General features: G+C 38.0%; 12 protein-coding genes and 4 long non-coding RNA genes across 31 annotated transcripts; 9 read left to right on the top strand and 7 right to left on the bottom strand.

The window, feature by feature from the left end:
- Window positions 1-6824: 6824 nt before the first annotated feature.
- On the bottom strand, window positions 6825-7613 carry LOC124197791 (uncharacterized protein K02A2.6-like). Its single transcript, XM_046593338.1, has one exon. It carries the CDS (start codon window positions 7611-7613, stop codon window positions 6825-6827), a length of 789 nt encoding a protein of 262 aa, XP_046449294.1.
- A 90-nt stretch (window positions 7614-7703) lies between these two features.
- On the bottom strand, window positions 7704-9728 carry LOC124197793. Its single transcript, XM_046593340.1, has 2 exons — window positions 8558-9728; window positions 7704-8452 (listed from the first exon to the last, which is right to left on the bottom strand). The coding sequence occupies exons 1-2, from the start codon at window positions 9726-9728 to the stop codon at window positions 7704-7706; spliced, it is 1920 nt and encodes a 639-aa protein (XP_046449296.1).
- Window positions 9729-25169: 15441 nt separating this feature from the next.
- On the top strand, window positions 25170-30399 carry LOC124198241 (mast/stem cell growth factor receptor Kit-like). Of its 5 annotated transcripts, none has more exons than XM_046593989.1 (19): window positions 25170-25515; window positions 25725-26106; window positions 26183-26410; window positions 26476-26633; window positions 26707-26881; window positions 26957-27123; window positions 27204-27360; window positions 27430-27603; window positions 27677-27829; window positions 27928-28034; window positions 28104-28370; window positions 28472-28616; window positions 28690-28917; window positions 29013-29157; window positions 29206-29327; window positions 29407-29525; window positions 29585-29707; window positions 29771-29900; window positions 29967-30399. In XM_046593989.1, exons 2-19 carry the CDS (start codon window positions 25749-25751, stop codon window positions 30326-30328), a joined length of 3318 nt encoding a protein of 1105 aa, XP_046449945.1. In that variant the 5' UTR covers window positions 25170-25515; window positions 25725-25748; the 3' UTR covers window positions 30329-30399. The 5 variants fall into 5 exon arrangements, with proteins under 5 accessions (XP_046449945.1, XP_046449944.1, XP_046449946.1 ...); XM_046593988.1 differs by having other exon boundaries at window positions 25171-25515; window positions 25669-26106; XM_046593992.1 differs by having other exon boundaries at window positions 25175-25515; window positions 25669-26106; window positions 29224-29327; window positions 29410-29525.
- A 792-nt stretch (window positions 30400-31191) lies between these two features.
- On the top strand, window positions 31192-38164 carry LOC124198242 (transportin-1-like). The gene is made up of 19 exons (XM_046593993.1): window positions 31192-31717; window positions 31866-31941; window positions 32006-32244; window positions 32320-32471; window positions 32535-32616; window positions 32684-32806; window positions 32894-33073; window positions 33141-33357; window positions 33420-33572; window positions 33637-33809; window positions 33875-34186; window positions 34274-34381; window positions 34450-34608; window positions 34677-34764; window positions 34831-34929; window positions 34998-35093; window positions 35559-35634; window positions 35842-36016; window positions 36081-38164. Exons 1-19 carry the CDS (start codon window positions 31613-31615, stop codon window positions 36186-36188), a joined length of 2721 nt encoding a protein of 906 aa, XP_046449949.1. The 5' UTR covers window positions 31192-31612; the 3' UTR covers window positions 36189-38164.
- Window positions 38165-38899: 735 nt separating this feature from the next.
- LOC124198243 lies at window positions 38900-41648 on the bottom strand. The gene is made up of 4 exons (XM_046593994.1): window positions 41006-41648; window positions 40786-40940; window positions 39644-40709; window positions 38900-39579 (listed from the first exon to the last, which is right to left on the bottom strand). Exons 1-4 carry the CDS (start codon window positions 41189-41191, stop codon window positions 39256-39258), a joined length of 1731 nt encoding a protein of 576 aa, XP_046449950.1. The 5' UTR covers window positions 41192-41648; the 3' UTR covers window positions 38900-39255.
- A 172-nt stretch (window positions 41649-41820) lies between these two features.
- LOC124198249 (arrestin domain-containing protein 17-like) lies at window positions 41821-44000 on the top strand. 2 transcript variants are annotated; one of them, XM_046594011.1, is made up of 8 exons: window positions 41910-42050; window positions 42117-42240; window positions 42304-42423; window positions 42521-42717; window positions 42784-42879; window positions 42961-43146; window positions 43222-43398; window positions 43460-44000. In XM_046594011.1, the coding sequence occupies exons 2-8, from the start codon at window positions 42126-42128 to the stop codon at window positions 43586-43588; spliced, it is 1020 nt and encodes a 339-aa protein (XP_046449967.1). In that variant the 5' UTR covers window positions 41910-42050; window positions 42117-42125; the 3' UTR covers window positions 43589-44000. The 2 variants fall into 2 exon arrangements, with proteins under 2 accessions (XP_046449966.1, XP_046449967.1); XM_046594010.1 differs by having other exon boundaries at window positions 41821-42240.
- A 1106-nt stretch (window positions 44001-45106) lies between these two features.
- Window positions 45107-47787, top strand: LOC124198248. 7 transcript variants are annotated; one of them, XM_046594004.1, is made up of 8 exons: window positions 45116-45325; window positions 45487-45792; window positions 45898-45964; window positions 46167-46278; window positions 46338-46492; window positions 46561-46745; window positions 46808-47314; window positions 47382-47787. In XM_046594004.1, exons 4-8 carry the CDS (start codon window positions 46189-46191, stop codon window positions 47645-47647), a joined length of 1203 nt encoding a protein of 400 aa, XP_046449960.1. In that variant the 5' UTR covers window positions 45116-45325; window positions 45487-45792; window positions 45898-45964; window positions 46167-46188; the 3' UTR covers window positions 47648-47787. The 7 variants fall into 7 exon arrangements, with proteins under 7 accessions (XP_046449964.1, XP_046449960.1, XP_046449962.1 ...); XM_046594006.1 differs by having other exon boundaries at window positions 45500-45792; XM_046594008.1 differs by lacking the exon at window positions 45898-45964 and having other exon boundaries at window positions 45107-45325; window positions 45498-45792.
- A 104-nt stretch (window positions 47788-47891) lies between these two features.
- LOC124198247 (arrestin domain-containing protein 17-like) lies at window positions 47892-49778 on the top strand. The gene is made up of 7 exons (XM_046594001.1): window positions 47892-48064; window positions 48135-48305; window positions 48389-48603; window positions 48666-48848; window positions 48923-49099; window positions 49168-49387; window positions 49474-49778. Exons 1-7 carry the CDS (start codon window positions 47950-47952, stop codon window positions 49602-49604), a joined length of 1212 nt encoding a protein of 403 aa, XP_046449957.1. The 5' UTR covers window positions 47892-47949; the 3' UTR covers window positions 49605-49778.
- Window positions 49779-49925: 147 nt separating this feature from the next.
- On the top strand, window positions 49926-52287 carry LOC124198245 (facilitated trehalose transporter Tret1-like). Of its 3 annotated transcripts, none has more exons than XM_046593999.1 (8): window positions 49926-50144; window positions 50214-50363; window positions 50456-50755; window positions 50822-50896; window positions 50973-51170; window positions 51241-51467; window positions 51567-51635; window positions 51709-52287. In XM_046593999.1, the coding sequence occupies exons 2-8, from the start codon at window positions 50222-50224 to the stop codon at window positions 52195-52197; spliced, it is 1500 nt and encodes a 499-aa protein (XP_046449955.1). In that variant the 5' UTR covers window positions 49926-50144; window positions 50214-50221; the 3' UTR covers window positions 52198-52287. The 3 variants fall into 3 exon arrangements, with proteins under 3 accessions (XP_046449955.1, XP_046449953.1, XP_046449954.1); XM_046593997.1 differs by having other exon boundaries at window positions 49926-50082; XM_046593998.1 differs by having other exon boundaries at window positions 49926-50363.
- A 172-nt stretch (window positions 52288-52459) lies between these two features.
- On the bottom strand, window positions 52460-54845 carry LOC124198246 (probable medium-chain specific acyl-CoA dehydrogenase, mitochondrial). Its single transcript, XM_046594000.1, has 10 exons — window positions 54687-54845; window positions 54452-54548; window positions 54210-54377; window positions 54036-54136; window positions 53874-53954; window positions 53564-53803; window positions 53343-53483; window positions 53147-53275; window positions 52939-53082; window positions 52460-52730 (listed from the first exon to the last, which is right to left on the bottom strand). The coding sequence occupies exons 1-10, from the start codon at window positions 54702-54704 to the stop codon at window positions 52575-52577; spliced, it is 1275 nt and encodes a 424-aa protein (XP_046449956.1). The 5' UTR covers window positions 54705-54845; the 3' UTR covers window positions 52460-52574.
- Window positions 54846-55290: 445 nt separating this feature from the next.
- LOC124198244 (exonuclease 3'-5' domain-containing protein 2-like) lies at window positions 55291-57761 on the bottom strand. Its single transcript, XM_046593995.1, has 9 exons — window positions 57389-57761; window positions 57214-57314; window positions 57102-57157; window positions 56875-57043; window positions 56467-56803; window positions 56291-56395; window positions 55996-56209; window positions 55787-55918; window positions 55291-55722 (listed from the first exon to the last, which is right to left on the bottom strand). Exons 1-9 carry the CDS (start codon window positions 57619-57621, stop codon window positions 55330-55332), a joined length of 1740 nt encoding a protein of 579 aa, XP_046449951.1. The 5' UTR covers window positions 57622-57761; the 3' UTR covers window positions 55291-55329.
- Window positions 57762-59496: 1735 nt separating this feature from the next.
- Window positions 59497-60196, bottom strand: LOC124196635. 2 transcript variants are annotated; one of them, XM_046591784.1, is made up of 3 exons: window positions 60010-60196; window positions 59859-59921; window positions 59497-59707 (listed from the first exon to the last, which is right to left on the bottom strand). In XM_046591784.1, the coding sequence occupies exons 1-3, from the start codon at window positions 60115-60117 to the stop codon at window positions 59621-59623; spliced, it is 258 nt and encodes an 85-aa protein (XP_046447740.1). In that variant the 5' UTR covers window positions 60118-60196; the 3' UTR covers window positions 59497-59620. The 2 variants fall into 2 exon arrangements, with proteins under 2 accessions (XP_046447740.1, XP_046447739.1); XM_046591783.1 differs by having other exon boundaries at window positions 59497-59792; window positions 60010-60193.
- An 11473-nt stretch (window positions 60197-71669) lies between these two features.
- Window positions 71670-73069, top strand: LOC124197488. Its single transcript, XR_006876151.1, has 4 exons — window positions 71670-71885; window positions 71944-72018; window positions 72080-72154; window positions 72216-73069. It is a non-coding gene; the product is annotated as an uncharacterized LOC124197488 (long non-coding RNA).
- Window positions 72642-73564, bottom strand: LOC124197489. Of its 2 annotated transcripts, none has more exons than XR_006876153.1 (3): window positions 73121-73564; window positions 72819-73045; window positions 72642-72695 (listed from the first exon to the last, which is right to left on the bottom strand). It is a non-coding gene; the product is annotated as an uncharacterized LOC124197489 (long non-coding RNA). The 2 variants fall into 2 exon arrangements; XR_006876152.1 differs by having other exon boundaries at window positions 73107-73564.
- An 8052-nt stretch (window positions 73565-81616) lies between these two features.
- LOC124197438 lies at window positions 81617-83877 on the top strand. The gene is made up of 4 exons (XR_006876143.1): window positions 81617-82047; window positions 82141-82476; window positions 82540-82760; window positions 82827-83877. It is a non-coding gene; the product is annotated as an uncharacterized LOC124197438 (long non-coding RNA).
- Window positions 83878-113904: 30027 nt separating this feature from the next.
- On the top strand, window positions 113905-114504 carry LOC124197523. The gene is made up of 3 exons (XR_006876176.1): window positions 113905-113965; window positions 114032-114117; window positions 114177-114504. It is a non-coding gene; the product is annotated as an uncharacterized LOC124197523 (long non-coding RNA).
- The last annotated feature ends 25790 nt before the right edge of the window (window positions 114505-140294 follow it).

Raw genomic sequence — 140294 nt, forward strand, 5'->3', positions numbered from 1 at the left:
TCCGTCTCAGTCACTTATTTGCCTCTAGTAGGATAAGTTTTTAAAATATTCGATTTTCTTCAATTCAATTTGATTGGCGAAATATTCGTTCAGAATGAGGACCTGACATTCACTGCAGAGGAGGACGACATACAAAACAACAGCGAAGAGGACGATGGCGAGTATTTGGATGAATACCCCGGCGACATCTAGTCGAGGATCAAGTGGTTCATAGGCTTCACCCACAGGGGCTTCAACAAGAACAACGGCGGCCGATTTTTCTACAGCAGCACCATCAACAGCCCCTTTTAGAAACCGGCCACTTTTACCATCACGTCGACCGTCACCACCCTCGGCTCTGTCGTCCTCTGCGTCCCGTTCAATAATTTAGCGGCCGTTCCGTCCCCAACTTGCGCCGTCCGCAAAAAACGTGAAATCGAAGATTCGGCGGACAATCAATTCCCCTTCATCGCTCCATCGGAAACACTCAAGTATCAATCGAATTACTTAGACATATTTTTAAAATGATTCATTCATAAAAAAAAATATTTTTTTTTTATTCTCTTCAAATGAATTTGAATCGCCAATTCTCTGATTTCGCTTCAACTTAATTTTCAGAGTAATCCCGACGATCCTTCCATCGGCGGATGCGCTCCAGACGACGTGGGAATCTCGCCTGATGCTCTTAGCCAATAACAAAAGGAATAAGCCAAATCCGCTCAAATTAGTTTCGTCCAAAGAAGAAATGATTCGAACTTCTTCTGAGCTGGCCATTCCGTCAGCGGAGGAGAGACACCAGCCATTAGTACCGAGAGAGGAGCGATTGTTTGGCGGTGGTGGTTTCACGGCGTCCACCACTTTGACGTCCTATTCGTTTATCGGGGCAACTGTGACGAGCACAGTTCTACTGGACCCGACAGCTGGGGGTTTGGCTGCCTGTTTGCCAGCTGGTTACGTCGTCTGTTGATCAATGAATCAATCATTTATTCATTTATCACATTGATGATGTGCTGTGTCACTTTCCACCCTTGAAATATAATACCGGTGGCGAAATTATATTTGCAATAATATCAACAGTATTATTTAAAAACGATATTCATTTGTGTAATCAAGAGCAACAGAGCGTTTCTTATTGTTACCCGTTTGAGTCTGAAACAGTCACAGTTATTTCGTGTTGACTATAAACGGCCACGCCTGACACGAAATGCGTCGTTTGCCTCTGCTAGGTTCATCCGCCCTTCTTTACTATGAACATGCATCCATTCCATTGGTATTATTATTTTAATGGATCCTGGGTGCTGCTGGGATCGTCGATTTGATTTACGACTTATTCTCTTTTGTTTGCCGGGTTAAACACAACATTTAGATGCGCAACTAGTATACACACTTTCCTTGCTGTGTACGTCATCTGCTGATATTCAAATATTCGAATGTTGTTGCAAAGGTATTTTGTTTTTCCCTGCACGGATGTTTATTCACAGACTCCTCGGGAGTCTATAGCTCTGAAGCGGGTGTTTCAGCATCCTAACCACTCTGTCTAAGAAAATGTGTGCTTTTGCACCCCGAACACTCTTAAGCAAGCGGTTGTTTTATTAGCACCCTTGCTACTTTGATTTGTGTTCCGTATTTGGTACTATTTTCTTTCAGATAAATAAACCCTCCTAAAAGAGGGTGTCGCCCTATTCGCTCTCTGGAAAATTCCGTGTTTTTCTTACTTTCTGCAGGGTGGGTGGGTGGGCAGTTATGTGAAACTTACACTGAGTGAAATTTCACATGACTTTTCCCTACTGTTACTTGCTTGTGAATGGTTGTCTGCTAGGCAACACCGTTGCCGGATGGTTTACAACCATTCACTCCATAGAAAAGTAGTTACTTTTGTCTGTCATAAGAATCAATTTGAACGCGTGAAAGGCGTGATTGTGATAAACACAAGTTACTGCAAATTAACGACAGATAGAGAAACGTTCATTTAAATTTAGAGTGAAGATTTAAATTAGCAACACGAGGAACTTCCCTGTCCGGCTGAACAGTTCCTCTCACCCGCATATCTGGTGGTATGGTAGGTTTAAACTTTATCTTTGCTACAGGTCTTAGAATTTCAGAAAATGATGTAGAAGGTTTACTATCCTTCATTGGTGTATTTTTCCTCTAATTAACAAAAAAAGCTTACTAAAAATACTTTTTTCTATTAAAATTTGTATTACCTTGTCTTGCTGCTGACCATTCCCTATGATGAAGATTTTGAATTGAATTCATTCATTTTCTAAAAGCTTGATTAAAATCAAGAAAAATGAGTATTAGTTTGTTTAAAACAGACAAATACTTTCAAGTAATAATTAACAGATATATCAACCTCAGATTAGACGAGATGAAAAAACGCGCATAGACGCCGACTGACAATTGCATGAGTCATGAACCCCAGCCTGGTACAGCCACAATTTTGTCATTGAGGAACTCCCCTGTCTGGCTGAACAGTGGTTCCCCTGACACGGTTTTGAGATATTGTTGGTGTGAATTTTCTCTTCACTGCTGGACCGACATTTTCAGTATATGATGATGTAGATGGGCTAGTGTCCTTCATCGGTGTCAATTTCCTCTAATTATCCAAAGAAGCTTAGGCCTACTAAATTACTTTCTTACTATTCAAAGATATTTTACCTTATCAGGAGTTTGCTGCTGACCACTTCCTGGTGCAGAATCAGAATTCGGTTCACTCATTTTCTAAAATTTTTAAATTACAATTACGAGAAATGAGTCTTTGTTAATTTTAAAAGATAAATAAGCTTTAAGATATTAAAAGATGAATTTAAAATCTCAGATAAAATAATTTTTTTTATTATAGCAAATTATTTGATTTACGCCCCTTTTTGTAATTTACCGAAATTTACAGTCTAAGATAATACGAGATAAAGGAACACGCCATATGGACGCCTACTTCCAGTACCCGTTACTATTTCTAGACGTCGCCAGTTTGTAAGCTGGCGCAGAGTAATGGAGAAAGAAAAGACTCTCCTCCTTGACAATTTGGTCAGGCGGATGATTAAAACAAATTCTGTAACGAATATAAACAGGTTTATAAAATTTCTCTCAACTTCTCAGCCTTAAACAGTTCTCTAACTTTCAATTCTCTGTTTCTAATAGACAAAAGAGTTTAAAAATAATAGACATAAAAATTTAGAATCTTGATTGAGGTATGAAGGATTGCCGGATCTGATTGAGTTCTGCCGGGCGATTTTAGCAGTCTTATTTGGACTCTGATCCGGAGTCGATCCTTTGTCCCGATCTTCTTGGGACCGGGTGTGGCAGTGGTTGGTCTACTGCCCGGGCTGTGTCGTTAACCACTGGAGCTGGGGTCTGCGTCTTCGCCGGAACAGGGATTGGGGTCCCTTTGAGCTCATCCTCCCTGTCACTCGGTAGCTCGTCTAGTTGAAGTTGGAGAAAACTGTTCAATTTTTTTTTACTCATTTTTTTCCCCACTTTGTTGTTTAATTTTGTTCATTAATTTTTTTGGGATGTTTTTTTTTCTAATTACACCTGCATTTTTTAGGTTCCAGATGACAAAACCCTGATTCACTGGACACCTGATCTTTCAGATAGTTTTGCGTCGAGGTTTTACATAGACGAGCTCATAGTGGAAAGCGATAAGTGGAACCACCGGGTATCTCCTTTGACTCTGCACGACTTCCATTTTTTTTTGCTGTTTTTGGATGGGTAGTAGGGCCTATTAGGTTTTATAGTGTTACTTTTGAAGTCTGCTCTATACCAAATGCCAGTGTTGTTCGGTACCGTGCGGTAGAAATTGATTTGTAAATAGGCTAATGGGTCGTATCGTCAAATAAACGAATGTAAAAACGAAAACGGGAGTTCTCCTAGTATCGTTACCTCGCAGCATCCATCTTTTATGCCAAATACCGAAACAAATATTTGAAGAATTTCACCCCAATCCTTTATTTATTCATTTTTTGTCCAAAAAGCAAAGTCTAGAGCATCACAAATTAAAGTGTGACAAATTGAAAATAAATAGCGTACCTGTTCATGAGAAACTGTGTGAATAATTTATTGTTTGAAATCGAAATTGTTATAGAGGATTTAGACTTAAAGTAAGTACGCTGTAAAATGGCTGAGTAAATGGATACATCTGTTAAATATTAAAATGATTGAATAAACCTACATAAATAGTAGCTACGGATAAAAATAAAAATTTCAAATTAAAAACTAGACTTTTGGGCGGCAAAAATGATCACTCTACCGCACTTGCGTTGCCGGCGCTGCCACCTCGATTCTTCAATTCTTCAGTGGCAAGAAATTCTTCTATTCAGTCGAGACTGATGATTGATTGGCTAAACGCCAACAGTTTGTCACGATCCACTCGAACGTTGATAATAAACACTAACTACTTTCGTCTGGATGGTTCGACAAAATCAGATCAGCGCCTGAAATTTTGCACTACATTTAATATAATCCTAAAAATCCCCGAGCCCGCTTGTTTCTCATCTCCACTAAAGCTGGAGGTATAGGCATTAATTTGACAGGTGCCAATAGAGGAATCATCTTTGATGCGTCGTGGAACCCGTCTAACGATGAAAAAAGTGTCTTCCGTGCTTACAGTTACAAGTTAATTAAATTGTCCACAGTTCTCTAATAAATGAATCCAATGCTTTTTCTTCTTGTTTCATACATTCAGGCTGAAACAACATAAACCGCGTTTTGTGTATCGTTTTGTAGCTCAGGGAACTATGGAGGAGAAAGTCTACTATCGAGAGGTAAATACACTAACGCTAATTTTTAACACTGTCCAAGAAAAAGTTTAATGAAGCTCTCATATGCGCCAAATAACATGGACTCTTGCGAATTACAGTTAGCTGAGTCGGTAGATCGACGGATTGTATTATTATTGGATTAAAAGTTTTTTTTTTTAATATACTGGTAAAGATAATTATTAATGAGATAAAATTTATTAATTATTTTTGAAAAATATATAAGTATGAAAAAATTTAAAAGTAGGCAAAATAAATAATTAGGCTTTGTCCCACGAATCCACGATTAAGTAGTTCAAATCGGTGAAAAAAGGATAAGTTTGCTGCTGCTGCTTTGCCCCACTTGCCTGCGTACAACCAACTTTTTCTCCCTAACTTTGTATACAAGTCAATAGTAAATAAATTATTACTTACTTTATGGGAACGTATCAAATTAATTAAACACTTTCTGAATAATCTGGTTTGTAATAAATAAGGGCAAACTTAAAATCAGAAAAATTTATATGTATTATTACTATTTACTACATAAAATGCTATTTTTTAAATATATACAGTACCCCCACAAAGTTTAAAAACACGGCGAGTGTTTCCGCGCTTCTAACACGGCGGCTTACGGGCCAATGTGTCTCCCTTTTTTCGCGATAACTCACGTTTTAGTTATCGCAAAGCAAATTTAAAAAAATCTTCTTGGTGAGGAAAGAATTTTCTTTCACCACGATTTTTTTCAGATTTTAGTAAATTGAACTTTATCCCCAAAGTGCTAGACATAAAAATTGGAAACATCGGCGCGCTCGCCATATGTTTCCAAGCTAAAGTGTATGCTAGTTAAAAAATCATAAAAAATTGAAATTAATCAATTTTTACTTGAAACTTTTACCAATGGTAGACGACATAGTCGACTACATTTGGACAAAGTTTCAAATTTTTCTAATGATACGCTGATTTTTGCCGATTTGTTATTAAATGTTGATTTTTCTTCTCACGTCGCGTGGAGCGAATCCTGCCCCGGGGGAAGAATAGAAGAGGGAAAACCGCCGGACCCCTTTGTTCTCCCCTATTCTCTTGCCTCTATTCTTCCCCCGGGCTAGGATTTCGTCCCTGTGCCACGAAAGATTGATCGGAATTGTTTTTTAAAAAATCGGGAAAAATCAGAGTTTCATTAAAAAAATTTGAAACTTTGTCCAAATGTAGACGACTACGTCGTCTACCGTTGGTCCCTTTTTTGTTTAGACAATTAAGCAGTAATAGACAAGGAGAATACGATGACAGCTTAATGTCTAACACACAGCATTATTTCGACCACGTATGAGGGGGATACAATGATGATGGTTTCGGAGCCTGCGCTGAACGTCGCGGAGGTGGATCTTCTTCGCCTTGGTCGACCGGAGCGAGGTCGGGTGCTGGGCACGGGGCGACAGCTTGTCCAGGGGCGGCCGGGATGACAGCTTGCCCAGGGACGGCCGGGATGACAGCTTGTCCAGGGATGGCAGGAGCGGGTGTCGCGGGTACTGTTGGCGGCACGGCAGCTGCAGGCATTACTGGAACTCGACGACGTAGGAAGCGACGGTTGCGCTGGAACACGCGTCCAGCGGCGGTTTTGACTAAATAGTCACGATTCGGTCCGACTTCTGTGATAACGCCGGGAGTGGACCAGCATTTCGAGATTGGGTTCTGGATCAAAACTGCGTTGCCGACCTGGAGAGGTGGCAAGGGATGCGCTCGGCGATTGAAATGTTCCGTCCTCAGCTCCTTCGCGCGTCGTGCCCTTTTTTCGAGGACGTCGGCATCTTTCTGCCACTCGGCGGCGAACGAACGGCGATGGGCTGGGAGGCAGTCGCGCATGGGACGATTGAAGACGATTTGGGCCGGTGAACGACCACCAGAGGTGGTGGTGTTGCGGAAGAGAAGGAGCGACTGTCCAAATTTGTTGACATCGAACGATCCGGAGGTGAACGATCCGGCGATCAGCTTCTTCATGGATTTCACTCCGGCTTCCGCGACGCCGTTTGATTGGGGAAAATGAGGAGACGACACGCCGAGTGTGACTCCCCATTCTTTCAGAAATTGTTTGAATTCCGCCGAAGGGAATTAAGGGCCACCGTCTGACCAGTTTTGGACCGGCACACCGACATTGATGAACAGCTCCCGAGCGGCATTGATGACCTTCTTGGCGGAAATGCGGGCGTCCGGAAAATAAGCAACGTGAGGCCAGCCGCTGAATGCATCGACTTGGATGAGAAAATGACGACCGTTGAGCTGGCAGAGGACTGCGTGAATCTGCTCAAAAGGTCGCGAAGCTGGCTCGTGAGGTCGAAGTGGTTCCGGCGGATGTGATGGAAGGCGAGAGGTGCATTTTTCGCATGCGCCGGCGAGGCTCACGATTTCGGCATCCATGTTGGGCCAAAAGACGGACAGTCGTGCCCGTTGCCGCAGTTTGGTGGTGCCTTGGTGCATTTTAAGTAAGTCGCGCAGTAAATCACTTTGCAGCGCCTTCAGAATGACGACTCGGGCTCCCATGACGATCATTCCATCTTCACCGTCGATGGCTAGATCATGCCGGACGCACCAAAAGGGTCGAAGGGCCAGCGAAAGGTTGCACTTTTCGTTCGGAAAGCCGTTGAGAATCACTTCACGGAGCTCCTTCATGACTGGGTCTGTGGCGGCGGCAGCTTTCACTCTTTCTAAAACAGGATCGATGACCGTCGGATCCGACCCGTCAATGGCACACAGCAGAGTGATCCTGGGGGGAACGAAAGACGCTCCTTCGGCCAGCTCGTCCTGAGCAGTTGCTGCTGCGATGGGGGCCCTGCTCAACGCGTCTGAGTCAAGATTCTCTTTTCCCGGAATCCACCTCGCCGTAAACGCGTAGCGCTGCATTTTTAGCCACAATCGGAGGAGACGGGGGTTGTCCAGCTTGTCGAGTGCGTAGCTGTTGAGAATTGGGATGAGGGGCTTGTGATCCGTGACTTATTCGAAGGACGGCAGTCCTTCCAGGAATTGCCGACATTTGTGCATTCCCCACGCGGCGGCCAGGCACTCGAGTTCAATCATCGCGTACCGAGATTCGGCGGATGACAAAAAGCGTGATCCAGCTTGAACGACCGTCCACTTGGCGTCGGCGCCTTGTTTTTTGAGGAGAAATCCTAAACCGTTCAGACGGGAAGCGTCGACGTGGAGGGAAGTTGGAAGAGCGGGATCGTAGAATGCTAAGCTATGATGAGCCGATAGGGCCCTACGTGCTGCTTTGAAGGCGTCGTCGTGGGTCGAAGTCCATTCGAAGATGAGCCCCTTCTTCAAAAGAGGCGAGAGAGGGACGAGCGCGCTAGAGATGTCGTGGGAAACATTTCCAAGCTGCTGGCAGAGGCCAAAAAAGGCTCTGAGGTCAGTAATATTCAGCGGCGTCGGGAATTGAGAAATTGCACTGAGGAGAGCAGGGTACGGGCGGAAACCTTCCGCGTCGACAATAAATCCGCCGAACGGAACAGATGGCTCGGCAAAAATCACTTTGCGAGAGTTAAGAGAGATGCTGTGCTCCTTCGCACGGGAAAAAACTTGACGGACTGCTTCCACGTGTTCCTCGTAGGTTGGAAAGAAAATCAGGATATCTTCCACGACTCGACGTGTTTTGGGGATGTCGTCGAATACATCAGAGACTCCGTCTTTCAAAATCATCGCCGGCGTGAATGATGCCCATTGGGAGACGGACGTATTGGAATCTGCCAAACGGTGTCGAGAAAGTCGTGAGAGCGGATGGTTCTTCGTCGAGCGGGACTTGATGATAGCCCTTGAGTGCGTCGACTACGGTAAAAAAAAACGCATACCTTTCGGGATGGTGCGAACGGCCTGGAACGGGGTGAGCGACTTAAAGCGTGGGCGGATGATTTCGTCGTTGAGAAAACGGAAATCCACGGTGACACGGATCCCGCCGCACTTTTTTAGCACTACGACCATTGGATGAACCCAAGCCGTCGGTTCAGTCACTTTACGAATGATGCCTTGCTTTTCCTGGAGCTCGAGCTTGTCTTTGAGCTTCTGCATGAGTGGGACCGCGACCGGGCGTGATCCGCGCATCGGAACCGGTGTAGCGTCTGTATTCAGTTCGAAATGACAAGGCGGGCCTTTCATTGGGCGGCACACACCGTCGAAAATGACCCGGAAATCGGTCATAAAGTTCTTGAGATCGGCTGCTTTTCTTTCACCTGTGACGCCTGACTCGAGTGCTGCCACCGTCATTGGTGCTGGTGGGCGCGAGAGGAGGTGGGGAAAGAGCAGGGATGAACTCGGACTGCTGTCCGTTTCGACATTTGTGATGGCCGACCAGGCGAGCGTGCTCACACGAGCATGAGGGTATGATTCAGGCAACACACCTAGTTTCTTTTGAGACGATTTGGAGAGCACGGCCTGCTTAAGATCTTGTAGAACGTGAACTGTTGCTGTGATGAGCCGTCTCTCGTCGTCGTCTGCTTTCCAGTTGAGCGTAGCGCTGTATGTACCATCGGTCACGATCGGCGATCCTGTGGCTGTCTCTGGAGAAGCGGCTGGAGCAAGTTTGACGCCTTGAAAGGCCCGGCGAAATATTTCGCGCGGGATGGCGTCGAGTTCGGCTCCACTGTCTGGAAGGAAGCGCACCTGGGCAGCAGACGCTGAAGCACCTTTGGGAGCAACGAAGATATCAACTAGTTCGGCTGCTGTGAATGCACCGACCGTAGTGGAGTGGACGCTGATTGAGCGTACATCGCCCGACTTCTTGTACTTCTCTCCATTGCAGACGGACGAAAAGTGGCCACGTTTGCCACAAGCGCGACACTCTCTACCAGATGCCGGACAATCCGCCCTCTTGTGGTGTTCCTTGCTACCACAGTTGTGACATCCACTGACTTTCAATGCGCTACCATTCTTGGCAGCTGATGAAGGTGTATCCGTTTTCGTATCGAAGGAAACCTTCTTTTGTTGATTGCTGTTTTTGTTCTTTTTGTACGTGGATTGAGACATTCGCGAGATGGAACTGGCGTCACCGCCTTTCAGATTTGCTGACTGCTAGCGGGTAGCTTGTGTGAAGCGCAATGTCTTGAGGGCATCGTCCAACTTCAAAGTGGGCCCTTGCTCCAACAGCTTCCGCCTGTCGTCGTCGCTGCGCACGCCGAATACGAGTTGACCCAGAATCCGGGTTGGTTCACAGTTGGCACAACAGTCGGCACCAAACTCGCACTTGCTGGAGATAGAGCGCAGATCACATAGCCAGTCATCAATAGCTTCTTGGTCTCGTTGGACGCGAGACGAGAATTGTTGGCGCCACAAATGGCAGTTACGGTCAGCATTGCATCTATCTCGGAGCGCCGTGATGATTTTGTCGGGATCTTGAAGATCGTTGGCCGGCATACCAGAAGTGAGGAGCACTGTGAGAGTAGACTTCGACATGCAAGACTTGAGAACGTTAGCCTTGTAGCGTGGCCGGTCGGCTGCGTCGAGGGCCGTATCAATAGTGGAGAGCTCAAGGAAAATGTTCCACTGGGCGTGCCAAATCTCGAACGAGTCTTTATAATCGTCCATATCAAATGGAGGAGCAGTGCCGTAAGGCCGGAACGGCCTCGTGTTGGCAGCAGCGGGGGCAGCCATTGTAGGATCCCAGAGCCAACCGATGAAACAATCCCCGTCGAAAACGTCGATCGGCTCGCTCATGCACGGTGGTGATGTGGCGCGTCTGGTGGTGGCGTCGTGAACTAATCGCGTGGCAAGAACGTTGATGAATCGACTGAGCCAACGAATACAAGCGAGACACAAAAAACAGGCAAATTCAACAAGAGTAATTTTGCCAGGCTCGATTTGTTGCGAAAAGAGAGCGAAACAAACACAAACAGTAAATGTACACGAGTGGGTGCCCCGTAACACTTGAGTCAACCGGCAAGAGTGGCTAGCGAACGTTGATCGGTTGCCAACGGCACAAAAACGGAAACTGCATCAAATTTACGGGCACTTTTCGGAGAACTTCAGTTCGAAAAAATCCAACTGCGCCATGTAATGACGTGACAAAACAAGCGGGTCGTTGTACACGCCATAATGTATTGAAACTGAGTCGAACGAGGAGGGGACCTCGCAGTAAGACAACTAAATGGTGACTGAGGGGGAAATCGAAGCTGTGGGGGAGAAGACGGAAGGGCGGAGGGTTGCAACACATTACACACACCGAAAAGGATCGCGGCCGCATCGAAAGAGGATCGCCACCACCACTACAAGTTCGACGCACTCAAGGACCTTCGCCAATGGATCCCAGGTATATTTTTTAAATTAAAAGTGTCCAACCATCTTTTTTTATGTACTTTGGATGGGCCCCCACCCCGAAGAGGATCGCCGCCGCACCGAAAGAGGATCACCACCGCCACTACAAGTTCAACGCACTCAAGGACCTTTGCCAATGGATTCCAGGTATATTTTTTAATTACAAGTGTCAAACCATCATTTTTTATGTAGAGTAAAACAACGAATTCCGGACAGCATCTCGGATACGCGAGTTCCAGACGAAAAAGCCGATTTTTTCCATTTACAATTATTAAAAAACGAGTTTTTCCCATTGTCAGGCCTATTTCTATAAATCTTTCATCGCTGTTTTCACCGGCCTGAAAATGGGAAAAAATGGGTTCCTAAAGTATTTTATAGTTCATGTGTAGAGAAGACATAAAAATATGAAATAAATAACACAATATGCGGAATATCTAAGATAAATTTACAACTCAAAACAAAATTTATATGTAACTTGGTTTAATTTAAAACTTACGGTGTGTGAAGACTCACCGTCAGTAGGGAGACGAGAGGAACATGCAATTCTAATCAGATCATTTGATCTACGCGCCACCATACGGCATAGGACGTGCATGTCGTTGGCCATTCCTCTTAGCCCTATGCCAGTTCGTAGTCTTTAACCTCTTAGTCTGTGGTGTGGGTTAATGCACGCTTATAAACGTAAGGGTTGATGGTTTAAATCTCATCAATGCTATGACTATTAATTGAAAATTGTATCTTTTATAATTATGTAACGTCCCTGGTAGCACGCCTCTATCTATAGGATGTACGTCGCCCATCTTTTCAGCCGAGTGAGATATCTTAACCCGACGTCCATAGGATTGCCTATGTCTATACTAATGTCGCGCTGTAAGACATCCAAATGGGTACGGCTTACAACCGTCTTCAAAAGACTTAAATTTAAGCAAAAAGATAAAAAAGTAACGTTCCTCGGTGGGCGCGAAACCACGTTCTTTGGATTGGTACTCCAGTGCTCTACCCACTTCACCACTCTATATTACTTTTTATCTGTGTTTTGTTCAACGGGTTTAAATTAATACTAGCAGTTAAAATTATGAAAATGTAAAGTCCTTGTCTTCCTCATCTATCCTGTGGACAGATAATTTAGACATCTCACAGACGTCATGTTACGTCTGTCTGTTAAACGTCTAATTTCTAGACACAAATGGATGTCCGTGATCGTATGAGAAACGTAGATCTATAGGACATCTATACGAAGATAGCATAAGGCCGTAGAAAATTGAGTATCCATGTGATATCCAATTTAGGTTGTAGCTAGATCAGATTTGATTTAGACATTAAGACATCTATATGATAGACGATGGATGTAAGTGTGCTACCAGGGGTAATGCAAAGATATTAAGATTATTTTATTTATTGCATCAATTGTTACAATTATGAATTATTGAAGATATTTAAGGTTTAAGTTTAAGATGCCATTGTTACGTAATGGGAGGGAGGAGGGCGTACGAAAAAAAGGGACCCACGTTTCCTCTTCTCCCCCATTCGTCCCATTCTCCTTCTTCTCCCCGTTCTCGCGCTGCAAAAGTCCACAGCCATGCTGCGTTGCCAGATAAAACGGCAAAAAGAAAACAGATCCCGAAGAGCCCTATAGCAAAAATTTGTGTTTTTCATTCGTTATCAGTAAAATTACCAATCAATGTGTCCAGAAATTGATTAAGTTTAAGCTTTATGTGATTCCCTATCCTTAAATACCTAATTCATCTAGATTTCAATCAGGAAATTTTTTATATGTTTATTTTGTGATTGAAATTCCTAATTTTTTGAAATTTGCGCCAAAAAATCAAATCAAATGTATTTTTTATTACTTATTTTTGTTTATTCTATTTTAATGAATTTTCAAATTCATTTTTAATATTTTAAAATTCATATTTAATATTTAAAAATAGAATAAACCAAAATAAGTAATAAAAACTACATTTGATTTGATTTTTTTGGCGCAAATTTCAAAAAATCGTGATTTTCAATCACAAAATAAACATATAAAAATTTGCTTAATCTAGATGAATTAGGTATTTAAGGATAGGGAATCACATAACTAACTAGTTATCATCATGTTATATACCCAAGCGCTTCTATTGCCACGCAGTTGGCGCCTAACTACGCAGTTCTAAAACGCTTAAGTTACAACTGATGACAGGTGCGGAAATATAATAATACTTGGGTCACGTACTTGAATCGTATATCCCTTATACGTTACATTAAACGTTCATGAAGGCACGTTTAGGACACCCACAACGCTCACCAATATGAGTCAGAATGACATCATTAATCAATTAACAATTGGGTGCAACCTGATCCGTTACATCACTCCCGGCCCCGTTGAATTACGTCCCGTAATTCCATTTCGGAAGCAGGTTGCGCGTGTGAACGAGATTTCGAAGAACGGCAATTCAACTTAAACAAACTACAGCACCCACAAGCAATACAAACACGTAGAAATATCAAAACTGCAACAGTTATAATAACAAGGAAAAAATAGAACTTGAAATTTTGAATCCACTTCGGATAATCCGAGATGTCCGGCGCCGCTATCAAGACGTTATTTGTCCGTGGCACATGGGACGAGCTGAAATTCCCGGAGGAGTGGTCGTTTATTGCTGCGACGATCTCGGCCAACACATTCATGCTGTCCAAGACCATCTTGTTATAGGCGGGGTTTGTTTGATGAAGGTAATCAAAATACCGCACTTCATCATAACGGAAAGAGTGCGCCAGGGTCTGTTGGGGAACTACAATTTTCGCTTCTATTGGGTACTATGTGTTGTTACGGTACCCATAAGGCTTGTCATTGAAGATGACAAATCCCGTTGTCCAATAGCATGGGGTGAAGGTCACTAGCTCCCATCCATCGCGATTGATGGTAAAGTTTTTATATTTTGGTTGTGGCCCGCAAGCCGATAGTTCAACACTGAAATCTACTTCATTTGCTTTGCACGAAATGGCTAAAGCAGTTTTTCCATATGCCGTCAGTTTTGTACATTTGGGTAGGCGAACCATTGACGCGGCCAGCCACCCGTTGTACTGTGCGGTCGAAATGACCCTTTCGTGCATCGCTTTTCGCGAATCGCACTGCAAAGTTTCGATCACTCGCACTAGATCATTTGAATAGTCAATGAGCTGATCTTTAATAAACTGCATATTCGCGATAACGTCGACATTCCCAACTGGTTTAAACAGTTGGGGAGATTTAAAGAAAGTGCTAGAAGAATTTTTTTCACTAGTCGTTTTCACCATCACGAACAACTTAGGCTGACCGATCACGTCATATGAGTCCACTTTTTTATCGCACTCGATTTTAGGAGGAGGGCATCGTTGTTTTTTCACCAGATGAAATTCTAACTATTTTCCTTCGTCATAAAGGCGTAATTTCCCTGATGAACCGAGCGAAGATATAGATCCGACCCCAGATTCTAACAGGCGTGATTTAGGAGTTGTCCTCTGCGTAAATGATTTATCCCAAACCAAGGTGATGTGGTTGTGGGATAAACTTCCAGCCGCTGCAGAAGCCATTCCAACAGGGGTAGGAAAGGTGTCCCCTTCTATTTCCTGAAACAGCTGAATTTTTTCCACTACGCAGTTAATAGTTTCTAGCACCACAGTGCTCAGCCACCAACCATTTTCAGCTGGTTCTTGATCGAACACAAATTTATTTTCGGTTATTTCCATCGGCTGCTCATTGCAGCGACGACTTTCGTACATAGTCCAGCACTCCATTGGCGACGTATCCAACGCCACCTTGTCGGGAACGATCACTTTCTGGCCAAAAAAACTCGTCGTAATGTGTTTCTGCTGTTTTCAGCGCGCACACAAGAATCCAGGGAACTTTGTTTCCGCACGACTTTCGGTGTAAACCGAGTACTCGACCGGTTGAAGATCCGCTTTTTTTTGGTCAGGACGGCAGTCTTCGTCCGAAAATTGGAAAAATCTTAGTTTGTAGCGGCTCACTGCAATCGCACACAGTAACCTTAAATGCTACCAGACCTCTGACACACAGCCCGAGAAGCAGCATGACTTGAAGAGAAGACATCCTCATGCTATTTAATAGTGATGGGCCGTTATTGGAGTGTCGTTAGTAATAGAAAAGTTAGAGCGGTTATTGTAAAAGAAAAAAAGGCGCCATTTCATACTGTTTTATGCTTACCTGACCCCAGAAATACCGTCAAACAAAGAAAAAGTTGACCGAAGGCGCACCTTTTTAGTATACGCACTAGCTGCTGCAAAGTTTTCTTTACTAACGAAAAACATTCGTTATCGTTAACGGCACATCACTACTAATTAAGACGGAGAATGGATAGAACAATGAAACAGAACAATAAAATAATGGAACAATAACAATTTGGAAAATAGGACAAATAAAGAATAATTTGATACGGCAAAATAAAACTGCAAGGAGAAGGAAAATCGAAAGTGTAGCAATGACTTAAAGCCACTAGAAAACAATAAATTGAATCAAAGAAGAGCTCGAACACGGGACAATTAAAGGAGGGAATAGAACAAAAATAACGGAAATAACTTTAAAAATTAAATTGCGGAATTATTTAAAAGAGAGAAATAGAATCAATAGAAACGGAAAGACAACTTCAATTGAATGCGGAGAAATTAAAGAAATAAAATCAAGATATATGGTGAACATAACTTTAAACTGGGGTAAAACTGAAAGGAGAATAAAATCAAGTAAATGGCAAAATAACTTTAAATCGAAGTGAATGAGAATAAAATCAAAATACATGATAAACTAACTTTAACTTGAAGCGACAGAATTAAAAGGGAGAAATAAAGAACGGAAAAATAACTTTAGAATTTGAAGTGAAAGAATTAAATCAGACTACATGGTAAAAATAACTTTAAATTGAAGTTTGAAATGAAAGAGAATAAAATTAGAATGGCATGGTGAAAATAACTTTGAATTGAAGTGCGGAAAAATTAAAAGGAAAGAATAAAACAAAAATACATAGTAAAAAAAAAACGTGGTTCAGTTTTTATGTGGGGACAGGAAAAAGGACAAAACAACAAAATTAAACTAGAATAGAAAAGAATGTAAAATAAAACTGAGAGAAAGAGAGAAAAATTCTAGAGAAAAGTAACTTGAAATAACGAACAACAGTGAAAAAGAAAGAGAACTTAAAAATTGAAAGAACGAAAAATAGAGAGAAAAGTAAGGTAAAAAATAATACAATAACTTGCAATTGAAAGGACGGGGAAAAAAAATAGTAACATGAAATTCTAAAAGGATGGCAAAATCAATTGTAGGAAGAAGAAAATTGAGAAGTAACTAACATAACATGACACTATAACTACCGGAAAAACAAAAGAATAATTTCTCTCCATTTGACACCTTCTTCTCTACACACTTCACCTAATAATAAACAACATAGAAATATCCTTCTTTTCTTCTTTACCTAGGCAATTCATGTGCCATTTAACTCCACTCCTCACTCCGCAACTTCATCTAATCTTTTTTTCTAATTTTTTTTTTTTTTTGTTTAACTTTTTTAACTTATTCTTAAAACGTCGCCGTACACGATTTTTACATTCCGTGATTCCGACTTCGTCCAGTTCGTTTTCATTCGCCAGATTACCATAGCGTTTGGTTTGTCGTCTATTTTTTTTCTGGTTATTACTTCCTTCGCTATTGTTTGTTCCTTCTCTTTCATCCCTTGCCTTGCCTACGTCACCCCGAATGGTTGATGACGTCGAAGACGGTAATATGACGGGTGGCGTCAAGGGCGCGGCAACTCCTATTTCACTATCGCAATCCTCGCTTTCCCAATCGGTATCGTTATCCTCTGACTCGCACCGCTCGTCGTCTACCTTGTTTCTTTCACTTTCATCTGTTTGTTGGTCGATCGCTTCGGACGCTTTTGTCGTCGCTTCTTCATAAAGTGGACAAGACTCATCTTTCCACAGCATTGTTTCGAATAGCGGTTTAACTCTATTAACGTGCACGCGTTGCGTGTTGTAAGAGGTATCCACAATATCCAAGGTTTTGTTTGAGTAGACTTTTATCACACGAAAGGGACCTTTATATTTGGAGGTAAATTTTTTACTGTCGCCTACTTTAACAACAACGACATCTAATAAAACCGTGTCGCCTACTTTATATTTAAATTCTTTAGCCCTTTTATCGTATTGTTTTCTTTGTATTTCTCTTGCCTTTTCATTTTCTTCTTTCACTCGTTGGAATGAAAACCGCAATCGATTCATCATATTTCCCACGTAGTCTGATAGAGAAATATTCGTTTTTGGTACTGCACTAAGAAGTTCGTTTACGGGAATGTTAGCGTCCCGTCCATGAAGTATAAAATGAGGTGTTTCTTTGGTGGAAGAATGAACGGAATTTCTGTACGCAAATAATAATGGGTCGATTAACTCTTCCCAATCTTCATGAGCGCCATCCTGTAATTCTTTTCGTAACATTGTTGTAAGAGTTCTGTTAAAACGCTCGGTCTCTCCATTGCTTGCCGGATGATAAGCAGTGGTCAATTTGTGTTTAATGTTAAGTTTGTCGCAAAAATATTTGAATAATTTTGAAGTGAAATTTGCGCCACGGTCTGACACAATAGCTCTTGGAAACCCATGACGCGTCACGACGGTGTCAAATAGGCATTTAGCTGTTGTTAGCGCCTTTTGATCTTTTAGGGCGACAGCTTCAGGCCAGCGAGAAAAATAGTCGGTAATTACTAGAATGAATTTGTTCCCATTTGGCGACGAAGGAGTAATCGGACCCAAAAAATCTATTCCAATTACTTGAAATGGCGCTTGCGCAAGGTCGTGTGGATGAAGACAACCTCTCAGTTTTGATTTTGAATTTGAAGTACATTCCACGCACGCCTGGCAATATTCTTTTATGTCTTTTCTCATAGTCGGCCAATAATAATTATTTTTCACTCTTAAATACGTACGTAAGAATGCAAAATGTCCTCCCATCGGCCCGTCATGTATCTCTTTCACTACCTGTAGGCGAAGTGAAAGGGGAAGGACTAGTTGGTGATTTATCTCATTTCTTTTACTCTTTTTTGTCATAATTTCTCTTCGATAAAGGATGCCATCGATAACTTCAAAATACTCAATCTCTTTGGCCCAGTCTGGTTTGTTGTTTTCAAATTTTTTATCTAATATTCCGTTATCTAAATAATTCTTTATTTCTTTGCATAATTCGTCCTCGTTTTGACTGTCACAAATAATATTTACTTTTTCTTCTGTTTGTGTTGTTGTTAAGCTAGTCACTTTTAGTCTGGACAGTGCATCTGCATTTTGGTGCACTCGTCCCGGTCTGTATCGAATTTCGTATGGGACTCCGGCCAGTTCTATGGCCCATCTTCCGAGTCTACCATTGCTATCTTTTTGATTTTTCAGCCATTGAAGAGCTGCATGATCCGTTATTATCTCAAAAGGTTTATCCAATAAATAATGTTTAAAGTGTTTAATGGCAAAAACTATGGCTAGTGCTTCTTTCTCCGTCGTATGATATTTGATCTCTTCTTTCCGTAGCTGTCGGCTTGCGTAGGCTATCGGGTGTTCTTCTCCATTTTGTATTTGGGACAGAACAGCCCCAATACCGTAATCACAAGCATCCGTAAATAACAAAAACTTTTCATCAAAATTCGGGTAAGCAAGAACAGGAGGCGTTATTAGACGGTCGCGTAACGTCTCAAACGCCTTCTGATCTTCCTCTGTCCAAATAAATGGTTGTTTAAGCATATCTTTGTGTGTTTTTCTTGTTAAAGGCCTCGCTATTGCGCCAAAATTAGGCGAAAATTTTCGATAGTAACCAAGCAACCCGAGAAAGGATCGAACCTCATCGGCCGATGTAGGTGTCTTATAATTTACTATTTGCTCGACTTTCGCTGGGTCTGGTTTAATACCTTCAGGTGTGATCAAATGACCCAGGTAGGGGAGACTGGAGTAAAACGGGACGGTTTTTGTTTTCCCCCTATATCTCCCAAACTAATTATTTAATTTCTTTAAAATTTTGTTTTTATGTATTCCATATTGTAATAAACCCCCCATATTTTTTATATAATTTAATAAAGAACTATTTCCCCATAAAATACCTTTAAAGTTTCCTCAGATTTGTGGGGGGGGCCTATTATTTTGGGTCATTGAGGACACTGGGGTGGGTGGTAAGGGACGTCCTCCGTTTTATCTTTTAAATACATTTAAAAAATTGAAAAAAAATTGAAAAAGTGTTCCACTGCATAGACTCTTTGAGTTTATAAATGTTTCAATTTGATTATTTTGGTAATGAACCTTTTTTCTTATATAAACAAAATTTCTTATGGAGCAGTAGGATATCCTGCGTTGCCAGGTCAGTAAATCAAGCCTCTTTAAAATGCTGTACGCTGATTGGCCCGTAACTGTCCCAAAATAGTCAAAAACAGCTGTCCCGATTTCCCAATTATGACTCTTTTTTTTTAAAGTTCATACTGTCTAAACTAATCGATCTAAAATTCTAATTTTTGTTTTAAACGATCAAGAAATGAATCAGCTTCATTTCCATATTAAATTTACATGCCATTAGCGTTTATTTATTTCTATAAACATAAAATGGCGGAGACAAAAATTTCAAAAAAAAACTGTTTTTTTTAGTTTTGTCAATAACTCATGCAGTTATTGACAAAAATCAACCAAATTTCATGCCTAAGTAGATTATACGTATTTACATAACATGATAAAAAAATTTTAAATTTTATTAACATCTAATATTTCCCCCCCCCCCACTGTCCCTTTTGACCCGGTGTCCCGTTTTACTCCAGTCTCCCCTAATTGACTGATTTTTGTATAAATTGGCATTTCTTCATTTTTAACGTTAACTTCGCTTCTCTTAATAATTGAAACACATGGCGAATATCTTTCAAATGATCTTCGAACGTATCTGAATATATGATTAGGACGTCATCCAAATAAACCAACGCCTTTTTCCCCAAGACGTCTCTCAGGGCATAATTCATTAAACTTTGGAACGTCGGAGGCCCATTGCACAATCCAAAGGGCATCCGTGTGAATTGATAAAGATTATCCTCAACTACAAACACTGTTTTTTCTCTAGCTGATTCTTCTAACTCGATTTGGTAATATCCAGATGCTAAATCCAGTGTAGTAAAGAATTTTTTTCCGTGTAATTTATCTAGTAACTCGTCGATACGAGGCATTGGAAAAGAATCTTTCTTTGTAATACTATTCAACTTCCGGTAATCGATGCAAACCCTGATCTCCCCGTTCTTTTTAACAACTATTACTACTGCTTGGGGCTGCCCAGGCGGAAATTGATTCTTCGATAATACCTGCTCTTTTTAAATCGTCTAATGTTTTACGTAATATCTCAATATACTTTGGATTTATTCTGTAAGGGCGCATTCTAATAGGGCCCTTACCCTGTGTGTCTATAGTATGCTGAATTAAATTAGTACTCCCTAGTTCGGAAGCACGATTAGCAAATAATGTTTTGAATTCAAAAATTAAATTATTAAGTGGTAGTTGGTACTCGGACTCTACAACTGGATAAACGAACAAATCAGCTTCTTTACTGTCTTCTCATAAGCTCCCTTCTTTGTTTTTAACTTCAACTTTTCCCACTTCCCCTTCCCTTCCCCCTTTCCCACCCTGTTCTCCTGTCCCTTTGTGTCCCCTAGTTTCATATTGTCCCCTAGTTTCATAGTGTCCCCTTGTTTCATATTGTCCCCTTATTTCTCTTTGTCTGACTGTTTCATTTTGTCCCCCTGTTTCTATTTGTCTGCTTGGTTCATATTGTCCCCTTGTTTCTATTTGTCTGCCTGTTTCTTCCGTTCCCCCCATCCATTCCCGCTGTCCCATTTTGACTACCGACGACTTCAATACTCCCTAGGTGAGTAGCTCTCGGTATACATACACTTTCTAATGAATTATTTACGATTAACATGTTATAAGTAGGCTACCATCCTTTGAAACGGTGTTCACAAAATCAAAAATTTCTAACCCTTTGGGTAGTTTATCTGCTTGAGAAAAAACAAAAGTAGCTGTCGATAGAACATAAGGAAACGATCCTTTCGTTTTTGCTTCAATCACCAATATAGATTGTCGTGGTACTTTTACTCGTTGTTTGGACACAATTGATATCTCTGGTGAGGCCACTTGACCAGAAGCTTCTCTAGCTAAATATATACTTTGATTTTCCCCATCCACCGTAAATCCGTGGCTTCTAATCGCATCCCACCCTAAAATACAGTCTTCTGATATCCCATCAGTAACAACAAATTCTTGCAAAAGTTGTGTCCCTCTATAATATATTGGTAAAGTAACTAATCCTAAAGTATCTAATTTCTTATCGTGCACGTCGTACAAATCAAAATCGGGTTTACTGCAGGTCCCCCGACTTCTCTGTGGAATTTTTTTAAGCAAGTTCGTGTTTATCACACTTCTTGCTGCCCCAGTATCAAATAGGGCTTGGAAACTAATGTTGAAACTAATAAGAGGAATGCGAGGAGTTAAATTGCTTGTCTTCGTGGTTATTAGTCTAGAAATGCGTCGGGTTTTTTCAAGATTTTGGCTATCAACTGACCCGTGAAAACAGTTGATACCTAATTGTTTCCCTGATTGGGTGGAGGCCCTGGTAAATTAGGATTACCAATTTGTGACCGTTTCAGACACTGGTAGGCCAAGTGTCCGATTTGCCTACACATATAGCGAATCGGAGGTTGTGCATTTTCTAACATTATACGTTGATATTTGAAACAAACGTCCTTGCTGTGGCCTTTCAACTTACAAAAGTCACAAATATTGTCTGATCTGGGAGGGCGAAAGTTTGATTGATTCGGGGGAGGCGGGGGGTTGTTCTGTAAATACGAAGGTGGCCTAAACTGTTGATTTGCCTGCTGATACTGCGGTCGAGGTTGCCAGTTTGGCTTGCCATTGAATGGTTTGTTTTGCTGGCTATTGTAGCTGGTGGGTGGGTGATATGACGACCCAAACTGATTCATTCCCTGCTGCCCAGGTAGTAGGAAAGAAACATGTTTATTTGACTGATGGGTTTGCTCATTACTTTTTTTAAATAAAAAATCAACGGCTTTTGAGAGTTCTTGAATATATGAAGACATTTCTGACTGCTCCGTACCAGTAGCAACTACCGGTTTTGATCCATCTTTCAAGGCCGCCACCAGAGCGTTCACGGACTCATTCTGCTTTTCAACAAGTTGTTTTAATTCTACCATTTCGAGGCTTTCACGCAGTTTCGAATCAGGAGGTTTATTTATGACATTGACGAATTCCTGTATTCCCTTACTTCCCTCAATCGTTTCTAAACGTATCGAATATTTTCTTGCCTCAGAAACTAACTCGTCGAATGTTTTAAACGCCTTATACTTTACTTTCATTTGAAGTTTCTCATCTAAACCGTCAATGAATTTTTGTTGTAAGATTATTTGAAAAGAGTCCTGCGTGTACGCGTCTGGATATGCGTACTTGAAGATCTCTTTCAAGCGGATGGCAAAATCGTAAATTTTTTCTCCGGGTTTTCTACTAGCTTTCTTAAATTTTTTTAAATATTTTTCTGCTGTTTCATCTCCATGAAAATGGTCAATTAGCCTGTCTTTAACTGTGGCATATTCGTCCGCGCCACTTTCCAAAACGTATTTGGTTACTTTCTGAGCTCTATCTGTCATTTTTTTATATAATTCTAAGATCACTTCTTCGTCAGAAAATCCAGAATTACTCACGATTTTTTCAAATGTATCTACCCATGAATCGAATCTTTGTAGAGGCCCACCCGAAAAACAAGATAAAGAATGTAAACTTGACCTTGTGTGTTGGCTTTTCGCAAAGTCAGACAGCTCTGACCCCCTCGTACACCCATTACCGTTACTACTCGCCATTTCGATTATGTCGGGGTCTATTCTAAGATTCCACGCCGTTGTCCCGGTTGAACGAACGTTACTTTTAGTCTGAATCCTATTACTGGGATTCTTCTCTGTTGACCCCGACTTCGTCTGATTCTCCTGCCTATCTGCTGGCAGTTCTCTTCCGCCGGGCGAGTTGTGAACGCGAGAACTTGTCGTAAGGTCTTCTTTGCCTCCCTCAAGTGAATGTTCCCTAACTGTACCAGAGCTTGACTCCGGTTCCTTAGAGGAGGAAGATGGTTTAATCTGCTGCTTAATCTGGCTATCTCTGAACGGAGAGGCTGAACTGGAGTTATCTTGTTGACTTCCGTTAAATAAGTCCCTATCGTTTGAATATTTTCTAGAAATGTGTTTTGGAAGCTTAGACGACTTTCTGTTAAGAAGAAAGAGGTGTTTCCAACCTCCTTTGCAAGGTTGTGATAATCCCCTTCCTCGTCTAGTTCTTGCAGTTCTCTTCTTGGTGAGAAATCTAAAAATTCCTTTCCTTCTTTTGGCACGAAGCCGAGAAACTCGTGAAGACTCTGAGCCTGCCCTAGAAGAAACGTCAGAACTCGTCTTGCCTGCTCTAGCAAGGTCTCCACTAAGTGTCGCAACTGTGAGTCGGTCCTCGCTAGGATCGCTACACGCTCTAATAATTTCTTCTGGAGATTCCTCCTCTCTTTGAGCCCTACCAGAATGCGCGTTAATGCCGTCAACTCCGTTAAGTCGATCGGGGTTTGATTCGTTTCCCAAGTCTGAAGATCCTGCAACAACCGAATCAGTTGTTCCCAAACCAGCTGATTGCCTGATCTGAAATCCCTCTTCCGCTCCCGTACGTTCTTTAGAGCCAAAACAAGAAATGGAAGCTGACTGGTTAGGATTGGAAACTGTGCAGTCTTGTCCACCACTACGTTCTGATATATTTGGTGAATGTGATTGACTAACCTCACTGCCATCGGAATAAGTCCTCTTTCTCAAAAAATGTGCAACCCTATTTGTAAAACTGCCTACTGGCGACTTGCGAAAAGAGGAATTAAAAGAGGAAGTATGTTGGGAAGGAGAATTTTGCGGGGAAGATGTTATAGGAATCTGGCTTACTTCCAATCTAGCAGATCTTCCGTGAGCCCAAGCTTCCGCGTAAACTTGAAAATGTTTTTTTAACAAAAGTTAACTAGTCCAATGAACGAGTGCGAATAGTGTTGACGTGATCGACTTGATACGAATAAGTTTAAGTTCCAATCCAGCAGTGTTATAATAAGTGTTTCTTGCAAATTCGAAACGAAACTCTGCTGTAGTCAATACTCAAAACAACGCTGCGATACGCAAATAAATTGTTATTTTGAACATATGGAATTCGGACTGCGGGCGAGTCATCGGACGCGGTGGAACTAATATCAAGAGACTCGAAGTATGAAGTAAGTTTTCTCAAGGAAAATCTTCCCATCACCGAAGGAGATGTTATGAGTCGCATCGACGCTTGTAGCGACGTTATTAAAAATCTACCTGTACCGATCGAATGCAGGAAACTGGATCTCAGTAGTAAGAACGTTTATTCCTCCAGTTATTTTTTTTCAACAGCTTAGCTGTGTGCATCAATCGCCCATCTCCCGAAAACAAATTCGTTGCCATCTGAGGTAATTAAGACAGGTGCCGTTCAGTATACCAAATACTTCAAGCCGGATCTCGATAGTTTTTCGGGTTTTTTTTTAATTAAAGTCAAATGATGATTGCTGGACGGTCAGCCTTGCCATCGGTGTAGTTGTTGTCTTGCAATGACGCGCTCCCTCCTCGTGACAATCCGAAGGAATCGGTGAATGAACCCCGTCAACGGAGTTGGTGCTGGTCACTGATGTGCGTACGGACTTCCTAAATTCTTGGCGTTGCGTATGGGTTGAGTTGTATGAGAAAACACGAAAGTGTCGAACCATGCTCTAATATAGGCTAAATTACACCTGACGACGGGACGGTCAATAGCCAAGTACTGTTGAGCGTTCATATCGTTTGTATCGATTTCCAACACTTGCTTCTCATTGTCAACTCTGTATCGTGAATTGACTCATCGATCACAAAATAACTAACCTCGCACCCATTAATTAATAAAGGGGGCTGCTGATAGCGTCCCGCTTTAGATAGTTACCGTAGTAGGTAAGTAAACAATTTTGTAAAAACAAACAATTGAGTGGAATCGGTTTTAAACTTTTGGTTTTCCTCTCAACTCCTGTACGTAATATTAGTCTTAACAACTTAACGTTTTAGAGGTCTTATACGAAAGACAAAATGTAAAAAATGTTAAAATTAGTATCGTTAAAGAAAATGATGAGGCTTAGTACGCAGCTGAATATAATTGTGTTATTCAAAACAGCCAAAAATAGGCTAGACGAAACACGCAAAAACTTGTTTGGAGGTCAAATGCTATAGGCTACCGCTGCAGGTGAAATGCTTTCTGTCCTATTGTGCCCCGTTATTGTGCCCAATGTTCTGAAGAAAAAAAACGAGAACAACACTTGTAGACCGAAAGGAGAACTGTAAAGACGCACAACATTTTCATTCGTGTCTTGCGTAATTATTTACGGGGAAATCCGTTCGGCTGGAAAATCTGTTTTGAAATAGTAGGCTGAGTAAATTTTGCAACCAGTAGCTACGTATTTCCTCGCTGAAAAATAGTAGTGATTTTAATCAAAGTGGGAACCATTGACTGTCACCTCAGACCTCGCGTTTGTTTACTCCGGTTTATTCAGTTATTACACTTTTCTTCTTTTAAGTTTTTTTGCAGTTGATTAGAGCCTGAATTATATTATAACGTGAGATATAATTCAAGTGAAAGTCAACAGGTGTAGTCAGTATGACAACGGTGAAAATGTCTTCGATGAACAATTGGCTTGGAATCCTTTTGTTATCAATGTTACATCTCGTGGACGCCGAGAATTTGACGGATTGGAACACTGGCGACGGCGGATTCAAGTGGCGGGCCAACTGTGATTTTCCCGGCGACGATATAGGTCAAGTTCTCTTAACAACTGCAACCCGAGAAGAGTGTGGCCGACTTTGTATTGCCAACCCGCAATGCAGCCACTTTGTGTTTGGTTATCTGGAAAAGTGTTACATGAAGAATACGCCATCAACGACACACCGTCAAGACATCGATTATGAAAGCACGGCCATTTGCGGTTTCATTCCCTGGAGATTTGAATCTCAAATTGGTATTTAAAAGCATAGCCATTGACAAAATGAATTTGAATCCAAATAATATTGTGAAAAAATATTTATGTTATTCAGGAAGGGACGACTGGAAATCTACAAGCGAAAGTGGTGCTCATAGCTGCAGTTTTTATGGCAACGACAGTTTGATTTTGACGACAGATTGCCGACAGGCTGAAGATTGCTCCCTATGGTACGACCAGGTTCTTCCCACTAATGGTTCAACAGCCTGTAAATTATTAGACGGAAATTCAGGATCGTGTTGCCCGGTGCTCCCTAAAATCACTATAAAGTTCCATGAAGAAAGTCTGTTTAAATTTTTATCCTGCTAAATGAATTATTAATTGATTCTTCCGTCTCTACTTTATTAGCGCAATACATTAAAATGATCCCCGATGAGAGGGAGCGAATAATCGACGCGGGAACAAATCTCACTCTGACGTGTGTCTACGCCTTTGAAGACGAATATCAAAAGAAAAATTATAATTTTTCGTGGGAAATTCCAGATTACTTAATCAAAAACACTGAAGTATAGATTGACATTTGACTTTATACCCTCGCACTTCATTTTTATCAAAATATTTTCTCTCTTGATTAAATAGTTAAGCGACTTGGACAGTCGTCTTCGCAAAACGTTTGGGAGGAACGAGACTCACATGACATCGACATTGTCCCTGGTAAATGCAAGAGCCAGAGACACTGGAAACTTCGGTTGCAAGGGCATCCCGTACGGAATTGCAAACACGTTTACCGTCAGTCAATACGTCTATGTTTTCAGTTCGTTATATTGTTCATAGAAAATTTTTCACTGTATAAAGGAATGGTCAATCTCTGAAATTATTTTATTTTAAGATGATTCGGAACTTGTTATTATTGAAGGCAACGAATTTTACTTCGAAATTTCTCAAGATCAAACTAATTTTCCCGTCAAGTGCATTCCAACCCATCCGGATGTCAAGGTTTCGCTCATCCACAGACATCAATACACAGCAAGAGGCCAAAACTGGTTGGAACCCAAAGTAAGTATACATTTTAAAGTCTCTTTGGCAATAAACTAAAATGATAGTAAATTAATATTGGGTTGCAAATTTTTTAACAGGCCGATTTGTTAGAAGAACTATGTTCGACTTGGTGTTTCAATAAAAAAAGTGGACTTAATCTCAAAAAAGCGAAAATCGACGACTCTGGCCATTTCGAATGCATAGGGACCTACAAAAATAAGACGAATTTACATAATTTCTATTTGTTTGTCAGTGGTAAGCTTATTACTAAATTGGTGTAGTCCGTTATTATACTCAGTCATTTACAAAATGAAAATCTAATAGGAATGGAACTGAAAGGAGTTGATGGTGCAGGTGATCCTTATTTTGAAGGAATTGACGTTACTTTAATTTGCCGAACTTACCAATATACCAAGTTCTCTTCTCCACCAAACTGGTCCTACCGAATTAATGGAAAAGAGCAGATTCACATCATTGATGAAAACAATTCACCTGAAGGTCTGAAGCTACTTTATTCGATTGCTGGAGTCATTCGCCTATTAATTTAAAGAATTACAAATAAAACATTCAGGTATTGAAATAAGAAAGGACTCATTTGACTATAGTGGTAAAACACTTTACGAAAATCAACTTCACATCTTCGACATCAGTCCAAAAGGCTATAGCTTTCAATGCCAAGGAAGTGGTTTCATTGATTATGTATGGAAAACATTTCTCGCCAAAGGTTGGTTGTTTAACCTTCCTTATTCCGGAAATAAAATTATTTCGATCGTGCTCAATCGCGTGCTAATTCGTCGTAATTCTGGCTTTGAAAATTTTCAGAATTACATGGGGACTTGAAACATAAATCTGTTCAATTAGAGAAAGATATCGCACAAAACTTGACTTGCTTCCTAGGATCTCAAAATGCTTCGACCAAATGGTTAAAGGTGAACTGTTTTCATTTAAAATTAATTCTTTCATTTAAAAACATTCATCAAGTATTACATTTACAATAGGATGAGAAAGAATATTCAGGACAAGTTTACTCCGTGGGCAACTCTTCAATCTTACCGCTTTATGGAAAGATGGGTGAAAGCGGAAGCTACGCTTGTCAGTGGAAAGTCAGCTTTCCAGGTGATGCGAAATACAGAAATTTCACCGTTTCTTTCCTCGATAAAATTCCAGTAAATGACAAGACCGTCACTATCGCCGTCCCTACAATATTTGCAATTTTACTTTTCATCCTATTTGTCTCCGTTGGAGTGAAATTTTATTATGACAAGGTAAACTTATGGAATTTATTATTTAGCAAGTAACGTCATCGGGAAACTTACCGACGTTCTTTCATTATTTGCTGCTGGCCATTTGAAATGTCAACCAAAAGAAACGACGAGTTTCACAGGAAGCGTTCGTTAGATTGCTGAATGGAAATGCCAAGCAAATTAATAACCAATCACCAATAGAAGAGCAAGTAGAATACCTACCCTATGATAGACGCTGGGAATTTCCAAGAAATCGTCTGCAACTCGGTTCATTTTTATTTTCTAGCTTCATACGTTAAAATTAAACGGAATAACGACTCTCATTACTGTAAACTTATAGGTATCCAATTGGGAACTGGTTGCTTCGGCCGTGTAGTCAAAGCGGAAGCAGTGGGACTCAAAGACTCTGAAGAAGCTGTCAAAACAATAGCTGTCAAAATGGTTCGGTCGCAAGCTAATATCGCAGCAATGGAAGCCCTCATCAGTGAACTGAAAATTCTCGTCTATTTGGGATCACACCTCAATGTCGTCAATCTACTGGGAGCCTGCACCAAGCAAATACACAAGGGTATAAAGATTAATAATTCGACCATGTTGTTGTTCGTTGTGTGTGTTGTGTTTGTTTTTTCTTCTTCTTATAAATCTTATTTTCCTTTTATATAGGAGAACTGTTTGTGATCGTTGAATATTGTCGGTTCGGCAATTTGCAAACGTTTTTGATTAACCACAGGAATAGTTTTGTTAATCTGGTGGACGAGTTTGGGAACCTGAAAACGCAACACGAAATTGAAAGTAACAATTTCACCAGGTAAAAAAGTTCATTCATGTTATTGTGACCTAATAAAAAAGTATTTAGTGGTAAACTAATCCACAGATCAAAAGCGGAAGAAAACCCATCGCAAGCAGAAACGAGCGATTTTCAAGCTTATGGCTGTTCTGGCATGAATTCATCCTGTGAAATTTTGAACGCCAATTTAAGTAAAAGAACATTCCATAATTGTTTTAAATTACTGTCAAAGGAAACCGACATATGGTATTAATCCTTCTATTTTTCTAGCAGATTTCAACCTCGAAGAAGAACTGGATGGAAATTTAGATCGGTCGATTTCAACAACCAATCTCATTTCTTGGTCTTTTCAAATAGCTCGAGGAATGGACTACTTGGTTAGCAAAAAGGTACTATCAAACAAATATCTATATCTTCACTTGCCATGACTCGGAATCCTATGGAAAAGGTTCTCCATGGTGATCTGGCGGCCCGCAATATTCTGCTCGCTGACGATGGAGTTGCAAAAGTGGCCGACTTTGGCATGGCTAAGAAAATGTATTACGAAGACTGCTACGAAAAAAGAGGACAAGTAATTCAAAATCAAAGACATACCCCACATGATTAATTACAGCAACATTTTGTGGCATGTCAGGGGTTGTTGCCGGTCAAGTGGATGGCCATTGAATCCTTGACGGATCGCATCTTTTCCAGCCAATCTGACGTGTGGTCGTACGGGATCGTTCTTTGGGAACTCTTTTCTTTGGGTCGAGTTCCCTATCCAGGTTTGACGTTTCCATCAATCATCAAAATGAATTGTAGAGGTTACGAATATGTTTCTGTTAATTTAGGTATGGACGTCGGTCACATACTCATGAAAGAAATTCTAAACGGATATCGAATGGACAAACCGGAACTGGCGCCCAAGTTCTTCGGGGAAATGATGGCCGATTGCTGGAAATCGGATCCGAAAGAGAGACCCACTTTCAGCCAAATGGAGAAGGTTATCTGCGGCCATATGGAGTCGTCGGTCAGCTCAGACTATTTGAATATGAACGCGGTATATGTGAAGCTCAACGAAGACAAGGAGAACGCTTCGCCAAAGGAGCATTTTGGATTGGCCAAGTTGTTGAGAGAAAAATCGGAAACTCAATCCAAGAGAGACGCCACGCGACACTCATCGTTTCCTATACGATTCTCCAAAAAAAGATGAGATGGGTGATGCACATGTGTGACCGAGCAATCTGCTAGCAATATATATTACTCGTTAAATTTCACCTCAAACAATTTGTTCATGGAATTATTGCGCGTCATTTTCCGTTTTTTGATGCAAAATTTGGCGGCGGGCGACGGCTGGATAGAGTATGGTATAGTGTAACATAGATGTGTACATAGAAGTCGTAGATGTCGATTGTCGATATAGTTAGAGACTATGGTGAGTGTGTCTACGTGGAGCGCACCAATCAGGGAGCTTCTTTCAAATTTTCAATAGCCAATGGGAATAAACTTTTGACAAGGATCAAATTGCAAGGAAATTTAAAATTTAATCAGACACGTTTCTAATCCTTGTTATTTTATTTGCATGTCCAATTTTAAAAGCTTAATTTCTTTAAATACTTTAACCTTAACTTTATTCAAACTATAGTATCAGGTTTTTTTAAAATGAATGATTTTCGTTCATAGCCGTTAAAATGAGGAATTTAAGTAAGAATGCTTAGTTCCTGTTTAATTTCTATTAAAAAAATCACGTGACCAGTTTCCCCAACCCCAAAACCCTTGGCAATGCGAAAACATTGAATTCTGCAGGTAAAAAGATATGCCTACCAATTCTACACGAATACGGACTGCGCATACTGATATGGCATATTCCGGCTGTAAATGTCGTATCTGTATGTCTGATTTCAACGCATTGGGGGTAAGCTTGAACATAGATATGCTTAAAATTTCGTTTTAGCGATACAAGATTATTACTCAAATTCATTTGTTTGGTGTTATCACTCTGGTGATAACACACCTTGTTAGGCAACGCTGACTTTCTAGTTCCATCGCTTCATTTATAGAAAAAAAAGCCGTAATCTGCTTTTGGAACTCCTTGCACCATGGTGCTTGCAGCCTTACACCTCCAATTCTGACTTCCAACTAAGAGCCTCGACTCGACGCCATTGACAAAGCGCGCCTTTGAATTGGAATAAGGGGATAGACGAATTGCATTGCTAATTCATTATTTTTCACAAAAACTTCGAAGTCAAGGTTATTTAAAAAATTAGCACACATCGTTTATTTAAATCAAATAAAGTTTTGCTCAATACCATCCCTCATCTCCAAGACTCAAATCCATTTGTGTTCGTCGTCATTGATTTCTGCCGCTAGGTGGCAGTGAAGTCCTGCCCAAACCAGCTTCAGGCGTCACGAAGAAGGGAATGGCATTACCCTCACTTTTTGTGACAGATGGGTAGGCTTTTAGTTCTAGAAGGCTAGTTGAAAAAAAACGTTCAACATGGCCGAAACTTGGTCGCCACAAGAAGATGGCCTGTGTCAAATTTTACAATTATTGAAAGAATCCCAATCACCAGATAATGCTACCCAACGCGCAGTTCAACAGGTATGTAATCTGGTTAATTAAATCTGGAAGTTATACATACACGAAATCCCATTTTTTCGGGAAGGGAAAACGGGCCGTTCACCGGTCTGCAGTTGTTTCAACATAGTTGCATGGTGGTTGTTATGAACATGTTTATTGATCTTTGTAGAAATTGGAAGAACTCAACAAATATCCAGATTTCAACAACTACTTGATATTTGTATTGACGAAGCTCACATCAGAAGGTAATTGGTTAAATTAAGTAATCAATAGTAATGCTAATGTTTTGTTTTTATGAATCTGACATAGATGAACCCACCAGATCCCTGAGTGGGTTGATTTTGAAGAACAATGTGCGAGCTCATTTTCATAAGTTTCCTGCCACCGTAGCAGATTTCATTCGTAGTGAATGTCTTTCTGCTATAGGAGATCCATCACCTCTCATACGGGCGACTGTTGGTATCCTCATCACTACCATCTCTTCAAGAGGGGAATTGGCTAACTGGCCAGAACTATTGCCCAAACTGTGCCAAATGCTTGATTCACAGGTTTTTTCTTGTTTACATTTTATTCTACTTAACTTTGTGAATTAATAGTCAATGTATGTTACTCTTGATTTCTAGGATTACAATGTGTGTGAAGGTGCATTTGGAGCCCTTCAAAAAATCTGTGAGGATTCATCAGAAATTCTTGACAGTGATGCGCTGAATAGGCCATTGAATATTTTGATTCCTAAGTTTCTTCAGTTTTTCCAACACAGCAGTTCAAAAATTAGGTAAACTTTCTCCAAGTGTAATGCTTTCAATGAAAAGGTGTTATATAATCTTCTTTGGTTTAGATCACATGCTTTGGCTTGTGTCAATCAATTCATTATGAGTCGAACGCAAGCTTTGATGATTCACATTGACGCATTTCTGCAGGTGATAAACTTCCTTACATATAATTTAGACTTAAATGTAAACTAAATATGAAAATCAAATCGTTTAGGGTTTAATGCATTTAGCTGCAGATGATGATGCAGAAGTGCGTAAAAATGTGTGTCGAGCATTAGTTATGCTTCTCGATGTTCGAATGGACCGATTAGTTCCTCATATGCATAACATAATTGAGGTATTATTTCTTCATTCTCTTGTTTTAAAATCGTTTGGATTGTTGCAAATTGACTATAAAAATGTTTTTTTTTTTCGCATTCTTCAGTATATGCTAGGTAGAACGCAAGATGCAAATGAAACAGTTGCTTTAGAAGCTTGTGAATTTTGGCTTTCGCTGGCAGATCAGCCTATTTGTAAGGAAGTTCTCAACCCTCACCTTGCTAGATTGGTTCCAGTTTTGGTAAAGGGGATGAGATACTCGGAAATCGACATAATCCTCCTCAAGGTTTGTCCAATTTGGTGAATTCTATCATGGGAAACGATTAAGTGATCTCATTATACTTGATCCACAGGGAGACGTTGAAGAAGATGAGATGATACCCGATCGGGAGCAAGATATCCGACCTCGCTTCCACAAGTCTCGTACTCATACGCTCCATCGTGAGGGTGCTGAAAGTGGTCGTCCTGCCAATGCGGATGGGGAGATTCCTGAAGATGATGAAGATCTTGAAGATGGTGACGAAGATGACGGCATGGATTCGGACAGCGCTCTTTCAGATTGGAACCTGAGTAATCTAATAGCATATGAAATACTTTTGTGTTTGAGTCTTCAACATTGAACTTTACTGTAGGAAAATGCAGTGCTGCAGCGCTTGATGTGTTAGCGAATGTTTTTAAAGACGACTTGCTTCCAGTGCTGTTGCCAATTTTGAAGGAGACTCTTTTTCATTCGGATTGGGAGATCAAAGAATCTGGAATTTTGGCGCTTGGAGCGATTGCTGAAGGTAAGCTTTTCTGCATTTTAATTTATATTAATCGATGTTAACATAAACATTTTTTATTTTTCAGGTTGTATGACAGGAATGGTAGCCCATCTTCCCGAGTTAGTTCCCTTTTTGATTAATTGTTTGTCGGAGAAAAAAGCTTTGGTACGCGCTATCACTTGTTGGACTCTCAGCCGCTACGCTCACTGGGTTGTGGGCCAACCTCACGATCAGTACCTCAAACCGCTAATGACCGAAGTAAGTGTGTACACAGTTGAAGGTATCAATTCAATAAACTTGCTAATGCATTTTGATTTTTTTAGCTTCTGAAACGAATATTGGACGGGAATAAGCGTGTACAAGAGGCTGCTTGTTCAGCGTTTGCCACTCTCGAGGAAGAAGCGTGCACAGAACTAGTACCCTATTTGGGTTTCATTCTGGAGACCCTTGTTTATGCCTTTAGCAAGTATCAACATAAGAACTTGTTAATTCTTTACGATGCTATCGGTACGCTGGCAGACTCAGTTGGTCACCATCTAAATAAACCCGACTACATTAATCTACTGATGCCACCACTAATCACCAAATGGAATGTGCTCAAAGATGAAGATAAAGACCTTTTTCCTTTACTTGAAGTATGTCATCGTTGCCAGGAATTCTTTTTTGTTCATTATTATTTTATTTTGTTTATAAACTTATCATTTTTTTTATTATTTTTTTAGTGTTTATCAAGCGTAGCGACAGCACTACAATCGGGATTTCTGCCCTATTGTGAGCCAGTCTTTCGTCGTTGCATTTCTTTAGTAGAACAGACTTTAAATCAGCACATTGTATGTTATCTGCATTTATTTCTTTAGAATTCATTTTATGAATTAATCGTTATAATTGATGTTGACAGGCCAGTATGCAGCAACCTGATCAGTTCGAAGCTCCCGACAAGGACTTTATGATTGTAGCCCTTGACCTTCTGTCTGGATTAACGGAGGGTCTTGGAGGCCATATCGAACGTCTCATCGTCGCATCAAATATTATGCAGCTTCTTTACCAAAGCATGCAGGTATGTATAAAAATGTTGTTTTGCTTAACCTGACTAATATCCTTCATTTCGTGTACGTTTCGTATCAGGATCCAATGCCTGAAGTTCGTCAGTCGTCGTTTGCTTTGTTGGGGGATTTGACCAAAGCATGCTTTCAGCACGTTCTGTCATGCTTACGTATGTTACATATTTTTCCCATTATATAAATTGAATGTGCAATCTAATATTTTACCGTTTGAGCAGCTGAATTCCTGCCCATCCTAGGACAGAACTTGAACCCGGAATTCATCTCAGTCTGTAACAATGCCACTTGGGCTATAGGGGAGATCGCGGTAAAACTCGGTAATCTATAACTTAAAATTGATACCCTATTTTTATACATTAGAAACTAATCAATATGATGATTTTAGGAAATGAAATGCACAACTATATTCCATTGTTTTTGAACCAGTTGATTGCCATAATCAATCGACCCAACACCCCAAAAACACTTTTGGAAAATACAGGTAAGAAAGAAATTTTTTGTCCTTATTAGAATTTTTCTCGAGTCCTCGAAAAAATGGACCATGAAAATTTAATTCTAGTTTATGTTGCGTTGCCAACGTGTTTTTTTTTTAAACATTGCTATATAATTTGAATTACTGTGGTTTAATTTTAATCCGATTCTTTTCAACGGGGGTGTTCAAACTTGTAACAGACATTTGTACGTAAGGTGATTTTCAATTAAGTTTTTCTTGTTGAATCCAAGCCTAAGTTACCTAAAGCTTCTGAAGTTTCTTTATTTGTTATTGCCATTGGTTTATTTGTTATTTTTGAGTGCATATTTCCTGTCCGAATACTTTTTTTTATTTGTGCGTCTTTTCTTTTGTCTCCTCCTGATTTCCCTTTTTGGATTCGTCCCGTTTGAAACCTAACCCAACCTCACCTCACCTCTGGCGCCGATATTCTGCCGTTTCCCATCACACCAATAGCCATTACCTTAGGTCGTCTGGGCTTTGTGTGTCCCCACGACGTGGCTCCTCATTTGCAACAATTCGCCCAACGATGGTCGGTTTCTTTTGCTAATTTTTTCTTTTCACTTTTTGATTAAATTTTTTTTTATTATTATCGTGGTTATTATTATTTTTAAACTCGTTTGCCACCCTTTTTGTGATATTTCCTGTGTGATAATCATTCGATAATCTCATCCCAATTTCTTATAAAAGTCTAGGCTGATTAGATGCCGATTCGTATAACATGTACTTTTATTTCAAGGTGTATGTCGCTTCGAAACATACGAGACAATGAAGAAAAGGATTCCGCCTTTCGTGGGATGTGCAACATGATAGCTGTTAATCCTGGTGGCATCGTGCACGATTTCATCTTCTTCTGCGACGCCGTCGCTTCCTGGGTCAGCCCGCGGCCTGATCTCAAGGAACAATTTGTCAAAGTAATTGAATATCTGTACATTTCCTTGGTCGATGTCTCCTAAGTGTGTCATTTGAAACTTTCAGATTCTCCAAGGCTTCAAAAGTCAAGTAGGTGACGACGGTTGGAAACGTTTTACTGATCAGTTTCCGCCACCACTTCGTGAACGCATGTCGCAACAGTATGGTGTCTGATGGCTGACTGCGTCCGTACTACATATTCACGGTGCTGGTCTCCGTCGGAAAGAGAAAAAAAAAGAAAAGCAAAAAAAAAAAAAAAAAAAAAAAATGTTAGCTGTTTTCTTTCAGGCTAAACATCGACTTTTCCTGCTCATTTCCTAACAAATTTCGTCATGGTAAAAACATGGTGAAATTATTCTTTATTTCTTGTAACTCGTCTTTTTGATTATTTTTCTTTTCCTGTTTTCTTCTGTTTCTTTTCTTTTCCAGGCTCTCTTAGCGTGGATGCCGTTCTTCTTTATTCTTTTAAGAAATTAGGTATAAAAATGTCTGGTTCTTTCGGATTTGGTCAGAACCATATTCCGAAATTGCAGATTGTGTGAAGATTTAAGCGTCCAAGTTAGGTTTGATGTATGTACCCTCGTAATTTTTTGAGGGGTTTGAATCCTTTATGGGCAGTCGTAATGTCATCTTCATTTGTTGGCCTTAAGCCCTCGGCCATTCATTTTTTCTGTTATGCTATTGTAATTGATTGGTTCGTGACAGGTTGCATCCGACCTTGTCAGACAGAATTATTTGAGAAGGCCTAGGTGTACGCTTGTGTTAGTTTTGTACTTCTTCATTGTTGGTAAAACTTCATACCACTGACCTCCAGCGCCATCTGATTTAGAATATGGGGAGGGGGGAAGGGAGGGCTCCGGTCAATTTTTGTTCAATCGTTTCAAAGCGTTTACTTATGTACTTAAAAACGCCAAAACAGTAGCGTTATCGTTCGCGCTCTTTGTCCTTTTTTTTTCTTTTTTTTTCCAAAATTCAATCGTTTGTTCCTCTAATTGATACCCAAGTAAAAACAAAGTTCATGACTATTAGCGTTCCACTTATAAATCTTCTTTAGAGGGAATTGTTTGCTTTTTTAAAAGGGAAATAAGTCTGTGATATCTGCACGCAATGCTCATCACTTTTTTGTCGAAATGCTTCAGTGCGTATGAGGAAAATCGTTTTTAAAAAAATAACTTGAGGCTTAAAAAAATAATAAAGACAATTACTTGAAAGAATTAAGTCAATCAAACTCGACCCCAGTTTCAAATTAGACGCGAACCAAAATTTTTTTTGTTTGTTCCAGGGTCGTGATTTGTTGTCTTGCGTATACGGGTTGGGTATAGGGAAATCAAAAACAAAAAAATTTCCTTTTTCTCGATATAGGCTTATTTGGTTTTAAAAATGGGATGGAATTTGCCTACTTTTTTTTTTCTCTCTTCTAGTCTGTAAGGTCGGGGTAACTTTTTAAGGGGACGCATTTCGTTGCCCTTTGCCATTTTATTGGCGTCGTTAGGATTTTTCTGAGTATTCACCATTAACTTGGTGATGGTATAGCGGGATAAGAAATTCGATCAATTGGGCAGGGTTAGAAAAAGAAGTCAAGTTGGCCACTTCAGAATGTCATGTCACACGTTGTGACTTGATATGCTTTACTTCACTTTTCATCTTTCCGATTTTTTCCGTTTCGAGAAATAAATCTTGATTTTGTTCTTTGAATTTCCATCTACAGCCACATTTCTCGTCCCCTAGGCCTTCACAATTCAACAATGTATAACTGCCCGTCATTGTTAGGCTATTTTAATATGTGTGAGTATGTGTATTTCTCTAATTGGTGAATGTTAGGACTAAATCTTCTATAGAAATGAGTAAATGATCATTAATCATACAAGTGTTCTGTTACTGTAGGATTTTCACACGTTTAAATGATTAAGTTATAAAAATTTGCCCTCGCTCGTCGTTTCTAGCACTTCGTAACAAGTTTCTTTCCTCATAATTGAATTGGCACATTTCTCCCATTGTGTGTCATGTCGAATGATCAATAGACGATGAAATTGCGTAGCGTTTTTTCATCGTTCCTTTTTTTTGTTTAGTTTCGTATGTCATGTCTTCTGATTGTCTACAAAATCATATTCAATTTTAATAAATTGTGGCCAATCTTTTAAACCACTAAACTTTTTTGAATTTTATTTTTATTATTAATGAGTTTTGGTGCGATTGTTTAGCTACTAAACATGTTTTCATTTTTTAAGTTATCGGTTTTCTCCCTTCCCCATAAAGATTTACACGTTTGTGTGTAGTTGTTTTCTAATTAGAACGATAGGTTTCTGCTACTGGACTAAACGTACGGAATGCCACACTAACTCAACATTTTTTCCGTGATTTGATTTTAAGTTTTCGTTACACATTTTTATTTATTTTAAATTGCCTCAATGCAAGGGTGATAAATTGGCATGATTGCAAAGCTTCCCAAAACACAATTCTTATCAGAAAGATTGCCTATCGTAATACACAGAACTATGGAGCTTCCTCACATTCTACTAACGTTCATATTTTAACGTGATGTACATTATGGAATAATATTCATGCAAATCATGCATATACTGTACATTTGTGTAGAGGTTCACGCGTAGTTTTTCCAATGTATGATAAAATAGTAGTAAAATTTTTTATAGAAAAGCAAAAACACTGTTATCGACTGTGACTTTCAAATATCACATGTTAAAGCATCCTGTGGAAATTTGAAAAAAAAATCACTTTAAAATAAATTTATCACTCTACAGCAACGCAGTTGCGAAGCCATTTAAAAAATACTGCAAAGGACGCATCGAAAGCAAAAAAAGTATCAATTATCGGCTTAAATAAATAAATGCACGGTACAATAAAACAAACTAATTTGAATCAAAATGTTTGTTTGAATTGTTTATTAAACTGAGCCTGTCTTTTCAAAAAGTACACATGAATTTGTCGACATTGAAGCTTGTTGTCGATCGCTCTAAAGCGCACGGTACCCGACGTGGAAAGGGATGAGGGGTCTATATCGATAAGCTTTAAATACATAGATGTAAAAGACGGGCCGAAACGGTAACATAAAAGAACCAAACGAAAAGAAAGAAAAAAACTGCATCCAGCGAGCTAAATAAAGGATAACAACATCTCAGTAATAAAGAAATAGTTAAAGCATAACTTCTTTCTTTCTGGGTTCGACAAATTGTGAAATAATGTGTGAGATGTTACTACAACGTATTAAGAAAAATGAAAAAGCTCAAACTGTTTTAACGGTAACTTGAAGATTGAAACGATCCTGTTTTGTTCTCGAAGCCATATGGTGTAAAATATCCTTGCCCTCAAGCACTTTTCCGAAAAGCATGGCCACTTCCATGTTGTTCGGTTTAAATTTCTCGAGAAGAAAAATAAATTTCCAGGCAACTACCTGGCCGTCCACATCTAAGACAGCGTTGATACCAACATCCAAAGCATCTTGGGTTCGTTCCTGGCTCTCCCATGTGCCTAAGCTCTGCATTGCCGGCATAGCTTCAATCATGAGAGGATTCTCAGCTTGGACAGTGATGAACATCCCCGGGGAGGCCTGATGAAACACAAGAATTAATAATCGGCACATTAGCAAAAAGCTTAAATTATAAAAGAAATACCTTAATGATGCGCCTGGTAACTTCTCTGGGTTTTCGGCAGAAATGAACTAATTCTTGAATGAATTTAACATGTGATGTTAGTTTCATTTTCACCAGGACTTCACCAAGAAATTTACTTGGGACATTGAATTTGCCGTTGCCTTTTTGGCCGAATCGGAAGGTAAAACTAGGCAATTCGCTGCCGGTTTGTGGAAGTGGTTTTGGAGGCAGAACTGGTTTTGGCAAATTGAGCACTTGAGAGTAACTCAACACGGGTGGTGAACCCCAAACCGAATTTGAATTAGTAGATATCTTGTTGAACGTTTGTTCAGCTACGTTAGGAGGACTGGTACTCGGGGCAATGTTGGAAGAGGTTGAGGGTGCGATGACGCTCATCAGCGGCGGTGGAGGTAATCTGTTTTCTATACAAGGTATGGCGATTGCCGCAAACAACGAAGCAGGAGACGATTTGACTTTCAAAGCAATGTTCCATCGCTTCAAGATATTGAAGATCACATGTGATACCAGCATCAGGTTACGATCCGTAGTAGACAAGTTTTCAGAAGTAGACCAGTTGCTGTAAAAACCATCTTCGAAGAGAGAAAAAGTCGGTATGATCTGATTATCTGCATTTCGAAGATTCAAAAGGATTTTAATCCTTTTCTGGGACTCGAAATATTCAGCGATTCTAGTGACGTCAGTTAATGATTCTTCGCACTGGAAAGCGATCTTGTTAACGATTTCCCTAATGGTTACAATAGTCACATCTTTACTCTCTTGGGGAAGAGCAACCTTTTCTTCTAGGGTCATCAATGCTGTTAGGTGGAAATCATTCTTTGCAATCTGTTCTTTCAGTCCATCTTCTACTTGTTTCAAAGATTCCATCAATGAGGCCAGATGTGCTTGCACTTGCTTGCGCTTTTGAATAGCCAAAGATTTCTTCACAGGGATATCTTTAATCAGTTTTTGTAGATCCTCTGCATCTTTTAAAGTGCTACCTTTGATGGTAACAAGAAAATGTTTAGGATTGCTGAAATAGCAGGACAAATTGGCAACAGATTCACACGTTAGACACCAGTATTCCAACCTGTTATAAAAACCAAAAATCATGTTGTTATGTTATTTAAAGTCAAGTAGTGCACATTTCAAAGTTTGTGACTCACGATTTTTGAAGCTGCTTGGCTCTCTCAACTTTGCTAGACATCTTTGCAATGTGCAGAGCATACATGTTGGATGGAAGGTTGTCCACTCCATTATTGCAAGTAAAGGTGTTTCGACACAGAGGACAGGTAATTATCACAGTTGATGAAGATAATGACTATATTGATGGTATAATTGAAATAGTTAGAATATACAATATTTAAATGTCAATAAAATTATTACTCTAAGGCACTCCAGACAAAATGTGTGAAAACAAGGAAGAAACTTAGCGATTCGTTTATCACTGTTGTACTCGGAAAAACAAACTGAGCAGGTACTCAAATCTTCAACTTCATCCATTCGAGAAATTTGGTTATCAAACTCATTGTCGTTGAAAGTCATCAATTGAGACGACAGGCTTACAGCCATTTTATGCCGCGCATCAACCTCAGATTGCCACAAAATCAACCACCAGCAGCCGCTGCCTGCGAGTGTGGTAACAACACCACGTGCGAAACTGAGTTCGCAAGAGTCGACTATCAAGCACAAATTGACAACGTGTAACGGTTATTTCTATTCCTTTTTGTTCGAAAAATAATTGCTCGTGAACATGGGTAAATATTTAAAAAATTTACTAACCAAATTAGGTTTTTTTTAACATGCTTCCAAACGCACCTTTTGAAAGATGAAATATTTAAAAAATGGAGACTTGGTAAATTACTGTGAAACTATGGTGACTTGCACTTTTAATGTATAGGTAAATTATTTCTTCTCATTATACAGCGATAAAAATGTAGTAAAGTCTGATTGATGATTTCATTTTCCATTTTGTGACTTGCGAGTAACCGAATCAGAATAACCTTAGGTCAAGTTGAGTTGTGAACTCACCTCAATATGGCCGCGTGGCTTATTCAATCTCCAACTCTCCAGAGATTTTTGGTTATTTTGTGTGATTAATTGAATTTAAGATGACTCAACTGTGATTTGTGTGTGTGTGTCACTATTAACACCGAATATAAGCAAATCATGCAAATTTAATTTTGTTTCTCATAGGTTTCATAAATTGAGCGGTAGAGGCGCTTCGGAAGATTGAAACTCCGAGTTGAGACTTTGACTCATCTCATGATCTCTGGAGATGGTTAAAACTTGGAACTTGAAATGGATATTGGAAAGTTGTAGTTCAGCAGACGATACAAATTACAAAATGACATTTGTTTTGTTGTTCTTGACTTGTTTGTTGTTAAAAATTTAATTAATTTGTTGATGTTCAAGCGCTGTTCAAAGTTAGGTACAATATCGGACTTGGTTATGATTTTAAAGCTTATTCGGTATGAGCTAAAAATTTAAATTACAGAGCTGCAAAATGGGAATAGAAAGTCTATCAATAGAATTAGACAATTCTGATGGAATTTATTTTCCTGGACAAGAAGTATCTGGAGTAGTTCACATCTCAAATCTCAGTAGCAAAATACTAAAAGGTACTAAAAGGTATTTGTTGTATATTTCTTTCTTGTTCAACAGTTCTATTTTACTATTTATAGGAATTTACCTGGAGTGCCAAGGTTATGCTAAATTTTGTTTCAATGAATTGAGTAGTGAAACTTACTATTCAAGTGAAGAAACCTACCTTGATTTGAAAATCCCCCTTATCACAAATGAAGGTATCAAACTTGAATATATTTTTTGTGTGAACCAAAATCGAATCAAAATCACTAGTTCAAATACTGAACTCTAATGTAAATTTTGATTTGATTACAGAAAGAGAAAGATTTGAGCTGGTTAGTGGCATTCACCAATTTCCATTCTCCTTCATTCTTCCAACAAAAATTCCTTCTTCATTTCAAACAGAAATGTTAGCAAAATTTGGCTATGGTCACGTCAGATACTCAATCAAGGTTGTTTTAAAGAGATCATCTCGCCAAATTAATAGTGAAACTTGCCGCATTCCGTTTACAGTAAATTAAAATCCCCTTCAACTTATTTCTAAAACTCATTTTAAACTAACTCATTGCATATTTTAGGGTGTTTTGAAGCCTTCTTGGAAACCAAATTATGAGTATGTGATTTCTTTCACAGTCAGAACAATTGTTGATTTGAATGCAATCCCTAAAGCAGCAGTAATATATTTAACAAATTTAAAAAATCCAATAATGATTTTTATTTCCTAAGAAAAAGAAATTTTAAAATCTTTTTAATAGATGCCGACACAGTCCATCAAAGCTAAACCCGTTTTCCGTTGGCTATGTTGTCGATCTGGTCTCATAACAGTTAAAGTCTACTTACACAGAACGGGCTACGTTGCAGGCGAAACCATTTTATTACATGCAGATGTCGACAACCAAAGTCAGACAACATTGCTTGGTTCAACAGTTTCCCTTATTGAGGTATTTAATTGAATTGCATTTTTATTTTATTGACTATCTTTGTGTTGATATTTTCCTTTGTTTTTCTTCCTCCAGAGCGTTGATTTTCATACTCATAACAAATCTAAAACCTACGAACGCGTTTTGTTTGAACAAAAACGTAGAGGAAGTGAGTTTCAGGATGCACTGCAAGTGTTTCCCATCGTCGTTCCATCAGTAACGCCGTCTTACTTGCAATTTTGCGAAATCATTGACATTTCTTACAAAGTTGAGGTGAGAAATTTTTTAAATTTCCCTGAACTTTGCAGCCGTTTTATGTTATTTTAAACCGCAGTTCCGACTAGTCGATTCTGAAGCGCTGGCTTCTAAACTAGTGGTCCCCTTAGACATATTGATTGGAAATGTCCCTCTTCGCCAGCAAATGAATCCAACGTACAATTCTGTTGCAGAGACTTACCAGTGATGTGCCGATAATTTCATCACCACGATGAGTTTTTACCTTTGATCTCTAAGTATTGATCTCGAAAGAGAATAAGTCTCATTCATTATTTTCTAAATGTGTTCACAATCTTCATTTTAAAAATTAAATTTTACGAAAAAATATTTTTATTGCTGTTTTAATGTACACGCAATTACGCTTTTGTTTTCCATCGAAAGATATATATAAAATGACACTTATTTACTTGTCTAAATATATTTATTGTGTGTTCACTTTAAATGTTGTGATGATTTTGCAGTGATCCATTATTGTTTACAGGAACAACGGAACAACTATTTATAATGCACCAATCCATAACAAGCTGTTTTCAGTGTAATGCATGCAGTTATTTTTTTGTAATTGTGAAATAACCACTATTAAAGTTGAGTGCATTAACTGTCATTGTGAAATGAAGATTAAATTCTTGTAATTTTAATTCAGCATGCGCCAAATTCACATTAAATCGTTTATATATTGCAAATTTGATGTAATCATGTGAAACAAAAAAAATCCCAGTAAGAATATAAAGAAAGGCAACTTTAAAAAATTTCGGTAATGGAAATAGGTACATTTTTTTTTTTTTATTAGCAATGAAGTTTGCTTGAAGTAATTTACACATTGTGGAATGGTCTTTGTTCGTACATGGTTATTGTACAAAAAATATTTTAAACGACCAAAAATCTGTAATGCGCGAATTGTGCGCATTTCGACTTGGTAATTTTTTCCTCACACTATTTTATAGCCGTACCGAACCGTACTATTTTTGTATTTCTTTTAAACAAATACTACTACTTTTTTAAGGATGGAGATTTGTATTAATGGATATATTTGAAAACAACACCATACACCGCTTGTAACCTTTTTGGCTGGCAACCGCATCCCTTTCCCTGTAACACCCGTGGAACGGAGCTCAACCTATTCGTTACAACCGACTCCAATCTGATGATGACGTTCATTCCGATAGGTTTGCCGAGTTCCGTGCAGGAATTATCGTTCGGTCGGGATTATGTATAAACCTCGTTATGTCGTGTCACAGCCTTGTGAGTGTTGTTATTCTATAAACTCTGCTTACACGTGAGCGCCGCTTCCCAGTTTACATTAAATTTAAAGTGAGGCAGGGTTACAATAAGGCGTTACAAGTAATGCGTGTCAGAAATACACGCATTACAATCTAACACCCGGTCTTGATTTTTGCATAAACGAAAGATTCCGCCAGATTCGGTCATCGAGTTGTCAAACGTAAATGAGAGTAATAAGATAGGATTTTCAAAGCAAACATAAAAGCGAAACAATAACGGCAATAACAGCCGCAGGCGCTGGTTAATGCAAGTGTTCGACCGCGCCTGTGACAAATCAAACTATCAACTTTTTTACATTTTTTTGTTGTTAAAGGTTAAAGCGGCATTTTTTCTGTCTGTGATACTTGAGGGGGAGGGGGAGGGGGAAAAGGGGGTCCGCTGAAGAGTTTTGTTGCTATGCGAATAGCTAGTAGCGAGAGGGAGAACCAAAAAGCAAGAAAGAAGGAGGTCATTAAGACAAGTCCAGACCTGCTGCTTGCAACCACTGCTTGCTTTCTTTGTAACCACCAAGCGCTTTGTGTGCGCACACTGTCACAGTCTAGTTTACACTCCTCTACGAACAACATCGAAAAGTGTTTGGATGCGCTCGACGAACAATTTCATTAATTTGTGTTTGTAACAATTTTGGTTTCACTCGAAAACGGTAAGTCGACGAAGTTTATTAGGTGTAAACTCCACAGTATGTCTTTTCTTAACACTTTTTTTGCAATAACAAAAATGACACTTGAAATACTTTGTATTGTAATGCTACCAGCAGTTAGATGAATGGAGTATCTTTCTTTCTTTTTTTTATTTTTGTGGAAGGGAAAAAAAAGAGAGCCAAGATGGAAAGGTCCCGAAGAGAGTCCCCAAGAGAAACCGAGATGTGTTCGGCTGATGGGAGCACTGGAGGGATTTTGATCTTGTTTGAAAAGTTGGTGTAGAAAATTGATTCAACTTGGAAACGCGATCGCTGTAAATCATTCGCGATTTCAAGTAACAGATTTTAGAATTGAAAAAAAAATTAAGAAAAGTAGTAAAATTAAAAAAACAAACAAAGTTCAAACACCGACCGTGTAGTCACTAAAAGTCGTGAACAATTCACAATCGACGTCATCAACTCATCACAAAGTAAGATATATATATCCTGTGGAATATACCGAGAGGTTCACACCTTCACCACTTTCCTCCCCACTTTTTCTTTAAACATTGTTGTCTCGATTTCTGTCTTTGCAGTTTACATACGTGCACAATAGTGTTCTGTTACGATCGTCTGGAATCTACCGAAGTGTTGTCTAGAATGGTATGCATTCGTCAGGGTAAAAGAATCATTGTATTCCTTGATGAGGTAGACGAATAGTTCAAACGGTATGAACATTCGCTAAACACTGGGTAGTGATTGGTGTGAATCTGAAGCTATGTGAATTATTAATTTTTTTTTTCCACATCAGCATTTGCATCGTGTAATTTTAACTGGCACGTAAGATTTTTTTTTACTCGCTCAGTACTTGCAGGGCGCTATAGGAAATGGATTTGTTTTACTTGGTGAGCTTCAGTTTCTGGGTATTTGTCTGGCATCTACATCAATCATCGGATGCTGCCGCCTTTTATCAAGAGGTAACAATTTAACAATACAGAATTAAAACACTGATATTAACGTGAATTATTTGTAACAGTGTCTCGTGGATGGGGATTGCTCTGACGCTAGCTATTGCGATCAATCTTATTTGGTCTGCGAGACTTGCATTCCTTGTGAAAGTCTATTAAATCGTGCCTCAGGAGTGCGCAACTGCGCCACATCACAGGAAGAATGTGGTCCTTGTCTTTCAGGGTATTGTGAAGTGAAATTATTTGTCTTGTTTTTGTTTCATCAGTACATTTGACTTGTTTTCCCGTCAGATATCAATCGGAAGATTTGACAGATCAGAGGCGCTCTTACAAGTGCTTTCCGTTATTGAATGAACAAGCGGAAGTTCCATCTAATTCATCGTCCATAATATCCTGGAATGAGTTCATTACTCTGTCATCCGCAATAGTCGTGCTTGCAGCTGTTGTGGTCGCTTTCGCTACTTACTACTTGAAAAGTAATGAACATATTTACAGTTTAATGACGATTAAGTTTTTAAATATTAACAATTATCTTCAGGTCGTGGTGCTACGCCAAGAGAGCAATTTAGTGAAGGAATTCGGGAACGAGTGTCTTCAAAAGATGACGGCCCTCCATCCTACAGTCAAGCGCTGTCGTCGGATGAGACCTACACGTTTATTACGCTGGAGCCATCCGAACAACTAAACCAAGCTACACCGCTCGGTCGCTACCACATGAGCATGAGAGAAGATGATTTGGATCCTGATGACCTTGACTTCGATCGAGGAATGCGCTCCGAAGGAGAATCGACTGTGGGATCTACGGAAACTATTCCGTCCTTGTGGGAACCTGCTTTGACGCCCGACTCCGACAGTGTGCCCGTCCCGAGTCAGCCGAATAATCCTGGCTTGACACGAAGCCAATCGTTAACCACTCTAAACGCTCTACGTGATTCTCCCTCACGATCCTGTCCTAATCTATTCACTGCGATTCAGTCTGGAATCCATCGTCACCGACACGTGTTTCTCTCCAACTACAGGCGCTTGCCAACAAACCAAGGACAAGGTAAAACACAAGAGCGCTTGAACTCAGCATCAATTGTCTAATCTGTCAACGTTTTTTCTTTTATCAGTAACCAAAAAAGAAGACGAACTCCGTTTGGAATTCAGTGAACCACTTCCTCCTCATTCTTTCACTTTCGATGAAGCCCAACAACCACGAGAAGTGAGCATCGTTAGTCGAGGACGTATTCTTCTCAGATCGATCTCTGCCCCGGAAGAAAACGCAGGATCGCAAGATACGCTCGTTGTCGATCCTGCTGCATTCACGTCATTTTCAAGAAGACGACCTCTCGTGAGTGAAGATGTGACCAGCAATAAACGTCGGCGAAGGGAATGATTTATTTCTTTTTAAAAATGTTTGTTTAATTTGGCATTGGTTCCTGAAAAAAAATGTCCCCATTATTTTGTTAGAAATGACGCATATTTAAGTTTATAGACGCAATGTGACCGAGAATATATGAATGACGAAAAACTCAACTGCCGGGTCTTATTTTTTAATGGCTTGATACACAAAATTTAAACGCAGATAGCAAGGACAAATTTATTGCTCAGATAAGATAACGCGAATAGGAGTTTTGTCAACCTCAGTGTTTAAAATGTTTTGAAACGAGTTTCGTCCGCTTTTCCAGTTGCAGAATAATGGTGCTAGAAAGGTTTACCATATTTTTGGATAATGTCGATGCTACATACTTTCCTGGACAACAAATTACAGGCAAGGTCCACGTCTGGAACAATTTGCCAAAAAATGTAAGAGGTAATAATCGTCGACTAAGGTTTTTTTTAATTTGAAACTCATTTGTTAAATTTCAATGGCGTTTTCTAAGGTATTTACGTTGAGTGCCGGGGTTTTGCCCGAGTGTCTTTCTCTACAATTGAACAACGTTCCCGAACGGTTCGTCGACGTGGGCGATCTCATTTGGAGGTCACCAATGCTTCGGTAAATCACACGTCCAACGAAGAATATTTTTATCAAAGAATCGCTCTTAAAGAAGGAGGTAAAATTTAAGTGTTTCAAATTAAATTTGATTTCATTATTTTATGTTTTTCTACTTTTGGTATTGTTTTTTGGAAACCATAGGTAACGACCATTGGGAGATGAATCAAGGTAGACATCAGTATCCATTTTCTTTCACGCTCCCGAACGAAATTCCGTCATCGTTTGAAGGAATCCACGGTTACGTCCGCTACACGATTCGGGCAGTTTTCCAAAGACGTCGCAAATGGAACCACGAGTGCAAAATGGCTTTCACCGTCAACTCCATTATGGATCTTAACACAATTGCAGAAGCATCTGTATTAATATTTCCATAATATTCCTATTTTTAAATTGTTCAAAAGGTTTTTGTTTTTACAAGATGCCGATAGAAGCCTCCGACTATAAAACATTGGGGTTGTTTTGTTGCCAATCAAACCCAATAACGGCAAGGTTTTCGCTGGATCGTATGGGGTATGTTCCCGGAGAGAAAATTTATTTTAATGCGGAAGTCGAAAACTTGAGTCGCCAGGTTATGCATGGATCAAAATTTCAATTAATCGAGGTAGTAAGAAAACATCAAATGTAGAAATTCTTCCATTTTGATTTTTCATTTGATAACATTTTACGTTAATGCAGCGAACTAGTTTCCATGCAGTGGGTAAAACTGAGTCTTGTGAGCGAGTCATCCGCGAATTCTCACGGGGACAATTTGCTACCTCGGAATTTTGGGAAAACCATCCCATATCCGTTCCTCCTGTCGTCTCTTCTGAGCTCCGCTGTTGTAAAATCATCGATGTCGATTATAGAATTGTGGTAAATTTGATTTTTCTTGATTCATTTGTCACAAAAATTGCAAAGAATTAATTTTTGATGATGTTAAGTTTACTGTGGATCCTGGGACGTTTTCGTTCAATTTGAGCATTTCCCATGGTGTCATTATTGGAAACGTCCCTCTGCGTAGTTCCTTTCCTGATTTTCAACGAAACGGACGGCAATTAAACGCCGCCGCTGCGAATGTGTCCATGCTAGAAAATAATGACAATCCTTTCGAAGCCAATCCAGCCGGCACCAACATGGTTACGGATTATTATCCAGATCTCCGTAATAATATAACTAAATAACTAATAATATAACGATGCGCGGTCAGTTTTAAAAACATTTAAAACCAATTTTCCATTTTTTAACAGCTCCTCCAACCTACGAAGAATGCATGTTTGGTGGAAATATCAGGGATGCCGAAGATTCTGAGCATGTCAACTATGGAGCCGGAATTTCCTACAATCCTCGTTATTTAACCTACGGACAAACTTTCTCTTGAAATTGCAGCACTTAACAACGGTCAAGTGCGGTGGGGATAAGTATCCTTAAAACAAATAATAAAGGATTCAACATTAATTCGTAACAAACCTATTACTTGTATTCAGCTGAACTAATGTTACTTTTTAATATATAATAATGCATATTACATGTAACAATACAAATTGATAACGAATCAATGGCTAGAAAAAAAAAACGCCAGAATGGCCTACTTTTTCTATTACGTAAGTATAAATACTGATCGGTCGATTGACCATCGAGACTGATTGGACAATTCAAACTGGCCCTATATTGCTTATCAGAATAAGGCTTGCGGTTGGCTTTTATCAGTTTAGAACTTGGGCTGTATCTGTACATGTGATGCAGTGTGCCACAGTGTCAGTTATGTATTGATTATCGTGGTTATGTAAAAAAATTAATGCAATAAATTGAATTCAGTTACTAGGATTATCACAAGGGATTAACACGCAAAAATTTAGGTATATTTACGCCTCTTACAATGGCCTCACCATTAAAATAAACTACGCATACATCTCACTAAGTTAACATACATTGAACTTGATATAAATAAAGAATTTTATAATAAATTCATGCAACTATCATTATTAAGAACTGAAAATGGTAAAATCAAATAACCAAGAAGATGACGATGGAAGCGTGAATGATTCATCTTATTTGCGATCGGGATCGGAAAACCAAAATTCCCAGATTGATTATAAGAATGCTTCCAAAGGACCCCAGATCAAGGCAGCAATTGCAGGTACTATTCACGAGTCATGTGAAAATAATCACACAAGTAGGATCCGTCTTCGATATATCAATCGAATAAAAATGCTCTTACTTTTTATACAGGCGCCATTGGGGCTTTTATTTTAGGAAATATTATCGGTTGGTCTTCTCCTGTTCAGCCACAACTCCAACAGAATTCCACCGAAACTTTCAACGAAACTAGCAGCAGTGATTGGATAGCGCACATTATTCTGGATGACAATCAAATGTCGTGGGTTGGCTCATTGCCGAATTTGGGAGCTCTGTTTGGTGCTCTAGGCGCAGGTTTTCTGATGGATAAATTCGGACGGCGGTTTGTACTTATGACAATGTCTCTACCTTATCTGTTCGCCTGTCTACTATTAGCAGCTGCTGCAAATCCTGGTAATTTAAAGTAATTATTTCCTTGCACTAAAAGTAATATTTTTATCAGGTGCATCTGATTTACAGGAATGCTCTACGCCGGTCGTTTTATTGGCGGATTTGCTGGAGGAATTTGTTCGGTCGTTTCGCCGACCTATTTAAGTACAATAAAAGAAATTAAAATTCGTCTGCCAAGTTTATATTTTAAAAAATTTAAAAATTTTCACATGAAAAATAGGAGAAATTACGATGCCCACTCTAAGAGGAATACTTGGCATGTTCTTTTCTACATTTGTGTGTAGCGGCATTTTAGTAACAAGTTTAATGGGTTGGTTGAACTGGCGTCTCATTTCTGCCATCTCTGCCATTTTTCCTGTAATACTTTTTGCTGCCATGTTCTTTGCACCAGAATCACCATACTATTTAATAAAAGCAGGTACGTTGTTCTATTTCGTCAACTTAAATACATAAGGGCGTCATTCTTTAATATCTTAACTTACGCAAAGGTAAAAAATTCGAAGCTCAAAAAGCGCTTAAACGGCTGAGAGGAATCAAATACAACATTGGCCCTGAAATAAATCAATTGGAAGTTCGATTAAATAAGGAACTTGCTGAAAAATCCAGCCCATCTGATTTGATAAAACCCTGGGCTCTCAAGCCTTTGATAATAGCCGTCAGTTTAATGATATTCCAACAGTTGTCGGGTATAAACGCGGCTGTGTACAACTCAGTGGTAATAAATTACCCTCGTGAATCACGCGGAGAACATGATCGTGAAAATTCTATGAATATTTTCTACATTATATGTTGATTATTTTCTTTCTCTCTTAAGGCAATTTTTGAATCAGCCGGTTCAACACTTGATAACTTAGTTTGCGCCATTCTTCTCAACTTGGATCAAGTATGTAAAAGATGTCCATTTAAATTTTCATTTTATATTTCAACGTTACATTACCTTATCATATACGATATAGCTCGTTGTCACCGTCGCTTCATCATTGCTGGTTGAGCGGCTAGGCCGGAGAACTTTGTTCGTCCTGTCTGAGCTGACGATGTGCATTTCCCTTTTCGGTTTGGGTACTTTCTTTTACCTGAAAGACAACCCGGAAACGGATCCGGCTCTCGTCGAATCTCTCGGCTGGTTGCCGTTGGTGTCTTTAATTCTCTTCATAGGCGCTTTCGGCATCGGAGCTGGCCCAGTTCCGTGGCTGATGGCCGGCGAATTACTTCCGGACAAAGTGAAAGGTCCTGGCGTCTCGATCGCCACGTTCACCAACTGGTTTCTGGCTTTTGTCGTGACTAAAACATTCGTTAACATTCAAAGTGCTATTACCAGCGCAGGAGCGTTTTGGATGTTCGGTATTTGCTGTGTCATCGGGTCGTTATTCGGTTTATTTATTTTACCGGAGACCAAAGGCAAAACTCAAGAAGAAATCCAATCTCTGTTTACTAAAAAAAAGTAAAATTATTGGTCTACCTCTACCACCATAACTCTGTTTGCTATTCATCAGATAGAGAAATATGTGTTTAAAGTATCGGCTGTTGCCGCTGTTGTGCCTTTCAACATAACTGTCTCAAATGATAAATTAAACTGATTGAATTCACTTCTTAATTCATTGTGTAAATATAAGAATTATGTTAGAATTTCAGTGTGCTATGGTATTATATGTGGTCTCGATGAAAGATTTGATGTCAAAAGAAGTTATGAAAAGGAATGCGTTGGAATCAGTTTAAAAAATCTGAGCTATTTTATTCATCTCTTAATGTAATCAACTCATGTTGAATGTACATTTAGTGAACGATTTGGACCTTTGGCAAGTAATAAGTTTTGTTTCTTAAATTACGACGAAGGATTGGACGACGCACGGGAAAGAAGTTCTCTGGCAATAATTAAACGTTGGATTTGCGCAGTCCCTTCATAAATTTGGTAAATTTTTGCGTCTCTCATCAACTTTTCAACAGGATAGTCAGTATTATATCCGTTGCCGCCAAAAATCTGAAAAATTTAAATAAGTTAGAACCGAGTCTGTACGTGCGTTGCATACAGGTAATGCGTTTGATTACAAACTAAGAATGTAAAGAATAATTTTTTATAAGCTAAAGATTATAAGAAACAGTCTTAAGAATGTAATAACTTCACATCATTTCTATAACTATGAAATACAAGCAATCAGTAAATCTTTTTTGTTGACATAGCAATTTACCTGAACAGCGTCAGTAGCGCATTTATTTGCAACATCTGCCGCCATAGCTTTAGCTATTGAAGCATAATAGGTGTTTCGCCTTCCCTGGTCCGTTTCCCAACTGGCTCTCATCCAAACTAATCGGGCCGACTCAATACTCATGGCCTGCCAAATCGATTATTATTTTTTGGTGCCGACATTTTTTAAAAATCAGCTGTGCAATAATTACCATTTCTGCCAACATATTCATTACTAGTTGATGTTTTGCAATAGGAACGCCGAAAGTGCTTCGCTCCAAAGCGTATTTGGTAGCCTCATCAAGAGCGCGCTGGGCTAACCCAACAGCTCCCGATGCCACCTGATGATCAGAACACAGAAATAAAAAAAAAATTCAAAAATTTACTGCAGAAACATATCAGACTTACTGTAGGTCGAGTGCGGTCAAAAGCTCCCATAGCAATTTTAAAACCGGTACCTTCACCAATCAGAACATTCTCTTTTGGCACCAAAACGTCTTCGAATGTGATCCCACGGGTATCGGAAGCTCTCTGGCCCATATTGATTTCCTGGAAAATTTAAAATTTCGCTTTTTTTTTAAAAAAGATACTGGTTTATACAATTTATTTCGAGGGTCGAGGAATTTTACCTTTCGACCGGGAGTGAGTCCGGGTGTATCACGGTCGACGATGAAACCCGTTAGAGCCTTATGGGCTGGAGCTTTAGGATCGAGATTTGTGCGGGCCAACACAAAATACCAATTGGCGTGACCGGCATTGGTGATCCACATTTTTTGTCCATTCAAAACGTAATGGTCGCCCTTCTTTTCAGCCTTGGTTTTGATAGCGGCGACATCGGATCCCGCTCCGGGTTCAGTCACACCGTAAGCCTATTTCGCACAAGGAAAACCGGTGTTTATCATTAAAAAAAAAAAAATTAATATCCATTTCAATACTTACACAAATGAGTGGTTCTTCAACCATACGGCCCAAGTACTTCTTTTTCTGCTCCTTGTTACCCGCCAAAACCACTGGAATTTGCTGTAAAACACATAAAAGATAAACAAACAAAACAATTATAAATGCTTATGCATGCATTTAATTTAGTAAAGTAGAACATACTCCTAGGTTATTGACATCCATAGGAGTGGTGATCCCACAGCAGCCATAACCAAATTCTTCCATTATAACGGCAGACTCGAAGGATCCAATATCTGATCCTCCTATGCTCGGTGTGTTTTTATTAACATTGTTGAAAAATTGGAATAATCAAAACCAACAATAATAAAATAATACCAAATTCTTCAGGTATATGGTGATTCATGAGTCCTAAGCCATGAGCTTTCTTGATTATATCCCATGGATATTCTCCGGTTCTGTCGTGATGGGCGGCTACGGGAATAATTTCCGAACGCGAAAATTGTCTGGCCAGCTGTTGGATTTCTAGTTGCTCCGGAGTCAGTTCTAAAGTAAAAACGTTATCAATCTAATAATTTTGACTAAAAGAAGAAAAATGAATGAAAGCAATCTAAATTCACCAAAACAGTAACCAGCTGATTGCTTGGGTGATTTGGAAGAAAAATTCCTGTTAATGAGAAGGAAGGAGCGACGAAGAGTGACAGGACCTGCCATAGACTAAATAACATTATATTACGCGATAATATTTTGAAAAATTATATAATTCAAATTCTGAATTTTCTTTAGTAAATTAAAATAAATATAACTTCTATGTTTTTATGAATGCATAATTAAATGTGGTAGAAATAAAATTACCTTAATCAACTGAGCCATTTTTTTTGTTTGTGATGTTTAAGTTTTCAAATTTTAAACATTTACTATTCACTGGATTGAGAGTGGATGCGTAGCGCTTTGAAATGCGAAGGTAAATGCCATACATAATGGAAGTGAAAAAATATAACCTACGTAGCTCAAAGTGCACATCCGTAGTAGTACAAACCGATAACGTTGTTTGCTGATAAGTGGACTCGTTATTTCAAGATTAACTGTAGCATTCGTCCCCCCATCGCCTTTGTAAACTAACAAAAATGTCGCATCGCATCTATTTCTTACCACGTGAAAATACTTTAGTTATCAAAACGTCCCATCTAACAGCAGTAAAGTTGAACAAGACCTACATCCCAATGCTTACAATGTATATGGGGGGCTGATGTCACAGTCTCTATCTATTTTATGAATTATGTACCAGTTGGATGATACAAGTTGCTAAACACAGTCCGGAGTAACTCTTCGAGCCCTTACGAATTTCTGATGGATACGTCAAACGAAAAATGGGTTTATCTTAATGATTATGCTTTTATACTTCAAAAAGGGAACTGTAAATACAACTGATTGATCGAAGGTGAAATAGTACGCTGAATTCACACAATACGATGCAAATGTATTGGGATCCACCGCCTTATGTGTTTGCACTTACACTTTCATTATGACCCCATTTTTCTTCTGGCTTTCTGTGATGCTCAACTGACCACAAGGCAGGAAGATGCTGAGGGCGCATTGTTTCCAAAAAATGTTCCCTCCAAAGGCGTTCCAGAGCCAACAGTCCATCTGTCTGTTCCTCTTCAAAAAAGCGAACCACTTTCAATCCATGGGGAACGTAGTCGGAATTAGGAATATGAGTTTCAAGGTTTTTAGCCATTTCCAGAATTTCTGGCGTAACAACTTCTACTTCGTAATAATTCTTGATAATTTCTTCTAGCTCCGATATTCGATTAGATGGTATTGCTTGGCGGTTGAAAATGAGCGCATTTGCTGCTTTCTGGACACCACTTAATTTTCTGTCTAATTTAGACTAAACAGGAAATAAAGGAAATGTAAAAATAGTTCATATTAAAAAGAAGAACAACATTTATTACCTTAACGTCTCGTTCGGTGCCAATTGGAGCATTACACTTTATCGACAGCTCATTCTTGACTGCGTTCTCATGGCTGTTGCAAATTGTGTGGCATTCGATGCAAAGCAATAAAATGTCGTGACTTTTATGATCCTGTAAATGTAAGTATAATGAATGTTTGAATAGATTCATGCAATTGTTGAGAAATATCAAGTGAAATCATTCAGTACTTTCAAATGCTCTGGGAAGTGCTTTCTATATTCGTGAGGAACAATGTTTTTCCTAAGGAAGGATTCAGACTGACCACACACAACACACTTATTGACTTTATCCGTCAAATAATAACGATCATATTCTGAAGATGGTCGCCCGGACGGTTCAAAATTCAAACGGACCGTCATCGGATTTTCGCAAACCACTTCTCCCCGACCTTTTGCAAAGTACCTAAAAAAAGAATACAAAATGAATTGAATGTCCATTATTCTTGTTGGTTTTATGAATATTCTGCTTTTAATTAATTCTAACCACATGGCTTTCTTGTAATCACAAGTGCAGAGTTGCTGTCCATCAGGGGCTTGCAAAATGCAGTTATCATAAAGAGCACTCTTTCTTGCTGAATAGGCTCTAGAACTGATTGTTTTATAAGTTGACAGCATTTAGTTCAACACCTCAAAGCCAATATGCTAAATTTTAAAACATACTTATTTGGTTTTGTTGATACAAACTTTTTTTCTTTCGAATTGCTATTCAAGGTTCCCACATTTTTATTAGTTGAAGGCAACCGAAATTTTAAATCAGGTACGGCAGCTTTTGTAGCCCATAAAGTGTAAAATTCGTGCATGTTACTAACCGACCATACATTGCTTAGATCAGGAGCTCTTGTTTCGGCTACCAACTTTAAGCATATGGCAATTGAAGCTATGGCATCCTGAGCCGCATATTTTACTTGAATAGTTGACAGATTTTCCGCTTCCCAGTCACTGCATCTTACTGAAAAATGCTTATTTAGCACTGTACCTAACAACTGTTCGGACAAGCCTAATTCAAAGAAATACGCTTGTTAAATATTAATGAGGCAAAGTTATTACTAACTACCAAGTAATCATCACCTGAAAGGCCAGATTTAGAGAGTAGTGACACTCTCTTAGGATGTCTAAAAATCAAGTGTCTTACATCATATCCTCCGCAGAATTGTATGCCTAAATCTCTTTTCAATTTTGATGCATCTTCCCAAGTTGCAACTCCTACTTTCAAAATTTTGGGATTGGTCAGAATATTCTAAAGTTCCCAAGGAGAAATTAACATAATTATCCCTGATTTAATTTTAAAGAATTACTTTAAGAGATTCAGGAAGTGTGGAAAGACAGCAAACTCTTACAAGGGCACAAACACCTAAATAAACAAATGTCACAACACAATTTATAACATTGCAAGACATTTTTAAATACCTTGATGAGAAGCCAACTGAATTAGGGCAACAGGTTGAGTGTTGCCATCAACGTTTGACCATTCACAGTCAAACCCTAGAATTGGGACTTCCGAACAGTGTCTGTGAGATAAAAGATTTAAATATAACAATAATAACTATTGCAGGCTTCGCAGCTGCAGATTTAATTATTATACTTTAAAAGCACAGAGTAAACGTCATCCCATTCTGATATGCGGGTAACGATAGTTGTTGCCGTAAGTGGATTCTCTAATTTTTCTTTTAGCATTGTTTGAATAGCATTGGATCTTTTTGAAAATTGCCAACGTAAAGCAGCACGAGCTAATGACCTCCCAGCTATGAATATAGTACTGAATCCGATTCCTATTGAAACAATGCTTAATAAGGGCCATTTTCTGTCGGCAGACATGACGAAAAAATTTCGATCAAAATCCTAAATCCATATAGCAATTTTTGAAGTTAATTACGACCCTGCGTCCGTCAAATTCAAATTCACAAATTGTAAAATAAAATCCAAAACTGAGCAAATAAAGCAGACAACTTCTCAAAATGGTAAATAATGCAACGTTGTCTACAAACAATTCAATAAAAATAACAAAGAAGCAAAATACAGAGAAAGTGGAGGCAAGTTAATATTTAACTTCAAAGTTCAAACTTATTTAAAGCTTAAATTTTTCTCATGAACTTTGTTCACAGGAATGTAATAACTAATAAGTCACAGTTCAAAACTCCACAGGGGGCTTAACAAGTAAGTTATCCGAGCAATCGCGATTCCATACGCATACACGGGAAAAACCCTCTACCGGGAATCAGTTCGAATTCAATTTCCCGTGTATGCTTATGGAATCGCGATTGCTTTATAAAAACCAGATAGCTATTTGATAGGGTTTTCTTTCTAGTTTAAGATAGTATTTTAATTTTATAAAAATGTGTTTCTAAGTATTTGATAATTTAGTTTATTTGAAGTTGTTTGGGTCAGGGTTAAATGGTACAGCCATCTGTTGCCAGGTAAACGACCAAAAAAGATCGAAAAAAAGACATCTTTACTTTTTTTATTGTATCTCCACTTATACTTAAAAGAATGAATAAAATTACAGTAATTCTGAAAGAGAAATGATTTGTCTTTTCACTAGTGCGTCTTTCAATAAATTTAATCCATCCGTTACAGAGAAAATGGTGTTCGGTTTTGCCCCTGGCTCTGTTCCGTTTAACCCTAAATTTTTTTTTCTACATTTTTTCCTCTTAACATTTAATTAAATAACTATTACATAGTTTAACGAAAAAATATGAAAAAATAACCTGATGTAGAGAAATGCATGGGAATCACTCATATACTTTTATTTTAACTTAATTCTTCTATTTAAAAATTTGGCAGCGTAAAGAAAAAAAGTGTCCAACATAGCCCTGGTCTCTACCAACAAGAACTCGGACTCTGGTATTTGTTGCTGGTGCGCAAGAATTTCTCACTCAGAACATCAACCCGACTAAAGGATTGGCCAACGGGACAGCATCCCTATCGTAAAAGTCAATTTCCTTCGATGATGAAGAGGACGTATGCCAACGTTAAAAATAGTAACTGCTCAACTAGGAGAAGTAATAGAATTACGGATAAATCCCTATCAACGTTTACGTTCCTTCTGCAAATCCGAATACTTTTTCCGACACTTAAATAACTTTATTTTTAGGTCGATTTGTCCTGCCGAAACGCATGCAGACCGGGAAAAAGCAACATAAAGTGAGCCATTGTAATCTGTATAAGTTTGCGGGGGAAAGTCAATATACGACCTCACGCCGTAGAATCGGCTTTCGCCATCCCATTCAAAAATTTAAGGGAAAACGCTGACGTTGACCCTTGAATTCAGAACAAACAAGACCCATCCACTTAGACGCTTCTGTACGGGAATATCAAGAGTTTGGCGAAGCTGCGACGTGAAAATTATGCCCATTCTTCCTTCTCACTTAAAGAACACTACAAAACTCAAACCAGAGCCGAAACTAAACTGCCGGCAACTTGCTTTGGCGAAAAAAACAGAAAAATGGAGTCGACTAACAATCAAAACTTTAAACTACAGCCTTAATTTTTTTTCGTTTTTGACGGCAGAGGGGGACTTTGGTAATCCTAATCAATGCAACCTAGAAAAATAAAAAACTTGAACACCAGGAAAAAAACCCTGCCGCTACACTGGCTCCTCCTGGCAAAAAAGATGTTAAACATCCCCTATACACAAAATTGTTTCCCACCGAATAGAGCTGAAAACGTATGAATTTTCTTTAAAAGTAATCCTTTGTAGTTTTCTAATTGTATTTTTTTCGTTTATTGAATTTACAACTAGAGTTAAAAAATTTTAGTTGTAATTTAGTAAAATTTATGTGAAATGAATTAGCATAGAATGGAGCCTAGGGTGAGTCTAGCTAAACAGGGATGTTGTCACCAAGAGACCTTGCGGTAGTTGGGGCTCGCTTGACGGTAATGGTCCTTGGTTTCGCTGTAGTTCCTGCTTTTACGAACAGATCATATAGAAACTGCATCTGATTTTGATCATCGATTTTCAAAGTGATCACCAGGTTTTGCAAAATTTCCTATTAGAATTACTTATAGCGTAAATATAAATAATTGGGGAAAAGTATATTATTGAATCGACTTGCATTCTTTTGCTTCAATGCTTTCTGTTGATTATCTTTGGATTCCAAAAGCTCCCTCATTTCAACCTAGTATCCAAGTAATAAAATAAACTTTTTATGGAATATTGGACAACATTTTCATTTTGAGTAAAATATGTGTTTATAATACCCTTACATTGCTATGTCTTTGATTTTCCAGTTGGTGAAGGGAAATGCCAGCGACCGAATCAGCCGACAACGTCAACACGAAAAGGCTCAAGTATAGAGCGAAGAAAAGAGACATATTCAACTATTATTGTAAAGGTACTCTTTTTATACTTTCTATTGATTTCATTAAATGAATCAGACTGATTTCCCGTTGGAGTTACAAAGGTATTTAAGGGGATCGTCTGTTAAACGATGGATCGCAACGTTGCGATAATTAGAAGGCCAATAATTTTAGCCGAATCATGTAATTATTTTTAATATGATTCGGCCGTTGGCCGAATTCTGCATTTTTTATGTTGTATTCGGCCAAAGGCCGAATCAAACAATGAAATAAAATTGCATTCGGCTAAAAACTTTTGTATTTTATTTATTCGGCCACGGTATTTTTTTTGTATGATTCGGCCCAAACAAAATTATGTAATTCGGCCAAAACAAAAAAATATGCAATTCGGCCAAAAACAATTTCCGGAGAAATTTTTTTCCGGACGTAAAGCTGTTAGGCTGTGCCTTCCATTGGAATCAATCTCCTTTCCGGAACTTGAAAAAAAATTGGTTTGGTTCCTCATTATCACTCCAATTCCAGAGTTAAAGTTTTGTGCAAACGTGCCATGTCCCTTCACCTTCTTCCATCAACCAAAATAAGAAAAGTATTCTTAAAGTTGAAGAAAAAGGCCGCAAACCTCAAAATTGGTTTGCTGGCAAAATTCTTTAACTACATAGACAATAACTGGATGCAGCCAGGTATTTGGTCACCAGAAGCATGGTCCGTATTCTTTCAAATAATTCGGACCAATAATGATGCTGAAGGCTGGCACAATAAACTAAACAAGAGGGGAAAAGGCGCAGGGCTGCATTTCTATAAACTTGTGCAAATGTTCTTTTTGGAATCCGAGTTCGTTGAGGTAGAGGAAGCTTATTTAAAGCAAAATCAGACCACTCGCCACACAAGACTTGATCAGAAATTGATGCAAGCCAAACTTTTTCGTTTGTTGGAAAATTACGATGAAAGTAGAGAAAAGAATGGGAGCTACAAGTTGCTGAAATAAGTAGCTGTTCTTTACACCAAAAAAATTGTCGTGGTTGAAGGATAAACTAATCCAATGTAAAAATATGTGTAAAAAATAAAATCACTTAATGGCTAACTTTTTCACTTTCAACTTATTCGTGTTGTCCTATTCGTGTACAATGTTCCCTGTTATTTGCCCTTATCCTGGCCTCTAATACCTCCCATATACCTCTGGTTCCAACACCATCCGCGAGTGGCGCGGATCCCAACCACAAGCCGAATCCGGCCGAATCATACAAATTTTAATATACGATTCGGCCAGTTGCATTTTTTCAACGTCCCCGAAATTATTTTTTTTGGCCGAAAAACTTGTGCTGGCCGAAAAAAAAGGATGGCCGAATCATATAAATTTTTATGTGTAATTTGGCCACTGGCCGAAACATACAAATTTTTGTGTAACATTCGGACAGCGGCCGAATCATACAAATAATTTTTGTTGCATTCGGCCAAATATTTTCTGGCCGAATCGTACTGTATTCAATTAGAACAGTGAACCATTTCATTTAACAACTGTTGCTGTATACATTTCAGCTGAATCTCAACCACAGTTATTTTTTCGTGTAACGATGTATCGATTATATGCGATAATTAGGACTGCCGTGTCTGCATAAAGCAAGGTTTTCGAACTTTAACCGAAAGTAATCGATAATTTAGCTGTGTTTGATGTCACTGACATACGTCGGAAATTACTGAGCAAACAGTAACATGAGCATGCTCAGCCCTAGTGAGAAAAAGTCGATCACGATATATAATAGACAGGTAGAGCAACGGGTTCAATCCCCCCATTCCAAAAAGCGTCCTAGTTTGGGGAGTGGCCAAATTGTGCGTTTCACATTTCCCTCTTTCAAGAGAAGGACATCGTTCTGCAGGGCTTTCCTGCAGCCAACCCATCTGGATTAGGGTCCACCTACCATAGACAACGAGTAGAAAGTCTACTATAATAGTGGTCCCAAAACTGAGAAGAATGGTAGTTATGCGCGTGACATGCCGTATGGTGACGTGCGTACGCTAATATAATAAGTTCGGGTTTCATTCCATTTTCCTACTGTTGCAATGCTTAACATATTATAATTTTTTACGTGTAACTATGCATGGTATCATTTTCGGATATACATGTAAATGAAGAAAAAAAATTCCACAAGATTTATGAATTTTTTCAGATTTTTTACGTTACTCTTAGTGTTGTTGCGTTAATGAATTTTCAATTCATTTTCTTTTTTTCGTTTTCCTATTAAAACGAAACCGATCGTTTTTAACGAAGTTTTCGTTATTTAAGAAACTACATTTTATTTTTCTCAAGACTTAATGTTCTGTATTAACTACAAACGTACAATGAAACGACACGAGAAAAGATCAACAGAAAAACCTTTTTCTCAATATTTTTTTTTGCTTTATAAAGAAATTTATTGGATTTATCGTATAAAAAAACAACTTTCCTTTCTTTTTCGATGGTGAAAAAAAGGGGAATAGCGATGATAGGAAGAAATAGCGAAATGGGGATGTATGAGTTTTTTATATTGGTAAGTATTGATGGGTAGTAGAATTGATACATAGAACTTTGGTATGCACAAATAAATCAGTCAGTCTAGTGAGAAGAGTGAGGGCTGATATGTGAGAGTGCTGGTGGTCGATAAACGAACGTTTCTTATCTTATTTGACTCAGCTTATTACATTTGTAATCAAATATCCATTTGACGTTAATTTTTTTACGTAAATTGGGAGGCCATATCGGACGTTCATTGGAAAGGACATTTATGACGTCTAAAAATATGAAAATTACGTCCGGCTTTGACATCCAGCCCAATCGGAGCAAACGACTTCGAAACATCCTATTGGCGTATGTGTGCTAATAGGGTTATGTATATGTGCGTGTTCGTGTATTTGTGTGTGTGTGTCTATGTGTGACAGGTCTATGCCCTCCTTTTGTTTGTGGCAGTTGCTTGCTTGCAGCTGTGCCGATGTTCACGTGTAAACATACATATCGGATAGGGCAATGTACCCACACATGTAAAAAAAAAAACGATAGAAACTCAATAGAAGGTTAAACATACGAAAACTGGAGGCCTTTGAAATAGCAACAGACAGCTAAACAGATTGGATACTCGATTCATTCGTTCCTTAACGGCTGTATAATTGAATTGGAAATGGCTCCCTTTCCCTCTCTTATTATGATATTTCTCATTTTGGCATGTTTAACTTATTTCATCGGCGGCCTACCTATAAGAAACAAATAAAAACTCAGGGAAAACAACGTAAGCAATTTGTTTTTCCTGCAACGTGGAAGTACATATCTAGATGATATTCTTCGCTACGCTATGCTGGTAATATTTTGGTAGTAGTAGATGGTGATGCTTATCGACTATACGATAAGCATCGCCTGATCGAAATCAGAATATGGGGGACCTAGGTGTTTCATTTCCGCAATATTTGCGAATATGAACACGGCCTATATATAGGGTGATTAGTTGATGTCATCGACCAATTATTTTTTTGTTGTCCTTCACCACTTTCAACACAAACTGGCGTTGTTCTTCGTCATCTGTGTAATCTTTAAAGTCTCCAACTCTCCATCACGCAGTTGTTCGTTACTTCAAGTTTGGTTGCAAAATCCCTGGCATAGCGGCAATCTTGAGGATTGTTTAGTTGAAGTAATGAGAATAAAAGCCAAGATTTGGTCCGATGAATTCATGAAACAATGTTAGCATACTCAAATTAATTGTAGGGAAATTTGGTTTGCTGATTTTTAAACGAACTAGGCCGGCGAGTTTTGAAAAGCTTTCTGGCCATAAGCGTCCTGGTGAAATCAGATAAGCTCTCGTTGAACAAAGGAAGAACGACCAACTCCTCTGTGAAGTAGACCTACTAGAGATGTCTGTTGATTGAAGCAATTAGCGACCAAATCATCACTTCTAGGAAGGGAAAATATTGATCGGGGCAAACACAGAGAGATTCGTGATCGAAGAAATAATTTTGCATAAAACTATATGCAATAAAGTTAGCCATTCTATGCACAATTCTTCCTTTTTTCAAGCAAAACATTGAACAAGTTGGCCAGTAACTCCATTTTTAGCAGATAGATCGACTGGGACAATTGGGACATAAACTAGACGCAGTGTTCGGAACCAGTAGAACGTCACGGAGTTTTCAGTGACGTGGGAAAAAATTTGCTTGTCATGCGTCAATCTTAAGGCTGACGTCAAAAGTAAAAAAAGTAACCGTAAATTCTAAAAATGTATCAGTCAATGTCATGACTTAAGTCGCAAAATAAGTCATTTATTTATAGCCAATATTACAAGTTGTTTTACAAGTTTAGAGCAATTTTTAGAAATATTAACATTTCCAACATTTAATCAGTAAATTTATTTCTTCTTATTGTTAAAATTAGTGCTGCTAAGCTAAGAAGACGCTCTACTGGAGCACTAGTTGGAATGTTATCATAAAAATCCAATCTCTGAAACCCACCACATTAAGAAATCGAATTTTTAAGCTTCCAAAAAGTGAACATGACAGTATTTCTGCCAAATATACTTGCCAATTGGCAAATTTAGAATAATATTTGTTTGTTTTTTTAAGAACAGTAGCTCTCCTTATAGTAGCTCCCATGGTTGCGCCTTATCCGCCGGTTGAAGGGGTGCGCGCGCGGCGAAAACCCGCAAAAAAAATACGGTTTTCAAAAATTTGTAACTTTTAAACTGATAGCGTGTACAGCGTGATTTTTATTTATCGTCGTTCATTACAAACATTTCTATTACTCTTAAAAAAATGAAGGCCGTCCGAGCGGCCAGATTTTGTCAAAATTCAATCAAAATTTTAATCTTTGGATCAATTTTTGGGATAGACGGGAGAAATTTATTGTTAGATTGGTGAACCTTCCACCTGGCCAGCAATCGAGTAGTTTTCCCATCAAAACGTCACCGTCAAAATAATTTGTCGTCAGCTTCGCCACCGAAATTACAAAAAAAAACGTTAAGAGGAGAAGAACATCGGAACGAGAATAAGAAATTAAACTTAGATAAGATGCCTCATTTTAGGTCTGAAATAAAGGCCACACACATAAACAGATTTTCTAATCGTGTAATATTTTCGTTTGTTAATAAGAAATAAAAGAAATAGAATAGAATCCTCCTATATTGCATTTTACACAGAAAATTGTAGTTATGTTGCAATCATGACAAACACAATTATGTTTCAATCATTAAAACAACATACAAAATGACTGGTGTTCCGAGTGTCAAATGTTTTGGCTTAGTTTCCAACAAGTTGCTTTTTTTCTTAATCTGTTTTTTTGTGCTGTTTGAATAACTGGTTGTGAAGTATTTTTCTCGAGCTTTCCCATTTTTCCTGAAAAATTGTTAAAATTATTAAAATTAGTAATCATGTTTGATTTGAAACATTTTTAAGATGATGCTTGTCTAGTTGTTTGGTAATAACACAGGCAGCTTAAAGCTAAGTAGCTAAAAGCTAAAATTTAAAAACTTGGACAGCGCGTCGCGCGTTATCCCCGTAATACTCAAAACTTATTAATTAATTTTCGTTTGTTACTTTAAGAAACATGAAATTGTTTATGAAAATGTTTGAAATAAATACTTATGAGTTTTTTCATCAAATATGTTTCATTTCCTACTTAACCCGAGCACTGGGTTGTTGAAGTTTGGTTTTAATTCCTTTCCTTTCTTTCACCTTCAAGAAGAAAACAAGAGAAAGATAAAAGGGCCAGAAAAACACGACGATATACTCTCTGCCAATAAACATTGAAACAGGTTATACTTTTGTATTCTGTTCAAGAAGTTCGAAGCGTGAATGTACACTTTCTTTACTGACACATTAGTCGAGATAAGAGGAGTTACGAATGGACTTGATCTTACTCCTAAAAAATACTTCATTTTTCACTAGCACTTTTACTTACATCTCTATCTCTCGTCTCAGTTCTTCTAGAACATTTTAAACTCCTGTTAAACAAGATTTTTGTCGTTCATTCTGGGATGTAAACAGTTTAAGGTTTGTCATGGATGATGTAATGTTGTCATGGAAAAATTTTTGTTTGTTTTGGCCGTTAGAGGAGCAGTGCAATGAAGGAAGGAACAAGCAAACTTTTGAAATTTGGTCACAAATGTTCTCCTTCTCTCCGCCGTGGTGATGTTGTGGGCCTTGGGAATCTCTGGCTCCGTTATCAAGGGAGGTAACTTTCTCACGTGGAACTCTGCCCTCCTAATCATTTTGCTTTTTTGTCCTATTTGAGAGAGAGAGAGTGGTGTAGGAGCCTGAGGCTCGTACAAGGTTGTAGGTTGACGGTAATCATACCAGGTAACCATACCAGGATCCAGCATCTTTCCTGCCGAACTGCATGGTATTCGGATGCTCTGTCTGCTATGTATGCCTCTGAATCGCCAACCCCTGGTTTCCACCTTTTCAGAAACTCTAGCTCCGCCATCAAAGGCATTATCCAATAAGCCAACAAAATGCTTTATCGCAAAAATAAGGAACCTGCTGAGCTGACTGATCAACCTGCCTCCATCGCCTTCGATTTGGCCATACCCATGTAAACTCATTCTCCCACAGAATCGACATCGAAGGATGCTGGGAGAAACACAACGTTCATTCGAGAAGGATTGGTCCGTTCACTTATTTAAGATCTTGGGCTGAAGATAATCGCCGAGAGCAGACGGAGTAGCTGACATCCAAATTCCAAAGAATTAGAGTTGCAGTAGAAGAAGGCATTCTACTGCAGACAATGTGACGCTCAAGGATTCTATAATGAAGGCCTTTTCGCAGATAGTTTCTGTCTTCGAGTGGGATAAACTACGCAGTCACTTGGAATCATCTTGTGGATTTCCCACCTCTACGAAGTTTCGGTGGACTGATGTACCTGTGAAGTTCAAACAATGGGAATCAACTGATCGTACCATTCTTTTTGATAAAGAAATGCCTCTAAACGAGTTCATTAATCTATTATAGTAGAACAAGTTGATAAATTGACCACGAAACACTTCATAAAAAAAACAATCCAAATTCATAAAAGAGTTGAAGGAGAATCTTCCAGAAAATGTGTGTCTTCTCCAAGGAGATTTTTCTTAGAACTACTCCAAGATTGCACAAAATTCAACGCAAGGATCTTTCTTCAATCAAACACCACAAACAACAAGTTCCTAGCATACATAACTGTTAATGGTAAATATGTGCAACATCCTATTTGTGTTACATCTGACTGTACTGCAACACAGTTTCTGTTAATTTCTTTTTGAATGTTATGCTTACTTATCTTAAGGAATTGCACCTAAACTTAAAGAAAGTTATTCATTTTACTGACTGAAGTTTATCAATCTACTGCATCACAAACAAGATTTTAACTTAGATGGAGAATGGCATTTTTTCGCGACTAGCCATGGTAAAGGTCCATTTGACGGAATTGGAGGCACCGGAAAAAGATAAGCACTTAGAGCAAATTTGCAAATTGCGGCTACCATTCAAACACCGCAGGCTTTATTTCAGTGGTGTGAAAGTAACGTCAAAAACATTAAGTGTTTCTTCGTATCAGCAACTGAAATAACTGTCAATAAAAAACAATTATGGTTAGGTTTTCAAATTTCAAAGCCATACCAGGCACACAATCCTATCATTCTTTCGTACCATATTCTTCTAGTGAACAGTCAAAGAAATTTGTCATGAAGTGCAGAAAAAACCAACAATCACGCGGTTTAGAATTTTCACAATTGAAAAATGACTGCGTTATAGCTTGTCTATACGAAGAAGATGGGAAATAGTATTTCGCCAAAATTTTGGAACGTGACGAGGAACGCGTAGAGGTGAAAGTACAATTCTTCAAACAAGCAGGAGAAGACTAACCGCAACGTGGATTTCAATTATCAACTAAAAAAGATGTTGCATTTGTTCCGATGACAAACATACTAAAACTTGTGGAGTCTTTTAAAAAATCATCAAGTAGAGCAAAAAATTTCCATGTATCGCAATAAGAATTAACTACAATCGCCTGTACATTTTCTCGTTTGATGCAAGATGGCCAACTGTAGTTGTTTAAAAGTAAACAATGCACTGTTAATTTAGATACGAATAAAATGTTTTCAAACTACTTGCAGTTTTATTACGCAAACTAATAAAATCTTACATTTCCTATCAGTAATAACAAGTTAATGAAAAAATACATAATTATTAAAAAATAAAATTATTCATCATCAAAGGCAGAGTAGTACTGCTGTCTGTATTGTTGTGGTATAAACCGATAACATACACCTTCATTTGGCTTTACAACAAAAATAAAATTTATTATTCATCAACAGCAGAGTATTACTGCTCTCTGACTTCTTTTGGTATAAACCGATTCCATCCTGCTATATATGGTTTTACAATAACAGCTTTTACTTGTAATTCAATTTTCTTTGACGAGTCGTGATTCTTCATAATCTGGTCGAAGTTTCCTTCATTTACGATTATTTTGTTGTGAAATATTTCAGTACGGGAAGGAATTAAATTTCTTCGCAATGTAGTGTTTCTCTGGTCCAATGAACTGATAGCACAATTTAAAATTAGAAAAAAAACTGAACTATAAAATAATTACCAGATAGCCTTCATAAGAAATTGCTTGAGTAGTGTATCTCTCCTGTTTTACAGTTCCATAAAAAAAAGATGACTACAATGTGGGTGTCAATGTTTACTTTACGTTTACATGATGTATCCATTATAAAAGAAACTAGAAGATGAATTAACCATACAACAATTTTCACAGCCACTTAAACAAAAATGAATAAACCGTAATATGTAGCACAAAATAAGCAACGAACTCTTGTTTAGAAACAAGGGAAACTGACTGCTGATGAAAACAAAAATAGAGCAGAGAAAACCAAAACATAGTTGATTATATGGTTTCTAAACTGCATCCCTTCAATTACTGCCTCGAACGTCGAAATTTCTAACTTAAATTTCTACATTACGACTTGGAGAATATCTGTCTAAGTATTACAAATAAATATTCCGAATACCATTTAATATACATGTTCCATAAGAGCTCTTGAAACCGGGAGGAACAACGGTGGTGCCGTAGTGGCCTGCCTCAGCGTACGCTTCAGCCTGACAGGCCAAATCCCTATCCCGTGACTCCACCATTCATCTCTTCCACCATGGTAAAAGCCTAATTGACTTTACGAACTGTTTTGACTAATTTTTTTTTCTAATGTTTAACAGGTTCGAAATGCAGGAAAAGTTGTCTATCAAGTTCAGTGCATCCGTCTGGAAACAAAAAACAAATGAAGAACAAATTTCCTCTTGGATCCGACACTTTATTTCAAACAAAGGGATAAAGGATAAAACATAATGGAATTTTTTTGTGACACTTAAAGATGGGTAATAATTCAATTAATTTCGTAAGTTGTTGGCAGCCGATTGAATGTGTGTATTTTTTTTTATTGTTACTGATCTGACAAACACCTGGTAGAGTTGATTAATATAACGCGCCAATATAATGCAATTATTACTTCTAGCATCTATTACTGATTCTAAACATAAGAAATATCAGATAAATTAGTAATAATAAGGTTCAAAGGAACATGCCAAAGTTTCCACTCGTTTCCTCTACGCACAAATTAAACCAAAAATTAGATGACAGTTGTGGTTTAACTGTAGGAAAAATATAAAGGAAATTTCTAAAAAAGTTAAAAATATTAAAGAAGCACTAATTTGATGTTTCACCTTTTAATTAATGTAGTTCTGACATTATAGAGATTGAGTATACACGGGACTTCCGGATAGACAAGATATAAAAAGAAAAAAGAAAACACAAAAATCAACAAATGAAACCCGTATTTGCGGCAGCAGCACGCTCTGAAACAGTAAGGTAAGTAACCAGCTTGTGAAGGAACAACAAATCGTCGGCCGGAAAACAAAAACAATAATAAAAAATAGATGTAATTGGAAAAACATTGAAAAGAGGAAAAGAGATGAAGATTACTCTGCCGAGAAGCGCCCCGCCTACGGTGTTGCGAGTCAATCACGACGGAGGTATTTAAAAAAAAATCTCAATCGTCATTTCGCGGAATCTCTTTGTGCTTTCCCTGGCGAAGGTGATCGCTTGAGGCATACTACATACTTCCGCTCCGTTTGTCGCCATTACTTTCGCCACTGCCAATCGCAACAAGGGCAGTCCACAGTTGACTGACCACCTGTAGAGAAACAGAACGTTGTCGACAGCAATATGGGGTTTAATCCGAGCCAGACAGTGAAGGAACAAAGCGTGGTGGCCGTAGCGATGGGCCAACTTCCAGATGTTGACCAGTGATTTGAAACCAGCTTCCGTGCAGTAAGTGTCGGGAACGACAACGATGAACGAAAAGCATATCATGTCCACAAAGGCACAAACAAGTCGTACGGGACGCCAATAATTTCCTAGACGTTTCCCTGAAGTGGAAAGTGGGCGGAGTCGTCAAAGTTAATCGCGGGCGGAAAGCAGGGACCGCCAGCACACAAAAAAAGCCGCATGTGCCTTGTAGGTCTCGCCAACACACCACACCATACACATATAGAAGCATAAACACAACGATCCATACATATTTTCGTAATAATGCATATAAATATATCATATGACTATATTATATCATATGAAAGTGGCTATTTTACGGCTGTTGTTTAATTGGCTCTCGCGATGTCGATGCGAGAAGCCGCACATAAAAATTCGGTGGACGATCTCCATGGGTCAGTGGTTGTCGTATATATTTTATTCGTTTGTTAAAATGGAACTGCTTGTACAAAACTTTCGCAAGATGGTTACAATTTCGTACCCATATCACACAAAAAGAAAGGAGATAAGTTATGACATATTGTTGAAGAATACATTGAAAAACACAAAGACAAAAAGCCTCGAGGAAATGCTGTTGCAATTCGACAAATACAGTAAGTGGCTTCTTCTTTTTGCTGCTGGTATTGAGTTACATGTACATCTCTCTCGTGATAGTGCACTCCTCTTGATCCGTACAAAGTTTTAGTTCTCTCCGTCCGTACAAATTGAAATGACAGACGTCATCAGGGTAATTGGTCAAGTAGCATTTGATGGACTCGCAGGAAAACAGACTGTGTCAGATCAAAGCGCATTGTTCAACTTTGTTGGATGATAAAAATTTTAAGACATCAAATAAGCTGAGAGGGAACTTGTTGGATTAGGTGGATTTTTCGATGACGCCCATTATTTATGATGTAACGTGTATGATCTCGTACGGGATCAGACGTATGTTTTTCACGACGATCTCAAAGCAGTTTTCTGAAGGAATCACAAATTTGGGCGGATGTTTACAGTAACCAGTTGTTACCTTCAACGACAGCCTTTTTTTGTAGTCAGGCCAATAACGACAAATTTTTTACATCAATTTTGTCTTAATTGGAAAATAAAATGGAATGAAGTAACAGACCAATTGCTAATTTTTTTTTCATATTTCAGTGACGGGAAAACCTCCAAACTAAAATGCGTTCCCAAACAAACAAAGTGGATTTTAGATTAGCATAAATGGTATTGTTCAAAGAATTGACATTTTTCAAGGAACCTGGATCACCGAAATCCGTTTAATGCTAATCTGGCAACCCCGAGCCATTTTTCCGCTTCCTTTATTGCCCTCCCTCTCTTTAGCCCTTCTTTTCCCTCTGACTTCTTCGTCGGCTCTATAGCGTGGTGGAGCTGTCAGAGCCCGAAACGACACATTTCTTAGTTTAAAGTTCGTTCGTTGTCCTCGAGGTTATATACTCTTCTGATTGTTAGTGTCTCCTCTTCCTACATTGTCCAGGTACATATTGTTATGAGTTGAATTTGTGCCCCATACTAAATTATTGTTCTGTGTCCAGTCGCCACCTTGGCTCTAAGACTATTCGCCATTCTCTGGCCCTCCACGTGATAATCTGTCCAGCATTCTGATTTGGGTAATATTTCCTTATGTTTATAATATGTATCTGGCCCTAATTTATGTTTCACTCCCATCAGGTCTGATTGTGTCTGTCTGACTCTTTGCAATCCTTGCGAGTCACTCTCTTCTCACTTTTGTGTGTGCAATCCCAGGTATTGTCCGTTATCAATTTCATTATTCCCCCACACACTAATCCCCCTATCTTTTCCCCAGAAGCCACACGATGTCTCTGAATACAATATTCATTCATCCATCAGCCTACAGTCAGGCCACGAGAAATTTAATTCAAGGGTTCCATCAAGGGAACAGAACCAGATGGTGTTTATTGTCAAGACCCTGGGCACTTTGCGTCAACCGACATTCTCAAGCTAATGAACAACGATTGCATAATATGTTCGCACAACGGACCGCCCGTAAAGTTCAGACATGAATGAATCATGACAGGAATCAACTTTCGGGGCTGGTTCAACAACATCAATTCAGCATGTTTACCGGTCATACGGTTTTTCATATTTGAAGTGCCTTCATTCTTAAAAGTTTTGGTTTAGTAGTTACAATGAATAGTTAACTCATCATTCTCATCGTTCTTCAGAGCGAAATACTTCCAATATAGAGACGTCCGAGTGTAAGCATGTTTTCTAACTTTTCAAAATGTTCCAGTTGCAGAAATGGGCCAACGTCTCAACTCTTCACCTTATAGCATAACAAGTTCAGTCAGTTAATCGTAATAATACAAAAATCAATTAAGCATAGACCTAATCTAATACAGTTTTAAACTATGGTCAAGTTAAAAGATGAGTACGATAAATATAATACTTGGCAGTTCTGTGCTAGCTGAAGCTGTTGAATTCTGCTCTGTCAAAGAAGTAGGAAGAGGGTCAACACTCTCAGTCACATCAGCTTCTTCTTCGATTGAAGAATCAGAATCTAATATGATATGATAACACCTACAGTATGTTGAACAACAGGGGTTTTACTATCTTGAAATGATTTACTGGTGTTGGTGGATTTTTTCTGTTGTTGTTTTGATTTAGGATTCATTTCTGACCAAAATAAAAAATAAAAAACTAGAATTAGAAAAATTGTGTCAGATCTTCTACTTACCAAAACATTAATACCCAAAATTCCAAATCAAATACAACGCAAAAAAAGTACGGTAACTCGCTATGGTAGTTGGCAGTTAGCACTTGCCACTCAATTTAATCGAAAAAAGAGAGTGGAGTAGTGTACTCATTTGAATTAAAAAGCCTCAGTGCCATATGCTTTTCTTGAGAAAGAAATAAACCATAGAGGCATGATTTGTTGTCTGCTAGCCAAATGGCTATTTAGAGACTAAAAGCTGCTGCTCTAAGAGCGTAAATGTTTTGTTTTTAAAAATTTGTAAATCAATTTGACGTGAATTGACATAAATATTCATGAATATTCACAAAGAATATTCATGAATCGGAAAATGAATATTCAGGTACATTTTCATGAATATTTACCCAAAAATATCACAACTCAAATGAATATGAATTTTGATTTTTCCAATTCGAGTTGAACTGAATATTCGAAAAATCTCAAAAAACGCAATTCAAATTGAATAAATTCGAATCGATTCGAATCAAATGCAATTCGGGTGGGATCGCTAATTATTGGTTATGTTAAAAATATAATATCTCCAAATTGTGTCCCCGGTTCAAAGTATCTTTAAAATAATAATTCCTAGTGGATAACTCAGAATAAGAATATTTATTTTTATTGCACCTAATGTAGAAATTATCTTGATAAATTTAAAGATAAAGATATCCGTGCTTCCCACAGTACCTGTAACTATTTTATCTCATCAGAAAATGGGCTTATAAAAAGAGCCATTTTTTCCTACAAACTTTCCAGCAATTGATTTACTAATAACTGATATGTAAGAAAATCTAAAATTTGGAATTAAATTGAGCACGGGAAGTCAAGGTCAAACGATGATAATTGTAGACATAACATTTGTTCGGGTGAAAATTATAAGAAATTATTACAGTTTTTACGTGGAATTTAGAACTTTACGTTTATTTCTGCTACGAAAGGAGTTAAAGTATTCAAGTCTTCCAACTATGGCCACTTTTTGTACTGCATAAATGAGCTGCCATTCCACCTCAAATCAATATTCATAACATTGAACACATGTGGTTTTTGATGGAAAAGCCAAATACAAATGGATTTGGAAAATACCAATTGCATTGCTCCAAATTCCAAAATGCATTTTTTAAACATTTTGTGGAGGAAACTATCCAACTTTTTTGGAATGGAATCTTTCTTATTGCTGTTGCTGAACCATCATGATGCTTCGGCACGTGCTATGCTTTTGAATGGTATGCAGTATAATGGAACTTATGGATTACATTATTGTGAACATCCCGGTGTCTCTGTGAAAGGCGATGGACACGTCTGGGTTTTCCCATCACATTTCCGTCCCTCTTTTTAGATACTAAAAAATTCACTACTTCATGCCGTTGTGGCAATATATAGTGGCAGGAAGCACAGTTATGGAGTAAAAGGATTTAAATTTTTTCTGTTGTCCTTAAATTCGATCTTATTACTGGCACTATACCTGATTTCCTTCATTGAGTTTTTCTTCGCATCGTGAAACAGTTTTTAACTTTATGGCTCGAATCAACGGAAAACCGTAAAGTGTAATGGCAAAACATTTTTACGATTCTTTGCTTGACATAAAACTACTAGAAGAAATCCTTAGGAACGGAAAATCCTAGAAAGCAAGTAAATCAAGAAATTGTCTTCTTTTTTTATCCCCATGAGTTCTCAATTTCTACTTCATAATGAAAATTACTGGCATTGGCTTTATCTTGTGAATTGCAGAAGATTTTTGCTGAAGAAGTCAATAATGCAAGAAGCTTGCTAAGATAGTATATTTGTCTTTTATCGGCAAAGTATTTTTATGGCGTTAACATGCATTTTATAATGTACTCTTACTTGAATACATTTGAAAGGGAACGGTAAATTGGGGTGCACCTTTTGCATACTCTGCATTCTTGATATGAAGATGCGGGTGACAGTATGGAAACTTGATTTCTTATTAGAGAATTTCCCTCTAAATATATCAATTGTATAATTACAGAGGATACAATTTCTTATTTCTTTGTTTCTCAATTGGATAAAAATATCCCTTAAACCTCGAAGGGAAAATTTAAAATCATTCGGGAAATTGATTCTTGGCGAAATAGTTGCTATCTAAAATCGGTTGAAACTATTTTTTTTCATTTTCTTACAGTAGAATACTTATAAATGGACAATGTTTTTCAACTGCTTCGTGCAGACAGCAAACGAGATAATTCTGTCATAATGTTAGGAAACAAGTCTGTCATAAACTTTAGAAAACAACAGTTTCGTAAAATACTGCAGTATTCTTTTTCAGCTCGGTGCTTTGAAAATTTTTCAGGAAGCAATATGTCTGCTATCACCAGTAGGGAAAAATGTAATCCGCAATCATCAAGCTTTGCTTGATGCGTTTAGGAGCTGTATGTATGACTATGGGATTTGGAATGGATTCACTAGATTTCGTTATTCAATTACTAGAAAAATTTGTTTGATGGCAATTCTGAACGGAAACCTTACTTCTCAGAGTTGCCAAAGCTTACCACTTTGCCAAATCAAATTGCTGTTGACAAAGAAAGTAAGAATCTACTCTATAACTTCAAAAGACGGTGTAAGTAATCGATTTCAATTGAAAACATCTATATTAACATTAAAATAACGAATCTTAAGCACATAATATAATATTTTCTGTTTGAAGAAATTTGAGAAATTTGAGGAAAAAAATTGAGAAAAAAGACAACGAAACTTTTTGAAATTGATTCATCAGAAAAATCAGTGAATTTATAAAATAACGCCAGCACATCTTTTTTGAAACACAACAGAAACAATTATTGGGACTAGTAATCTAAAAAAAGAAAGTGAAGCAAGCTCAAGTTGAAAGTTTTGCAACTTAAAAAAAAGTTATAAGTTATTTTAGGTAAGTAAAAACATCTGTACTGCTTATCGGATTTCTGATTTAGATGTGATTTGCCAATGTGATAACTGCACTATTCTGAGAATGGACCTCCAAAAGAAGAAGGACGGAAATGTTTAACCCTTGTAAAGGGAAATGCAATTCAGTTTTAAATTTGTAACAATTTGTAACTATTTGTAACTTACTATCATATGTGTTGCAGTACAAAATAAGTTTTGATTCGATGTTTAGGTTCCAGTTTTCTTGAATTCTTTGTAAAGGTTCTACGACGAAAACTAATTACCTTTATTCAATTTTTATCCTTATTACTATTTCACTAAATCTTCTTAGATTTTCTGAAAAGGATAAACTTTCAAAAGATCCAAAGGTTTCTTGCTTTTTCTAATTGTCTTCTATAAAGTCAAGCAGAAAAAGAAAAATCTTATATTGTGCGTCAAATTCAGCCTTATGGGTAATTTTACAGTTTTCCAAAGAGGAAATTTTTATTTTACTCGAAAGAACCTTCAATTGTCAAAGACTTAGACGCACGAAAACTTCGTGTTATGTGAATGCTGTTAATTTTCTTCTCAAACTTTTTTCAACATTCCAAATTTTATGGAAGAATTTTAAAAGTTGGTGACGAAGAACTTCGAAGATTCCACTGATTCATCCTCACCCATCTCTGAGTATTTGCGTGCCATTTTCGACATTTTGACGTCAAAAGAGATCAAAAACAGCAGAAATATGTTAGTGAAATTATCTTAGTTAAAAGTTATCAAAGAGCCTTTTTTAACTTTTACATTCTGCAAAATTCATCAGAATTTGTATCACTACACCTTTGTATAAATAATATAAATAAGAGTTTTGCAATCATTATATAATATAAAAATTGCACAACAATATATTTCTATTTTTTTTATTTCGTTTTAAGCCAAGTTGACTATGTCTTTTTGTTAATTGAGTTTTTGAGCCTATTCTGACAAGTTATTTGAAAGTGGTCACACACTTTAGGAAATTTTTCCAAATTTTGTTAAATTTGTCGAAATTGTTCATCTACTTAACCTACAAAATTAAAAATCAACAGAAGTTTCTGTCTTGGTAAGTCTGTTTTTTCCGGTTTCATTGATCTTATTGCAAAAGGAATGTAGAAAGGATGAAGTTCATTTGTCAATAACGTTAAATACCTTCAGTTCATAGGGTCATTTCATTTTTTTACTTTTTTTGCGAGGCATTGGATGTTAAAAAGTGATGTTTGAGTAATTTAAAGATAAAATGTCTGTTGTTGCCTTTCTTGGGGGAATTGTTGGGTAACGGAGATCGCAAAGAATTCTGTTTTCTCTATAGGTTGGTTAGAAACTCCAACATTGTTACGTAATTAAATCGTCGTCGCCGTCTTGAGAATGAAAAATTAGCTGGGAACTTAAAAGTTAAAAGAACGATTATAATATAATCAATCCTGGCGAACGGAGATTTTTTTTGTCTTGTGTTTCCGCATTATAGTAATTAATAGAATACGACACGTTAGATGTCATAATGAGAAATATTTACAATATTGGGAAATTTCATTGTTATACAGTACCCACCAAACTATTAGGTACACCCCCCTATTTTCAATGCATTCTTATGGCACTACGTGTCCTAGAAAAATGCAATAACTCTTGAACCGCTTGGGCTAGATTTTTTTCCTTTTGGCCCTGAGTAGATCTAATGATGATCTACATTTTTTCTACACATGAAGTTGTCGTAGGATTAACCCCCACGGCGCTACGGTATCGTTCAGTTTATTAGGTACACCCGTTTTCCCCCCATATGCGCCGTGTTAAATACGGCGTTTTCCAAAATTTACAAAAAATACTAAAAATCAAGCTAAAATCTTTTTCTTTGTGCCAAAAGATGCAGAATTCTTCACTCTATGCGAATATAAAGAATAATTTACAATCAAACCAACTCAGAGAACCCTTCCCTATACCTCAAAGTTTTCCACTTCAAAATTTGGCGAAATTGGGCGCCCTCTGCTGGCGAAAGTGCAAGTTTGTTGAAAAAAGTACAAATTTTGAAGTGGAAAACTTTGAGGTATAGGGAAGGGTTCTCTGAGTTGGTTTGATTGTAAATTATTCTTTATATTCGTATAGAGTGAAGAATTCTGCAACTTTTGGCACAAAGAAAAAGATTTTAGCTTGATTTTTAGTATTTTTTGTAAATTTTGGAAAACGCCGTATTTAACACGGCGCATATGGGGGGAAAACGGGTGTACCTAATAAACTGAACGATACCGTAGCGCCGTGGGGGTTAATCCTACGACAACTTCATGTGTAGAAAAAATGTAGATCATCATTAGATCTACTCAGGGCCAAAAGGAAAAAAATCTAGCCCAAGCGGTTCAAGAGTTATTGCATTTTTTCTAGGACACGTAGTGCCATAAGAATGCATTGAAAATAGGGGGGTGTACCTAATAGTTTGGTGGGTACTGTAGAATCTATTCGTGGCAGTTTTCGCAACTATGTAACTTAAAAACACAATGTCACTGGGACTACCCAACGAGGAAGTCGAATTGCTGCCACCTTAGCTTCCAAAAGGTTGAAGTACGTGTTTATTAAAACATAACAAATTAACTTTAACACTTTACATATATTTTTTAAGGGGCTGAAAAGGAACGTAGGTGAAACTCTTCTTTTTTTGAAGATGATATATCAGCATGGCGTTGACAAATGCGAGAATATCATTTGTAATCTGTTATCAATTAAATTGAAATAAGTGATAAGAAATGTTAGGCTGACAAATATGCTGAAGCTGAAACTGAAACTGTCTGATTTGAAGTTTGAAAATTCAAAAAATTTAACAAGATTTGCATCATTACAGAATCCCAACCTTTTACCATGGATGAAATAGTCAAAGAAGATTAGGCTATTATAGATGTTGCTCAAGGAGACAGCAAATTTCAATTGATTTATTTTAATGCTGGGTATGAATGCATGGTTAAGATGACCTTCCACTGAATGAATCAATGACTTCCCTCGTCTTTGATTTATTTTTACCACCACCACCATCTGTTGCTTGAACAAATTCTGTACCACCTATTTCTTTTCCAAATCCTTCATCTGTGGTTTCCTGTAGCTCTCCATTACATGAACCTATGACAGAAAAAATAAATGTTTTATTGTTTGTATCACCTATGACATTTAACATTGAATTTCTGTTGAGAATTGTGTCCATTGAACAAAAACAAGACAAATTCCAAACAAACAAAAAATCGTTCGGATTGGTGTAGATTGGCTTGTTGGGTTTCGACGATCGTCCTCTTTGACTAATGGCCCCTCGTGGTTGCTAAAGTTGCCCTCCAAATTGTTGCCCCCCCCTCCAACAGCAGCAGCAACAACAGCCGATGTTATTAGGTTTAGATGGCCCTATCAAGTCCTTTGTGAAAATCCAAATTTTGGCTTTACTTGACATTCTTGCCAACATCATCATGGATTTTACTGCTGGAAATGTATCCCGCAGTGGTTGAATTGTGACTGCTGCATTTTTTTGTTTTGTTTTAGCGTTTATTACTTTACTGCTTATCATTGTTTTTATAAACCTTGATCTCTCGGAAAACAGGGGGCCCTTTCAAAATTTATATAATTCAATGCCTACTTCTTCGGCCTTCTGCATGTTTTTTTTTTAATTTCTGCATGATGCGGCTTTATGCCTTTGTAAATAATGTAAATCTATAAACCACCCACAAGTCAAAGAAGCTTTCCACATTGTAGCTGTTTAATAAAATTTCTGGATTAGTGGGCGGATTGTTACTTCATTTTTTGTCGTTGTGTTAGGGTTGATGGCTTTGCTGCTAACAATTGTATTCATAAACCTTGATATTCCTGAGAATAGGGGGCCATTTGAGGACTTCGCAGCGGTACTGCTTGGGTCTTGTTAACATATGTTTTTTTTTAAGCTTCTCCATGACACTTTTCTTGGAAGGGAGTGTTTTATGTTGTAGCAAACAAAGCAATTCTGTAAACGAACCCGGTTGCCGACAAGATACATTTCTTTAATAATCCAGATCGACGTTTTATTACATATGTGTTAGACGCGAAATTTGAAAACGAAGAAAGAAGAACCTGAAATAGTTGTTTTGATAGTTCTGATTAGGATTTCTCATATGAAATAAGAGATAATAAGTTTTGTAATAAAAGGTAATCATTAAGGATATTATATTCCAAATCTTATATTCAAGTTTTAAAAGAATTCAGAACACGATGTAATGCCCCGCGGAGCCTATTGGCCCCGCCTACTTCAAGATGGCAGCCACAACCGACGTCACGCCCTGACGTCACGACCCGACGGCACGACCAGCAACACTGACGTCACCCCCACAGTGTCACCCCAGACGTCACGCGGGAGAAGCACCCGGTCAGCACTTGCCAACGGGGAACGACTAGCCACAGCAAGTCGTTCCGACTTGCCGCGCCAGCCCGGTCTGAGCTTGCAGAGCGCTTACAAAGCGATCCCGCTACATATAAACCGTCTCTCTTCCCCCACTCTCTCTCTCTGCTGTACTCCCCACACGCACAATACATCAGCTCTTGGTACATGTAATCGTTGTATTACACGACAAAAGACTTGAACATCGGAACTGGGTAAGCAATCCAAACATTGACGAAAAATGTAAATTTTATAGTTTTAAAACCACGATCCACGTATTAGAAACAAGAAAAATGAAGGTAAATAATGTCAAAATTGATTTTTATAGAGTACACCAATTGTTTGGTTTCTTTATGTATATCATACATCTAAGATCGTTAAGTGGAAAAAATTTGATGTCACTTGACAACGAGAAAGTTTCCAATGTTTCCTTCGAGGAAATTAATGAAGAAAAAAAATTATCAAAGATCAGTGTTGTTCGTTATAAAAAGGTTGGATATCTACACATCTATACGTCTAACTAACAATAAATATAGGGTTTGAGAAATCGTGCTCATTTTTTCAACCATCTCGTGATGGTGGCATCTGGCGACAGAAAACAGTACCTGTTGGTATGAGATGGCTGGCATTATCTCCCGGAGTTCGTTAAGTGAAAACTTACAACGCACTTTGTTCTTTTTGACGCAGTTGCTTTGCCAAAATTAAAAACAAAATAAAATAAATAAATAAATTTAAAATTTTTTAATTGATTAATTCCATACGAAAATTCTCGAATAAAATTATTTCATTTTATTCTTAACCAAATCATTACCTCCGTTAAATTAAATCATTAATCTTCTTCCAGCAAACCATTAGAAAGTAAAAAAATCCTCAAGGTGACCGTCATTGCGATTGGTTGGTTTCACGTGGACTGATCCTATTAGAATTTCTTGTGAGGTGTAATTGAGTCTTTTACGAATTTTTACAACAGAAAAGAGCTCCAAAACGAATAAAGTATCGTTCACACTACAGTCTTACGTACAGTATCGTCCAAAAAAATCCGAACGCACCTCTTTTTCAAAAGCCCAGTTTAATGTAGATTCTTTGTTTTTAACTTTCAAGACTTCATATTATGTGTAGAATTCATTGTTTTACAAAGTTCATTTATTAGAATTAAGAAAAAAATGCAGAAATATTTTTTTTAAATAAAGAAAGAGACCATGGTGTTCGGATTTTTTTGGACGATACTGTACAATCTTACGTACTACGTATAGCGTTTTCGCCTTACGAATTGCGTTTGTCGAAACGTCAAGCTGTTCACACACAACGCTCTACGTAGTACGTAATTCGTAAACTGAAAACGGAGTGAAAACGAAGTCAAAACGTAACTATGTAAAAATGAGATGGCTCTCATTTTTACATAAGATTTTTGAACGTTCTACGCACTACGTAGACAAAATCTAGTTCGCTTGTCTTCAATCTTTTGTTTTTTGTTTGATTTCAGCTGTTTAGTCTGTTCTCATACCTGAAATCTCGACACTGTTGATGTCTGCTATCTCCATTTTTAAATTCTGATAATAATCCTATTCTGGAAAGTTGTTCATCATGTCTCCTCCAAGTGTTAAAAAAAAGTCCCCGTCGAAGAGCTTCAAGTCACCCAAAAAGAAGTCACCAAAGAAAAAACAAGTAAAATTTTTTGTTCTGTTTTTTATAATCGCAAACTTTCTGTTTTAAAACAATTTTGTTCTGATGAAATAATGTGCTGCAAATCCATTTCAGGTCGTCAAGGAAATGGTGTGATGAAGAACGTGAGGCTTTGATAGAAGCTGTCAAGAAACACCCAAGTCTCTATGATACAAACTCCAAATCCTACAAAGACATCACTGTGAAGACAAACGCCAAGTTGGAGATCTCACACCTCTTTGAAGATTGCACTGTTGAAGATGTGACCACTCAATGGACACAACTTGTCGACAAATTCAGAAGAGTAAGAAAGGTGTCCAACATCAAAGATGCAACAGGGACTTCTGCTGAAGATTCAAGTCACGTCCAACTGCCACAGTGGGACTTGTATCACACTATGTCTTTTTTTTACCAACACATAAAATAGAGAACGTAATAATTTTTACAATTGTTTATTTCACTAATATGGCAATATTATCTTTTACATTACACCAGGTTTTCTAATGTATCTTCAGCAAAGGTGGTAAACATTGATTTGGTTGAAGGAAGTACTGGTCTGGATCAAATGAATACTGGAAAAATTGACAATACCGACAAAGAATTCTATATAATCTTATTCGATGACGAGTCATTGGTGTCACTCGATAATCAGTCAATATGTGTTGAAAACGATTCTCATTTGATCAGCGAGGATTCTCTTTCAATATCTGGTACAGGTATGTGTGTACTGTGTAGCAATGTTTTCATTGTTGTATTTTAATGAATATTCCTATGTGATACAGATTCCATGATAAAACCGTGTGCGAAAAATGTACTGGCATTAAAACAAGTCAATAGATATATTTTTACAAAATACTCTGAACTTGTACACGAACATGAAATGTACACAAATTGACAACCACGACATCTATGAGTAGAAAGTGAAAGTTTGAATTTACGTTAAAAACCAACTTTATACGTAAGTGCAAAGTGCAGTGTGAACAGACTACAAAGTTTTTAACGTAAGTCAGAAACGAAGTGAAAATTACGTAGAGAAAACGTAAACGGAAAACGTAATACGTAATAAGCAATACGCAGAAAAGGGCTGTAGTGTGAACGTACCTTAAATGCCAAAAATAATTTCAATTCTTTACTACAAACTAAAGTACGTAGTTTTAGCGACACCCAGAGATTATAAGTAAAAAAATGATTTTTAGACGATCAAAATTGGTTTTTCAAATATTTTGAAACCTACTAGACTTGCAACACTTTATCATTTTTTTTAAAAGAAGTATTTTGTTTTCAGGATGTTATGAATATAGCCAGTTCAGTACTAAGAAGAAAAAATTTTCTGCTGGAATTCCAGTCACGGAAAAGATGTTGATGACATTTTGGCGTATCGCAAACAGAGAATCTTTCAGAGAACTATAAAAAGGTTTGATCTTAATTCTTGAAATGTCGATTACATCGTTTTTTAAGAATTTTTCACAAATTTTACAGTAGACAGTGTTTTTATTACGTAGCCGACAAGGGATCAACAAGAGGGTCTTTCAGAAAAACAAATCTTGCTAATACTATTGGTAACAAATAATTGAGATATAGCAATCTCTCAAAAAATTGCCAACTTGTGCAAGTGCAAGTGCAAGAATATAATAAAAGTGAAAGTAGTTGCAACTTGCAACGATTCATTGATGTCAGCGTCGGTTGGCCTGTATCAATGCGTGTTTCAAGAATTTTTCGTAATAGTTCGTTGTCACAATCATTACAAGTCCAATCAAGTAACAAAAAAAACCTGCAGATACTGCCTACCCATTTAGTGTGTATTTCTTGGTGTTATTGAAAAGAAATCTTGTACCAGATTTAATATGTAATGCACATTCACTTAGTCCTCAAGTCTGATAGTCAAAGTGTTGGGGGCTATCAGGTTGAAAAGAATGGAATGGCGTCGGCTTGAATAAATAATGTTTTCTAACTAAAAAAAAACGCATATGCTTTTGTGCTGAGACTTCAGTGCGACCCATCAACGTCATTTGAACGTCAACATCTCTTGAAAGCACAGTTTTGATCCAATAAGTCTTCTTCGTAACGGTTTGATGAAATAAGGTCTCAAATCAACGACAAAGAATGGCGTCTTCTTTTCTTCGGCCTCTTTTTCGTTTAGTTTGAGGAGGCAAGCACGCAAGTCCTCTAATCACTTCATTAAATCATGATTAAACCTGTGGGTTTCTATTTTTTGCCAAAGAACGAGGGATAAAACCTCCTTCACGATTTCTTGGATTTTGAGATCAGATTTATACGGTAAAGAAAGCCCAAGACTTTCTAGGTTCCAGTTGAAAGTTATTTAACCCAGTAGAACGAATAATAAAATGTTTGTCATTGCATTCAATATCGTGCAGAAATTCACTTTATATATCCGTTCAAAAATCACAACTCTTTCAAACGAAAGAGAAACATTTGGATCAAAAGCAGTTTTTATTTTTTCTGACGACATCGTAGTCGTTCAACTTATTTCCATACACCCTAAATAAGGGGAATCGGTTTAGATTTGCCGTAATTTGTTATGAAACATTGGATACTGTACCACTGCAAAAATGGTAGCTGAGCTACATGAAAGGTTTCTTCAATGTACCACCTTCTCATACTTTGAACATCATTGATCTGGTCGTCAGTGGCAAACAACAAATGATGTTTCTCCCCTACCACTACCTCAACACAATATAAAACTATTGGTAGATTGTTTCAATTTTCAAATTGTAAGAGAGTTTTCACATTTGAGATATCATATCTCACATTTATGTTCAGTATACTGAAATGAACATCAAAATCAACAAAACTAAATAGTAAAAATTCAAGGGTAACATCGTCGGCGTTCCCATTGTCAACACTTGGGACAAGCCAATTTTTATTTCCTTTTTTTAAAGAAACGTTATATTACATCTGAGATAATATATTTTTGGTGAGTTAGGAGAAGAACTATGAAGAACTAAATCAATGTTTCTTTTTCAATAGCTTATACAGTTTAATCAGGCGATTTAGAAGGGCGGTAGGGTAACGACATTTTTGAAAAATTCTGATTCCACAAATGACATTCCACCTCAACCTCATTACATGTCCCCTGTGAATCGAATATAAGAATCTGATTTTAAGGTAGCTGAAACTTTTATTGGAACAAAATCATAATAATCGCACCGCTAAATTACAGAGAATAACACAGCAACGCTTATATCGCACAAAGCTTAAGTGATCAAACTAATACCACGGCTAACTATATAGCAGACAAATTATGAAAATAAAAAAAGCCATTTTCGATTTCGTCCATGGAAAAGCACCAGACATTTGTTAAGTAAAAGGTTACCCAACGGCTCTATGTTTGTCAGAGAGCATTGTCACACTTCATTTATTTTGTGTAACTTTCTATTGTTGTTTTCAAATTTTTAATTCCTTGTAGTTTCCAGAACTTGCAGTTTTAGTTTTGAATAGTTTAGAAGAAGTAAATTAGATCTCTGTAACATTCTTTATTATATCTCATCTGCAAAGCATTCACCAAATGATTTTTGTCTAATTTTAAAAAAATGTTATCCAATGTTCTTAAAAATTCCATTTTCTATAAAGCACCAGAGTGATAATGAATTATTGTATTTCTTGTAAATCAATTTTACTACATGTTTATTGCTTAAAAACGCGGGCATTACGTTCGCCAGACAATAAGCTCCCTCGATCAATTTCGATTCCTATTATAATTACAATACATATTATGCTTTGCGTCCGTAGAATTTCCCTTTACTACCCGTACCAGCAGTAGCAGTATTCAATTAATCAATCTTGTTCGTTAATACTTATGTATTACTCGAATTTCTATTAACAAATTATTTTAAAAAGGAACAGAAACTTCGACTCCAATTTAAACGAAAAGCCTGACGAGTCTGTTGGTTGTTCTGATTGCGGGAAGTAAGGGTACGTTTTATGGTGAACTTGTGGTTGAGATGCTCAAATATTTTGTTTACAATAAAATGATTTTTTTCTTGATTGAGTAGAAAATTTTAGTTCCACTACTAGATTAACCATAAAGGCATAAAATGACAATTGATCTGAACTAGCAGAAAGCTCCTCCTCTTTCCCACCCTTTCTTGAACGTCAACCGGAAAACAAATTTTATTTGCAATTATGTCATTTAAATTACCTTTTTATGCTACATAAATATTTTGGAATTAAAAAAATATACTTCAGTATTTAAAAACTAAAAATTGTTAAATTATAAATTAAATTTATATATTTTTGTAATGGTAATTGGTAAGCTGCACCAAACTAAAAATAGACATCATTTTTACATCATCTAGCCTTTATTGAAAATTCCCATGAAATATTTCTTATCTGCATTCTGCAATGGTAATTTAACTCAAATGAATTAAAATTAATTGTTTATTAGATTCTAGTTTTTTCTACACATTTAGAAAAATGTTAATGATTAAATAGTGCTATGGCAGTAAGCCAAATGACTTGCTGGTAGAAAATGTGTTTTTTTTCCATCCAGTATGGTCAGTTCTATGGAAGATTTATTCGAAAGTGACGAGGACGAAATATCAGTAATCATTTTGATAAAAGAAGACTATCCCAAACAAACTGGTTACTTACAGGTTGTACCTTGTACTCAGATTGTGAATTTGAAGACATTCAAAAGTCTCACGCTCACTTTTAATATGATACTTCATTACTTCAACGTTGAAGAGTTTAGTGAAATGAAGTGAAGCCTGTTATTATGGTGATTGAGAACCTCTTTCCATTGTTGAAATGTTGTTATCAAGATGCTTTAAGAGTGTTTGCTGATAAGTTTGGAAGAACCGAGTCCACTGTTTATCATTTTATCGGCATGATGCTTATTCTTCTTTGATCGACAGTCTAACTTTATTACGATGCCCAGAAAACAAACAGAAATCAAATGTACCGAAGCTGAGTTTCAAAGAAGAAGTGGAATGACAGGGGTTACAGGAGCTATTGATAAGAGTCATTGCGACGTTTCACCCCCCAAAAAAGAACATGAAATCTTATCAAAATTGACTGCAGTATTGCAATTTGGTTCTGATGGCAATTGTCAAAGCTGATCGTCAGTTCAGTTACATTTTCGTTGTATCGCCAGGAAAGAATTATGACTCTTTTATTTGGATACAATCTACCCTTCAGCAAAACCTTCAGTCATATTGAAATGCGTATTTTGATTATCGAAAATATCACATAATTGGTGATTCTGCTTTTCCTCTACTGAAGTGGTGTATTGTTCCTTACAGACGACCAGATGGAGGAGCACCTTTACCCAGATTTAAAAACCTATTTAATGAAAAGTTATCAAGCACAAGGATTGTTGTAGAGCAGGTTTTTGGAAGAACTTGAAGAATCGAGTTAGAAGAACTCAAAATTTGCATCAATCTATCCATATAGCAGTTAATATAGTAGTAACCTCTTGTATGCTACAAAAAATTTGTATTCAAAATGGTGATCTTGAAATTGATGGAAATCGTGGAAATTGCACTGTGAATCCCGAACGATTTCTTGATCCAACTAGAGGTTCTTTGAACGAAGGTGCCATAAAACGAAACTTCATTTGTGGGAGAATTCGACCCCCATTCAACAACAGATTGCGGTTTTTTCACTCAATTCTTGTTTTCCCTTATGGATAAAAAAAACATCCCAAAACAATAAAAAAAAAACACTTCGTAGTCTTTCTGGAAAGAAAATATTTGTTTTTCTTTATTGAAGAATGTGGACCGTTACATCAAGGGCTCTTTATAAACAAGAACTGATAGCTTAAAGATCATTAACACAGCAACAAATGCCAGAGAAGCACATAAGCTGTAAATCTATTATATTCTTTATTTTTGGCCATTTGTTCCGTAAAGACTTGAAAAAAGTTGTTTCTCTCCCTCTCTGCAGTCCGCTCATTTTTTATGGTATTTAATTTCAATAACCTTTGCAGCATTTGTTGCTTTGCAAACTTTGGGTTTCTTCGTCTTGGTAAACTATCATTGAAGTCTGACTCGTCTTCATCATCAGAAAATCAAATTTTTCTAACGTGGTCTGTCCTTAGATTTTGGAGTCTGAGTTGGGTCAACACAACATTTGGTTGCTTCTGGATTACTCAGGGTCAGATTTTCTTTGCTGACTAAAAAATGAAAAATAAGAATAAGGCCGTGTAACCATTTCACATAAAGTACCAGGATCAGTTTCTTTCGTTGCATTTTTCCTCATTGGATTTTGCTTCACCAATCACCAAAATATTCTGGATACGCTGCATTTTCCTTTCGGTGATGATGACTAGCCAATCAGGGAGTGGTGTATGCCGTTAGGCTGACGATGGCATGTTCAAGATGTATTGAACGTTCATCGGAGGCCAAGTTGTGCTAGTTTGTATAGAGAGAAAATTTAAAAAAAACAATAGAATGATAGATGTTGCCTGATATAAAAAAATCCGAATTTTACAAAGGGGGTGGTTTCCAAATTCAAAAAAGTTCAACCGTAGTCTGGAATTTCGAAAATGATCAAGCTCAATTTGGTTGAGATCAACCTTCTTAACTGAACTTTTAGTAAACCATAAAATATGTACGTTGAGCTTAACTATAAAGCCTAAGTTGAAGATAAAATACTGGTTGAGCTCAATTTTTTGTTGAGGTTGAGCTGAAAGTTCACCATAAACCGCACCCTAATTACTTCTATTTTAGCCTAACCAGTTGCAGATCTGACTGTTCCGAAGAGTGGAGCAATCGTTTAGACCCTAATGATCATAATGATTTAGTTTTAATGATTTAATTTACTTTTCCCAATCCAATTTCATTAAAATTCCTAATTCAAATACATTATCCAATCATGCCACACCTAATCCTTCCTCATTCAAATCTACTTCTACTATGCCAACTGTTGCTCTCTTTACCACTGCCGAACCTGCTTCATCCACTATCATTTACGCCGCAATTTCATTTCACCTTCAACCGTTACATTCGATCCTCTTTCTCTTTACGATCCATTTTTAGCGTTATTTGCAGTTCCCCTCCCCTAAAAAATAGTTTTTTTTCTTTGTCAGCCTCTTTTTTTCCCCGTAATACGCCATACGTTAAACAGAAATCGGAAATAATAAATAAGAAACAACATAAAGATAAAATTCACTAAGTCGTGATCCACAACACGTTCAACTTCAAATTCGTCCCCAGTATTCCATTCAAAATTGCTGATTTGTAGTGTATCCATATCGTGATGCGGGAAACGACAACAACAAATCGGGAAAAACAACTTAAACAATAGGTTCAAATAAAAAGGAACAACACAAACAATATGTACAAAATGATTAAATTTCAATTCAATTTTTTTAACCAGTGCAGAATATCCGCTAACGGCTGCTCTATTCAATTAATTTAAGAAGAATTCGGGCTTTAAAATTATCCTATCTATATTTATTAAAACGTGATACCAATACCTACTATCCAAAAGTGTGTTCCGTAATATTTTCTTTGTAATTATTATTTATTCGTCGATTTTTTAAAGAAATTATTAGAATATGTACCTTCATCGCAGTCTCCCCGTTGTGGCGTAACCATTTTCCCCAGTAGTGTAGCATAAGTATCCCTCAATTTGAGCCCACAGAAAACATACTTTCTTTTCAAAAGAGCAGCCATCATTCATCCCTTTTGTTTCCAGGTAAGACCATAAAACTAAGAATGCAGATAAAATTATTATGGGAGCCTACATAGAAGGGGTTAAACCTGTTCCATATTTGTGAAATGTTAGTTCCTGACTAGCATCATCATAAAAGCCCTCTTGTCGATGGATGGCTGTCCGTTTCCTCTATGTAACCTTTTGTATTGTGCAGATTTGAGGACTGATAGTCAGCCATCACAACTACATGATACGTGCCACTTTTTCTTGTGCTGGCATACCTGCCACAAGTTTTCATTTCGTGGTTGCTCTCGTGGTTAAGCAAGAACTTATATTTAAATTTCCTTTCCTTGCTGATTCAGTACTCACGATCTGCTGTTTTCCCTCTTAGTGTCGAAAGTCAAGTTTGACAGTGATTTACTCATTTTAAATTAATGAGACGCAAATTTTAATTTTTTGTTCCCCTTAGATGTGTTTGTTTTCTGAAGAAGTTGCACTTGCGTTGCAGATTAATGGTTCTACAGAAGAAAACTACTAGTTCAAGAACATTTGGCAGAAGCCAGAACCACAACAAATTTCTTATAGCAAGTTTCGTCTTGCAGGGAAATTTTAAACATATTGGATTTGAAATTCACCAGTTAGTCAAAGAGTTCTTCAGCTTCATACAAGCTTTTGTGTGCTATCCTGCACAATTCAACCAGATTCAAAGGGGTAATTGCGATGCAAATGAATGGTTCCAGTGCTGAAGATCTGTTGGTGCAAGAGTATCTGGCAGAAGCGAGAACAACAACAAGTTTCTTGGAGCAAGTATCGTCTTGCAGGGAAGTCTCAAACATCCTGGATTGGAAGTTCCCCTCTTATTTTAAAAATTCCTCGGCTTCATACAAGCTTTTGTGTTCCATCCTGCACAATCCAACTAAGTACAAAGGGGTAATGTTGAATATTTATTCATGTAAGCTCTTCTATTTTAACGACTAAAATTATCCTACAGGAAACCCCCATATCGGAAGGGGAATGGGATTTGGTCAAGATCAGAATGATAGCCAAGCAGAAGTCCATCAAGAGGTTGCAACAAACCAAAGGAAAAAAAAGACCTAGTGCCGTCAAATCTATCCTCAAGAAAAAGGCCATGCAAAACAAAAGAGGAACCCGTAGGATCAAGCCCGTCAGAAACACTGTGGACACAGTCATTGAAGAAGTGGTCATTGCTTGTGTTGAATAATCAACAGGCCAATGCACATTCTGTATATATTTAAAAATTTATTGACATTGGAAAACTTATCACATAACAACAAACTTAACAAGATTATATAACATGTTAAACATTTAACCCCCGCTGGTCATAAAATTTAAAAATGTAAAATAAATAACAAAATAACAACTTTAGACATGCATCACCAGTAAACTGTGAATAAATCACATTTATGTGCCATCCATCTATCTCTGGCTTCATTTTCGCAAGTTATTTAGGTGTGGTGATTGTAGGAGTGTTGGCAACATTTGTGCTCCAACCCTGAGCACCCTATTTCTTCTGTTGAAGTAACTGGTGAAGAGCTAGCGACAAAAAAATAAGTGAAGTTGGCTGGCCTGGCCTGGCTGTGGAAACCGAAGGTGTTGCAAGCGGCCCGAAGGCAGCAGCAGCTCCACCAAATTAAAAATTTGTTTTTCCTCTATGGTTGGTCCGTCAAATTGCCCGTCGTCGTCTTGTCCTTCATCTTCTTGTTTTGAAGTCTTTCAAGTCACTTTCTTCCCCGATTTGGAATATCTATTCCTTCCGCTACTCAAGTAAAGGTAGAATATCTATTTCTCTCCATTCTACCGCAATCCAATCCTTCGAAAGGGAAATAGAATCTCCTCATTTTTTTCCTACTTGAAAGGCACAATTACCATCGCAAATACTGAGGAAGATAAGGAACAAATAGATCTATTTAATCGTTTCGAAAACGATAAGCAGTAACATCCCCCCTTATGACGAAAAAAATTCAACTAATTCAATATCATTTCTTTTTATTTCTTTATTTTTATATACGACAGAACTAACTTCTGACGACGCTGTCAACTCATTAACTGAACAGCAGGATTGGCTGGATTGCATGGGGAATAAACAGCATTTACCGATGTTACCAAATATGAATATCAGAGCATGAGATTTAATATCTACATACTCGGCAACGTTGCCTTTGTTGAGCGGGATTGAACATGGGGTGCATCTATGGTCGCGTCCAAAGTAGAAAATAAATACGGTAGTAAGCTTTTGTGTATGTTTAGACAGCTGAGTTAGCTAGCTCCCAGTTCGTCACGTGACGATTTCAGCATATGTCATTGGCCAACTTTAAAAATTATTGGGCCATAATTAATAAAACTTGGTAGATGGGGCAAGAGGCAAAGAAAATCTTTTAAAGAACTTTTCGTTTCTTTGTTCCTCCCCCTTTTCCTATGGTACGTAACCTACCCTACTTATTTTTCTCCCTTTGTGGTTAGCTTAAATATGTTTTCATAAATGCTTTCATAGATGCCGGTCTGTTCGAAAAACCGGCGATGTTTGATTAAGCTTAATTTTAATTTCTTTGAAGGTAGATTTGCGTCTTTGTCATCTAATATGAGAAAGTTGAAAAGGTAATCCATGACCTCAGAGTTTTTAACTGATGACGAGTAAAATAAGGGAACAGTATTGATTTTTTTGTCAGTTTGGCAACGTCTATTAATTTTGGTGGGTAAAATCAGAAAATCCCGCAAATAATCGATTGGTAGCGTTTGACCAATAAAATTGCATGAATTCAGTGTAACTCGCTGTCTATAGGTAAATCTAAGCTAACCAACCTATCTTCTTTATTACTTTGGACGCAACCCAGTCGGTATTCGATCGAATTAGTTTTTGATCAGCTGCTCGAATTAGTTTACAGTTTACGGCATTGCTACTTGCCGAATTGATCACTTTTGCTCGAGTTTTGAAAAAAATATTTTTTTGTTTATTTTGCTAGTTTTCGTTGATATAGTTTTACTTTAAGATTGGGCGTAAAGGTTTCCTGTGGAATGGATCATGAGTTTTAAGACTATGATAAATTTAATTTTTGTTTAGTACACAGTTAGGGGAGTCTAGAGTATTTTGGGATCTCGGGTCAAGAGGGACAGTAGGGGGAAAATAGTAGAATTAAATAAAATTAAAAATTGTTTTAGTATGTAATTTAGATGCATACAATCTACTTTGGCGTATAATTTGGTTGAGTTTTGTGAATAACTGTATCAGTTTTTAACAAAACTAAAAAAAAAACCGTTTTTCAGTTAATTTTGTCTCCGCCATTTTATTTTTTCCATAAAAAAATAATCGCACATAGCATGTAAATTAAATATGGGAATGAAGCCAATCATTTCTTGTTCGTTAGAAAAAAATAGGATTTTCGATTGATTACTTTAGATAATATTAACGTTTAAATAAACTGTCTTTATCGGAAAATCGGGACAGCTATTTTTACTAAAATGAGACAGTTACGGCCAATCAGCGTACAGCGTTTTGAAAAGGCTGTACTCAAAATAGATTTCCCAGACCTTGCAACGCAGTATATCCTACTGGTCCATAAGGGTTTTTTTTATAAATAAGAAAATATTGTCATAACACAATAATCAAATTAGCATTTATTAAGAGTCCATGCAGTGGGACGCTATTTCAATTTTTACAAAAAATTTTAATGATTTTTAAGCCGTAAACGGAAGACGTCCCTCACCACCCACCCAAGTGTTCTCACTTACCCCTCAAAATAGTATTCTCCCACAAATCTGAGAAAATTTTGAAGGGGTTACATGGGAAAACGATTTATTATCTATCTATATAATAATTATGGGGGGTACATTACAGTATGGAATAGATAAAAACCAAATAATAAACAAATGTAATGATTAGTTTTGGAGGTATACGGGTAAAATGAAAACCGTCCTTACTCCAGTCTCCCCTACTATTTAATTTTGAAATATATGGTAAGGCTAGTTGAAAGTGAAAGTTGAACATACACACAATGCTGAGTATCACACAACATTTTTTGTTTGCCATTTCAATACATTATTTATGCAATCTTAAACTTTAATTTGTGTCGTAATTGTCAATTTTCTAAACTAAATCGACACATTTTGGAAGTAATTCTGATCCTTTGACATTATAAGCGAAAATACATCGTAAATTTTCGTAATAAACTTTTTCTCACACTTAGAGTCGAACTTTGATGCTCTCATCTTGAAATACATATTATGATGAATGACGTCCTAACCAGCTCACCCAGTCAGATATAAAAACTTCTGTAAGTTGACACATATTGTCGTCGTGTCCTTACAAACAAAATTATTTGTTCAAAGAACTTTGGCAATGCTGAAAGTGTTTAATCTTGAGGTGGTTTCACTTTCGACTTAACTTTCAGCAACGTCATGAGTTCGTAGACATCACGTTACCAAAATTAATTCGGTTGCATACCGACTGGACGCACCCATGGTCTTATACTCAGCATTCAGAACAGGACTCTTCGACATATATTGGCCCTGTATTTTTTCGGGGGTATCGGAAAAAGCGTGAAAATTTTATATTGGGAACAACTCAGGCTCTCTCTGGTTTTGTATATGTAAGTTTGAGAACCTGGAGGTAAACGAAATTTTGACTTTTTTCATGTTTTTGTGCAGCAGTTTTCTCGTCAACTGCTGCACCTAAAAATATTCTAATTTTTGCAAAATGATAAGAAAATTTCTTCGTTTTTTGGCCATGCCGGGCTTCATCCCATAAGCCACCTAGAACTCGTGAAAACAACATTTCCCCCTCTTTGGCTTTAGGGTCTGTTGGGGTGGTCTCCCTCATAACCTCAGCCTACACCTAGCGAGAGAGGTGGCCACCCCAACAGATGTGGGAGGACCTAAACCATTGAGCGCATCGTTGATCGGAAGAGCCAGTCGCTGTGGATGAACCAGGGCCGGCAGTGAATTTGAATCCTACGCGGAAGGGCTCGAAGTGTTGAGCGCGACGTTAGTTGGAGAGGCCGGGCGTTGTGGATGAACGGGGGCTGGCAATAAAAAAGAATCTCACGCGGAAGGGCTCAGAGTGTTGAGCGCGTCGTTAGTCGGATGGCTGGCAGTAACAGGGGTTGTTAGGCCAGCGGAGAAATAGGTCGGTGGCCAGCAGCGACCGAAGTTGGTAGGCCAATAGGAACAAATTCCGGGTAGCCGGAAGCGAATGCAGTATTCGGTGGTCCAGCGGCCACAAAGGTCGAATGGCCAGCAGTATCTGAAGTTGGTTATCTGGCGGAGACAAAGGCTGGGTGGCAAGCAGCAACTGGAGTTGGTTGGCCGGCTGTACTTGTCGAGAAAAGACGTGTCGGAAAGGTAGCCGGACGGCTAGCTGAAACAGTAGACCAAGGGCTAGGTAGAAACGTAGCCAGATGAATGGCAGCGGCGATAAGCGGCAGGCTAGGTTGAAGAGTAGCCGGATTACTGGCAGCAATGATAGACAAGCGGCTGGTTGGAAAGGTAGCCGGATGGCTAGCTAAATGAATAGCCTGAAGGCTAACAGCAACGGTCGACGGAATGCCAGCTGGAAGATAAGCCGGAAGAGTAGCCAGGTGGTTAGCTGAATTGGTAGCCAAATTACTTGCTGGATGGCTACCTGAAAACGTAGCCGTATGGCTTGCAGCAGCGATAAGCGGATGAATGGCAGCGACGGTCGTAAGATGGCTAGCTGCAATGGTCGACGGAATGCTAACTGCAACGATCTACGGATGGCTTGCTGGAGGGCGAGCTGGAAAACTAGCAGCAACGGAAGATGAAAGGCTAGGTGGAAACGTAGCCGGACGGCTGGCAGCAGCGGAAGATGAAAAGCTAGCTGGACAGGAAGCCGGAAGACTAGCTGGATCTGTAGCCAGATGGCTAGCTAAATAAGTAGCCTGAAGGCCCACAGCACCAAGCAACAGTTTGCTAGCAGCAACGGGAGATAGGTGGGAACGTAGCCGGATGGCTGGCAGTGGCGATAGGTGGAAAGCTGGCAGTGACGGTAGACATGGGTCTAGGTGGAAAGGTAGCCGGAAAGCTATATGGAACCATGGCCGGATGGCTGGCTGAAAGCGTAGCCGGAAAGCTGGCTGGAAACGTAGCCGGATGGCTAGATAAAACCGTGGCCGGATGGCTGGCTGAAAGCGTAGTCGGAAAGCTGGCTGGAAACGTAGCCGGATGGCTAGATGAAACCGTTGCCGAATGGCTGGCTGAAAGCGTAGCTGGTAAATTGGCTGAAAACGTAGCCGTATGGCTAGATGAAACCGTGGCCGAATGGCTGGCTAGAAACGTAGCCGGGTGGCTAGATGAGACCGTTGCTGGATGGCTGGCAAAAAGCGTAGCCGAAAAAGCTGGCTGGAAACGTAGCCGGATGGCTAGATGAAACCGTGGCTGGATGGCTGACTGAAAGCTTAGCCGGTAAGTTCGCTGGAAACGTAACCGGATGGCTAGATGAGAACGTGGCCGCATGGCTGGCTGAAAGCGTAGCCGGAAAACTGGCTGGAAACGATCCATCGTCGGGGCAGATTGCGATATAACAATCTTTGCAGTAGTCGTATTCCTGTTGGGCGCCGATAAGATCTTCCTTTCTGGTCTGTATTGATTTCCGACTGCCATAATCGGCCATCAATTCCAGAACGAGCCTTATTGAATTAGCGAATCGTCGTTTCGCATCGGCTCGGAGGACTTTAAATGCTCTCAGATCTTCCGTGTACGACTCTTCTTTGTCGTCAACCATTGGTTCGGCCATGATGGTGAAACTTCGGTGGGGAAATGGCGGCGTCGTTCACTGTGATGAGGTCGGCTGAATTGGCGGACTTTGAACCGATGATGGCCGCGCGGCCAATAAACACACAATAGGCTACACGAGGAAGACCAGACATTTTGATAAAGGGCGGGCCATATGAAGTGGGAGACCGGACAGATTCACAAAGGGCGGGCCACACGAGTTGGGAGACCGGAGAGTTAAACACACGACGGGCTACACAAGGTGGAAAACCAGACAGTTTAACACAGGGCGGGCCACACGAGGTGGGTGACTGGCGATAACCGTCCAGTTGGTAGAATAGGCACTAATACTCGACGGCACACATAAATTACCACCAGCACTCTGTGCCATAATTGTTGAATCGATTTTACAAGTTAGATCACAAATGCACTAAACTGCGTAGTAATGACGCCCGACATAAGTCCGATGTTTGTGATATTTACCGATTCTGTCGGTCCTGCCACGCAGGACTTAAGAGGGGAGAAATCGTCTCACTACGAGAGGCTGAGCGGGATGACTTTCCCGGTCAATGCACCATTTGTTCTCGCTAGAACAATATGACGAGACACTTCTCAGAGTTTTGGTTGCCGTTCTGAATATTGTCTATTTTCACATAGTCGCATAGAAAAAATACAGGGAATCAACGCACACTTTACACACACAGAATATACGATGCAATGAGGTAATACGTTAGTCAGTGCGTTAACTAGACTTCAAAAGAGTGTAGCAACGTTACGAGTGAGCTGGTTGGTTCGTCTCCGTGAGAGTTTGCCAAGTAACTGCCCTTTTTGCTCCAAAACCCTTCCAACAAAGGAATAAGAGAGGAGGGGTGACAAAGGGCTCGACAGGCCTGTATGAGAGGTAAAATGAACTAATCTTTCAATAAACTGTCCATATAAGCTGAGCTAGCGGGAACACATTTTGAGACAACTTTCGCCCCCCTTGCTATGCTGAGTCAGAAAATGGGGATGGGAAAGGCTGGATCCATTCGGCAACAGAGGGATAGCCAGTATGTAGGCCATGATTGTAGTAGGACATGCTTTCATTACAGGACTTTCTGCAAATGAAACATTTCCTAAAGTTCTTAACACAGCATTAAACTAAACTTAAACTTACTTTAAATCCCGAAGGTGCACAAGGGGCTTTATTTAAATATAAGAATAAAGAAAAAATAAAAGTATAGGAGTGATTCCCGTGCATAACTCTACATTAGGTTATTTTTTCATTTTTTTCGTATAGCTATTCAATAGTTATTTGATTAAATGTCAAGGGGAAAAATCAAGAAAATTTTTTTTCTTAGGGTTAAACGGAACAGAGCCAGGGAAAAAACGCAAAACTATTTTTTACTGAAACGAATGGATTGAATTTATTAAAAGATGCACTAGTGAAAAGGAAATTCATTTTTCTTTCAGAATTACTGTCATTTTATTCATTCTGTTGAGTATAAGTAGAGATACAATCAAAAAAGTAAAGATGTCTTTTTTCGATCTTTTTTGGTCCTTTCTCTGACAACAGATGGCTGTACTGTACCATTTAACCTGGACCCCAACAAAATCGAAGAAAATAATTTATCAAATACTTAGAAACACATTTTTTACAAAATAAAAATACTGTCTTAAACTAGAAAGAAAACCCTATCAAAAAGCTATCTGGGTTTTATAAAACTATTTATAAAAGTATACAAAATATTGAAAATTTAACGTTCAAAAATGTTTTCCGATACCCATTTTCTCGCAAAATTAATCAGAAATTCAGAAAAAAAGTTTAGAGGCTAAAAAACATTATTACGCTCACAATACGCTGTAATTTATTTCAGAATTTTAAAACAAATTGTACATATCCAAACTGCCCTGTACATTTTAGCCACTTGTCCCACATAGCCCCAGGGTTCCCCTAGTCGGTATAAGAACCATCCCCTTATTTTATTTCTCTCGATTATGGGTTATGACAATAGCGCTTACGATAAATTCGCGCTAATTGAACAAGAAATAGTCATCAATCAAATAATAAATGGGCGGCAATATTGCTGTGAGTGATGACAATTGAGCTTTATTTCTTGTTGTGTGCTGACTGGTAGAAGGTTTCATAACCTATAGTAATGCCAAAGGGAAAACAAGTGTCGTTTGGGATAATTTCGAGGATATCCTGGTGGAGGATAAACGATTTTGGCGATGTATCTTGTGCCAAGAACTTCGGGAATTCGGAAAGAACACTTCCAACCTTTAGTCACATCTTGAAAAAAGCAAAGAATCCTTGCACAAAGAACAACATGAAAGACAAACGTAAACCTCCAGGAAAAAAAATCGAAGCTCTAACAAACCTTATTGACTGCTCGACGGAACAGATACCGAAGAAAATCAGGAAATGGGAAATAATAAATTATTACTGCACATTTCCGTTTAGTATTAATAATACTACGTTAGCAGAAGTGCAAGTACCGTCGACATCGTCGTCTGCTACCATCTTCTATTGCTTTAACGACGTCTGATTCAATACGTTCGTCGAAGATCGTTCCTTCCGAGTCGATTTTTTCCGCAGTGGGTATAGTCATTCTCGAAAAAAGATGCCGACTCAGCCCTTATCTGTTGGCATGCTCCTGTTTCTTAAAAGTAATGCATAATGGTTTCCGTCAAATTTAAATACAGTCAATGAATAATCATATAAGCTGTTAAATTAATCATTGATTATTCTGAAACAAACTCACATTAATTTATAATCAATTCATTTGGTATTTCTTTACTATTACAGTGTATGCATGCTTCTTATGTTTGGTAAAAAAAACATAATCAGCTCATCTAGGGAATCGCACAAGTTTCTTTCACATTTGAAATCGGTATTAAACCGCTACGCCACCACGGAATTTTATCAATTGTTATTTGGAAGACATATTAGTTAACGTTGTCACAATGAATCGATACCGATATATCGCCAAATATATATTACTGATATCGATATATCTAATATCTAAATTTGGCGATATATCACCATCACTACCCTCCAGCGAACGAAGCAAAAAAAAAAGTATTAACAACAATAATTCTGCCGAATGCCATCTATGAGTCAAAGAAGGAATGTACTTTGGTAAATATTAATATTGTGGGAAATACAAGTTTGAAAATCCGTGATTTATATCTAGTTGTCAAAGAATTTTATTGTAATAATTGCTATCACAAACACGGCATTTTCTTAATATTTTATGTGAAAATTAATTTTACGGCCACTTCTAACAGATATCAATCATACATTGGAATCGATTGAATATACCCAACACAGGTTCAGTTATTAGAGTGTGTTAAGTGATTTAAAATAAAATGTGAACATCTTTATTGGTCATTGGTTTGAATCTTAGGACTGGCGTTTTGAATATTATTTCGTGAAACGCCAAGAGCTGTTCCAAATTTATAACATGCCTCTGCGTCAACAGAGTTTTTGAGAAATCCCCCCTCAGGCCGGACATAGCCGTTACCTCATCTATTCCTAACATCATCATCGACATCGCCATCACCTTTGACTCTCCAGAATCGCTTTACGCTGGATTTGCCAGGAAGGTAGAGAAATACAGCTGTCCTGGACTAACGCTCCCTTTTGTCATCGGGGCACTTGGTTCCTGGCTTCCGTCAAATGATGCAGTCACCACCACCTTGGAATCAAGCCCTCCACGTGGACACGTCTACGGAGGAAGTGCCAGTTCATGGCCATCCAGTGCTCAATAGCAATCATCCCCCACCATATTCGTGGTAACTGCGATGTGGACGACGACCCTCCTCCTACTCAGCCCTAACCAAAATGTTCGCCTCTGTCCATGCTCTAAAACTCCTCTCACACTCCTTTTATTGCATTCACAAGTCGAAAACCAGTTTCTTTTATTATCTTGTGTATTTGTTCGATCTTTGCCTTCATACTCACATAGCTATGTATCGTTTTCATGTTTCCATGAAAATACAATTCTATGCCTCAGGGAAAAACTGGTATTTGGACAATAATAAGTTATAAGTTATGACTCTCCCTCGCGTTCCTAGCGGATGACAGACGAAGCATACGAGTTCTCTACACCTCGGGCTTCATATTGCCGGCCACTAGACTATATGAAAAGGCCTACAGTATGTCCCCGGTCTAAAGTGAAGGCCACGAAAGCGTAGCTTTGGCTGTCATCCGCTAGGAAGGCGAGGGAGAGTAATAAAAAATGGCGACTAGGCTGGGTGGGAAACTGGTCAAAATTACACTTTACTAAATTGGGAATAACTCGGCCAATCTAATTCGGAATGTAAATTCCTTTTGGATTGGTATTAAGGGATGGCCGAGCAAACTTTTGGTTGAATTTGTTTTTTTTTTAAAGGTTAGCATTTACCCCAAAAGCGATGCCAAAGACCCCCTAAAATTGTTAAAATTTGAAAAAACTCAAACTTTAACATTAAATATCTCCCGAACGGCAGGGGATATTTAAATTCTGCAAAAACAGGTGAATCCGGAGTAAAAAACTGGATATGCCTGAATTATTTCAGATTTCTTGGTCCCATAGCGGAATGGGAAAAAAAGTAGGGTCCATGGATTTGGTGCGGTTGAGTGGTGGATTGCTTGTTAAGGCAAATCAACTGATGTGCCCTATTTACGGGTTGTATTGCTTAGTTTAAGCATTATCAATCAAAATTTATTTCAACGACGTTGGATCGAGTCTGGCCGGATACAAGAAAATTACCACTTCAATTTGTTTGTAATTGTTGAGCAAAAAGGCTCTTAATATAGTTGACGAGAAATTGTAACAAATCTCACCATTTCCCTTGCGGTCAAAAAATTTGAACCCTGTGCTATAGCTGTAAGAAAAAATCACGCCTTAAATAATATCTAGAGTTTAAGTGGACTAATGCTATAAATAATTATACCAAATTATAGGGAATAAAAATTTCTACAATATAACATCAGTGCTAGCAATTGTTCCCTAGTTTTCCTGTTGTTCTCAAATAGTTCTCTCTCTCCTTTTCAGCTACTACTCCGCTTCGCTAATCCTTTCTCCTTCAATTAATCGTTAGATGAATAGAATTGAAATTTGATTTTAAAATTTCTCTGTTAAATAACCTGCACCTGGCATTAATTAGTGGATGAAACTGAAAAGTTTGTTGCGAGTTTTAATTTATTCTCTAAAACTAATTATCCATTTGTCTATTTGCAACTTTTTTCATAACATTGCTTTCCAAAAATTCTACTATACTTTACGCAAAAAGGCTGCAAAATTTTTCAATGCTTTCGATTTTACTATGAAGAGGTAACCTTAAAGATAACATATTGTTGTAGCTATTTTAGACTATAGAAAATGAACGATGTAGCTGATTTGATTTCAGATCATTTTTTTTACATTCCCTAGTAGGTAAACTGCGTCACAAATGCATTTAAAACGCATATTTAAAACGCATTCGTCAAAATATATGCATTTTAAGGTGCGTATGAATATGGCTTTGTTGGCTCCTGAATCCATATTTTTACCGTATTTTTACCAATTATATAAGCATAAATACTGCATTTTTTGTATCATTAATCAATACTCAAAAATGTTAAAAACGTTCACGTTAATTAACGTTCACGTTAATTAACGTTCACGTTAATTACGTGTATAACCAAGATATGCTTTTGCTTACCAACAAGGATGATGTTTCCATTCAACTTGGACTGTACTTTCTTAGACAATTGGGCACAGTCCTTTGACCAGATTGAGGGAGACTTGAGTGGCATCTCATTCAGGAAGATCAACACTAAGATTGATGTCAGTGAATCAAAATCTGACGTTCTGTTAAGTCATTTGAATTTAGTAAAGTGGAGATGGTTCTCCAGGAAACAATACCAGTATCTATTAGTTCAAGGAACCGTCAATGACAGTCAATACCGTCAATATTTCTATCAATACAATGGATGAGAGACAACCCAAAAGACACTTTAAAGGCAAGCCCATTCGTCTCTTACTGTCAACTTAAGGATTCCCTCTCAAACCTTGATGGTAGGAAGAGGGTTGTTCAGATATCATATCGGCGCCAATTGCTAAAGCAGCAGGTTTCAGTAACATGATGAAGGCAGCCCAACAATCCTTCCTCCCTTTATTCACATTCCGCAAAGTGACTGTAACGGACCCTTAAGACTCATCTTCCTCTCTACAGGTTTTGAAGCACATGCTCTTCACGATTAAGCAGTTTCCACTCCTAAAGGACCACTGTTCAGACTTGATTTTAATCAAGAGGTTCCCCATGTTGGCAATTGAAGAGCAATTTGGAAGGAGCAAGCAAAATCTTTTAGCTTTACTGTAGAAGTTCCTAAATGATACATTTCCTGAACGTGAAGAGTTTTGCTTTCTTTAGGTTACATACATTTACATGGGTTACATAGGAGGGTTTTCCAGACCACAGAAGAGGAGAAAGTTAAATGGTGGCTATGTCTTCTCCGTCCCAGGTGTTTGGTGTGGAATATTGGATCATGCAGAGATAGTCATCAAGATTTACACTAAGCAACAATGGGGTAGTCATATGTCAGCAACATCACCCTTAGCTCAAAGACTGAGTGAAAAAAATGGTCTCTTTCTTGAAAAAATAGATTCATAAAATGCAGATCTTCATTCACATTACGCTTCATCTAACGCTTTATCTAACAGGCTTCTTAAATTCACTTTGATGTAACCATTATCATCATTGGGCTGTCCTTTATATCTTAATCCTCATCTTCCAATCTCAAGCGAGATGTTTGACATCGTGAAGTCAAAATACATGAGATCATTTACAATGACATGTCAATCAATTTGGTTTCCACGTTTCATATGCAAGAATCTCCTGATGCTAAAAGCTGAACATCTTCAGTAACACTCCTACGATAAATGACATGAACCCATATTTGTCTGGATTGGAAGTCTTTCCATCGTCCCAAATTCTCCAACAAATCCCTCTGCTCTACAAGTGGGTCACTGACAAGTCGGCAGATCCCAATTCGGTTAAGTTTGTTACGACTTTTGTCTTGTGTTTGTTTTATTTGTTGTCTTTTCATAATCTAACCCATTTAGCACACGACATCCCTAAACCGTCCTTCAAGCGTACGTTTTAATCATGGTCATATCGTCATCGGGGGCGACACCCTCACCGGTATTTGAATATAGAAGTCGTAGCTGTTTATAATTAGGAGGAAATTGTCGTTTATATTATTTTTAAGGACTAATTTGATTTTTAAAGAACTGAATTTCGATGGCTCCTTGTACCTGGTGAATTCTAGATTTCAAGATTTATGTGTTGATCAAAGATCATTTAAAACTTGTTTTGTTGTGAAATGAATGGGACGGATATCGGCATTAGATTGACACTTCTACGATAGAAGCAAGAATTTAAGCATTGGAATTTCAATTTTGATATCATGTTCGTCAACGAAGTGCATCATGATGAATATTGCAACTTCCCTGTACGCTAAGGAAACAGAACCCGCGTACGACAACGATGAATGACTACATCGAAGAAATTCTGCGGACTCAAAATCTGCTTTTAAAGATGAACTTTGAAAATCTATGCCAACTATACTTTCATGAAAGTATAACGAACGACTCTGCAACTTTAATTCCCAGAAAATTTACTTTCTTGGGGATTTCGAACCATTCGCAAATTTGGACCAAAATTACATTCTCAAAAAAGAAAATTTTCCCACCAAAACTGCCTTTGTGCTACACGCATGCAGAAATACACCATCATTTTCTTTACACTGTGAATTTACTATCGATTGTTTGTCAATGGATGATGTTTTAGTTTGATTGGACAGTATTATTGTAAATAAATTGTTTATTGTTATTGCTTATGATTTGAGTAATTTACTTTATTTATTGTCAAAATACTGTAGGAAGATGTAGTGAGATGAGGTAGGAAAAGAATATCTAAGAGGTTTTCCAACGGAAATGCATTGTAGGGCACCGGAAGGGAGGGAACAAGTACGTTTATTAAAACTTAGCATAAACAGAATTTCACATTTCTTGCCATTATTAGTGACTCAAAATTTTAGTCCTCCTCCTCTGTGGTTGTACCGTCAAATTGTTCGCCGTCAACGTCTTTCCGATCGCCGTATTTTCGGTCACCTTTCTGCCATCGCCGTTTATTCCGTCCCATTCGTCCATATTTTGCAATTTAACACCATTCTTCCAACATTGAATCTGCCAGGGAACAAGAATCTCTTACGTGGTCCCCAATTGAACATCCCCAATATTACCGTAAAAAAATAGGAATGTTGTTGTTTGAACTGCCATGTAGCAATAAGTAGAAATTTCAGTTTTTTTAAATAAATTTTCTAACCCCCCAGATAAAATGGGAAATTTAGACAACATCATTGCCAAATGGTGGAAATACCGTTATCAAAAATTCCTCCAATCGGAGATTTCACTCAAATTCCTGAAAAGCTCAAAATTGTAATTGTATGTTTCCCACGAGATTAAATGCATATTCGATTTATTTCCACAGGTTGTTCGATTCTTGAATGCGTGAATATCGAATGTCTGCAACTCTGCATGGATTTAGCGGCTATCCTAGGAGGCGTCAAATTTCAGCTTAAGCTTTGCTTATGCGACGTTGCCTGTTATACGAAAGTCTGTGTATTGCTGCTTTCTCTGTCGTTCTGATGGAATGGGTTCGTTGTAATTTCTCGTTAGACAATGTCATTCTTCCATCGCTATTTCTTTCTTTTTTCACATCTAGACAGGTGGTAAACAACACTTGCATTTCGTCAAGTGTCAACTTAAAAATTAGTTGAAACTCCGCAATTAACGATTTCGTGTGACAGGGCAACGCCGCATAAGCAAAGCTTAAGCTGAATTTTGACGCTCTCCTATCCTTTCAGATCTTTCTGGCACTTTCTAGCAGTGAGATTCTTTATTTGACTAATAGATGGCGCCAAATCTCGGGTTGGCCCGCGGACCCGGCGGTTCGACCCACTGCCTGCCCCGTTAAAAAAATGCCTCAATGGGTTTAGACGGGTTGGGTTTTTTTTCTTTAGCCCGAACAGTGGCCCGGGTTTTCGTCACCTGGGCCACAGCCCTACGAACAGCCCTACACTACTTACACCCTTAGTGTAACTTTTTTTTTACCCCCATCCTCTTATTCTTTCATTCCTGCCGGTAGGCCTACACAGCACATCTAGCGGTGAGATTTCCAGCTAGGGTATTAATTTACAAGGAAATATCCATTCAAGCATGATCTCACCACCAGAATGTACAGGGTAATTTTAATATGTGAAATTTGTTTTAAAATTATGAAATAAATACAGCGTATCTTAAATTAGGTTTATTTATCCTATATATTTTTCTAGAAATTTTGATTAATTTGTCTAGTTTTAAGAGAAAAAAAATGGGGAATGGCGGAGATGTAGGACCGGTCAAAATAGGCCCCAACGAAATTGACCACGCAAATATGACGGACAAAATAGGGCCCTACGAAACAGGCCCACTTAAAAAAAAACAGGCCCGCTTCCGTCACCCTTTATATACTTTGCCGTAGCTAACACCTTGATGAGTGAAATTCACATTTTGTCGTCTCGTTATTCACATTTTAGGTAGCCATTTCTCGTCTTTATTTTTTCAACGACATTTTTATAAAAGGTGTATATTTCAACGACATATTTCTCTTTGTCTTAACTATAAAAATAATTTTGTACAAATTTTGTTTTCGCTTCACAACTATCATTTATATAAAAAATGAACAAGTTCCCGTGTTTTCTTCGCCATTCTTCTTGTACCGTAGCTCGATCCCCCCTTTCAGCAGCTCAGCCTTGAACGCTTCTATCCCCTCTACCGATGCCAATGCAAGTTCTTGGGAGAAGTAGAAAATGAAACACATTGGATGAAATAACCCTAATAACTGAACCTAACCTCTCTAATAACTGAAATAATTAACGGACTTATTTCAAATATTTTCATAAATAATTTCATGTGCACGAAATGAAAATTACATTTAAGTTTTTAGTTACGCGTGGATGACTCCTGCTCAAGCCGACCAGAAGGGTGGTCGAGCGTGGGGACTGCACGCACCCATTAGAGAGGGGTGAGTGAAGGGGGTTAACTCAACTAGAGTATCTAAAAAAGATTGCGGTTTTAACATTCCATCCGACATTTTGTTTAGTTTATAAGCATCTTATTTTCTTTCTTTCATTGAAATTAAAAATTGTAATTATCTCATGGACCACATGATATTGATGAACTCGAAATGTCATCAGTTTCGGAATTTCTTGTGTTTATTCTTCACTTCATGTGGATATGTATCGCACCAAGGTATTGATGTTGTGTTGACAGATGAGAACCCTTTGCACACCATTTGTACCAAAAATTGTTACAATCTTATAAAAGGTCAAATTTAAATTTTGGCATTTGGCATGGCATGAAATGGAATTCCAACTGGATTTATCGTTAATAATTTGATGAATACACTGACGATTAAGTTAGAAATGACAGATTGGACATTCTTATTTATTTTCACTGAGAAACTTTCAGGGCTGTTTTTAGCGGGTATAAGGTGATTCAGAAATAAATAGACAGAAAAGAGAAGATACGTGGCTGGACAACAATTGTTGGCATGTTTTTTTTGAAAATTGAATTCTTAAAATTTAGACTTCTCAGATCGACATTTGACTCAACCATCACTGTTCTGTTCCAAAACCAATTAGATCTACACTTATAGTTTATACAAGAATATTAGAATAGATGAACTTGAACTCCAGTTGACCCAAATATCGACCAACTAGAACTGGTTGAAAGTCAAAGGAAAAAATTGTAACTCCAACCTTAGATGAAACTGGAATAATGCCTGAAGGATGAAATGAGCCTGACAGAGTTATTTTCACCTACATTAAAATCGAGAGAATAACTAAATAATCAAATAAGACACTAACATTGGTTTACTAACCTCCAAAGGAATATAATTACTATTCAGAATCTCCAGACGTTCTGTTGTACTGAATCCAATTACTGTCTCATTAAGTAATTGATCTGCGTAAAATATTGATGGGTTGAAAAGTCTCGCTAAAAAGAGTAAATCCAATATAGCATGAATAAGTAATATTAGCAAACAATTTAGCACGATTTTTTTTTAAAACCTCAACATTCTTCTAAGTCAAACATCACGGTTTGAGAAGCCTCCAGCACAAAGACTACCTGCCTAGCATCTTCAAAATGATCTCTATTAGCGTCAATTTTTCTTAGGGTTTAAAGATGATGACTCGGAAAAAATAAGGCTGAGACAGGGAGAGAATGACAATACAATGAGATGAAAATCTGGGCAGAGATATCTTGCACACAACTGTAATTACGAAACATTAATATAATTAATAGTGGTTGCAAGTAACATCATCAAGAAGCAATTAAGTGTGGATACTAGTTGGTGAACTTACCTTCATTGCGCATAGCGTCATGTTTTCTAGGATGGCGTTAAGCAAATCCTCGCATTTTACAATTGTCTCGTATTTCCTAGACTTATTGAACGTTGACTCCAAACAATTACATTAAATGTAAAAACTGTCTTTGGGTATTGCTCGCGTCAAAATTTCTGCAATAAAAGCATCAGAATTTTTTTTTTTTAAATAATTGTTATAAAAAATTACTTTGAGAAAAGCTCATTCATGCTATATAAATCAACGCAGTCTGACTGACCATGTGTTGGGGAAAAATAGTTAAGGTGGCTGGTTGAGATACGACAATCAAAATTGTTTCCCAGGCTTGTAGCGCATAATAGTGAAGTCTTAACCTTATATAAGTATTAACCTTAAATATATAGGAAACATCCCTTGCTCTTTGTTTACACAGTTAGTTGAAGATAAATATAACAAATCAAGATGACAAGTTATTAAACTTATTATAATAAAATAAATTATCTTTTCTTATATGGCCGGGTTTTTTTTCATGGAGGGGCCAAGGCGGGGCAAAAATATTGCACCCGTCTAATTTTGTTGTCGGGGAGACCCTGCTTATTCACTTCGTCTTTGTCTTCTACGAAAAGATTATGGGTATTGGACTAAGTATTGAATAAATGGTTTCTCTGGGATTATTAAACTATATGCTCTTGTTTTGTTCATTTTTATTAACTATATTTCGTTGGCTTTGTTTTGCTGCGACAAGTTACTTAAAAAAAACAGTTGCTAAAAGGTATATTTTCAGAACTCAGTATATTTTTTTGTGGGTTCCAGTTGAATTCATAGTTATAGTAAAATAAATTATTGTCTACTAGGTGGCTTTTAAGAGCCTCATTTCTGCATCATACTGTACGGTCCACAACAAAAAACAAACTTAATGATAGCTCGGGTAGGCATGACTGTGTAAAATCGCCAATATCTGTGAAAACGACTATATGCCAGATTGTCAATCTCTATTGGAACGACCATGTCAGATTGTCAACCTCTATGCAAACTTTGCTTTCTAGTCTTTACTTCAACAATTTCTTTACATTTGGAAATACTCGTAAGGGACACATTCTTTTAGGTTCATATGGAAGTTAAATACGTGAGACTCAGATTTGGGTAGGTAAACACTTTGGTAAGGGATCAAGTGTTGGGTCTCAATTGAGACTTCACACTTTCTGGCTAAAATGAATACAGATACCCGTTATGGGCTTGATAAAAGTTAGGGAGGGTAAAATGGTCAAAACAATAAAATCTTAATTACCAAACTGAGGAATTACGTAGAGAATAATTCCTCTCACTTAAGTCAAAACACACTCATGGGAGAGAGGTACTAAAAAAATCTATATCACAGAATCGCCGTAGCGGGTCCACTTGTTCAGTTACTATATGCACATCGACGGAGGTGAAGGCTCTATGACACGAAGGCGAGTCCGAGGACGCCTTGGATCAACCATCCAAGCTTGGTTGTGATGGCCACCAGCTCATTGTCTGCTCCCATACGGTAATCAGTTGATGTGACGAGAGTGGTCTGGTTCGATCCGATCAACACGGCAATCCCACCACCGGAACTTCGTAGAGGTCGGAAATCCATCAGGTGACTCCAAGAGACTGCGTACGTAGTTTATCCCACACGAAGACAGGAGCTGGCTACGTAACGGTCTTCATTGTTGAATCCTTTAGCGTCACAGTGTCACCGAAGGCCTTCTTCAATTGCAACTCTGTTTCTTCGGAATTCGGATGTGTCGAGGTGGCCTCAGCTACTCCGTCTGTTCTCAGCGTTTGTCGTTAGCCCAAGATCCAGAAGTAAACGGGAAAATCCTTCTCGAACGAACTTTGTGTTTCTTCCAGCATCCAGCCGGACGTTGCCACTTACTGGGTCTGCATGTTGGGCATATAGACGAATTACTCCAAAGGCAATGTGACATGAGTTTGTTCTAGTGGAATGCGAGATGCCTCTTCTTTCTGGTGGGCCCTTGGAGGTGTGTAGTAAAGGGTGAACTTTTCTTCCTTTTTTTGCTGTAGTGGATCTGTTTGATCGTTGGGTATTTACGAAGAGGATTGTCTGTTGACATTTGTTTGTTAAGGCTGTGACTTGGCTTGTTGCTTTCTTTGACTGCTTTTTAAATCGATTATTTTTTTACTTTTTCAATTTAAGCATTTGCAGAAATGTTTTGTTGTCGTCGTGAAGGTTTTTTTATTAAACTTTGATTTTTCTTCTCACGTCGCGTGGAGCGTATCCTGCTCCGAGGGAAGAATAAAAGAAGGAAAACCGCCGGACCTCTTTATTCTTCCCTATTCTCTTCTCTCTATTCTTCCCCCGGGCTAGGATTTCGTCCCTGCATTACAAAAATTAATCGGCATTTTTTGTTTAAAAAATCGGCAAAAATCAGCGTCTCATTAAAAAAAATTGAAACTGTGCCCAATTGTAGATAACTATATCGTCTACCGTTTGTGCAAGTTTCAAATAATAATTAACATATTTGAATTTTTTAAGGAACATACACTTTAGCTTGGAACCATATGACGAATTCGCCGGTGTTTCCAAATTTTATATCTAGGACTTTGGGGCTAAACAAATATTCACAAAAATTTCAAAAAAATCATGGTGAAAGATAATTTTTTCCTCAACAAGAGGGATTTTTTAGATTTGCTTTGCGATATTTCAAACGTGAGTTATTGCGTGAAAAAGAGAGACAGTTTGGCCCGTAAGCCGACGTGTTAAAAGCGAGAAAAAACTCATCGTGTTTCCAAACTATGTATGGGTACTGTACTTTTTCCATATTTTTTTATGTGAGAAGTTACTACTAAAAGAAATTATACCAATGACTGGCAGTATTTGCCAGTCATTGGTATAATTTATCATCTCATTCTTTAGATAAAGTTTTCAAATATAAAAGGACATAGCCAGCGAGAAGCAGAGACTGCTGCTGAAAAAAATTAGCAGATATAGATCTAGAATTACTTTAAGCTGAGACGGCAGGCCCTGACCTTGAAATATAAAATGATCCCGTCATGATGTTCTACAAATCTCAGATTAAGACATTATTGCCTCTGTAGAAAAAATCAGCACTGACAAGATTTACGCCAACTTTAGTAAAAAAAAGGCTTTCGTTAAATAAAAAATTTGGATATCCTAGCAACAGTCTGTAACATTCATAATAAGGTACAGTTTGCTTATGATGCTGGTACATCCTATCATCCATATTCCAAAATGGTAAATTCTGCATTACGGAAAACACAAACTGAAACCGTCTCAGAAACGCTAATAATATCTTTCGACAGACAAAGTAAGTGTTTTTATTTTTCTCTTTATTTGGCTTTGTGGTATTCGTTAGTCTGTTGTGTTGCATTACCTCCATTTTCAAAAACATTTACACACAACATCGAGTCACACACAACACTTTTTTTCATAATTTTTGCGTTCCTGACATTTCCTCTCCTCTTTTGGGTAGTGGGGGGGGTGTTGAGTGTTTGGGGAGGGGTGGGGGGATCTCCAACACATCAAAAATACCTCGGGCATCGAGCTTCTCCAGTTTATTCGGATGAATAAAAAATAAGGCATTCGATTGAATTATATTCACTTCGTTGATGAATCGATGATTATTGTAAATTCAATTTTCCCACTATTCTTAATGCATACGTTTGTCTCCTTCGCATTACGCCCAGATTGAATAATTGACCCTTTCTTTTAAATTTATCATTTGATCAATTTGAATGGCATTTCAATAATTAATTTGTGAAATTTTGTCTATAATTCAATTCCAAATCGGGGTATCACCCCGCTCATGTCGAGTTCTAACCAAAAATGAGTTCTTGTCTTCTTTGCCAGGAAAGTAAGGATTGTTGGAAGGTTAAAAGGTGAAAGGTTCCTCACTCTTAACGTCAAATGACACTCGACAATTCTGGGGAAACGGAAAATTTTCTTTTTTATTTCTTTTTTTCTTTTTTTTTAAGTGTTGTTTAAAGAAAGAATTTCGTCCTCAAGAAATGTTACAAAATATAAATAATAAAAAATTTAAGAACAATTAAATGTCCAAAATGAACGAAAAAGAAATTCGGCACGAGACACGGAAGATGACCTCACACCCCTCGTTAAAATGTCAGGCTATTTTCTAACATGTAAAAATAATATCAATGAAAATGATGTTAATGTTAGCCAATTTGTCAGCAAAGTTAATTTACGTTCAAAGAAATAAAGCTTTCGTGGGAGTGATTTTATTTCAAATCCATCCCCTGACTCAAACAATTTATGTCTTAACAAACAACACGAAAATCAAAATGGTCGAATCCTTACATTAATTGTTAACTGGAACATATTCAAACAAAATAACGTAACTGGATATTTATAACTGTGTGTTCCCCACTTTGTCCCCAATAATCATTCATATTTTTCATTTGATTTTATCGATGATGGGTAATCTTGCGCGTGTATCTGTCTGATTGTACGGACATGATGGATAAGACAGATTCAATACGATAGTATGGATAACAACCCTTTGCGAGGGGGTGATTATGAAATGGTCATAACAACAATTAAATAATAATTAATTTCTGTTCGTGAAGAAAAAACCACTCCCTAGAGATATAATTCTAAAATTATCCCGACTTGTCGACGACTAACATTATTTTTGCCGGGCATATATCCAACTTCCATTTCTCCTTTTTTTTATTTTGATTTCTTTTTACAGTGACAGGCGGAGATGCAACAATAACTACTTTGCCTATGAAGAACAGTGGATTTGTTAAATCGTCAGGAGGTGTTAGTGGCAATGTTAATTTTTTCCAAGAACCAGACGGTGTCTACTGCCAAAATCCAGCAAATTTATGATCATGCAGCGTCAGCGTAAAGATCAGTAATTGCGATATTTTTCGTCAAAATGGACCACAAGTGAAGGCAAGAAATATAGCTTGGACAAACCAAAGCTAATAAAAATCCAGACAATTAAGCCCATTTTTTTGTTCTTATCTCTCGAAGTTCTCATGGGCGTGTTATTCCACAATCTTTGTTTGAAAAACTAAGAGACACAGTACGCGAAAATCAACAGTAAACAAATTGTAAAGTTAATATTTCATCAAATTTAAACCAAACTTTTCTTTTTAGAAATCATAAATTATCTAAAGGAAAAAACTAAATTGAATTATGAAATCCACATCGTGCAAGAATTTGGGCATAACGACTCAATTCTAGCAAATTTTTCCGATTGTTACCACAGTATAAAAAACGAAAAAAAAGGAACTCTGTGTGACTTCGAGCAACATCAACAAAATGTTTCTTCTACAACCCATTAGAAATCATCCATGTTTGGATACTTATCTAACTCCCCAGGAGATTTAACTGGAAAAATTTCCAATCATGTAAGTATTGTAAAACAATCTAAATTATTATTATTATTGTTTATTTTATTTACGGTAGCTGTACGGCGTTTCAACTTCATCGTGAAACACTGTCGCCGTACCTTACTGTTGAAAAACTTAAATCTTGTCAGTTACCACTCGAAAGTCGAAACATTCATCGTAAAAAAGGTAAGAAAATCAATTGAATTTCGATTTTATTACCTTTTATTAATTAAAATTTTTTAAATGGCAGAAAATGGGTCAAAGAAAAGCTTCAAAGCAAAAAAAAAGAATTCCAAGAAAGGTGGGAAAAACTTGGGGAAAAAAGAGCGAAACCAAATTAAAAAATTGGTGAAAATTTCTAGTGCGTCAACAAACCATCCCCTCTTTAACTATGGTTTGGCGATAGAATCTCTATCGGGAAATGATTTTCGGACCATGCAACGCAGGATGTCCAACTGCTTCATATCTACGCCTCTCGCAATGGCCTCACCATTAATTGTGTGCGATTTTCTAATTGTGTGTTATGTTGCGTTTCTTTTTTAGCACTTTCATCATGGATCAATGGCTCGCATCTATGTGGAATGATTGGGACCAATCACGAGATGAGGAAAACGTGGAAGATGATTTGTTAAATGCAGTTCAGAGACCTCTCACGGTATTTCTTAGTTTCCTATCTATATAAAGATTATGCTATTTTAATAATTTTTGTTCATAGAATGAGGAATTAAATAATCGAGTATTTGAGCTAATCGTTTCTTCCTCCCACACCAATGGGGCTTTCAAGTATATAGTTAAGTGGTAAGTTTATTAACATTTTTACTATTTTTATTTATGATGGTTTCTAAAATTTATGTTATCATTTAGGAAAGACCAAAATGATCCGGAAGAAGTTTTGGCTTCTCATTTTAATCTGACACATCCTCAAATCGTCATCAGTTACTTGGAAAAAAGTGAGTAAAATTAAAGTAAATATTATAATTTAAATTTTAATTATATGAACTTATTCTAGGGATTGTTGCAAATGAGAATTCGCTCAACGGACATACACCTACAATACAATCAACAACAACACTACCAGCACCACCAACAACAACACCACCACAATAGGTATGGTATGTATAGGTATAGGTAGCAATGGGAGGAAGAAGGGAAGAACGAATAACGAAGAACGAATGGAAAGACAAAGGGAGAGTAAAAAAGAGAGGGACCGACCCCTTTCTTCCCCACTCTATTTATCCCTTCCTTGACTGTCCTTCCTTTTGTACCCTTTTCTTATGGACAACGTCAATGCTTTTTCGTTTGAGGTTGCACCAAACCGGGGGTAAAAGCTAACCAAGATGGCAACCTCGAACCACTCTATAGAGTAGTAGTGTAGTACATGATTTTATACAGGAACACCGGACTTTTGCTCCCTGGTGGACAAACTCTAAAGCAAGCTTTTGTCAGTTATCACTCGAAAGTTGAAACATTCATCGAAAAAAAGGTAAGAAAATAAATTGAATTTGATTTTATTACCTATTACCCTTTATCAATTAAAATTTTTAAAATTGCAGAGAATGGGCCAAAGAAAGTCCGCAAAGCAAAAAAAAATAGTTCCAAGAAGGGTGGGATAAACTTGGGAAAAAAAGAGCGAAACCAAATTAAAAAATTGGTGAAAATTTTGGAAGGGTGGATGAAGGAAGATAAAAAAAAAGAGAAACAGAAAGCCCTCGAAGAAGCCAGAGAGAAAAAAGAAATGGAGCCAGCAAAAGAAGAAAAAGATGATCAAGAGGACAAAGAAGATGAGGTGGATGACCAAAAATCGTCTTCCTCAGAATCATATTTGGACTCCGATGAAGACTCAGATGCTACGGCTGCTGGCCAACACCCTTCATTCATCTTCACTTTCTGAACGTAAGCTGATTTTTTTGTGATTAATTCTTACCCCATCTGATCATTTCTTACCTTTTAAATGCAGGTTCTTCATCAGCAATTTTCCATCTGTTTCTGTGCTGAGAGCCGTCCAAATATAATCCTCTCCCTTACTTTATCTTGCAGTGAGTAAGAAAAAGGCGGAAATAGAAAAAAACGGTGAGAGTCCTTCCGAAGGAAGTTCACATTCAACCCTCCGTCAAAGGAGTTAGTGGAGGCAGCCGCGAAATTGACGGCCCGACGAAAGAGCCTCATCAAAAGATCTCGAGGCAATCCACCTGTCAGACTCGGCCAAACAACTCTTCAGGGACGACTTGGACGAGCTGCGTCCTGTCCCAGTTTCGGCTTCGGCCCAGGCCACAACACCAGCAGTTGCCACGACAACCCAAACGGAAGACGACCATCCGCCGCCCTCGGTCCCAATACGATCTGGGCAGCGAATCGACTCAGGCACCGAGTCAGAAGAGGAGCTGCAAGTGGCCGCAGAAGATGAAGAAGAGGCCTTAAATGAGGAGCGCTCAGTACCCTCCCCAAAAATTCGCCCAAATAGCCAACTCAATTTGTAAATTCCTGTGTTTGTAAGAAAACAGTTGTAAAAATAAAATAACTGTTTCTGTTTTCATTCTCGAATAAAATGTTACACTCGGATAAAAAGAGATCCAGGCGAAAGGGAAGTAAAGACGATACCCCTAACCGGTTGGCACTGTCGAAAGCAGACAAAAACATGTCAGAACCGGGTACAGAAACAGAAGAGGCCGTTAGACGAATTCTAGCCGACAGTGAATCGCAAAGAGAGACTGGAGCGAAATCCAGGAGAGCCCCCCCCCCAAAAAAAACCCAGACGGTACGCTCAATCTGAGAGGGAGTAGGCCGTCGAGTAGGGCCTCAGATAGAAATCCGAGTGGATCACCACCGATTATAATAGCAGAGGGAAATCCGAATAGACCCCAGTCACCGAAGATAGGGGTGACAGTAGACGAACTATAAGAGGAGGCAGGCGCCCAGCCTTCACCTGAAATTCCACCCCCGAACTTAGAGGGATTCGGTAAAACCCCGAAAAGAAAAAATCTATCAGAAATAGTTAGAGAGGAATTCACCAAGTATGACGCAGAGATACTGGTGGTCGCTGGGCGAAAAACAGCGACTTACACCCAAATGGCGGAGACGGTCCCGAGACTGGACCGCCAGAGAGACCAAATTGGCGTACTCAATCAAGAGATGCCAAATATAATGCAGAAAATAACAGACCTCAGAAACTCGCTGAAAGGGGACACAACCGCACGAATAGATAAGTAACTACGTGAATGTATTAACCATGTGAACAGAATTCACAGCGAGGACTTAAGTTAGGTTGTGGGTAACGTCCGTTGCGTGGATTTAAACCGTAGCATGGATAAAAATATTATTGCGTGGGAATAAGCTGTTAGTCTGCATTGTTAAGTCTGTGTAGTTAATTCAGTAATTAACTAAATGTATTCAGCGGAATAATGAAGCTTCCGTCTACAGGAAAAGCTGAAACGAGACTGCCCTTCTTTTAGCCCGTTGCTTCCGATGGCCTTATGAGCCGCACGCCATCTGGCGGTCACGAAAGGAAGGGCACAATAACACTACCATGCTACCATAAAATTGGTGGTTTCAATGGTTTTCATATCTTCTTATTGCAGACCAGTATCACTACTTCTTCGAGCAATTAAGTGAATGTAGACTTCGTGCTCTGTCCATCTGACAGATCGCTCCATCTAATGTGGAGAAATTCTTTCAATTTTAGTTGGGTCCACGTTCTTTCTACCATGTTCTTTCGGAATAAAATAGTGGCAGTCAATGTAAGATAATTTTACTCAAAGAAAACCTTACTCAAAGAAAATCTTAGCTATCAAGAAGGAAGATATGTCACAAAATTTCCCTGGAAAAATAGCATCCAGAGCTCCATCAAATTTCAAAATGGTTCACACCATGACTCGGGCGATTCTTTGGCATCTGGAAAAAGACCCCACCCTCTTCGAATTTTTCAGCAAGATGATTCAAGGCCAACTAAACAATCAATTCATCGAAAAAGTGCCTACCTCCGAAACAGGAAATCCGTGTCATTACATCCCGTATAATATATCAAGAAAAATTTAACAACTACTCTAATTAGGATCGTGTAAAACTGTTAGGTCGATCCTGGAATGGGATATGCGTTAACGACTGCGTAAAAACTGGCGCCATTCTACAAATCGATCAAGTCGAGATTATGCTACGCTTTCGTTCTCATCACAACGGTTTAATTGCAGAAGTGAAAAAAACATTCCACCAAATCGAACTTGATAAATACGACAGAGATTTTCTTTTAGATGGTTTTGGTTGAAAGACTCCAACGATACTGAATCAGAACTTGTCCCTTACCCGCATCAAAATAAATACAGAATTAACAGGGGTTGGAATAAAAGCATGAATACAATATATCGGACGGACGGGTAAACTGGGCCTGCCGGCTGCTCTGGGGCAGGCAGACACAGGACACCCATGCTCATTGTACTTGAATACCTGCCCGGCTTGGTTAGACCTTCAAGACCGCCAGCCGACGGTTGCCGGTATAGCTACCAATGGAGCATTGAGGTCCTAGATGCAATTCCCAAAGAGCGGCCTGAAAATTCGCACGGCTGAGATAGAGAGGGATAAAGGGGATCAAAACAATAAAAGATGAGCAGCTAGAAACAGGAACTTTAAAGGCGAAAAGGTGTAGACAGGATCAATGCTCTGCTCATGGAGGCACTAGGCTCCCAGAGAGAAAAGGAACCTCCACCTGGCCATCGAAAACTACGCTCACCGTTATGGTTACGCATGAATGTGAAGAGATTCATGGAAAAATGAGGAAACGTAGAGAGCAACATTGAAAAGAAATAAAAAAGACGAGTCGCTAGTGGCCTGCATGAGACAAATTGAGGCGTCCGGCTTTTGTCACAAAGCTAACCAGGGCGTTCCAGAGAGGGACGTGAAGGGGGAAAGCCGAAAACGGAGGAGGCCAACTGACTACGCTGGGCAGAATTTCCAAAGCGACAACTAGAGTTGTGATTCGTTTCTGGCAGACGCGAGGACATTCAAAAAGAAAATGATCGAATGACTCTACAGAATGCCCTCACAGACAGGCCGTGGTTTCAAGGAAAGCCGAAACGTTTTTGATGGACGTTTAGAGAACAGTGGCCTAAAATCAGCTGGTATACACCGACGATGGGGGGAATTTTGAGAAGGACTGAGGCAGAGCTGGTCGTTGGGAAGAAAAGGTTCGTTGCCAAGACCTTTAACGACGAGACCCATTCCTCTTTCCAGCACTTGTATAAGCTGTCAGAGATGTGTTTGACTATCGGTGCCCTTTCAGAGTAGGGTCCACTGGTGAGAGAATCAGTTTTCTCGTCCGATTGCGTGGCCCAAAGCTTGGCCAGTTGGAAACCGGGCGATAACGAATTAGCAGAGAGGAGTAGATGACAAGAATTGCCGACATTCAAGATGCTCAACAACAGTAACGAATTCCTCAAAGTTATTTTGATGTTTTGGCATAGAAAGGCAGGGGCAATCTGACTTGGAAATTAAATATAAAAATACTTAAAACTGTGGCGTAGGCTGTGGATCAAACCCAAAATCTTGGCAAACGTTGCACGAGTGGTGCGACGATAAAAGGTTGAAGGTGGCAGAGTTGAGTTGTAGACAGACAAGACATGCTCAGAGTCAGACGCAACCACTCAGGATTTGGACTCTTTATCCTTGCAGAAAAGGGACCAGAGCTCCTGACACCGAGGATATTAGGGGCTTGATGCTCCATGGAGGACAATTGGACTGAAAAAATAAACTGGTGGGCAGGATTGTCTTAGAGCAAAGGACAGACGGGACGCAGGACACTAGGGTTTTTTTAGACGAGGAGGAGAAACAGTCACCAGTTTGAGCTGACCGGTATCTGACGCCCGCAAATGTCACAAGCTTTAAGTCCGAAGGAAGGAGGTTTGCTAACACAAACAAAGATTCGGTAGGGGCAGTTTAAAAAAACCGGGTGATCAACTAAGCGGCAAAGCGCTGGAAAGATCTTAATGACTTTTTACCAGATTTGGTTTTGAGGGCGGAGAGCCAGACAGAGCAGCCATTTGAGAGTATGGGCTCAACGGTGGAGAAGTAAAAAAATCTGAGGCGTTTACCATCGTAGCCAAAAAATTGGTGTACAAAGGATTGGTCGTGAGGAGAGCAAGTTTCGCAGTCTCACATTTTGCTTTGAGGTGCTCCTTCCATTTAAAATTTGAGTCAAGAATAAAGCCGAGGAAGTGAACCGAAGGGGACGGTGTAATCTGACGTCATTAACGTTAATAGTAAGGTCCAGCCAGGCAGAGCGATTTCGTGAGAAAAAAACAAACACCGTTTTGGCATTCAGAGTCAATTTTCTGGAGCTGAGCCACACCCTAACAGCATCGTAGACAATTTGGCTGGACGGAGAAGTCGAAAGAGAGCCGGAGTAGGTCGTCGACAAAGATGTTCCATAAGAAAGTTGAGTGTACTCCCCTCCCCCTGATGACAGCCAAGAGAAACCGATTTCGAGAGAGTGGCACCGCATCCCTTATCGATTCAAAGTGGTCTCCACTGGAAGCGAAATCACCCACCATCATTATCAACTCCACGGTGCTTCATCACTTCAAGCAAGATTCCTTACCTGTGTGGCTATATGCAAACAAACATTTTCGTTAACCAAATAATATAAGTTTGCTTATCCCTAGAAGTGGTCTTGGATTACTATACCGGTTCGCCAATGAAATTATGAAGTGAGCCGGCTTACCTCTTCAAGCGCATGGTTTTAACAACCCAATTATCGAGGAAAAGTTTAAGAAGACGGACGTCTAGATCCCTACCTAATCTCAAAAATTTGGATAGGGGATGTTCGGTGTAGTGAACTAAAGCGTCAACGCTTTCGAAAAAGGCAATGAATCTCTGGTTTCGAACCCCAGCTGAACCCGTCATAAAACTATAATTAGCGCCATTGTGGCAGCATGCATAACACAGGATTTTTGATTGCTTTCAAGGATATGACGTTAAATATACTCTGGTGTGTTCAATCACATCTAAAATGGAAACTGAAGGCACTTTGATCATATAATGGAAAGGCGCCATATAAATACGTACATTACATTACATTACTACAATGGGATCGCCGCACTGACTTGTGGAGTATCCAACCAATTAATTTGTTGTCATTTTGTTAATTAACTTTGCTGACAAATTGGATAACATTAACATCATTTTCATTGATACTATTTTTACATGTTAGAAAATAGCCTGACATGTTAACGAGGGGTGTGAGGTCATCTTCCGTGTCTCGTGCCGAATTTCTTTTTCGTTCATTTTGGACATTTAATTGTTCTTAAATTTTTTATTATTTATATTTTGTAACATTTCTTGAGGACGAAATTCTTTCTTTAAACAACACTTAAAAAAAAGAAAAAAAGAAATAAAAAAGAAAATTTTTCGTTTCCCCAGAATTGTCGAGTGTCATTTGACGTTAAGAGTGAGGAACCTTTCACCTTTTAACCTTCCAACAATCCTTACTTTCCTGGCAAAGAAGACAAGAACTCATTTATGGTTAGAACTCGACATGAGCGGGGTGATACCCCGATTTGGAATAGAATTATAGACAAAATTTCACAAATTAATTATTGAAATGCCATTCAAATTGATCAAATGATAAATTTAAAAGAAAGGGTCAATTATTCAATTTGGGCGTAATGCGAAGGAGACAAACGTATGCATTAAGAATAGTGGGAAAATTGAATTTACAATAATCATCGATTCATCAACGAAGTGAATATAATTCAATCGAATGCCTTATTTTTTATTCATCCGAATAAACTGGAGAAGCTCGATGCCCGAGGTATTTTTGATGTGTTGGAGATCCCCCCCTCCCCTCCCCAAACACTCAACACCCCCCCCACTACCCAAAAGAGGAGAGGAAATGTCAGGAACGCAAAAATTATGAAAAAAAAGTGTTGTGTGTGACTCGATGTTGTGTGTAAATGTTTTTGAAAATGGAGGTAATGCAACACAACAGACTAACGAATACCACAAAGCCAAATAAAGAGAAAAATAAAAACACTTACTTTGTCTGTCGAAAGATATTATTAGCGTTTCTGAGACGGTTTCAGTTTGTGTTTTCCGTAATGCAGAACTTACCATTTTGGAATATGGATGATAGGATGTACCAGCATCATAAGCAAACTGTACCTTATTATGAATGTTACAGACTGTTGCTAGGATATCCAAATTTCTTATTTAACGAAAGCCTTTTTTTTACTAAAGTTGGCGTAAATCTTGTCAGTGCTGATTTTTTCTACAGAGGCAATAATGTCTTAATCTGAGATTTGTAGAACATCATGACGGGATCATTTTATATTTCAAGGTCAGGGCCTGCCGTCTCAGCTTAAAGTAATTCTAGATCTAGATCTGCTAATTTTGTTCAGCAGCAGTCTCTGCTTCTCGCTGGCTATGTCCTTTTATATTTGAAAACTTTATCTAAAGAATGAGATGATAAATTATACCAATGACTGGCAAATACTGCCAGTCATTGGTATAATTTCTTTTAGTAGTAACTTCTCACATAAAAAAATATGGAAAAAGTACAGTACCCATACATAGTTTGGAAACACGATGAGTTTTTTCTCGCTTTTAACACGTCGGCTTACGGGCCAAAATGTCTCTCTTTTTCACGCAATAACTCACGTTTGAAATATCGCAAAGCAAATCTAAAAAATCTCTCTTGTTGAGGAAAAAATTATCTTTCACCATGATTTTTTTGAAATTTTTGTGAATATTTGTTTAGCCCCAAAGTCCTAGATATAAAGTTTGGAAACATCGGCGAATTCGTCATATGGTTCCAAGCTAAAGTGTATGTTCCTTAAAAAATTCTAAAAAATTCAAATACGTTAATTATTATTTGAAACTTGCACAAACGGTAGACAATATAGTTATCTACAATTGGGCACAGTTTCAAATTTTTTTAATGAGACGCTGATTTTTGCCGATTTTTTAAACAAAAAATGCCGATTAATTTTTGTAATGCAGGGACGAAATCCTAGCCCGGGGGAAGAATAGAGGGAAGAGAATAGGGAAAAATAAAGAGGTCCGGCGGTTTTCCTTCTTTTATTCTTCCCTCGGAGCAGAATACGCTCAAAGCGACGTGAGAAGAAAAATCAAAGTTTAATAAAAAACCTTCACGACGACAACAAAACATTTCTGCAAATGCTTAAATTGAAAAAGTAAAAAAAAAATCGATTTAAAAAGCAGTCAAAGAAAGCAACAAGCCAAGTCACAGCCTTAACAAACAAATGTCAACAGACAATCCTCTTCGTAAATACCCAACGATCAAACAGATCCACTACAGCGAAAAAAGGAAGAAAAGTTCACCCTTTACTACACACCGCCAAGGGCCCACCAGAAAGAAGAGGCATCTCGCATTCCACTAGAGAAAACTCATGTCACATTGCCTTTGGAGTAATTCGTCTATATGCCCAACATGCAGACCCAGTAAGTGGCAACGTCCGGCTGGATGCTGGAAGAAACACAAAGTTCATTCGAGAAGGATTTTCCCGTTCCTTTCTGGATCTTGGGCTAACGACAAACGCTGAGAACAGACGGAGTAGCTGAGGCCACCTCGACACAACCGAATTCCGAAGAAACAGAGTTGCAATTGAAGAAGGCCTTCGGCGACACTTTGACGCTAAAGGATTCAACAAAAAAAAACCGTTACGCAGCCAGCTCTTGTCTTCGAGTGGGATAAACTACTCAGTCTCTTGGAGTCACCTTTTGGATTTCCCGCCTCTACGAAGTTCCGGTGGAAGGATTGCCGTGTTGATTGGATCGAACCGGACCACTCTCATCACATCAACAGATTACCGTATGGGAGCTGACAACGAGCTGGTGGCCATCACAACCAAGCTTGGATGGACGATCCAAGGCGTCCTCGGACTCGCCTTCGTGTCATACAGCATTCACCTCCGTCGATGTGCATATAGAACCTGAACTAGTGGACCAGCTACGGCGATTCTGTGATATAGTATTTTGTTACCTCTCTCCCAAGAGTGTTTTTTGACTATAAGTGAGACGAACTATTCTCTACGTAATGTCTCAGTTTGGTAATTAAGATTTTATTTTTTAGTCCATTGTACCCTCCCTAACTTTTATCAAGCCCATAACGGGTATCTGTATTCATTTTAGCCAGAAAGTGTGAAGTCTAAATTGAGACCCAACATTTGATCCCTTACCAAAGTGTTTACTCAACCAAGGCTGAGTCTCACGTATTTAACTTCCATGTGTAACTGAAAGAATGTGTCCCTTACGAGTGTTTCCAATTGTACAGAAATGGTTGAAGTAAAGACTAGAAAGCAAAGTTTGGGCAGTGGCCTAGAGTAGCACGAAATCTCCAATCCAGTCTCCAATCGAAATCAAACTTAACGCCATTTTATAGAGCTAAGCCGATTCGAATGGTATAAAGGAAAGTTTGTGCAAATGAACGCATCCCTGAGTAAATCGACTTTAAAGTTTTTGGTTTACCGGGCTTCCGTAGCGTCCTTGGCCGTCCCTTAGCCCACCCCTGAGCCCACCCCTCGTCCGTTGAGGGATCACCACCCTTTTTTTGGCGGTACCTGAGACCCTATTTTTCTAAAAAAATTTGCCCGATACAGGTTGACAATCTGACATGGTCGTTCCAATAGAGATGGACAACCTGGCATATAGTCGTTACACAGATATTGGCAATTTCACACAGTCATGCCTACCCAAGCTATCATTAAGTTTGTTTTTTGTTGTTTAGGGGCCGTACAGTATGATACAGAAATGAGGCTCCTAGCCACCTAGTAGACAATAATTAATTTTACTATAACTATGAATTCCACTGGAACCCACCAAAAAACATACTGAGTTCTGAAAATATAACTATTAGCAACTGTTTTTTTTTCAAGTAAATTGTCGCAGCAAAAAAAGCAAACGAAATATAGTTAATAAAAATGAACAAAACAAGATTACATGTTTTAATAATCCCGGAGAAACCATTTATTCAATACTTAGTCCAATACCCGTAATGTGTTCGTACAAGACAAAGACGAAGTGAATAAGCAGGTTCTCCCCGACCCCAAAATAAGACGGGTGCAATATTTTTATCCCGCTTTGGCCGCCTCATGAATAAAAACCCGGCCATACATGAAAAGATAATTAATTTTACAATAATAAGTTTAATAACTTGTCATCTTGATTTGTTATATTTATCTGCAACTGACCGTGTAAACCAAGTGCAAGAGATGTTTCCTGGATATATTTAAGGAATATTCTGTCAATTCTTGCAGCTAGATAGTGTATTCCAAACCCATCCTTGCAAAAATTTGTAACCCTTCTGAGTTTTCGTACGCTAGGATAAGACATCTAGCGCTAAAAATTAACTGCTTTAATTCCTATGTCTGACCTGCACCTTTTTTTTGGAAACTTACTAAGTAAAGTTAAGGCAACAATTTTACTTAGTAAGGCAACAATTTTGTAAAAAAGCGTGCGCCTAAACAGCATCTTAAGCATGTGAGACATGTGTTCAAGTACGGACACCATATTGTCCGCCCGTACAAAATCATATGCCCCACCTAATTTAAGAGAACCTGCTCTTATATCTGTGGAACCCTTAATTATAGAAACCTTAGAACAAATAATCCAAATTGGGATCCAATAGAGCCTTCTATGTTAGCTATAGAGCCATGGTTAGGGCGAAATAAAAAAATGTACAAAATGCGAAAATTTATTCAAGGAGTTTTGAAAATGACAACAAAACCATTCCATGTACGGGTTAAAGTAAGTGGGAATCAATCTGTCAAAATCAACATGGAAAGCAAAAATGAACCTATGTCTATGGTGGCCGAAAATTTTATAAAACCTTAGACTTTTATTAAATGCGTACGAAGAAATTGCCCTGAAGAACTATTTGAAAAAAACGCCGAATAAATCGATCGTCTTACTATACAATCTTATCCCAGTCTGGGAATGCAGTTAAATTAATTCAATTTTTACCACTAGAAGATATGCTCTTTCTCCTAAGCACTCAAATCATTGCGCTTGACAATGAAATGTTTTCTTAGCATCCACTTGTAATCAAGAAGGAAATGGACGATGAATTACAAATATATATATAAGCACACTCCAATTGGAAATACTGCGTTTTAATATTTGCCTGATCAAACTATGGAGGTGCTGATTTACATGTTGTTCACGTAAGTGAGTGTATTTTACACTCAACACCAGCTGCATTCTTTGGTCTCACCTGCCCAGTCAAGCCAACAGATGCATTCGTCGTCTCGGGATAGGTGGATAGGGATGCATGGATGTTACACTTGTTTCCCTTGGATTCCAAGATGGAGCGTAAAAAATTCTCTTGCTACACGGACATAATAATTCTAAAGGGTTTTAAAAAATAATTAGTCCATCTCAAGTATTGTTTCATTTTTGAGAATAATGAAGCTCAAGTTATGTAGCATAACTTTTAGTTAATTTTCACATAACCGTGAGTTACAGAGTAACTCATGTTCAATCTGCAAAGAAGAGATCAATCTCCGCTCTTCAGAGGATACTGTTAATAACGATTAACGAGTAGCATATTGCCTTCCAAGGCATATTGCCTTCCAAGATGACAATCAGATTTAATTCTGAACATCGCACTTGACTTTGGAAAAAAATTTGACTTAACCGATTGAACTTGACTTGACAAAGTCAAATATTTTTCTTCAAGTTTGAACTTGAAATTAAAAGTCAAAAAGTTAAATTCTGAACCCAAAAACGATGCTTACTTAGCTTAGTTAAAAATTAATACTTGACTTGGCAAAAGAAGAAGGAAGAGTTTAGTGGACCAATAGAAACAGTGCTTTTATGGTAGGAAGGAATAACAGCAGACAAAAATCCCAGCCTTGTTTGATATTTCTATTACTTTTTCTGCCGGTGTGGCCTTGTGTTGATCTCATTTACAAAAGAATCGAAAGATATGGCTACTAAAACAGTCAACTCTTTTTCGGTTAAAAATCCAAGAAATACAGGACAGATATACAATAAGTCATCTTGCTTCAGCATCAGTCGGCTAGAAGAAATGAGAGACGTGGACTGATGTTGAAACTGACTCGTTGCTCTCTCATGCCATCATTTACAAGGTAAACATCTGGTTTATTTGAGTGCATCAATTCAAACTAAGCATAAATATATATAATAGGACTCCATTTCTGATCGATCCCATAAAAATCTCTTTTCACCTTTTGAAATAAAAAAACCAATCAGTAAACATTACCTAAATTCCGGGAATTAGAATCCCGGCACATTAAAATAGCAATAATCTTAGAATGAAAATTTACCCACAATTCTGGGAATTGGAATCCTGGTAGATAAGAAGAGCATTGCTTTAAAAACAGCATTATTGGTTGAATTAAAGAAATCCAGTTCTGCTAAACCTACCCTAAAATAGACAATATTATAAATCATGAAAATTTGTGCAAATCCAAGAAAAGGTCATAGAAAGCTTTTAAACAATAATAACATAACGCAAGAAGGTCAGCTGGAAATGTAATCTGACTTTTGGATATCATGGCCAGTGCCAATGAAACGATGGTTATCGAGCGACAAACTGATGATTGGTTTTACGTAAAACATTGCCAACCACATTTTTAAAGGTGTCTATGGCATAGAATTGCAATGTTATTATTAGTTATTATAGAATATCAATTGGTTCCAGGTTTCGCTTGGTTTTGGTCTTTCGCTTGGGCAAGAGGTGAAAAATTAAGCCTATTTTGAGAGATGAATTATCAATCATTGAAAAACCACAAAGATAATTTAGCACATAAAAATTATATAATACTCAGAATAAATGCAATCGATGCCCGGTCAAATCTGAAGGGTTTGATCAACTTGTTCTCTTCAAAGTGAGTAAAGGTGTCCTTGCAAGAATTATATAAAGGGATAAACTTGCTCCTTCGATATATCCTCACTTTTTTGTGTTAAATTCTTCTTCTTCTTCATTATAACATCACTGTGAACTACCCTCATTGTCTCTAATATAAGCTAAATCGTCAACAAATTCACCGATAAAGTTGTTCTCGATATTTATTTTCGTAGTAGAAACAAATAGCAGGCAGCTAAAATGGATATTTTGTAAACAAATGCAGCGGACGTTGCTATATATATTGAATAGAATTCTCTTCTTTTTACCTCACTTAAGTCAGAAAAGTCAAGCCAAGGTACGTCGATACGTACCGTGGCTTGAGATTCAGTTTGTCACTCCAATTTGCCATTTTCAAGTTCAAGTTTTTTACTTGTTTTCCAAAATTTCGTTTGGAATCACACTTTTAGATTCAAAAAAGAAATTACTAAAGTCAAGTTAAAAAACCGACTAAAGTCAATTTTCAATCAAGTTTCATGTTCAGAATTTGACCCCAGAAGGGTCGTATCAAGTAGATGAGACTTCTCACAAAATCCCTGATCCAAAGTGATCTAACGTGAAAAACGAGCAATAATACGTCCATCCATCCAACGGGAATGATGCTTTATTTACACAAAATAAAAACCACCAAAAGACATAAATAAGTTAAGATAGTTGGGTATAATTAAATCAATGATTCACATTTCAATGTTAATAACCTAATGAATATGAATAATAGAATATTGTCATTAGCGTATACATAGTTTACACATACAGTATATCGCCTATTCATTTTCGATTCTTCTAAGGTTTCGCACTAGAGAAAACAATAAGTAAACAAGAGAAAAATGCTTTTATGATGAAAATATATTAACTTCTAGAAGCGCCTTTAAAAGGGAGAAATACATAAAGGGATGATAGTTATTTTCGTAATAGAGTTTGGGCAACCAAAATATTACGTATGTCTATAATACACGGAAATGTCCAGTTAATTTCTGCACTGAACGGTAAAAAGTTATCACACTAAAAATTCATTTAATGTACGTTATCTTATGGGTTTTATGTAATTTGAAAATTTCTGACGAAAATAAGCTGCGAATGGATACCGGTAAGAATTCTTTTAAATTCATTTGAAAATAAAGTGTTTTTTTTTTCTGATATAGCTATTGTTGTTAGATTTAGATGCGAACTATATGAAAAAAGTAATCGCTGGGGTCTATGAAAACTTCAAACAGCATTAGGAAAAAATACGGTGAAGTGTAGTGTAAGAACAAAGAATAATGGATGTTCCTATTGGTAATATCTTGAAATAAATTGGAAAATATGTTAATATTCTCAAGATTTTTACTAATATCCCGTACGCGACAGATAGCTTAAAAGTGCTTTTTTATTTTTTTCCCCGATTCCCAAGCTTACGTTAGCTTACATTAGCTTATATTTCATATAGTAGCCCAAGAGTTAGGTTTGTTTTGCTTAACGTAGCTAGATTTTTTTTATTCCGTCGATGATGTTTGTCTTCAAGCTTTATTAAGCTGAAAATTACTTATATTTTACCAAGCAGACTTAAACTCAGGTCATACTTTTTTTTAGTAAGCTTGAACTTACTTTTACTTTTTCTTCCTTGGTTTTGATTCACCCGGATTCACCTTAAAGTTACTTAAAATAATAAAAGTAATGAAAATAAAAGCTTGGACAAGCTTTCGTTTTATCATCTAGGGAAAAAATAAGCTGAAAACAGCTAAGATTTTCTTTTTGATTTTATGCTATATAATTCTTAAGTTAATGTAAGCTTATTCTATGCTATGATTAGAAAAGTAACGATTATATAACCTGAAAACAGCCGAAAACAGCTATTTTTTCTCCTAATTAATAATCAGCAAATGCTGCAATCAATATGTACATCATCTGCTCTCTTAATCTAGATTCTACAATGTAAATTATTATTTTTACCGATAAATTGACTATTTGATAGTCTTATTTCTTACGGATATACCCTGCGCTTTTCAACTACCTGCGCCATATCAACTAAAGGCTAAATTTACATCGAGATATATATTCAATAAGAACAATGTTAAAAGTAATAAGGGATAACGATGCATTAAAAGGATTAAGGGAAAGAGAAAAAGAAGAGAAGAGAAAATATATCTGGTGTAATTTTGGCAGTAGGTATTCATTATTGAGAAATTTAACATATGAAATAATGCCACATCAGGACCAACGGTGACCGTCAACAAAGAACGCAGCAACCCCTCATCACATCAGCAATTGGATGGGTGACCCAGAATTTACGAAAAAGCTTAGAAATATAAAAGTTAGCTTAGTTAAGCTTAGAGAAAGGTGCGCGCGCGCCATTTCTTTATTTCCCCCTTTTTTTCTAGGATAGATGAGAGTAAGCTGAATCAAGCTTCAGAAAAAACAGCAATTCTTAGCTCACCACGGGAACAGCTATGTTTAGCTTATATATTTCATGGTTCTGTGTGTTGCAAAGTTAAGCTTACTAAATCTTTAGTACAAAACGAAATTTTTGCGTTTTTTCTAAGCTTAAAAAAGTACTTTTAAGCTATCTGTCGCGTACGGGATGTGAAATATTTAATCATATTTTTAGTGGAAAAATGGGATGCGTTATGGATTCTTTTGATGAAGCAAGTGAAGACATAAAAACTGAACACACTGTTAGGAAACTAGGCGATCCCCGTGTTGTTGTTGAAGATGGCAAAATTAAACTACTGTCGTGAAAAAGACAGAGAATAAAAGAAATGCTGCAATTAGCTCTCCTCGAGGCCGTTCGGAAAAAATATCACTATTGGATTTCTCCGCCACTGCTGCTAACAGCCGACATACTGCGGATGCATCCACATCCGTGTTTTCCAATTACAATAGAATATGGGTAAACCTTTTATATAGAAATTAATAGAATTAGCACAAATTTAACTGATGGTTAACTCTAAATGTTCAATCTTCCCAAAGGGATAGATGACGATGACAATGATGATATTTTGGGGGAGGTTAATGAATATGGAGTCGATAAACAGGAAGATGAATGGTATATTGAAAAGTGGCACAATGAACAAAAAGTTACGAAGATCTGGATAAAAGGTTGTTTTCCTACGTTGAATTCATGTTATTTTTATGATGGGCAGTATAGCTTTTACTAATGATTCGTTATCGACTTCTACGTTTACTTGTGGATCATCGTTCTCTGGATCTTCATTTTGGAATTCTTCATCCTTTACGTCACCAGCACGAACGATAAAAATTGTGAAGACAACATGCATTATAATATCTGGAATCCGACCAAACGAGTCCATGTGAATTCGGCAATAAAATAAGAAGTGTTTTCGGCAAAAGTGAATTCGGCTACAATGCCGAATTCGCTTATTAATTTTTTCGTTTTCGGCAAGAGTTAAGATAATTCGGCAATGTTTTTTTTATATGAAAATACATGTCAAATTTATTCAGTCAAGTTATAGTCAAGAGAAATAGTTCTTCCCATCCTGGATTGCCGAACCTTTTTACACTCATTCCCATTAGGTCTGCGAACACAACGCCACACTTGCATTTGATCCCTCTTCCTAGTATAACTATATCCATATTTATAGCCCAGTGGTTCGTACATTCCAGGTGACTACATTAAAAAAAAAGAAAAAAAAAATTAGTTCCATAATTAACAAGTTTACGAACTTAAGTTAAGAAAACGGCTTACATTTACTGCATCATACCACCGGGGTAGCATTTTCGATGAATGTTAATATGGCACTTTGTAGCCTTACAAGGGATGACTTACTATCTCCTACCAGCACTGAATTGCATTAAGCAAATGTCACACGACATATTGGTTCTAAATAATGAACTAAAAAAACATAAGATACAAAAAAACTAAAAAAAACTAGAATTACACTTACATAATTGCATAAGTCCGAAGAAAAATCAGTGTCGTCAACGACAGTCAAACAGAGAGAGAACTGACATAAGACTTGACAGCTTACTGTATTGGTTCTAAAAAAAACATAAGATGAAAAAAAAACAACCAAAGCAAGTCAAGAAATCGTAGACGTCTCTATTTTTCCTTTAACAACGTAAATGCTGTTCTATTTCAGATCTGCTTCCTGATAAAATCCGATAAAAACTTTTGTGTTTCTGTAAATGAACGCTATGGCCTTCACTACACCTACAACTTACAACTAACTACCTATTATAATTTATAACGTCAAGGAATTTCTGAATTTATTTTAGGTCATTCACTCACAATTATAAATGTTTGAAACAAGTTTTGAACAGTGGTTCACAATGAAGAAGATTCGGGGACCTAGAAAAGATAATTTCACATCCCATCCTCATCAAATCTACCATTATCTTGATATAGTTTTCTCAATGTCTTCGTCAGTCCAAATGCAAAGTCGCCTTTTAGGTGATTAAAGGCCCATGCTAGTATCCTTCCATTCCTTCCTATATTGTGGCCAAGTTTGCTATGTGCAAAGACTGTAGCATATCCGGTGGAAGCACCAATAAATGCTCTATTTGGTTTGCAAACTGCTTTAAGAATCATGGCACAGAACTTTTTCCCATTCGTAGCATTGTCATTTGAGTATAGGAATAGCATATATTGTCTCGTAGGTGCTGTCAGCACTTCCTACAAATACAAAAGATTGGGATAATAAAATTGTTTTCCAAGGCTTTCGTATTAAGATTTTTTTTTCATAAAATGATTTACCAATTGCACCTGGAAAAGTAAGTTTTTCGCAATTTCTGATATTCTACTCGTTCCTGCCAATTGATAGACTCTCCAGAGTTAGCGTGGAATGTTCTGTATGTCATAAGAGATATGTAATCTGAAGTTCCTATCATGTGATAAACTGCCTTGTGAATTGACGTTAATGTTTTCTAAGTGTTTTGAAACACCAATCCAAATCGATTGCCAATTCTTCTCAAAGAGACTCCTTGTTCCCCAAAGTCTACAGTGTAAGACATAATTTTGTTTCAACAGGAACACATGACTCTTTTTTATTTATATTTAGGTAGTCACATTTTACGTGACAAGTTCCAAGAATTTAAAAATATAATAGTTGAAATATTAGCTATGCAACCACATAATAGGAAAGAAATACCTCAAAATTTATTCCCCGCATTCTAAATATGGCTTGGACGAATAACCAGTGGCTGTCATTTTAACAAAGCCATTTATTATATCACTGAACTTTCTAGTACCGTCTCGTCCTGAATAAAAAATGTGTTGTAAGGCGATAGAAGGCTTCTTGGCAAAATATGTCACATTCGTCAATATCCTGCTCAATCAATTTACTTACAGCCGGTAAAATCGTCACTGTACTTTTCTTAGGAGAAATCGAAATATTTGAATATAATATCAAAGAAATCGTAAAACAATACAGTTGAAGTGTAAATTATCAAAGATGACGACCAAACAACGCAAGCATAACAACTGAGTCCTTGCCGAGTCAAGTTAGCAAACAGTCAGCAAATCAGGATTTGCCTGTTTTGTATGATTCCACTGATTTCTCACTTGATGCAAACCACAAAAATATGTTAATGTGAAAATATATTTTTTTTGTTTTTGCGTGTATTTTCACAATTTCAATCGCTTGGTTTTGATAATTAACAATGTTCATGGCATTAAAAACATTATCTCATGATAATTGAATCTTCTTAAAGATAATAAAGAGATTCGAAACTTGTTAAAGCTCAATAGTTAAGAAATTGAATTTTCTGAACGTATTGAAGTCATTTGAGGGAATCCATAATTTTCAACAGATAACCACAGGGAACCAAAGCTTGGTCCTTTGAAATAGTTGACCATTCAAATCCACGTAAACAGTTAAGACACAAGATTGCTAAAATATTTCAGGAGAAAGACAGGTTCTAGGATTGCCCTAGAATTAATTTCCCTAACGAAAAGGCTCCCTCAGTAGACATAGGGGAGACCAGGGCTAATCCACTGGTAGATTGGACCGGAATAGAACTTTCCCGAGCCATAGCTGCAAGACATGGGATTATTTTTTGTATCGATTTCCAGTAAATGCAAGGTTCTTCTTTCCCATCAATAACTGCGGAAATATCTATGGGCTTCAGCAAAAACGGATGACAATTTTTCTGTTCTTAGATGGTTATGTGAGAAAAGAGTCTTACGATAAACATAGACTCCTCTATGTTGACATGAATAAAAGGAATTGAAAATGTCCCGTAGTGTGGTTTATTTCAATTTTTTTGTCTGATTCTCCCCCACCATTGTTTGTATCTACGTTTAAATATATAATCAGTTTTATTGTATTTATTTTTTTTTTGCTTTTATAATTTTTCTCCCACTCGTTCATGATTTATGCAATTATAATCGCGTTCGGATTTTTTTGCAGGGTACTGTACAAAAAATTAGAAAATCAGCTGATCGAAAACTTATCCGATCGAATACCACCTGGCAAATCCCTACTGTTATAAAAAACATTTTCCCCATAAGCGCTGTGTTAAAAACGGAAAAACTTTTTATAAACGCGGAGAAAATGGGTTTTATGGTTGATTTAAAAAAATACTAAATCTCTTCATAACAGCACCAAAATTGGGGCACTTACTGAATGACAGATTTCCTACAATTAAATATTTTTATAAATCTTTTATTTTAACCAGAAGGTATATTTATACCAGCACGGATAACAAAAAAAAATTAAAATCACGATTTATGTCATGTTCTACACGATATTTGCCACTAGGATCTTATTTATGCGTACATTGTTATGATAAGTTCGGGGTTAACCCCCTTTTTGAGCCCAATTTGACTACTTAGTTATGAATTATTTAAATTTGTTCGATGTCCCTATCTTTACACCTAGGGAAGCCGTAAACGACGCGCGCGCCCCCCTCTGGGTGAAGTTTAAGGTGTGATTTCGCCTGTGTTTAAAGATAGGGATATCGAACCAATTTAAATAATTCATAACTAGGACACTAAGACCAGAAGGAGGGAATTTTTTTACAGTGATCTTTATCTGTGACATCACTTTCAGTTTGCAGAATATTGTGATAACACCATATCTGGCAACTCCGCACCCATTCCCTCAAAATCTAGATGTGCCCAACAGAGAAGCTCGCGCCCACTCAGGCTCAGTCCCTGTTTGCCTCCCTTGTAGTGATGGTCACGTCTTCCGTGCGAAAAAGGACACGAAAGACGAGAAACTATTGACAAGCAGCAACAGGAAATAAGATGAGAAAATGACGCATCTTTTGATGAATTTTTTTTTTCGATTGAAAAAAGAGGTTTCGGCAAAGATATTAATAATAAGTAATTGACACATCTTCTCCACCAAAACATTAGTCTAGAAATAAGGAAAATAATGAAAAAAAAGTTCATGAATAAGAATAAATAAAACATTTTGTGAGATCTGCTTACCTCTTTGAAGTTGAAATAGAAGACTTTGTCGCACACTTCACGAATGAATCTTAATTGATTCACGAAATTCTGTTAATGGCCAGCAGATTAAATATACCCTCTTGTATCAGAACCAAATTTGTACTGTGTAGAACACCCCATCAAAAAATGAAACTTTCCCCTTAACCAGTTCATCAGTTAGAATTTTTAAATTTCATTTTTAATTCGCATGTCTTATTTTGTGCGTGCGCAAACCACGCGCGGTAAGGCATAGTGTGGGAAAGATTAGGCGTGTTAAGTTGCTCATCTTTCTAGAGATAAACGATGACTAGCAGCATATTTACCTACCTGTTGATAATAAATAAAAGGTTTTTAGAAATAAAAAAAATCGTCATGCAAAATTCCACTTAATAAAGTACCTGATGCCGAGTTCCAAATTGGCCATTGCGGATGAGCAAATTAACGTTGTTGCTACCTACGAAGTCTTGAGCCATACAAACTATTGTTCTCATCAACAAACCTGGTTGAAAGTGAGCAGTTTGCTCAGCTTTTTTGTTTGCTCTCTATCGTAAAAAGTCCTTTTTAATAAAATCATAAAAGCTGACTTTTTTTGTTTCTTTTCCACAAAAATCTTCCAAAAACCTTGACGACGGAGCATTCAGCAAATTCCATGTTGCTGAATCGAATGGATCGAATAGTAAATTTCAATGACAGCAGACAGCGGCCACGGAGTGTTGCCGCATCACTACCTTTTACGATTTGAGAAACCTACTTGGCGCATTTGCTCCTGTTTCACCTTTTTCTCGTTTTTTTCTCTCCAGCTTCGTAAGTGCAAATTTCGGAATAACTTCATCACCCACCTCCGGTGTTGGATCCTCTTTATATAGTCAGGTCTGGAACACTAAAGGATCAATCAGATTTGAAAACAGTTGATCTGTTAGTGACGAAATGAAAATTATTACATGGAGCTCATGATTCCAGGCCAGACTTTTCCTTGCTTCGTAACTTAACTTAACTTAACAGGACCTCCCTTGTTTCAACTTTGGGTTGGTAAGATTTCGAAACATGTCATTGCCAATGATCATGACCCCTCCAGATTTATACCAACTCTCTATTGTGTCATCTCGCCATTCTTTACTACATTTACCCGGTTGGCTTACCGATTCGAACACTTTAACACGTGATTCTGGCGGAAGCCGGTCAAACTCTTTCTTCCAGATCAGGATTGATCTAAGAGGACTTAACTTAACTTAACAGGACCTTCCTTGTTTCAACTTTGGGTTGGTAAGATTTCGAAACATGTCATTGCCAATGATCATGACCCCTCCAGATTTATACCAACTCTCTATTGTGTCATCTCGCCATTCTTTACTACCTTTACCCGGTTGGCTTACCGATTCGAACACTTTAACACGTGATTCTGGCGGAAGCCGGTCAAACTCTTTCTTCCAGATCAGGATTGATCCAAGGGGACTTAACTTAACTTAACAGGACCTTCCTTGTTTCAACTTTGGGTTAATAAGATTTCGAAACATGTCATTACCAATGATCATGACCCCTCCAGATTTATACCAACTCTCTATTGTGTCATCTCGCCATTCTTTACTACCTTTACCCGGTTGGCTTACCGATTCGAACACTTTAACACGTGATTCTGGCGGAAGCCGGTCAAACTCTTTCTTCCAGATCAGGATCGATCCAAGAGGACAAACTAATAGCACTTGGTAATCAGTTGTTTTGTGTCGACCAGAATTAGGAGGACGGCTTCATCTCACTTCTTTTCTTACTGTTCCTACCGCCTTCTCCGGACCCGGCTTCACCTCATCCGACCAAATTTTAGGGAATTTCCTTCGGATGTGGCCTTCCTCCTTATTACAGTTAAAGCATATAAGTTTTCTATCATGTATCTGTTGATTCAATTCATGTAACTTTTTATATTTACGTTTAAAATTTTTGACAGCATCAACTGCACCACTAGCCCTGTCATTCTAATTACGATAAACATAAAAAATAGTTACAGTTATTACAAATCAACATTGCATAAAGAAAAATGTAAACATACCTCAATGCTATTTGGACGTAATTTATCTATTTCAATTGTGTTTAAACTCAAATAGAAGACTGGAATAACATTTACTCTGCTTCACCGTAATCACAATGCGAGGCTCCACCCACAGCAGAGTTACACACTTGTGAGTACAGATGTAACATATTTGCGGGTGTCGAAATTCCTCAAAGCCACACTGCATAAACCTCTCCTCTACAATCCATCATGGCGCATTCATCTCTCTCTCTCTTGGATAGATAGATTTAGCGCTGACAAATGACGTCTCTCGGCTTCACGCACCAAATTCAAATTCAACCTTGAATCCTGTCCAGAATCCTTAATATTTTTAAAGAAAAAATGAGGGTTTACGCTTTCCGCAAATCTAAGTAACAATCGTGACTGCGTTTTCTCTTGTTGAACCAGCCATGAAAATCAAGTCATGTACGTATTTACTACAAGACTATTGATGAAGCGCAGCAGGCAATACTGCTTTGATATCCGTATCACACAATCACAATGTTTGACTGTTGTAGACTCTCCGTAGATAGACAAACTTGTTTCATACCCATTGGGATGCTTCACTGTCTCAAGAAGAAAGGAAGTTCCCACATATTTTGTCAGGAAACCAAACAGTAATGAATGATTGTTTTACGGGTCAAATTTCCTTGCCATCTACAAAAAACATATAAACAAACAAAGATCTAGTGATGTTAAAAAGAACAACATTCCATCCAATCCGTTGCATCCTCCTCACTTTTTCCCGAAAAAGTCGGAGGTATTTTGAATATGATGATCCCCGCCGTCCCGACTGTCTGGGTGACCTCTTCTTCTTTTCAGCCAATGGATTTTGTATTGTATAGTGGTGTCTTTCATCTCTTCTTGCTCAGCATTTTTCAGTGCCACATTTAGCAAAGCATCAGATTTTTTAAATTTTCCGCGCATTTCACCATCAATAATGGGGTCGATTTTCTGACCTTTAAGAAAAGCAAATTTGGCAATTATTGCCAAGGCTTTCTTCTCAGTATCTTCCAGTATCTGTAACATTTCCAATAATTCCGCGATGATATAATATCTTCTCATCTAAGTAATGCGATTCGCTAAATGCGTTTCTTTTACTATACCGCGAGTCAAAGCATACGGAGGTTTTAAAAATGCAAGAAAATAATCATAATCTTCCACATTTACATTCTTCTTCGACGCCAGAATTGGGTTTGTCGACGCCAGAAGTAGGGGGACGTCTTCCTCTCCCTTTTTTCTTACGGTGTCTACCACCTTCTCCGGTTCCAACTTAGCCTCATCCGACCTCATTTTCGGTCATTTCCTTCGGATGTCGCCCTCTTACTTACAGTAAAGCATATCAGTTTTCTATCCACTGATCTTCCTGGTCCGTTATTCTGTGGTTCACCATCCGTGTTCACCCTCGGGTTGCTCCTCCCCTTTCTCCTCGTTAGCGCTTACAGCTCGCCTTAAATCTGTTTCATTACTTTCATCAGTTGTTGCAATTTTGGGAGTGTTTCCTCTACCCCTGGTTTTACTTTTCCACTCCTGCTTACTGCTAATGTACAGTAAAGTACTGTTGCTTCTCCTTCTCAGCGATCATATTCACCGCCCGGCTCCCCTGTACCATCACTTCCGCTGCCTTGGACTGTAGCCTCACTGCGGTCAGAAATTCATCGCACGTCTTCGGTCGCATCACTCACACCTTCTCCATTAGGGTTTCAGTCCGTCAAATGAGTATTCTAGCTTTTTTGCCTCTGCCATTTGCGGATCCCCTAACCGACATAGGTTCATAACTTCGTAAAAATACTCTACCCTCGGCTCGTTGTTACCCTGTCGCCTGTTCCGCAGCTTCGACGCCTGGTGTCTGTGATACCCCTGTTTTAGTAATTCATTCAGAAACACTGTACGCACCCCGTCTGCCAGAGCTACAGGGGCAGCCGCTGCCCCCGACGGCACTGCTACCGTATCCGTCCAACCTACTGGTGGTGTTATGCATTGAAACTACTTCCGCACGGGATCGTCCAGGAACATCCCAAAATTCGCTCTTTTCTCCCCGTCTATTATAGTCTGCCGTTGTCTAACAACGTTCCACCCAATCCACCGCATCCTCCTCATTTTTCCGAGAAAAAGTCAGAGGTGTTTTAAATATGATGATCCCGGCCATCGTAACTGTCTGTGTTACCTGCGCTCGGCCCCGTCCCCACCCAACTTGGATCCCTTGCCTCATCGCTGTCTGTGGTTTAGTACTCTTGAAGGATTTTCCTGTTACCAGGCTTTCTTGGAGAATTTCATAAGAAAATGCCTAGACCGTGTGGAGTGTTGTGGACCCTGGGTTTTCGACTAACTTGTTGACTGCTTCCAAGATCAGTGTTGTGTATTTCTTCGTGAATATGAAGATGCAAAGAAAGGAAAAACCAGCATGTAACAAACAATTCAAAATAAAACCTTTTATGGTCGGCTTCCATCATTAAGATCATCAAATACTAAACTTTAACAAAATGCTGCATCTTTTCTCTCTTTGTAAGTGGCTCATGAGATAATTAGTTGTCAATATCGCGAGTCCCTAATACATAATTGCTGATTACTCATGTATTATTCATTTTTTCTAGGCTTTCTGTACACCAACTGCTGTCGGAAAAGATGGGGAGCATGTCCCACAACAACTCAACATGATGGTTAAAGGGACACTGTGACTGTCTTGGGAAGCGTAAAATAAAAACCAAAATATCTATGCTATAATAATACTGGCTCACACGTGTAAAACCCATTCAAATATCCCTTGCTGTGTTCATCAGGAATCTTGGTCTGGTATGGGTTCGAGTGATTCCAACATGGCAACAGTTTAGAGCAGCTTTTTATTAGTTGTGCAAATGAATAGTTGCAGTATTATTTCACTAGCTAATGAAGGTAAATGTCAATTCCAGAATCTATTCTTTTTTAACCCCAACAATCTTTCCTTTAATTGAGGCAGATCTGAATTAAATTGATTTGGATGAAAATGTTGTGGACAAACACATATTCAGTTTTCCCGATGGTTTAGTTTTGGTTTTTTGAGTTTTGAACAAGGTAGATTATGTAGCTGAAGTTTAGTTGACAGTAAACATTTTAATTGAATATTTAATTTAATTTTAATTGCAGTAGTGTTATCTTAATGGTGGTTGCGATTTTAGTCAAGTGTGCATTAGAATCCAGTCTAGTTTGAACGAAAGAACAAAAAGGGGGTCAAAAGAATGCCGCCAACTCCTAGCATGCCTCGTTTGTCAAGACCAAAGCACCACCCGTCGAGTTTGCTATTAGTCATTATGTCGGCCTGGTATCTTATTCTACCGTCACCGTGTTGGATAGAAATCGTGAACAGGTAAAAATAAATTTGCCACAATTTGTTTTTCAAAGCTGTTATCTATTTCTTGCTTTCCAGGTTCCAGGAGAATGGTGTCCTGCTTCCCATAGTGTCGTACACCAACTGCTGTAGGGAAGCAGGGGGGACATGTTCCACGTAGCAACTCAAGTAAAATTATGTAAGTGAACTCTAGTAAAATTTTACACCACAATGTATTACCATTTCATACATGAATATGTTAGCACGGTTGACGTAGACAAACTGGTGTTTGGAATTTCAAGATCACTTAGTTATTCCTCATCTGCCATGTTATTATGGTGCTCAGCGTTTTTGTAAAGAAGTTGAATTGTTTCATTCCTTTTTTGTATTAGACTGCAGGTTAAACCAATCATCAGCAATGTCGTTTTCATCAAGATCTACACCTTGTGTTATCCGGTAAGAAACCTTTCTTTCTCCTCTGCTTATTAGAAAATTCTACAAAGCACAGCAACAGGAGATAATCCTGGTTGCTTTCTTTACGTG

This window comes from Daphnia pulex, chromosome 7 (assembly GCF_021134715.1).
Source record: "Daphnia pulex isolate KAP4 chromosome 7, ASM2113471v1".
In the NCBI taxonomy this organism is placed as follows: domain Eukaryota; kingdom Metazoa; phylum Arthropoda; class Branchiopoda; order Diplostraca; family Daphniidae; genus Daphnia; species Daphnia pulex.

Excerpts from the sequence above, each read along its gene's own strand:
- LOC124197791 (XM_046593338.1), bottom strand. The coding sequence starts at position 7,613 with ATGCAGCGCTACGCGTTTACGGCGAGGTGGATTCCGGGAAAAGAGAAT.
- LOC124197793 (XM_046593340.1), bottom strand. The coding sequence starts at position 9,728 with ATGTCTCAATCCACGTACAAAAAGAACAAAAACAGCAATCAACAAAAG. Across the intron at positions 8,453-8,557 it reads CGTTCGCACCATCCCGAAAG|ATTCCAATACGTCCGTCTCC; the intron begins GTATGCGTTTTT and ends ACCGTTTGGCAG.
- LOC124198241 (XM_046593989.1), top strand. The coding sequence starts at position 25,749 with ATGACAACGGTGAAAATGTCTTCGATGAACAATTGGCTTGGAATCCTT. Across the intron at positions 26,634-26,706 it reads ACTTAATCAAAAACACTGAA|TTAAGCGACTTGGACAGTCG; the intron begins GTATAGATTGAC and ends TTGATTAAATAG. Across the intron at positions 28,371-28,471 it reads TGAAATTTTATTATGACAAG|AAACGACGAGTTTCACAGGA; the intron begins GTAAACTTATGG and ends GTCAACCAAAAG.
- LOC124198242 (XM_046593993.1), top strand. The coding sequence starts at position 31,613 with ATGGCCGAAACTTGGTCGCCACAAGAAGATGGCCTGTGTCAAATTTTA. Across the intron at positions 34,187-34,273 it reads ACCTTTTTCCTTTACTTGAA|TGTTTATCAAGCGTAGCGAC; the intron begins GTATGTCATCGT and ends TTATTTTTTTAG. Across the intron at positions 34,382-34,449 it reads AGACTTTAAATCAGCACATT|GCCAGTATGCAGCAACCTGA; the intron begins GTATGTTATCTG and ends TGATGTTGACAG.
- LOC124198243 (XM_046593994.1), bottom strand. The coding sequence starts at position 41,191 with ATGGCTGTAAGCCTGTCGTCTCAATTGATGACTTTCAACGACAATGAG. Across the intron at positions 40,710-40,785 it reads GCCAAGCAGCTTCAAAAATC|GTTGGAATACTGGTGTCTAA; the intron begins GTGAGTCACAAA and ends TTTTTATAACAG. Across the intron at positions 39,580-39,643 it reads TTACCAGGCGCATCATTAAG|GCCTCCCCGGGGATGTTCAT; the intron begins GTATTTCTTTTA and ends GTGTTTCATCAG.
- LOC124198249 (XM_046594010.1), top strand. The coding sequence starts at position 42,126 with ATGGGAATAGAAAGTCTATCAATAGAATTAGACAATTCTGATGGAATT. Across the intron at positions 42,880-42,960 it reads ATGCAATCCCTAAAGCAGCA|ATGCCGACACAGTCCATCAA; the intron begins GTAATATATTTA and ends TCTTTTTAATAG. Across the intron at positions 43,399-43,459 it reads ACATTTCTTACAAAGTTGAG|TTCCGACTAGTCGATTCTGA; the intron begins GTGAGAAATTTT and ends TTTAAACCGCAG.
- LOC124198248 (XM_046594008.1), top strand. The coding sequence starts at position 46,189 with ATGGATTTGTTTTACTTGGTGAGCTTCAGTTTCTGGGTATTTGTCTGG. Across the intron at positions 46,279-46,337 it reads CTGCCGCCTTTTATCAAGAG|TGTCTCGTGGATGGGGATTG; the intron begins GTAACAATTTAA and ends TATTTGTAACAG. Across the intron at positions 46,493-46,560 it reads TGTGGTCCTTGTCTTTCAGG|ATATCAATCGGAAGATTTGA; the intron begins GTATTGTGAAGT and ends TTTTCCCGTCAG.
- LOC124198247 (XM_046594001.1), top strand. The coding sequence starts at position 47,950 with ATGGTGCTAGAAAGGTTTACCATATTTTTGGATAATGTCGATGCTACA. Across the intron at positions 48,306-48,388 it reads AATCGCTCTTAAAGAAGGAG|GTAACGACCATTGGGAGATG; the intron begins GTAAAATTTAAG and ends TGGAAACCATAG. Across the intron at positions 48,604-48,665 it reads ACACAATTGCAGAAGCATCT|ATGCCGATAGAAGCCTCCGA; the intron begins GTATTAATATTT and ends TGTTTTTACAAG.
- LOC124198245 (XM_046593998.1), top strand. The coding sequence starts at position 50,222 with ATGGTAAAATCAAATAACCAAGAAGATGACGATGGAAGCGTGAATGAT. Across the intron at positions 50,364-50,455 it reads GATCAAGGCAGCAATTGCAG|GCGCCATTGGGGCTTTTATT; the intron begins GTACTATTCACG and ends CTTTTTATACAG. Across the intron at positions 51,468-51,566 it reads CGGCTGTGTACAACTCAGTG|GCAATTTTTGAATCAGCCGG; the intron begins GTAATAAATTAC and ends TTCTCTCTTAAG.
- LOC124198246 (XM_046594000.1), bottom strand. Across the intron at positions 53,804-53,873 it reads TTGAAGAACCACTCATTTGT|GCTTACGGTGTGACTGAACC; the intron begins GTAAGTATTGAA and ends TGTGCGAAATAG. Across the intron at positions 53,083-53,146 it reads TGAATATGTTGGCAGAAATG|GCCATGAGTATTGAGTCGGC; the intron begins GTAATTATTGCA and ends TCGATTTGGCAG.
- LOC124198244 (XM_046593995.1), bottom strand. The coding sequence starts at position 57,621 with ATGTCTGCCGACAGAAAATGGCCCTTATTAAGCATTGTTTCAATAGGA. Across the intron at positions 57,315-57,388 it reads GTTTACTCTGTGCTTTTAAA|ACACTGTTCGGAAGTCCCAA; the intron begins GTATAATAATTA and ends TTTATCTCACAG. Across the intron at positions 56,396-56,466 it reads GTATCAACAAAACCAAATAA|TTCTAGAGCCTATTCAGCAA; the intron begins GTATGTTTTAAA and ends TAAAACAATCAG.
- LOC124196635 (XM_046591783.1), bottom strand. The coding sequence starts at position 60,117 with ATGTCTCTTTTCTTCGCTCTATACTTGAGCCTTTTCGTGTTGACGTTG. Across the intron at positions 59,922-60,009 it reads AAAATCAAAGACATAGCAAT|GTTGAAATGAGGGAGCTTTT; the intron begins GTAAGGGTATTA and ends CTTGGATACTAG. Across the intron at positions 59,793-59,858 it reads AAGCATTGAAGCAAAAGAAT|GAAATTTTGCAAAACCTGGT; the intron begins GCAAGTCGATTC and ends TAATTCTAATAG.